The sequence below is a fragment of the Myodes glareolus genome, chromosome 8, assembly GCF_982192425.1.
Source record: "Myodes glareolus chromosome 8, mMyoGla1.1, whole genome shotgun sequence".
Classification (NCBI taxonomy): Eukaryota; Metazoa; Chordata; class Mammalia; order Rodentia; family Cricetidae; genus Myodes; species Myodes glareolus.
Window position 1 is genome coordinate 15085454 of NC_142033.1, and position 144179 is coordinate 15229632.

Sequence of the window (144179 nt, forward strand, 5' to 3'; positions counted from 1 at the left end):
ACTTGCAGGGAAGCTGGAAATACAGTGTTTTATGATTGGCCATCTGCTCTACAAGAAAGTTGCAGCTTCCATCCTGTGAGAAAGAATAGGGAGAGAGATCTGGAAGGATTGACAGCCTTTGGCACAGACATGCTCAGTAAGAAAGATTTACCTGAGCTGACAGAGCCTGGCCTGAGAAGTGAGGCAGAAAGGGTTAAAAATCCTGGTTCTTCTGCTTAGAATGTGTGACCTTGGACCAACTAATTTAATATGACCTTAGGTTTAACTTGTAGAATGGGGACATGAGTAAACTATATTATTGGCTTTATGAAGATTGAATGTAAATATGTTAAATATGTTACGCATACCTCATACAGCGGTGCTTACATTTGGCCGAGGTGACAGGCAGGTCCAAACGTCTTTGTTAAACGTTTCTCTACTTCTTGTGTAAATGAAGGTTTATAGCAACAGCACAAAGTCTTAGGACCTTGGAATTCTTGCTGATCTGCCACAGCGCGTCATGATCCATCATGGCTGTTTGAGGGCCAGTCATTGTGATCGCAAGGAGCCGGCTAAGGAGAACAGAAGAAAGGCAGCTCTTTTCTCGGATGGGCATCCTGGGGCACCCAGCATTTCTCTTCATATCTGATTGACAAGAACTTAGTCACATGACTATGTTTACCTGAAAACAAACAGTTTGGAAAGAGAGTTTTTATCCTGGGGTTCCTGACCATTACGAAGACTAGGGAGAAAGAGATGAAGACAGGACTGAGTTAGGATGGAACACTGACTTAGTTTGTCCTGTTGGCCTCCCAAACAGGACAAACAAAAAGAGTCTGTGCACACTCTTTCTCAACACACAGAACCAGGCTCACGGCCCAGGGATACATGGGGCTCATTTAGCCCTTACATTGCCTCAGAGTCCAAGGTTTCTGCACTCGGGTCCTGAGTGTCATGTTTAGGTATGACTTCTTGTGATTTGGTGACCAGGGTTCAAGTGACAGACCCTTGTATACCCAAACTCAATGTTCAAAGAGGAAAAAGATAAACTTTTGGCAAACACTGATGAGAGAGCTCTTTAGAATTCAGGGGCTCACAATCCTCTTCTGGGCATCTCAGCCTTTCGTGTTTGTTTTTAAACTTGATCGTCTAGAACTCACTGTGCAGTCAGGGCTGGCCCCCAATGTGTGACCCTTTCCCTTGTGCCTACCAAGTCCTGGGTTTACAAGTGTGTGCCACTATGGCCAGCTTCAGCCTTGAAGTCGCAGGCTTCCTTATGGCATTTGGACATGAACATACCCAGGGGCGGCTGATGTTTAAAGACTTTTGTAGGGGTGTGGGTGGCTGTACAGGCCAGAAGATGCCATTGGATCCCCTGGAACTGGAGTTACAGGTGGTTGTGAGTTGCCCAATGTGGGTGCTGGGAACTGAACTCTGGGACTGTACACGAGCAGCAAATGCTGTTAACTCTTAACTGCTGAGCCACCTCTTCAGCCTTCCCACTTAATTTTTAAAATAAGATTTAAGCAAAATTTCTTATCTGTTTGCGTGTTTTGCCTGCGTGTATACATGTGCACCATGAGTGTGCCTGCAGGGGTCCAGGGAGGGCATCGGTTCCCCTAAAACTGGAGCTTCAGATGACAGTGAACCACCATGTGGGTGCTGGGAATTGAAGTTGGGACCCCTGTAAGAACACCAAATGTTACTCCATCTCTCCAGTCCCCGTATTTAATCTTAGCTGACCCTCCCACCCATCTCCTCCTTTCTCCACCTTCCTGCCCCCACCCTCACTGATATTCTTAAGAGTGTAGGGCCCTAGAACCTAAAGCCAGTTCTTCATTTCTTTTCCCCCTTGTTAAATCTACATGTTGCCTGGCACCTGATTTTTTCTAAGCTTGATATTTCACAAACTTTGAGCTCAAACCTTCTGTTCAGCTATGTTTCCATCTGGAGGCAGAGACAGCAAGCCACGGGAGAGTCAGTTATCTCCTGGGGAGAACCCTGTGGAAGCGCTGAATGCACTGAAGTGGGAGGGACTTTGGAAAGAGTCGAAGGAGCAGTTTATTTTCACGGCTCAGCACATGCTAACTTCCTAACATTTAGCTGGCAAGTCTCTGTGGCAGGGCTGGCACAGCTGCTTCTGGGGAGCACTGTGAGGGGTGGAGTGGCGGGGGGGGGGATCCAGTCAGGCTAACTGGGTCCAGTGCAGGAGGAGTCTTGGTATCTCTCTGTCTCCGTTTCCTTGGCTGTCTGTAAAGGATGCTCCCATAGAGCCAATGAGAGCATGGGTTGGCTTACATGAATTGGGCAGAGTAGCACCTCACCAGGAAGCCTCAATACACTGGAACCCGAAGTCTCCCTTAGAGTTGAAGTTAGAGGCACCTCTAGGAGCGGGTAATGGAATCCTTAAAGTTTCCTGCGAGATGAAGTGGGGAGGGGTCACAGGGCAGTGGGACGGGCTGTCTAGGAACTGGGGGATCTCAACCCATCTCTCTCCCAGCTGTTAAGAAAGGGTCGGGCAGCTCCTGTCCAAAGTCCTTACAGCCTCCGTTCCTCTACACAGTGTGGTCTCTTCCCAACACAGTCATCTCCCTGGCCCTCTCCAGGACCTTTATTTGTTCTTGTCCTAAGCCAGTCCACCCTAGTTTTTTTTGTTTGTTTGTTTTGTTTTGTTTTTACATCAGCAGGGAAGAGAGGGAGGTGAATCTGTCCACATGTGCTCAGAGTTCTTAGCCTCCTCAGCCTTCCTGGTAGCCCTCGGCCCCAGAGATGGTTGTCTTTGTATTCACTGCCCCGCAGTTCCTTGCCAGACCTCTGTCTTTCTCGAGAATGGTGTTCTATTTATTTTCAACTCGGTCCCAGCACCACGATGACTGAGTCGGTGACGGCTCAAGCCGAAAAGGGTTTCCCCTTCCTCTCCCTTGTCCTTTATGCAGCAGGTAGAGTCACAGTACTTCCAGTTGCCTGTCTAGCAAGAGTCTGCTTTTCTCGAGTCTAACATCAGCTTATCAATCGAGGCAATCCAGGACTTCCAGCAGATGGCGCCAAACCCCGCACAGAATAGGTAGTTTGTTTTTCTCTGTGTACCCTGTGTCAGAGGCCTGATCTGCTCGTCCACGTTTTATGCCCTGCTCCCGACTCTGCATCGCTACTGTTCCATTCGCGGGTATCAAGTAAAGGAATGATTTCTTAAAAACGGCATGATAATGCTGCGTCTGTCCACCAGAAAACCCAGGCTACATGACTGATGGGTGGACCGTGTACACAGCGTGGATGGGCTTACACACACACACACACACACACACACACACACACACACACGGGTGACTCACGTAGCACACAATTTTCCCTTGGAGATACAAAATGTTACTATGGGTTTTTGCAAAAATATGTTAAATATGAGTACTTTGTTGTATTTTGAAATACAACAAAAAAGATATAAGCATGCCAATCACGTGTTTGAATGCGGCAGCTGTAGGAATCGCTGTTCGAAGTTCTTACGGTTGCTCTCAAGAGCTGTGCTGGTCTCAGCCCAGGAAAACTGCAGAGAGAAACATGGTTGGTGGGTTCCAAGGTTTAGGACTGACTCGTATGCCGAAACGATAGCCTGAAAAGACAGCGTTTCATTCTTGCAACTCTGTGTGTGCTTATTTATTTGTTTGCTTGTTTATTTGTTTGTTTATGGACACGTTTAGATCATTTCTACCATGAGGTGCAAAATGAGAAAGGAAAATGAGAATCGGGAGGAGCAGAAGAGAAAAGTCAACCAGACAAGCTCTGGACAGAGACCTACTCCGTGGTTTCTTCCGCAAAGCCGCTCTCTGCCCTCCTCGCCCTTTCACCCGGGCTCTGGCTCTAAGGCCTACAAAACCTGTCGCTCCAGCAGCATTCCCTGCAGCTCGCTGGGCCACAAGGAGCAGTCCCGGCAAGTGCGGCGCTCGGTGGACCTGGAGCTGGAGCAATGCCGGCAGCAAGCCGGCTTCCCAGGGATCAGAGAGAAGGGGGAGTCCTTGCCCTTGGCCCCAGACACCCACTGTGATGCTGATGCGGGACTGGAGCCCACTCCGGAGGAGTGGAAGCAGGTGAGCGTGACTAGCTGCTGCTTCTGAGGAGATGCCTGCCATCTAGGAACCAACAGATCAAAATTCCTGTAAAATGCGGAGGTTGCCCAAGGCCCCTCTGAAAGAATAAAAATTGGAAGAAGTGGGGCGAAGTGGGTACCTTCGGAGGATGGCGGGGAAGGGGGGCTGCCGTGGTACGCCACTAAGCAAACACGCCACACACAACAAAATTAATGCAGGAGGTTTATTAGGGGAGGGGAAGAGTGAAAGGCCATGTCGGAGTGGGGACATGAGAGAGGCAGACAGGTGGGGGGATGGGGAAGAAGGAAGGAAGAAGAGGAAGAAAGCAAGAGAAACGAGAGGAAAGAGGTAATGGAGCGAGCTGTGCATGGCGAACACTTATAAAGGGTGCACACGTTGCATAGCTGATACTGGAAAGGCTCCTGGTGACCGCTGATGACGTAAGTGCTTTGGCGGCTGAAGCAGGCTGCTGCCCCAGAGGAAACACCCACTTTCTATCAGGAAGAGCATTAGTTTTGTCTAATAACTCATGTTACGTTTGTAATGAGCGGGGAGAGGATGCAAGGGACTGTCGCCCACAATCATCTGTTTCAGGACTCGGCATCAACTGGGCATCAACTTAGGTCAACTCAGTGGATTCTTTTCCACGTTAATTTTATGCAGGAAGTTGGACGCTCTAGTACAAGACTTAGAGAACTAGCCAGCAGCTTCTGGGCCCCTGTTGTCAGGAAAGTATGGGCTTCCCTGACTCTCTAGAACTCTGTCATTTGGTCGCCCCTCTCTACCTGCAAGGGAGTCTGGGAAACTGTCTATCTATACCTGGGCACATTGCTATCCCAAACACATTCTGTCAGGACAGAGGAAAGCAAATGGGGCAGATATGGAGGTGGCCCTGCACAGTGTGGCCCATCATTTGCCGAAACAGGAGACTCAGACTAACTGGAAAAGACATTTGCAGGGGCAAGACCATGTCAGAGAGGCCCTGAAATGGCTGGCCTGCTGTCTTGGTTTGGTACTGTTGTTCTGGTTTTGTTTTGTTTTTGAGATGTGGGTTTCTCTGTGTAGCCCTGGCTGTCTTGGAACTCACCACATGCCAGGCAGGTACGCCTGCCTCTGCCTCCCAAGTGCTGGAATTGAAGGCTGCTATTTAGTTAGGGTTTCTATTGCTGTAATTAAACACTATGACCAAAAGTAACTTGGGAGGAAACGGTTGATTTTACTTCTACTTCCACATCATGGTCCACCACGGAGGAAATTCAGGGAAAGAGCTCAAACAGATAGGGACCTGGCATCAGGAGATGTTGAAGAGGCCACGGAGGAGTGCTGCTTACTGACCCTGGAATGCTCCAGCTGTTTCCTTAGGATCCCCAGGACCACCAGCCCAGGGGTGATGACACTCCCTGTGTGATGGGCCTGGTGTATGGATTATTAATCAAGACAGTAACCCACAGGCTGGCCTATAAGCCAGGCTTACTGAGGCATTTTCTCAGTCGTGTTCCCTTGTCTCAGATAACTCTAGCTCTAGCTCATGTCAAGTGACATAAAACTGTCAGCACACCCGGTGACCAGGTTGGAGGTGATGTTGGTGGTTTGGGGCAGTTACAGAACTATGCAAACTCTATGGTGTTGTCATTTGTCATCTGCAAAAATGGCAGTTTCATAGAGTTCATCCAACAAAGAGAAGAATCAAGACTCCTTTAAGAGCTAAAATGAGCAGAAGTAGCCCTGACTGGACAAAGGAGGGTGAAGAACAGATGTCACTCTCCCCGAGTTCTTAGTCTGGGCTTCAACAGCAGCGTACACTTGAAATTTAAAATGGAGGCCTCTCCTTTTGTGACATGTGACCCAATAGTGTGCAAATAATTCAAATGCATTTTTCCTGCAAAGTACATTCTGGCAGTATTATTGCCATCCCTCCAAATCTGTGGTCCCTGCGTTTGCATTGTGTCAGACTGGCAATGCATACTCTCCTGAGTGTGAGCAAGATGGTGGAGCCTGAACTGCCGGAAACACATCTCAGGTCTTCTGCAGCCTTCTGTCAGAATCCTTAAGTTGCTTCAAAAAAGCAAAATGTTGGTTGAGCTTCTCCAGGACCACGACTATGGCCCCTGAACACCACAGGGAAGACTGTCCTGCCATTTCTAGTTCTGCCTTCACTTTGGAGCGAGGGTAGATGGGCCTGGGATGCAGGTTCTGAAGTTAACAGTCCTTACCCACAGCTGCTTCCCGACCAATGCAACTTCTTCTACACGTTGACATTTTATATAAGATTTATATCCAAGAAAATGGGTCTGTGCTTGCCAACCAATAGCCATGTATGAGTGTACATCCACTTATGAAATAAAACATTTCTAAGCTGCATGCCTGTTATAGAGAATGAATACATCTCTGTTCTTGGGAAGTGGAGGCAGGAGATCTCAGCCAGTCTGGGCTATACAAGACCATGTCTCAAAACAAGCAAACAAAAACAAATGAACAATCAGGAAATCTCAAACACTGGGAGGCTGAGGTAAGAGGGTCATGGTGAGTTCAAGGACAGCCATAACTATTTAGCAAGACCCTGTCTCAAGACAAACAAGCAAATAAAAAACCCAAGCAAACAAGAAAAAGATGAGACAAATTTTTTTAAATGCAGCCTTAGCATTCAAAATATAAACATGGGGCTGGAGAGATGGTTCAGTGGTTAAGAGTAAAAGCACCGTGAGTCCCTCATCCAGAGGACCCTGGGTTTGATTCCCAACATCCATAGGATATCTCAAAACCATCTGTAACTCCAGTCCCAGGGAAGCCAACACCCTCTCTGGCCTCCTTGGCCAAATAAAACTCCAAAATAAATGTGTCCAACATAGATTGCATAGAAATGGATTCATTTCCATCTTAATTTTCCTTTCTTTTCCTCCCTCCTCTGCTTCCTCCTCCCCACCGCTTCCTTCACCTTCCTTCTGTTTTTCCTGTGAATGACTGAGTGGTTGTGTACCTTGGTCTTCCTAGGTGGTGGATATTCTGTGGAGTGATCCGATGGCTCAGGAGGGCTGCAAGGCCAACACTATCCGAGGAGAAGGCTGTTACTTCGGGCCTGATGTGACAGAAAAGCTGCTGGAGAAATTCAAACTGCAGTTCTTGATTCGTTCACACGAGTGCAAACCTGAAGGCTATGAATTCTGCCACAGTCGCAAGGTGGGCTGAGCTAGGGTTTGTTACCTCCTTGCCCAAGACAGCTAGGTACTGTGTGTGTGTGTGTGTGTGTGTGTGTGTGTGTGTGTGCACGTGGAAACATGAAGTTAACATTGGGTATCTTCTTCAATTGTTCTTCAGTTTATTGAGGCAGGTCACTCACTGATTCTAGAACTTACCAATTCATCTAGCCTGGCTGGCCAGTAAACCCCAGGGGTCTACCTATCTCTACCTCTCCTGTATGGAGATTACAGATGGGTACCACTAACCCAGCTTTTTGTGTGGATGCCGGAGAGTCACACTCAAGTCCCCGTGTTCCATGCGACAAGCACTCTCCCAACAGGACCATCATCTCTACTTTACAATCTTACCTTGAACTTTTATGACTTTTTTGTTTTGTTTTGTTTTTGAGACAGGGTCTCTCTATATAGCCCTGGCTATCCTGGAAATCACTATGTAGACCAGGCAGGTTTCGAACTCACAGAGATTTGCCTGTCTCTGCTTCCTGAGTCTTCCTGGTATTAAAAGTATCACCACACCCAGCTTTTAACATTTTATATTTGATTGTAGCTACTGCTTCCCAAAAGCCTGAAAGCAAGGGACAGATAAGAGCCTTTTTGATTGATGAACATAGGAGGCCAGTGTTTCCCCAGACACCTCTTTAGCTCTAAGTCATGTGGTTTGCGATCAGTTCCCTCAAACATCCCTTCGAGGCACTGGATTTTGGCACTGTCCAGGCAGATATTCAGAATCTTGTGTATTTAGCTATCTCTAAGTGCAACAATGTAGGAGTCCGTGTTCCCAGAATCCTCTTTCTATGGGAGAACAATGGATTCACAGTTAATTAATAGAAGAAACATTTGGCCACATGGTTATCGTGTTTCCTTGTTGCAAGGCTCCAAAACCTTTCTTTCTAATGCTCACTGTAAATTTTAAGGGAGAGAGAGTGCACTCAGCATCCCCCAGGATAAAATGTACGTGTCAACAGGGGAAAGTCTCACAGGGTATCTCTGAGGTACTCCTGTCTTAGCTAGGGTTCAGCTGCTGTGAAGAGACACTGTGACCACGGCAACTCTTATAAAGGAAAGCATTTGAGGTGGCTTGTTTACAGTTCAGAGGTTTAGTCCATTATCAACCTAGCACAACAAGGCAGCATGCAGGCGGACTTGGTGCTGGAGAAGGAGCGGCTACATGTTGACACGCAGGCAACAGGAAGGTGGCTGTCTCACTGGGTGTGGCCTGAGCACATAGGAGACTTCTAAGTCCGCCTCCAGGGATACACTTCCTCCGATGAGAAGACTACACCTCCTAATAGTACCACTTCCTTTGGGGGCCATTTTCTTTAAAATTACCACAGGTACAAAACCCATAGAAACCCTACTCTGGGAACTGGAGAGATGTCAGCTCAGAATGCTTATTGCTCTTGCAAAGGACCTGAGGTCTGTTACTAGCATCTGTTTAGGACTCACAACCACCTGAGACTCCAGTTCTGAGAAATCTGTCGCTGACTTCTGGCCTCTGTGGGCACTGCACACACACACACACACACACACACACACACAGAGAGAGAGAGAGAGACAGACAGACAGACAGACAGAGAGACAGAGAGACAGAGAGAGATTCAGAGAACACATAAACTCATACAGGGCCATACACACTCAAAATTATAAAAAAAAAAAAAAAAAGAATTAAGGAAACCCTGCACTGGGGCCGCTCACTAACTTTAGAACTAATTTGCCTTCACACAAAGGCCTTTGTTATTAAGTCCCAACCTGCCTCCAAGCTGAGCCAAATAAAGTATATTACCCCTTTGTTTAAAACAACTTCTGCTAATTTTATGTGGGATAGAAAAATGAAATCATGTTATGGATTGCCAATCAGTTTGAGTGTCGACAACTTAAGTCACAATTCTCTAACAGCATTAAGGACAGAGAGAGGTGTGTAGAAGGAGGAGGAGGAAGATGAGGGAAGGAAAGACAGTAAGGAGGGAGGGAGGGAAGGAAGGAGGTCCATAAATGAGTGTGCGAAGCTGCCCTGACGTGGGTTGGCCAATGGGGTTGAGGATGGAGGTTCTTTGGTGCGCATACATGCCATGACGCTTCTGTTTGATTCAGGTGTTGACCATCTTTTCCGCCTCCAACTACTATGAAGTTGGCAGTAACAGAGGTGCCTATGTCAAACTGGGACCAGCCCTAACTCCACATATCGTGCAGTATCAAGCTAACAAGACGACACACTGGCTAACCATGAGGCAAAGGCAAGCTTTTCAATGAGTGGTTATCAGAAAGAATTTTTCCAAGTGTTGGTAGTGCGTGCTTTTAGTCCCAGCACTCGGGAGGCAGAGGCAGACAGATCTTTGTGAGTTCGAGGCCAGTCTGGGCTACAGAGTAAGTTTCAGGACAGCCAGGGCTATTCCACAGGGGAACCCTATCTCAGGAAAAAAAAAAAGAATGAAAGAAAGGAAGGAAGAAAAGTAATTTTACTGTTTTGAAACATTAGATATCATTGTGTTTATTCAAATTCTCCATAATTTAGCTACATTCCTATTAAAGTCTAGAATAGACATTGTACCAGAGTCCCTGTCTTGTTCTCTTGGTTGTTGTTTTTTATTTCATTGCTCAGGTTTTTGTTTTTTCTTTTTGAGACGGAGTCTCACTGTGTAGCCTTAACTGGCCAGGAACTTGCTATGTGTACCAGCCTGGCCTTGAACTCATGGAGATTCACTGGCCTCTGTCTTCTGAGCCCTGGGATTAAAGGTTTTTGCTTACTTAGCACTGGTTTCTTTTCTTTCTTTCTTTCTTTCTTTTCTTCTTCCTTCCTTCCTTCCTTTCTTTTTATTTCTTTTTTCCTTTTTTGAGACAGGGTCTCATGTAGCCCAGGCTGGCCTCAACCTCACACGTAGACAAGGATGACCTTCACTTTCCATTCCTTCTGCCTTCACCTCCCAAGAGCTGAGAATTCAGGTAGGCACTACCATACCTGCCTAATTCTGTTTTCTGGTATTATAATGAAATATCCAATGCACAGTATTTACAAAGAAGGTGAGCTTATTTAGCTTAGAGTTCTGGAGGCTGGACGAGTCAGATTGGGCAGCCTCTCAGTCCGTCCTTGGGTGAGGACCTAAGTGCAGGCGGCATCTCATCAGGGGTAAGGACCCAGGGAAAGATCACACCTTGAGACGGGAAGCAGACAAGGGAGGGGCCTTACTTAGGTTTCATCTATTTTAGTAGTTTTCTCACCGAACTCAGTCAAAAGTCCCACAAGAACTGCCTTAATCTCTTGTGTGTGTGTGTGTGTGTGTGTGTCCGTGTGTGTGTGTGTGTGTGATGACCTAAGGACCTTACTCTCAGCCCCGCCCTACAAAAGTTCCATCACCACACTGCGGTTCAAGTCCCCAACACATGAAGCTTTGGAGAACGTGTCCTAGCAAACTAGAACGGCCTGCTTCTCCACACCCTCTTCTCTTCAGCCTCCCATCACTGATACACAGGCATCTCTGGATAAGACCCGGGTATCAGGCCTCCAGATGTCAGGTCACTAAGTCCTGTCAATGTTATTCTATTTGCTGCTACTCGGGAACAGTTTGTGGTACCCCAAGGGGTAACACACCCATGGGACTTGGCAAATAGATTTCAGAGCACAGATTTGCTAACTGTGAGCCTTTCTGGAAAGGAGGCCTGGGCTAAGAAAGATCTGGGAAAGATCTGACTGGGAAAGGAGATCTGACTGGTGTCTGTTGAGATGATTTGGAGAGTTATAAAGAATTCACATGCGTCCTCTCACACTGAGTTTGTGACATGTACCTCTTTCATTCGATCCTTTTCGTGTTGCTAGACGAATCCACCAGGAAGCAGAACTTAGCTCAGCCAGCCTGAAGTGAGGCTGGCAGTCTGCACCCTGGCTCTCGGATTGTAGCGTTCCTGGGTTTAATGACTATTCATTATTGCCCCCGTGGAGAAGAGGGCTTCGGGGTACACGAGAGCTTGCTGAGAGGTCCAGCTTTAGTCTGCTGAACCGTCTTCTTTAATTATTCAGTCAAACTAAATTAAAAATCAAAATGGACAAAGTTAGCATAAATCAAGTGGGTGGAGATTTAAAATATTAAAGATTTGACATTGACTTTGAGTTCAACCTTTTTAAGAAAGAAACGTGACATAAAATGTAAATTTCCCACAGAGAATAAACCCTCTCGTGAATCCAAATCCTCCTTGGAGCTTTATTAAAAAACAAAACAAAAAACCCAGAAACCTGAGCATCCCACAGGGCTGGCTACTCAGCTGCTCCCCAGGAACGGACCCAGCACTGGAAAACTGCAATCTTCTAGGACTTAGCTGTTGTCACTACAGAGTCACTGTGGGGGACTCTGTGAGGGGTGAGCTTTAATAAGAAGAGCAAATAGAATTCTTCTTATGGTAAACACTGAGTGTGTTAAATTAAGTTACTAATTATTTGTTATAAATTACTTATTAAGTTACTAATTAATTATTATTAAATTACTTAGCCTAACTTCCCCAGAAGTCACTATCAACAGCACCAGCCACCTAGAACACAATGGTTAAGTTAGAACTCAGTGAGGGGGCTGTCCCATGGCCTCAAGGCCGTCAACTCTCGCTCGCCTTTCTCGGAAGAGCCTGGTTTAGAGTTTGTGTACTGTTTAAATTCAGGTCCTACAGGACAGCGTAGCCAGCCTGGGTTTCAGCTGGTAAGGCCGTGGCATCGTGTCATGACGGCACTACCCACTTCAGAGGGTGTGGAGGACTGGCAAGATAGGCTATGCCGTAAGCTGGCCAGACAGCTTGGTGGGTAAAGGCATGTCCAACCAAGCCAGACAATCTGAGTTCCGGGTCTGGGATTCACATAATAAAAGGAGAAGCAACCTTGAAAATTATTCTCTGATCAACACACGCTTGCTGTGGCGGTTACACACACATGCACACACACGCGCGCACACACACACACACACACTACATGCAGAGTTCCAGGAGATACAGAGAACCTCATCCAGACAGAAGGTTGTCTAGGCATTGCTGCCCCAGGTCCCTGCCTAACTGTCAATGCCTACTGTTTGCAAAGACATCACTCAAATGACTGCACTAACCTGTTCTTTTTAGGGTCTATAGATCTGTTAGCTTCTGGTATAATAACAAATTCTAGACAAATCTTGTGGTTCATACACCCAGGCACACACATGCACACACAAATTGGACCAAGTTTCAGATAGCTCACACAACAGGTTAATGGAACCTGCATATGGGTTGCTAGTTAAATAGCTTGCATTGTAATGAACATTACCCTAACCAAAACAAAACCCTATTTCTTTTTCTTTTTGTTTTTTTTTCTTTGCAAGAATGCCTCATATATTCCAGGCTAGCTTTGAACTTGCTGTGTAGTCAAGACTAACCTTGAACTCCTGAACCTTCTGTGTGCCTCCAGAGTGCTGGGATTGTAGGCATGTTTCCCTATACCTGGTCAATGAATAGTTTTATCAAGCATAACAAAAATGCTTTAAAAAATAGTTATCACTTGGAAAGAAAGGTTAGCTGATCGTAATTTATAGAATGGTTGGCTCTTTGATATCACAAATTAAGTACTTTTGTTTTCTATCTCTTGTCCCTGCAATTATAAATATTTATCAAGTATCTATTTTGGGCCAAGTGCTATGCCCATAATTATTTGGTTGACCCAATACAAATGAGAAAATTGGGTTAGGACCATAGTTTTTAACTACAACACATGCTTAACATGGGCAAAACTTGATTCCAACACTCTTTTTTTCATCAAAAAATAATTTTAAGAAGCTTGAATTAGTGATTTTTGTGTTTTTATGTAAATATCATTTTCATTTTCTGCTTAATATAATAATGAGGAAAACATGACGATTTAGGATGAAAACAAATATAACATAAAAAGATGATGCTAGGCTTTCTACGCAATGCTCACTATGAATTTTCTTATTTAAAGTCCACTTTCATCCTGTGAGGCCGATGGCCTTTTATACCTTTTTATGGATGGAGGCATAGTCTGCTTAGAATACTTGACAGCAGGGGCAATCTGGTTTTTTGGTTTTGGTTTTTCGAGACAGGGTTTCTCTGTAGTTTTGAAGCTAGCTCTTGTATACCAGACTGGCCTTGAACTCACAGATCACAGAGATCCTCCTGCCTCTGCCTCCCAAGTGCTGGAATGTAGGGGTTGTCCTTCCATGCCACCCACATCCCACGAGTTCCATATTGTCCTAGGGGTTAAAGCACAAGACGCACATACACAGATACAGAGTTCCAGTCATCCTCAAGAAGAGAATGCCCCTTTATTCAACTAAATCCAGGGTTAAAATACCTTTGGCCCCAGTAAAGGAAAACTCCTCCCACCCAGAGGGGGCTGGGGAAACTGGCCTCTGTGGGAGTTTTTCCCCAGGCAGGTGGTCGAGGGTACAAGGCAATGTCAGACAGGTTAGATGGGCCTTGGCGCCTGAGCTTCTTTGAGGCAGGTTGAGAAATTACCATTTTAAAGTAAAATAGATCCCTCAGGCTAATGTACCAGGCTGTAGCAGAACCAAGGACGGAACTAGCAGAAAGCTTAGCTGGTAGCGTAAACATTATTTGCATCCAGTATTTTGGTCTCAAGGATCAGGGAGGACAGGGTCCCACACTGGAATTAAAGGCATGTGCTACCATTGCCCGGCTAGTAGAGACAATCTTTCTCCAGAGGGAGAAATAAGAGATGGAACACTTCCTTCCAAAGTTGAGCTCTTGGGAGCCCGAGGTGCTGAGAATGAGAGGAGGCATGGGCGGGAATCCAGGACTTATCTTAGACTCAGCTTTTCACAGACCCCTTCTCTCCTGGTTCCAGGATCAGCAGGGTGGAGGAGTCAGCCCTGAGGGCCCTGCGGCAGAACTTATTTGCTCATTCCTCAGACCTGCTTGTCGAATTTCAGAAGCACGATGTGGATGAGAGCGGTAAGGACAAGAGAAGCACCCAGGGAGTCGCTGTAGGCTTGAGCATGACCGTGCTGCTAAGGAGAAGGGAAAAGGCACTAGGGAGAAGGGGACAGGATATTTGTCCTGGGGGAACAAAGGACTACCTCTAGGCAGAGGGGAGACAGACGTGGCCCATAGGCAAATGTCAGTTTATGAAGCGGGAAAGAGGAAAGCCTTTGTTAGGATGACATGTTTTGTTTTAAATTGGGCATGTTAATTAGGTAAGCCAAAAGGAGGCTTTGCTGTCATACTTCAATAGTCTGATAGCTGGACCTTGGTAGTCAGTCTCAGGAGGAGGAAGTAGTCAAATAAGGGAATAGACCTTGGTGGTATCCAAGGTTTAGCAAGGAAGGGGGGGGGACACGACACCGAGGGGAGGGAGCAAGGCCTGCCAAAGCCATGTTTGCCACGCTTGGGCCTGTTAGAGAGCCCTTCAATACACACATATATACATGCATGTATACAAATACTTACACATATATATACATGTACATACATATACACATACATTTTATAATATTACTTATAATAATCTTCATGGTCCCAAATTTAATAAATAAAAGAATGCATCATTAAGTTTTAATTACAGGCAGACACCAGAATTTTGTATCATATTTGACACACACTTATGCTTTATTGCCTGTCTGAAATTCAAATCGGCCACCTTGCATAGCATCTGGCAAAGCCTCATTTCCAATCAACTTTACCAAGAAAAGGGACAGTCCTGCCCGTTCTTCCTGTTACCCACCTATAGTTCAAGAATGTCAGGATAAAAACGTACACATGGCATGCACGTCCTGCCAGACGAAGCTGAGTTTCTAGGCGGCAGCTCAACAGGCCCGGCCGTTCCCGCAGGCACAGTCACCCTGAGTGACTGGGCGGTTGCTGTGGAGACTGTGCTGCACCTGGGCCTGCCATGGCGGATGCTCCGGCCACAGCTGGTGAACAGTTCCGCGGATAACGTGCTGGAGTACAAGTCCTGGTTGGAGAGCTTGGCCAAAGAACAGCTGAGCCGAGAGGTAAGGGGGTGACCGGGGTGACCGGGAGCACACCGTAGCCTCAGAACCCCCTCAATTCTGAAACAGCTGTTTAGGGCCCCAAAGGCAGGCTGGGGAAAACAGAAGCAATTATTTGTTATGTTCCCATGTGTCAGACTGTGCGTTCTGGGGGTTTACATAGCTGCCTCAATTAATCCCCCCAAACACCCTAGAGGTAGGTGTTACCCTGTGCTATCAGAATGCATTGCCCATGGAACTTAAGATGTTAGCCTGGGGTTAGAGAATTCCTCAGCAGTGACTCAAACATGGGCTAAGGGTGTACTTTGTGGGAAAGCGTGTGATTAGCACGTCCAAAGCCCTGAATCAACCTCCAGAATGAAACAGACTGGAGTCTACTGACTTTAAATCTCTTTGTTTTCCTACCACTGTCTGTGACTCTTCCTCTCTACTAAAACACTAGTAAATAAACAGTTACTGACAATGCCATTAAGTGAGACTTTCTGTTATGTGCTTTTGAAAGAACATCCTTGCTGCCACATAACTCACACATTCTGTGAATTCACCCACCTGGAAGAACACAGTCCAGCAATGTGCAGCATGTGCTCATCCCTTGTTGTCTGCATGAGGAGGGCGCTGGGGGCTGTGGATGCTCAAATCCCTGTGTGGAAAGCACGGCTGTGCACATCCTCCGGCAGACTTTAATCTCTAGGTTACTTATCATACCAAATGCAATGCAAATGGTATGTAAAAATCTGTGACTCTGGATTGCAGAGGGAATAAGGATGGGAAAAGTCTGTACATGTTCAACACTGACACGATTTTCATCCATGGTTAAACCCATGGATGCTGAACCTCTGGATGTAAAAGGATGACTATATTCTCAGATACAGGCAACCATCTGCCACTATCAATTTTGGAATATTTTTACCATGATTGACATTCCTACTTCCCTCTGGAGAGGTGGAATAATAATAAAATAGCTTTGGTCTTTTTTGAGAATGTGTAATTGTCAGGGTTCATTGTGTGTCCTAACTATATGTTAGAACAAAAAAAGATAAGGTGGTTTTATTTTATTTTATTTTTTCTTACAGAACATCCAGTCGAGTCTTTTGGAAAAACTCTATAGAAACCGATCCAACTTGGAGACGATTTTTCGGGTCATCGACAGTGATCATTCAGGTAAAATGACCCATTGTCCTGTCACTGCTGCTGCTGAGCTGTCCCCAGCCGTGCTGGAAAAACACCTTCTACACCAGATGGTCTTGGTGAGATTTATTAGTATCTGTTTGAGATAGACTCCTCCCGTGTTCTCCAGCCTGTAAACTCCCAGGCTCAAACCAGGTCTCCCTGCCTCACCCTCTTTAGCTGTCCCAGATCACAGCACTCAACTCCACTTCTGGCTTCACTGAGTGACCCTGGAATCTTTGTTTAAAAAAAAAATCAATTACAGGCCAGCAAGATGACTCAGTGGGTAAAGAGGGACTTGCCTGAGAATCCCCAGAACCCACAGTGGAAGGCGAGGGAGAACTGACTCCTGAAAGTTGCCCTCTGACCTCCACATGCAGACTGTGGCTTGCATGGACAAGAGCGCGCATAAGCATGTGTATGGGTGTGAGCAGAGACACTACACTAATAACCACAATGAGAAAAGCTTAACTGACATGAACGGAGGATGAAGTGTGGCGGTAGAGCCCTGGTCAGCCATCTGAGAGGCCTTGACCTGGGTTCAACTTCTACAACTACTGAAAACCAAGCCGAAAATAAACTCCAACGAATTGCCCATGGGTCCAAGGGCTCTTGTTATGTTATGACCTGTTTTGACTTTGAGGTGAGGACTCAGAACACTATCCAGGTGGGAGTCAAAGTCTTAGGCTCAAGCAAACCTCACACCTCTGCATCCCATGAAGCAATGTCAAGTGTGTCTGGCTTACACACGTCTTGTAAACAGTATGAATAAGCGTACGACTAGGATGAGTTAGTGTAAGACACCCACGACTGACATTTGGGGCAGGATGATGTATTTTGAGGGGCTTTTGTGCATTGTGTGGTGTTAAGCAGCAGCCCTGGCTTTTGTCCACTAGACGCCCATAGCACCCTATTCTCACGTTTGCTACGACTGTAAATGTAACATTGCTGGATGGGCGCTCCCAGAGAGCATAGCTGCTCCCTGCTGAAAGGCACTCATGATCCACACTTTTCTGTGGTGCCTTGGGAGTTTATACTGCACCCTCGGCCTTGGGATCTGCATCTACCTACTAGCTGGGGAATAGGTTTCCCCACGAGCAAGTCACACGGTGGGTACTAGCACCGTAACTCTATGGCTCACTGGCTTCTCCCCCTTGTAAGGATTCATCTCCCTGGATGAGTTCAGACAGACATGGAAGCTCTTCAGCTCCCACATGAACATCGACATCACCGATGACAACATCTGTGACCTCGCCAGAAGCATCGACTTCAACAAGGATGGCCGCATCGACATCAACGAGTTCCTGGAGGCCTTCCGCCTTGTGGAGCAGTCCTGCTCCGAGGGCCACGCCTCCGTTTGCTGACAGGCCACAGACACTGCAGAGAGGGACTGGAGAGTCCAGGTCCATGCTGAGGCTAGCCTGGCCTTTATCACCTACAGTGCCTAGAGGCAAAGACAGCTTATGACTCCACATAGACTTGGGGGACTTGATGCTGAGAATTTGCCACCACCAGGCATTGGAGTCAAGAGTCACCTATTTGTGGGTTAGTGGGCTATGCATGGTTTGTATGTGTGTATGTGTGTGTGTGTGTTTGTGAATAGATAGTGGTCCCAATCTCATCTCAGAATCTTACAAAGGAGAACTCGGGTGTAGGTATGTATAAGTTCTAAAATATACTCTAGTTATCACTGATAATTTAACACCCTCATTGTTTTCATTTCATATCTTTTATTTATTGTTTTAAAATGTTAAGTTGGGGAGAGAAAGGTTTGTTAATTGTATTTACGCCTATGACTCAAACATACATTTTTCATTATGTACTTTTTCTTCATATAGCATTTTTCTGATTTTATGTTCTCATTTTAAAATAAATTATATTTAGTTGTATATACTTTCCCATGTTGCTATATAATCTTCTCAGTTATTATTAATGGTTGTATAATTTTCTTTCAAATTAATGTACCATAATCCCTTTGGTTCCCATCTAGTAAGCAGATAGGTTGCTTAGATTTTTGTTGTTGTTGTTGTTTTGTTTTTTATAAATGAGACCATGGCTAATTTGTTGAATGATACATTTTCATAGAATACAGATGTCAGGAATGGGATTGCTTTGGCAAAGATGCTGCATTAGTGTAGGTTCTTCAGGAAAGAGAACCAATAAACTGCAGAAATGATTTACTTGAAAGATTTGGCAAAGGGCTGGTGAGATGCCTCAGTCAGTAAAGTGTATGGCAAACATGATGCCCTGAGTTTAACTAACCAACTAACCTAGCCAGGCTGGCCAGCCTAACCAATCAGGGATCTCTGGACTCAGTGAGAGAGCCTGTCACAAAAAAGATGGAAGGGCATAGATGAGGATACCACATATAACTTTGGGTGCGTGCGCGGGTGCGCGCGCGCGCACACACACACACACACAAACTTGAGCTAGGACTGCCTTTGAGCTCACTCTATGGCTGAAGACGGCCTTGAACTCCCCAGTCCTCTGGTCTCTACCTCCCAAATGCTGAAATACTCTAATCAACTGGTCAGGTACCCCATGATCCATTCAAGTCCACCCTTGGGATCACCCATCAGAGCTGAGAATGTTTTCTGGCTTGATACATATTCCAGACTGCTTTCAAGACCAAGCACAAGGATTTTACCATAGACTCACAGCTTTGAGTAGGGTCATTTCACATTTTTGCTACAGATGAATGAATAGTGTTCCTTTTGTATTTTACTGTATGTGTCATTGACTAATGTCTGACTGTCTCTTCTCCCACATTTTATTTTCTTTGTGAATGAAGGCGAACTTGAGGGTGGGGGTGTTGGAGAGATGGCTCAGCAGTTATGAGTACAGGTTGCTCTTCCAAAGGTTCTGAGTTCAATTCCCAGCAACCATATGATGACTCAGAACCATCTATAATGAGATCTGGCTCCCTCTTCTGGCCTGTAGGCAAAACATCCAGACAGAATGCTGTATACATAATAAATAAATAAATCTTTTAAAAAAAAAACTTCAGAGGACTTGCTGAGTGTGTGACTAATAAAACAATCATAAGTTGGGGCCCCCACCCAAGATGCTTTCTAGTTTTACCTGCAGCATCTAGCTCTACTCACATTATATAGGAGAAAACTACCCTGCTCCCCCTCTATTGAATGCTACACAGCCATTAGAAAGAGTGGTCCACTATTAGCTCTGGTTATGGTTGGGTTATGGCACTGGGATTAAGGTAGGTAGGACTTTCACTTTTTATATAACTGGCACACTGGTAAAGATTGAGGTGAAATTTTGGAAACAAAAGTAATTACCAAAGACATGTAGACTGTGGGGACACAAAGGACCAGAATTCTTCAGCAAATAAAGCAAACACAAGGAGAGGACCATAAAGAGAGGGAGGAGAAAACCACCTAGCTCTACTCTTTTGCCCTATCACAGGCCAAGACAGTTTCGTTATTAACCAAAGGTATTCATAGCATACAGAGGGGAATCCCACATCATGTCCCTAAGTTTGTATACAGCTTGAAGTCATGTGAACTTTGCTGAAATGACCTTGGTGACCCTCAGGCCATCGTAAATTGTTTGATGCTCTGAGTAAAGCTGGCAATTGCACGAGACTTTAGTCTGCCTTACTTTCAGGCTCTATCCTCCCAGGTCCCACTGCCTCAGGAGCTGTGGTAAAAGAAAGGGACTGTTTTTTCAACTCTACTGAGAAACAAACAAGATTTTACTAGAAGAGGATGAATTGCCTCGCTCTTGTGGCCTGGAGTCAACTGGGACCTAGACATGGGAGAGTTCTGGAGACCTTTGTAGGGAGGGACCCCTCCAATACCTGGAGGCAATGTGACCACGCTGAGCTTGGACTGGACAGGGGGACCTTGGTATAACACTACTCCACATGCCTGTGCCAAGCCTCCCACCAGTGACATCCGGGACAAGTCCCCTGCATGTACACAACCCGTACACATTAAGGACGTTCATTTTATGATTTTTGGTTGAAATTCTCAATGTATAAGCCCGATCTGAACTAGTCAAGCATTACAGTAATTTTCGAGTTGTTGCAATTCCCATTATTCATTAACAACCACTGCCCCCCCAGTGTCCTGAAACAATTATTCATGTGTCACAAATAACCACGAAAGTGTGCTACCCAAACAGGAAGCAGCGACTTAGCCCTTAAAGAATGAGGTGTCAACTGGCTCATCATATGTAAATGAGGGTCATCAGAACTACTTTTAATGTGCTAATCTTATGCATATAAATACCTGTTCACATCCAGACCATCTGAAATCTGAAATCAAGGTTTTGAAGGCGCTCAAGATTCTCCGACACTCCATTCTTCCTGGCCCTACCGGTAATATTCTTTCCATCATAAATGACTTCATCTTATAAAACATATGGTTTCAAATTTAAGGATTCACCACAGTAACATTTTAGCTCAGTATTTTTTTGGTTCTTTAAATATTGTTCTATATGTTTTCATGTACTTTTATTTTTTAATTTTTTATTTATTTGCCCATGTGTTTTGCTGTTACTCTGATAATTAGTCTAGGTTATATTAGGACTTTACAGTAATTAACAACTAAAAACAAATTAGTGTGATTGTAGAACAGTCACAAAAACTCTTGACAAGATAGATTTTTTTTTAAAAAAAAAAGATGGATTTTTTAAAAAGATGCATCTTATTTTTGCTGCTTGCATGAGAATGCTGTGCTTACATGTATGTTGTGTACCACATGCATGCCTGATGTCCAGTGAAGTCAGAAGACATGCCGGGCCCTTGGGCCTTGAATTATAGACTGTTGTGAGCCACAACATGTGGGTGCTGGGAACCGAACCTGGATCCTCTACAAGAGCATCAAAGGCTCTCAACACCTGAGCCATGTCCCCAGCCCTCACTTTGGTAATTTAAATTTGCATAAAAACTTAAAGCATCAGAATGATATTTGTCAGAATACTGTAGAAAACGGAGAACTTTGACCCTATTTTTTAAGTATTTATTGATAAAATAGTCAGCATCATTACATAGAGGGCAGAAAGGTCTAATCCCCAGCCCACGGGGAGCTGTAAAAATCAGATGAAGTTAGCAAATGACAAATGCAGGATTCCAAAAATATAAGTGACTGACGGTGATCTTTTAAACTCATGGGAAAATATTCCTAATAGAGATTTAATATTTGTAGTGTGCTTGAATGATGCAGATCCTGAACTAGAAACACACATTACAGCTGGACAGTGGTGGTGCGCACCTTTAATCCCAGCGCTCCGGGAATCAGTGGTGGGCAGATCTCTGTGAGTTCGAGGCCAACCTGGTCTACAGAGTGAGTTCCAGGACGACAGTCAAGGGCTACTCAGAGAAAACCTGTCTCAAACAAACAAACAAACAAACAAACAGAAGAAACATGCATTACTCATTTCCTTTTTACATTTACTCATTGTGGGTGTGGGGGATGTGTGGGGGTGTGGGGGTGCTTGTGCCACAGAGCATGTGTGGAGGCCAGGAGCTGACTGTCTTGTTCCATCAAATGGGTCCCACGGATGGAACCCAAGCTTGCAGGCTTGAGCCATCTCACCAGCACAGAACACATATCATTCTTAAGACAGCTGAGTCAGAATCTGTGTCGCAGATTTGTAAAATCCTGCAGAATGTCCAAATCTTTCATCTTTAATTCTGTGATTCCAACTCCAGAGACTCCTGACCTGGCTTTGTGTTCTGTACACAGGAACTTCCCTTTTATTTTGTTAGTTTTGTATGTGTGTGGGTGTTTTGCCTTCAAGTGTTCTTTGTATCACATGCGTGCCTGGTGCCCGGTGAGGCCAGAAGAGGGCATCAGTTTTCCTGGAGCTGGGCCACAGTCTGTGGGGAGTGTCTGTGTAGGTGCTGGGAACCTGGGTCCTTGGCAAAGGCAGACCATGCTCTTAATCACAAAAACATCCCTTCCTTCCTTCCTTTCTTCCTTCCTTCCTTCCTTCCTTCCTTCCTTCCTTCCTTCCTTCCTTCCTTCCTTCCTTCCTTTCTTCTTTCCTTCCTTCCTCCTTCCTTTTTTTTTTTTTCTTTTTCTTTTTCGGTTTTTTGAGTCAGGGTTTTTCTCTGTAGCTTTGGAGCCTGTTCTGAAACTTGCTCTGTAGACCAGGCTGGTCTCAAGCCTGCCTCTGCCGCCTGCTCTGCCTCCCATGTGCTTGGATAAAGGCATATGCACCACTGCCTGGCAAAACATTTTATTCGTTTTCAATTCCCTTAAATTTCTTTTTCTTTCTTTCTTTTTTTTTCTTTTTGGTTTTTGTTTGTTTGTTTGTTTTTTGAGACAGGGTTTCCATATGTAACAGCCCTGGCTGTCCTGGAACTAGTTTTGTAGACCAGGTTGGCCTCAAACTCACAGAGATCTGCCTCTGCCTCCTGGGTGCTGGAATTAAAGGTGTGTGCCAGCACCGCCCACCTTCCATATTTCTTAACTACTTCTCTAGAGCTGGGCTTGCACACCTGCGGTCAGAAGGCAGACGCAGGAGGAAGGACCACAAGTTCCCTCCAGTCTGAGCTACACAGTGCGACTCAGTCTCAGCTAACAACAATAATACATTTGCTTTACTTGTAGATAAAGTTGGAAAATGAAAGTGATGATTCTGATGGTGTTCCTTGTGCTCACAGGCCACTGTGGACCAGTAAGGAGCCTCTTAATGCCCACATCTGCAAATGGGTTAATACAGATATTCAGAGTCTTTAATCATTCTAAGTCCCGATGAAAGGACAAAAGGTCACCCTGAGAGCACAGCAGCACCTCCACTTTAGAAGTTTCTCTGGACCTATGTGTAAGTAGCTCTTCCGACCTATTTTGAAAGACTTTGATAGCAAAACAGAGATGTAGCCCGTGGAAACAGGGCGCTCTCCTCAGGTCACAGGGATGGTTCACAATCTTGGCTGCCTTTGGGAAGCTTCAGAAAGTCCTGACCTCTGGGTACCACTCCCCTAAATCTGACTTCACTGCTCTGGGGTGTGTGCCAAGTGTCAGGAGGTCCACAAGCTCTTCGACTGGAAGTTGGGCTGAGGACCAATGACAGAGGAAGAGGCACACTGAGTGACTGTCCTGCAGTGGAGAGAGCCTGAGGCAGGCCAATTAGCTCCGTGCAGCCGAGTTGTTACTGCAGAAAAGAAAAGAGACAGAAAAAGACTGTCACTCAGGGTCACAGGTGTGTTCAACCTGAAACCTACAGACCCTGCATCTCAGGACAGTTAGGAAGAGAGCCCAGCACATTCGCAGATAAACTGCCAAAGGACTGCAGTGTTAAATGGCTGGCCATCCTGAGAGGATTCTTTTTTATTCTTCTTGATAAGACACTAGGAAGATTTATGACTGGGACGACCGTCTCTAAGATTTAGTCACTCATTCTGTGAACAGGTATCTTTTGAATACGTACATGAGAAAGGCCGATCTTGCCCCTGCCAGGATCGCTTCCCTAATAAAAGACAGCTCCTGCCTTCAAGGAGTCAAACTGAATTTCCCAGTTCTTGACTTTGACTATCTATCATGATGTCCTTGGTCTCCACGCTTTCCGCCTCTTTTTTTTTTTTCATAGGTATCAAGATTCCCTGGCAAGATTATTCTCAGCTACCCTTTCTTAAACTGGAAGGTAAAATCCCCCCTTCCTCCCTCACTCCTTCTCTCCCTCTTTAGAAAGACACGATTTAGAGAGAAAATAATTGGCATTTTCAAAAAAAGTTGTATTACTATAATTAGATGTTTTTCTCCAAGGTAAGACCTAAACAGTTCAAGGTAAAATCAGGAGCGCACTAGGATGGGCTGGCTAGGGATTCTGAGAGCAGTGCCTGCAGTTGAGAACCCACTGGACAGATCTCCCCAGGGCTGCAGAAGTTACAGGTGGTGATCAACCTCTCAGCAGGCTGCCTGTTTTGGTGCCTCTCTTTTGTAAATAGGGGGATAATATAAGCCACGAAATTCCATTCACAAATTTAGCCAGGAGTCTGAAGAAAGTGTTTAAGGCTATTGAAATGTTAATATTAATCATTACACAGTTATATGTATGTGTCCGTTACACTCCACTCCACAAACAAGTACGATGATCATGTGTCAAAAACCAACTAATAGGGGCTGGAGAGATGATGGCTCAGTCAGAAAGTGCTTGCCATGGGAAGACCTGAGTTCAATGCCCAGAAACTATAAAAAGCCCTGCTAGGGTGGGGTACACTTGTTTCCCTAGTGCTGTTTGACTTGTGGGTCCCTGGGGCTCCCTGGTCAGTCTAGCCTGCTTAGACAGCTACAAACCAATGAGAGAGTGTGTCTCAAAATGAGGTAGATAGCATTCCTGAGGAGTGACCATTGAGGTTGTGCCCTTGCTTCCACACACATGACCCCCTACACACACACACACACACACACACACACACACACACACACACACAGATAAACAGAAGTCAATTGAGTAACTAATTAGTAAGTAATTAATACAACTAATACAATGTTTTGATTCACGTCTTTATTTTCTTTTTTTTTTAATTTTTAAGATTTATTTATTTTATTTTTATTATGTATACAACATCCTGCCTCCATGTATGCCCGTGCGCCAGAAGAGGGCACCAGATCTTATTTCAGATGGTTGTGAGCCACCATGTGGTTGCTGGGAATTGAACTCAGGACCTCTGGAAGAGCAGCCTGTGCTCTTAACCACTGAGCCATCTCTCCAGCCCCACGTCTTTATTTTCTACCAGAGAGAATTCCCCTCTCAGAAATCATGGCTCGCACACGGGTTTTGTTAGACATATCTGCTATGGTATTCCAATCCCTGTTAAGTTGCACATAAAATGTGCCCTTCAGAGGACTTCTGCCAATTGGTAAAGTTCTTGAAATTACCTGGTGTGAGTGAGAAAGAAATACGGAACATGCAACAAAGCCACTTAGGAGTTTTATTGGGGTGTATAGGCCTGGTGAAGGTCAGTGTGTGTGTGTGTGTGTGTGTGTGTGTGTAGAGAAAGAGAGAAAGAGAGAGAGAGAGAGAGAGAGAGGACTGAAGATGGCACCTCCAGCATTTAAGGGCTTCCTAGTGCATACACACAGGGGGATGGCGTGGTTCCGTCATACTATACTCAGATGACGGACCTCACGCAGCTGCATAATACATAAATGATGCAACCATGTTGCACGTGGGTCACACGGGGTCCTTTAAGATTCCTGTGGCCATTAGGCACTTCTGCCTGAGGACTTGTTGGCACATGTGTGGCCCTGGAACCCGGAAGTATCAACCATGTTGTATGGCTGATCATTACAGGTTTTTTTCATTTTTTGTTAAGAAAGCCTACAGCCAGCTCTGTATTTATTTAGCGGTTGTCTTTGACACAGATTTTGACTGTGGCCTCTTGATGTTTCTCCTGTTGCTTTGCACCTTCCTAAGGAAGCTTGGAATAGCATCCTGGCAAGCTCAGGTCTAGGCTTGGAGACCGCTGCCGCGTGACTTCTTTCATAGTTTGACTGGAAGAACAGAGAGAAGTATGGTGCTTGGGTCTGTAATCCCAGCACTCAGGGAAGCTGAGGCAGGAAAATTGAAGTTCAAGGTCTGCACCGTGGCTTCTAGGCCAACTAGAGCCTGGGGTGGGGAGGAGGGCAAACCTTGGTGCTAGAAGACTTTCTCACAGTGCCGAAGGCCTCAGCCCCACAGGGAGTAGAGGTGAGTGTGATGCCCCCAGGCTCCACCCAAATTTTCACTGGAGTTGATATTAGGAGGGTTGTTTGCATTGTTACCTAGCTACCTCCTAACACCCTCCCCTTTTATACCATAGTCCTGGAGCAATTTGTGTAATTGCTTTCTTAAAAGGGCTTTCTTCAGAACATTGAAAAATACACTTAAACTAGAGTTTCCTAACAATCCACTGAGCTGACTGGTCTCCTCTTTCCTTGCAGTCATGCCAGAGAGTCTGTGAAGCCTTAAAACTCTGTGTAAGTGTTTGTTCTCAGTTTTTTACCATTACAATGCTCGGGGAGGGTGAATGTTTGGGAAAATAATGGGAAAGGCAGGAGTAAGAAGTGTTTGATGGCTCTGTCCCCACAGTACTAATATTCTTAGGACTCATATCATCTTTCTAATAAAACCCTAAATCATCATTTATGAACTAAAATACTCCCTCAAGAAAAGAATTCTTGTACCATTTCTTGAAAATGCTAAAGGCAGTTCTCAACTATATTATCTATCAAAAGAATTTTTTTAAAGAAAGAGCACGCTTGCTTAAGATTGCGTAATTATAATTTTTAAAATATTTTTAAAACCATTTTTTCAAAAGTTCCTGTTTGGGGCCTGGAGAATTGGTCCAGTGTTTAAGAGTACTTGCCACTCCTGCTGAGCTCAGCTCCCAGCGCTCACGTGGTGGCCCATGAGCATCCGTAACTCCAGTTCCAGGTTGGATGCCTTCTTCTGACCGTAATCCTGGGGACCAGATGTTGGACCCCAGCACCTATACTACAAGCAGGGTGTCTCCACAGATCCGTACCCTTAGTGCTGAGGTGAATGGAGACAGGACGATCTCTTACTGGCTTCCAGCCTACACAAGAAAATGCAAACCCTGGGTTCCAGAAGCGAGGCAGAGAATATGAGCAAAGGACCCCAATGGCCTCTTTGACACCATTCATGCACAGAGAAATAAAACATTTAGATTTGAGTGCCACACATATGTGAAGAAGTAGACATTGGAAAGAAGGGAGCAAAACAAAGTAATACGTTTAGAAATCCTGACTTGTTGAGAAATTCTCTCCACCCTACTTCTACCACTTACAAGCATTACTGCACAAAGTAGCTGTGTGATTTTTACATATGTTAATTTCTTACGAGTGCATTTTTGTCTTGGTTTTTGTTTTGTCAGAGGAGACCCCGAATCAACAGAACAACTCCTATGGTCCCATCATTTCCACCCACAACAGAAACTGACCTCTCCCCGGCTGGGAGTCCTCCAGCTCCTCTTACCCCTGATAGGTGGGGAGATTCGAGATAGTAGGGTTCCTCAGAGCCCAGAGAAACTCCCTACCCCACGCACAGTCTAGTCTGTGCCACAGCCAGATCACACTACCAGCTTACAGTTCCCGTACCACAGTGTTTCCTTCCAGTATGATGCCGCAATTAAAAAGCTGGGTACTGCACTATTCATTATGTAATTGTGCTGGGCACTTTCCGTCAACTTGACACAAACCTACGCATTCATGGAAAGAGGGAATCACAACTGAGGAATTACCAACATCGGATTGGCCTATTTCATGTCTGTGGGGTGTTCTCTTGCTAAGTGATATGGGAGGGCCCAGGCACTGTGGAGGGTGCTGGAGGGATAGAACCTGTGTAGCTAGGCTGTATTAGAAAAGCTAGCTAGCTGAGCCAGCCAGGGGGAGCCAGCAAAGGGGAGCCAGCCAGGAAGAAGCTTTCCTCCATGGCCTCTGCCTCAGTTCCTGCCTTGAGTTTCTGTCTTGGTGCCAGGCCTCCTTAGCCTTATTCCCCAGGGAGAAGTGAGTGCATTATCCGCCCATTCCGCAACCCCATGATGCAGGACAATCAGATCTGCAGCTCCATGATGCAGAACAATCAGACACGATAGGGAGTCAAGTCAAAGCAGGAACTCAGTTTATTTCTGTGAGCGTCAGCTTATATAGGTTAAGTGACACCATGTGATGTGGGGGTACCTCCAATCAATGAGAGACAGCCAAACCCTCCCTCTGGCTGGAGTTTGCTGTCTCATTCTTACTCAGTAGCTTTGAGACTATCCTTCAAACTTGAGCCAGGCTTTTCTCTGCACTACAGGCCTCAAGGTACAGGCCCTGAGATAATTTTGGCCCAATACCTTGGCTTCTCTCAGTGACAAATTGTAATCTGTAAGCTAAATACAGATTCTTCCCCCAAGTTGGCTTTGTTCAGTGTTTTGCCACAGCATCAAAGAGCAAACTTAAACAATAATATATATCACGTGTGAATAGTTTTAGTTTTAAACCTAAAGTCCACACAGGATCTTCACTGTGATTATACACTGCATCTACAAATGCAGGTGGGGCACCCATGAGGATGTGACCACAGCCAGACCCTTGCTTTGCTGGCCCTTTCCAGCTCTGGACTCTTATTTCTAGACTTATTAGATAAATGTATTACTTTGGTATGCAATGGGTTTGGGAAAGCTTGCCATCTGGCACGTCCTCAGTGGCCCTTCAGCTAAAGACATCTCTCCCAGCTAAAACTCCTAGTCTACAGCCGTTCTCCCAATGCCGGAGTCTCCTCACCATTCCCCCATGGCCCACAATACCATAGATGTGATTCTAAAAGTGACAAAAGCCCAACAGTTGTGCTTTATATCCTAGGTTCTCTCTACTCATCTGGGCTGTAACTGTGTTTTAAGGTAACTGCTAAGTCCTTTTCATGCACTGCGGAGAATGTATTTACTTGATCTCTTCTCTGTCCATACCTGTAGACATCAGAAAAGACATTATCTCCATACATGACCGGACAGCTCAGCATGCCCACGAATCAGTTTGTTTTGACAGTGATTTGCACTGTGTAGCCCAGGCTAGCTTCCAACTCACATTTCTCTCCCCTCCCAGATGCTAGGATTACAGATTTGCATCTTCACAGTTGACTCAGGAGACATTTCTCTTTGCTCTGTTTTGAGACGGGGGTCTCACTATATGACCTTGGCTGACCTCAAACTCACTAGTAGATTAATCTGGCTTCAAACACCCATCTGCTGAGCACTGTTCTCTGTGTTGACAAGGGACCATGGTGGTCAGCCATGAACACTAGGCAAGACTTGGTGTTGCTGGCTAAATGGTGCTAGACCTTAGGTAGACTTTCCTGTCCTGACAGCCAGTTCACACACACACACACTGTGACTTATTATTAATTATAAATGCTTGGCCGATAGCTTATGCTTGTTTTTAGCTAGCTCTGGTAACTTTAATTGACCCGTTTCTAATAATCTATGTGCTGCCCTGAGGCGTGTTTACTTCATGTACAGACTTTCCATCCTGCTTGCTGCATCTCGCGGCATCTCCTCCGACTCTACCCATCTCCTCAGCATTCTCTCTGCCTGCAAAATCCTGCCTAGACATCAGCCAATCAGTTGTTTATTTACAGTGAGAGCGACACATCTTCGCAGTGCACGGGAGGATTATTCCCCAGCATTCGATCCTCCCTGCTAAACGAGCATGTGGGGAAGTTCACGAGACGAGGAACTGGTGGTTTGAAAGCCACCCGGGGCGAGGAGAGACTTCAGTCAACAGCCATCAAGAAGAAGGCACCTTCAGCTATACACCTATGGAAGAATGAACTCTGCCAGCAGTGAGGGTGCGCTGGGCATACTCTCGCCAGAGCAGCCTGTGGGTGAGATGGCAGCCTGGTTACCACCCTGACTGCAGCCTGGGATGTGAACAGAAGGTTCAGTTAATCTGTGCCCTGGCTTCTGCCCCTCAGAAATGGTGAGGTTAACGAACAAGTATTGATTTAAATCATTCAACTTATGGCAAATTTGAACACAGTATAGAGAATTAATACTATAAACTTTTGTTTAGCTCACCTAATTAAAAATTTTATGTGTATGGATGTTGTATCTGTGCTTGTGACGTGTGCACAGTGTACATAGAGGCCAGAGGATGGTATCCAATCCCCTGAGACTAGAGTTAGATGTTTTGAATTGTTATGTGGGTGCTGGGGATTGAACCTGGGCCCCTGAAACAGCAGCCAGTGCTGTTTCATTCAGTCATTCTGCTCCTCACTACTTTTTTAAAAATATTTATTTATTTATTTATTAAGTATACAATATTCTGTCTGCATGTATGCCTGAAGGCCAGAAGAGGGCACCAGACCCTCATTACAGATGGTTGTGAGCCACCATGTGGTTGCTGGGAATTGAACTCAGGACCTTTGGAAGAGCAGGCAGTGCTCTTAACCTCTGAGCCATCTCTCCAGTCCCCTCCTCACTACTTTTATATACTCTATCCTTTTAGCTGTAGAATGGTTTCCTGGTTTTCCTCTCTCTCTCTCTCTCTCTCTCTCTCCCTGTCTCTCCACAGAAACTACCTTGCCTCTCGGGAACATGAAATGCCAGACAGGCCAAAGAGCCTCGCTGCAAAGAGCAGAGTGCCAGATGTCAAGCTTTCCCAAACCCACTGCGTGCCAGAGTAATACATTTATCTAATAAGTCTAGAAATAAAAGTCCAGAGCTGGAAATGGCCAGCAAAGCAAGGGTCTGCCTGTGTTCACATCCTCATGGGTGCCCCACCTGTATTTGTAGACGTAACGTATAATCACAGCGAAGACCCGTGTGGATTTTAGGTTTAAAACTAAAACTATCCACACGTGCCTACAATGGAAATGGGGAAAATTTTCCTAGCAAATGGCTGATTTGCTAGGAAGGAAGGGAAAACCCTTCTTAAGATAGACAACGTATCCACAAGCAGTGACAAGTCACATCGTTTTCATTTGGGAGCCATACAGAAATGTGACGTTCCTAATAAGAGAAAGGATCACCTCTCATCAGAAGTGTCAGCACTAACCCATAAGAAATGGGGGCGTCTTGCTAAAATAATTCACATTATAAAACACGTGACACAATGGAATTTTAAGCAGCATCTTCGTTGGACACTTAGCTTCTAACTGGTTGGCGGAGCAGATTTCACTAAAAGCACATTTAATTAGATTAAAATAGTCAGCTCCTAGATTCTACCCCTAGTACCCCCAAATGGAAACTCTTCATCCATAAAAATAAAGTAGTCATTAAATGTTTCAGAAAGAGTTACATTTTCACTTTCCAAAATTGCAGGGGGCAATCAACTCAGATCTGTTTTCTGGTTTTCCTCTCAATTCTGATGCTCGGATTTGTTCTGGGGTATTATTCATTCAATATTCTGAAGCTCAGCTAATCTCCAAAGCCTGAATTTCTCTGGCTCAGTTCTTGGTTGCTGTGTCTCCACCCTCCCTAAAAGAGCTAATGCTGCCATGTGGATTTAAAGTCCACTTACCCACTATTTTTCTGGCTCCAGGAAGCCCAAACTTTCACATCTATTTCCCTGATGAACACACATATGAAAGTATGCACGTGAATCTCGGGTTCAGTAAGTCCACAGGAAACATAACCCTGGATCACTTGCTCCTCTCATCTTGAACTCTGCAACCATATTGCCCTTTCTAGGAACTGGTCTTGATGTTTTTTCCCTTCCTCCTCTATTCCCTGGGTATTTACAGTTTGAGTCCTATTAGTCCCACCCTCAGAATGCACCTCCATTCATACCGCTGTAGAAACCTTTACGCCTTCAATATAATGTGGACCATGGCAATAACTTCTTACATGATCTCTTGACTTCCTTCACAACTCTGCCCCCAGACAATTCCCAAAAGAGGAGAGATGTAATCCGTGGACAGCCATATATCTAACCACTCTTGCGGCTTTTCATCCAACTCTGAACAATACGCAGTCTTCTTTCCAAAAGCTACAAAGCACTGACTGTATATTTGTTAATGCTTACTCTAAAATGTATGTTAAACACAGAACTTTGTCTTTCCCTCCGCCACATCCTCGGTGCTTAGACCTGAATAAACCAGTAGGTTTTGCTTTACTAGTGAAGATTAGTTCCGAGGAGTATTACAAGGTCTGTCCCAGTCAGTGTTGTCTTCCTGTGAAGAGTCAGCACAGGTTTAGTCCGTTTCCCTCATGGCAGGGAGCATGGCAGCACACAGGCAGTCATGGTAGCTGGAAGTTCTACATCCGAATCCAAAGGCACTGGCAAACCAAAGCCCATCTCAGTGACACACTTCCTCCAACAAGGTCACAGCTCCAAAGACCTCTCAAGTAGTGCTGCTGCCTGGTGACCAAGCATTCAAGTATATGAGCCTATGGTAGTCATTTCTATTCAAACTACCACAAGGCTCTAGTTGCAACAAAATGACACAATTTGTTCTCCTATCAGCATGATTCCAGATAAGCAACAACCCATTAACTTGTGAGCTGGGACTCTGGACAGCACCTCGTTGAGAATAAAGACAGTTTCAGCAATCGGACTGCCAACATTCCAGAGAGTGTCAACATCACTCTGAAGGGTCAGTCGTTGTGAAGGGCTCGGTCGGGTCCCACTGTTGTGGAATAATCTTCTGTACACTATGATGCGTCACTCTGATTGGTTTAATATAAGGCTGAAAGGCCGATAGCTAGGCAGGATTTCTGGGCAGAGAGGATGCTGGGAAGCGGGTGATGCCAGAAGACACAGAGCAAGCAGGATGGGAAGTACAGAGAGGAGGAGGTAATAAAGCCGTGAAGCGGGAAGTGAATCAACAGAAATGGGCTAGTTTAAGTTATAAGAGCGAGTTAGAAACAAGGCTAAGGCTGAGCTTTCATAACTAATAAGTCTCTGTGACCTTATTGTGAGCTGGTGCCCCCCCCAACAAAAAAAAATATGACTACATCCCATGTGAGGGGCTTTCAGGGGTTGACAGGGGATGAGGGCATAGTAAGGAACTGGCTACTTTATACCATCCGTAGTTATGGAGAGTGCTTGGTCACAGGTGTCGCGCTGGACTCAGGATGGAAGGGCAGCAGTAGCCTGTGAGAGGCAGGGGTGTGTGCACTCTTCAGGGTGCTCTGCTACATACAGCCATCTCCTTTTTTAGGACAGATGACTGCTTACTTCTCTATCAGAAGTCTGTGCCCACTAGGGAACTGCTCGAGTTATCCCTGTCCTCAGGACAAATGGTAGAAACTAGCACCAGCCTTTGCTCTCCTGGCCTTAAGGAAATCCCTCAAGCCCCTTCGATTCATTTTGTATGTCCAGGTGTTCTGCCTGCATTCACATCTGTGCACCACATGTGTGCCTGGTGCCCACGAAGGCCAGAGAGGATGCTGGATACCCTGGAACTAGAGGGAGAGAGCTGTAAGCTGCCATGTGCGTGCCATGAATTGAACTTGGGTCTGCTGGAAAGACAGCACTTAGCCAATCAGCCACCTCCCTAGCTGCCCTTACCCAGCTCCTTCCTGGAACTTGCTATGTAGCACAGCGACCTACAGCTTGTGGCAAGCCCTCCTCCTTAAATCTCTTATATCTAGGAGCTACTGCACCCTGCTAAATCTATTAATACTTCTTCTAAATAATTGCTAGGAATTTCAGTCTGAATGTAAAAATATCCAAACTACCCTCCAGAATCTGACAGTAAACCCCGACTGCTGAAGACGCCCCATACCTGGGTCACAGAACATGGGAGAATCAAGTTGGTTCTGACCTGGAAGCCTCATCTTTCCTGGCTCGTTTTCAGTGCTGGAATGTGTTGTACATATTACTGGAGGAGAAATGTAATCAATTTCACCCAGCTGTGAACTCGGCAAGCTACATAAATGGCCTGGCAAGCTGTGCCCACTGGTACAGCAGTGGCACAAATAAAGGAGTAACCACTTTTTGGTTGAACTTGAGGCTCCAGCAGATGAAACCCATCTATACCTGGCACTGGTATTGGGCCCAGAAGCCCTAGGAGAGGCCCTGCTCCTCTTACCCTCCCAAGTGGACATAGTATTAAACCAACTCCTAATGAGTTAACATTAAACCCCAGAGCAGTGTGTCTCTCAACCCTCATCAGAAAAGCTTCTATTTACAATGATGGAAATTAATACAGAGACCCACACTGGCCAAGGTGCAGAGAAGAGAATCTGGAGCACTCAGCCCTACACGGGACGTTTGTATCACACAACCCCTCTCTAAGGCTCAGAATCATCGCATAAGAGGGAGCAAAAAGACCGCGAAAGCCGGGGGTGTCAAGGAGACAGAATAGCTGAACAGAGAACCTCACAGCAGCTCACAACATATACAAGAGGGTTTGTAAAAGCTCTTGTCAGACAAGATCCCAGCATGGAGAAGAGAGGGGAGCAGTAAGTCCCACTCCTAGCTGAGGAAATAGTGACAACTTTGAGCTCCTGAGAGAGGGAGAGTCAATTTTCCTCAAGGGATAGCTCCCGATAGGCTGATGATCTAGTGAGAGTTCCCCCCCCCCAACAGTCAGGATGATGGTCTAGTGAGAACGCCCCCCCCCCAATAGTCAAGATGATGGTCTAGTGAGAGCCCCCAATAGTCAGGATGATGGTCTAGTGAGAGCCCCCCCCAATAGTCAGTATGATGGTCTAGTGAGAGCCCCCCCCCAATAGTCAGTATGATGGTCTAGTGAGAGCCCCCCCCAATAGTCAGTATGATGGTCTAGTGAGAGCCCCATAGGCAGACTGATAGTCTAGTGAGAGCCCCCCCAATAGTCAGGATGATGGTCTAGTGAGAGCCCCCCCAATAGTCAGGATGATGGTCTAGTGAGAGCCCCCCCTCCAATAGTCAGGATGATGGTCTAGTGAGAGCCCCATAGGCAGGCTGATGGTCTAGTCCTGGACTTGGTGAGTGGAAAAGTTGGCTAGGTAGAGAAGGAGCTGTGGATCTTGATGGAGTTAGGGGAGGTAGGTAAATATGAACAAAACACATTGTACAGAATTCTCAAGGAACAATTAAAAATGAGAAGGGGGAAAAACCCTGCCATTGGCCATATGCCAGAGGAACAGTGAGTTGAAGTTCCAGGTGTCAGCCAGCAGAAGGGAATCCTGTGATGAGCCAATCTCGTTTAGGCAAGGCCACGGGACTAGAGACCCCAGGATGTCTTTTGCTTCTGCTGCTGTTTCTCTGGTATGCTGCATGGTGTGAGTGGACATGGATCTCCACTGCCTGTAATATAGTGTTTATCTCTTGGAATCCTGTTCTACTGGGATTTTTACCTGTGGATTGCCAAGAAGATGGCCCCTCCCTAAGTTGTACTGTTTAATTTGATAACAATACTGATAGCTTATACAGACTTTTAATGAATAAAAATAAATACAAGGATATGTTTCCCAGCCAGGGTCTGTGAGTCTCACCTAAGGAATCGCATGGATTGTCACTCAAGATAATGACTAACAATTGAGTCCCAGTAGCCCAGCTAATTTAAATTCTTTTAACCTTAATGTCAGATGTGTTCGGTTTGGAGTGCATCACAGCTAAAACAAAGTTGTGAAAATAACGAGTTAGACTAAGATGTTTTTGTTGAACAACTCTTAGGTGAAAAACCCAAGAAGACAATCTAAAATTTCAGACAGGCACACAGTTGAGTGCAGAACTCTTTAAGGTCAGGGAACAAGAACAAAGCAGCCCAATTATTACTGGCTGACGTGCTCTCCTTGCTAGGTTTGGTTGATGACCGAAGGTGATGATCAATTCCTTATACCCATTTCTGTTCTCAATTTCCTGATGTAAAAAAACTATTAATGAATGAATATGCACCCTAAAGACTTAAAGTAGAGTTGAGTGATTCTTTTCCACATATAAAAGTTTAGGTTTGTGATTTCTTTACGATTCCTTCTAAGATTACCTTTTAAGATAAGTAATAAAATAATTGGTCCTTTCTTTGTAAGTGCAAAATGCAGCCTGCCAGTAAAGGACCTGACAAGAACACTTTGCTTGTCCACACAGTTAATCTGTAATGAGTTGCTTGGGTATGAATGTATGTGGGTTCTTGGGATAGTTTGTTTTCACCTGTAATATGTAAAATGTTTAATCATCTGAGGGAGATGGAAAACCATGTTTTTACCTATAATCATTCACTTGAGAAACGGAATAGAATCGTTTTGACCCTTGTACTGTCTGGAAGACTCTGTTGGGGTATAAAAGCTGTGAAAAAACATGAGAGAGAGAGAGAGAGAGAGAGAGAGAGAGAGAGAGAGAGAGAGAGAGAGAAGAGAAGAGAATAAAGGAGATCATTAAGAGAATTTGTGTCTTTTCCCCTACCCCCTCAGATAGAAAATTCTAGATTTGTCGATTCCACGAATTCCTATCAATGCCCTGTGTTCCTGGGACACTGGTCCCCAGACAGTAGTAAAAACCCAAACCCCAAACTTCACTCTAAATTGCCTCTTCCACTCTAGCAACTGCTTCCACTAGTCTCTTTCAATTTTACAGAACCCTGGCCACTGGCTCTCATGGTAAGACTGCTCCTGACAGACAGAAGTGTGGCAGTGTGAATGAGAACGGCCCCACAGACGCGTGCATTTGAATGCGTAGTCACCAAGGAGTGGCACTATCAGACAGGATTAGAAGGACTGGGGGGTGGACATGAGAGTGGCCCATGCCAGGCCCAGGGCCTCTCTTGGTCTGGATCAGGATGCAGCTCCATCTGCTGCTTTGGTGTCATGCGTGCTGCCATGCTCCCCGACATGATAACAAAGGACTAAACCCCTCAAATGCTAAGCCGGTCCCCAATTAAATACTTTGCTTTGTAAGAGCTGCCTCGGTTATGATGGCTCTTTACAGCAACAGGATAGTGCCTAAGGCAAGACGTCTCTTTAGCACTTCATTTACTACTTATGAGGAACTAAATACTTCATTAAAATCGAAACATGACAGAGATTAAGTGAACATAATATCTATTTTTATTATGAAAACATTAGACTTTGACACATTGCTTCATTTGCTTTTTAAAAATCTATTATCTGACTTACACCTATTCAGCAAAAATGCCAATAAATTATATAAATCATAGTTTGGGTATTTTTAAAACTAAGAACATGTTTTATGATAATCAAACAATGCTATAAATCCCAGCTGTGTTAACTGCTGACTATCATCTGTTTTCCATCTTCAGCTTAGACAGAAAGAAAAGCAGCCACGTTACTCCACTGTGTAGTTTCTCAGAACAGCTCTCCATGCCCGGGCACAGTCTTTCCTTTCTTCCGAAGGCAGAATGTGGCCCTGTTGGATGGCACTCACTCTAAACTGCCCCATCCTGCTCTTCTGAAAGGCACACTAGGGGTGGGTGGGTGATGGCACACACGACCCCTGAGCCCAGGCTATTTTATCTTTAAGTAGAGTCCTTTCTTTACAAGGAAATAATAAGGTGAGAACTCAAATGCTGATTTAGAAATAGTTGGTTCCCATTCAATACACATTAAATCAAATGTGTTAGGACTGAAGTCACAGATTCTGAAAAGCAACCAGTGAACCAATAAGGCCAACTGCATTGCCACCATGCCTAATGAACCAATAAGGCTGACTACATCACCACCACACACCTTCAAATGGTCTATTTTTGGAGCTTGATGCTCTTTGCAGATTATATTTTGGGAGAGTTCAGATGAACATAAATAAAACTTCCACATGAAGTTAGAGTTTTAAAGTTTCCCACATGGGAGGCAATATTAAAAAACAAACAATAATTTTATTAGTGAATTCTTTCTGCCTGGTTCTAAATTTTTTTGTGGAGGCGGCAAACCAAAGCACTGTCTTAAGACTTGTTCAAAGTAATGACATAATCTTTATCACTCCTAGGGTTTAAGCTAGATGTCCTGGTCCTTGTCACCATCATCAGTTTCATCGTCATCATCATCTTGATCTCCAGATTCATCTTCTTCTTCAACCTAAGGGGAAAATACAGATTTGTTCAATATACACACATAATAATACATACAAATAAATATGTGCCTGTTTAACACATATTAATTACTAATATTACTAATCTGTCATAGTAGATCAGATTTCCTTGACTTCATAATGCTCAGGCTCCCTGACATTTTTAACATGAATGGGTAATGCTAGTCAGTTAACTTTCACAATAAATGGTCACACTTTCCTGTCTGAGTCTGAACCCACTGTGGTGAAATAATGATCACAGAACCCACCCCTGATTGTGGTCGAGGAGCAATAAAATTAACTATTTTCTAGGCTCAAGGTCTTCAAATACTGCAAAGAGAATTTGATTTTTCTCAGACCAACTCACTGAACAGTGAGAAAAACAGGTAATACTGTGTTCAACCCCACATTGCTAAGGCTAACATAGGACACAACTTTCCCATGAAGCATTAAACTTAGGAACACACTTTACAAACACAGAACCCTTGTGGAAATATTTCAGGCTTACTGGATGACCGAGGATCTTGAGTTTACTCTTCAGTGACAGAATTTTCTGATCCTGATCGGCCAACAGTACCAAGAGATCATCTTGTTCTTTCTTAGAATCTGTCACTTCTATGCCTAACTTGTCTTTCTCCATTTGCAGAATGGCGATGGTGCTGTTAGATGAATCCAGTTGCATTTTAATGGCAGTTTTCTCCTCAGACAGAGCTTTAATTTCACTCTAGAAGAACAGTGACAAGCAGTGATCTAAAGTCAATATTCACTTCCAAAGCTCACAGTAATTTCTATCAGTGACAAATCATCGTGGGCGATGGTTTAGGTGGGTCTGCCTGGAGCTGCCATGCTCTGATCTGCTAACGTTTGGCGACCTCACATTCCGGTCGCCACGCTGTGAGGAGCCTTTGCACTCCCAGCTGCTATGGACTGAGACATGTGAACCATGACCCAAGATGACCCTCAGCCTCTCAGAGTTCTTCTCTCAGGATGTTTGCTCACAGGAAGGTAAAGGTAACTAGCATGTGACAACTGATCAACCTGAAGCTTGGTGTGGGAACTGAAGGTACTTAAGTTTAAAACATACAGTCAGGGAATCTGCCAGCCTACTTAGCAAAGAAAGCCCCAATGAACAAAGTAGAACGTCCAAACCTTAGCCATCCTTGCCCAAACCCTGAGATAACATTGTACAGAAGCTGGCTGGCACCAGAATTAGAACTCAAAACTCAAGTCCCATTTCATTCTGAGAATTAAATGGAAAGAATAGTTTCAAATAAAATCACAACATAAATAACTTAAATACAATCCAAAGAGTCTATTTCATCTTTCTCTTTCAAGATTTATGAATGTGCCGATTCTTTCCTCATGTTACCTACTCTGACATGTCTGCCAGCATTTCTCAGCCCTACGGAAGTCTGTATGTCATTCTGTTTTCTGAGGCAGTCTCATTGTGCATGCCTGGCTGGCCCGGAACTCATGGCCCTCTGCCTCAGTACTAAGTAAGGATTAAGGCTGTGCACCAACATGTCTGGCTATATGTGGTTTTAGTATTACCCAAATTTGCTGCCTTCATTTTGGTGTGACTAAACACTGATGTTGGTGAGAAAACCTGCTAGGTGGTGGCAGCACACACCTTTCAATCCCAGCACTTGGGAAAGAGGCAGGTGAATCTCTGCTTTCAAGGGCAGTCTTGTCACTGAGAGAGTTCCAGGACAGTCAGGGTTACAGAGAAACCACAGCCTGGAAAGCAAGACAAAACCCTAGTTTCCAGTTTTCTTTCTAAGGCTAAGAGGTTCAGACATGAAATGAAATAGCCAGGTTTTCCAGAATTTATTTCATATTATGTATGGTTAAGTAGCAGTTTTACCCAAACCAACCTTTAATTCTTTCGTCTCCTGCAGCAAGGCAGACAGTCTTCCTTCTACATCAGTAGTTTTAGCAGTGGCCACATTCTCATTCTCTCCCTCAACAGGGGCTGATTTTGCCTGAAAACACAAGTTTGAAAAAAAAGTCTTTTTAAACTACAAAAGATACAAATTCTGTGTGTACATTTTCTTGCTGTTTTGAAGTTTTATTTCAAATGACAGAAAGCAAAACTCGTGTTTTTATATGAAAGCAATGAAATGGTCTGTGACAGACAAGCTGTCCCACCGTGATGGCATTACACCCAATCAGAGAACAGGAAGGACAGTGTCAAGGTCAGTCCACAAAACACTAGGATCAGGGCTCAGCCTGACTCTTTACCTCTTAACATCCCTGGCTAAGTCCACAACTGTCACCCCAGGTGTTAAACTCACCCAAATGCCATTAGCTGGTGATATACAAGCATTTTAAATGTTATATGAACCAAGACATTTTAGTGCCCATCTTTTCTCCATAAATACCAGGGAGTGGGTACTGACTAAAAAAATGCCTAGAAATGGGAAAGTGGCTTTGGGACAGGGTAATGGATGGGATTGTGGATGCACATCAGACAAAGCCTAAGTCACTTCCAAGAAACTGTTGATAGAAATACGAACAGTAAAGGCAATTATGCAAAGGATTTATTATTTTTAGCTTTGTGCACATACATTAGAGGTTGTTAGCAGAAGTGTAAAAGCTAAATGTGCTTCTGGTGACGTCACAGAGAGAAACGGAAAGCAAGTTATTGAGAATTAGAGGAAAGATAATCCCTGTTATGAGCAGCAAAGAACCTGGCAGGATTGTGGCCTAGTATTTTGGGAGAATGGAGATCAATTGACCGTTCAGTCTGTTGGTGTACATATCTGTGTTGGAATGTGTCCTGAACACTGCCCCAGCTGGGATCTAACTCAGCCATCATTATGCCGGGCACATGTGAGTAACTGAAACTGACACGTACACAGCTGGCACCCTAAACGAAGGACCACTGTGCAGTCCAGTGTCTTTGCAGCTTACAGGAGAATGTAATGTAAGAGAAGAGAGAAATTACAAATGATCATGTAAAAATGAAAACTTGGAATTTTCAGACTACCCAGATTGCAAAATATGAGAAAATATGTTCTGGAGAAAGGACGGGGTGGGGGAGTTAGGATCGCCTTTAAATAAGTGATTACACGTGTGGGTGCAATCAACCCACTCGGCAGACACCGGAGATACTTGTGGGGGTACCCCACAGACATGAGGCACTTGTGGGGGCTTTGTTGGGTGTTGGTTTGACTCTGGTGAAGTGCATGGGATTCTGATAATTTTATAGCAGTAGGGAAGCTGTCAGCTTGGATGAACAGTGATGGAAATGGATGTTATACCAATAAAATAAACCATTCACTAACTTAATGAATCTGTACAGTAATAAAAAGGAAACAAAAAAAGAAAGAGAGGAAGAGAGACAGAGACGACTCACCAAGGCTTCTGCTCTCTGTAGAAGCTCACGGTTTTCTGCCTGGAGTCTGGTGATCTCCAGAGACTGTGAGTTTAACTGGGACTTCAGCGCTGTCAGTTCCTGAGAATAAGAGCAGAGTTGTGACAAAACAGAAAATGTCCATTTACAGGGAAAATTCTTCCTTGACCCTATCCTCAAGAAATGATGATGTCCAAGTTTTAAAATTTAATTCTAGAGAGCTACTCTTTATGTTAGGTTAAAGATGGAAAATGAAACACATTTGTTTATCTCTGTTGCCTTTTGAGACCCTGTATGTTCTCCCCATGCTACCCCCCCCCCAAAGAAAATCATAAAGGGAGGAACAAGGGAAGAAAGGAAATCAGACAGGTAGGTGGGCATAAGAACACAAAATGAGCCTGGAGAATTTCAGAAGGAAACACACTGGGAAACTTGAAGGTTAGCCTGACCACAGAGAAAGCAAAGTTGGTCCCTGATTTACAAGGAATCTGTCATCTCCTGGTGCCCTTAAATGTCTTAAGAACAGTGAAAATGGGGCTTAAACACTGAGGGCTGGTTCAAAGTCTATTCAAGAGAGAGCCACCAGACCACTGCCAGTGCTCATGTGTCTCACTACTCCTGGCTGAAGCCTACAGACTTGGTATTTGCAACTGCAGAGAGAGCTGGACAGCTCTAGGTTAAGGGCAACAAAACATGATAGCAGCAGTGCTACCATGAAAATGAGGCAAGAAATTAGAGTTTATGTTGTTTAACTTTCTAATGTTTATTGCCCTCCTCCACCCAAGTACAATGCTAGAGAAGCAATTAAAATGGTAGCTCCCATGCAGTGGTGCTCTGTGCCCCTCAGGACTTCAGGCAGAGTCGGGAGATGTGTCTGCTGTTGAGCTACAGTACGTGACTAGTGATCGTCCTGTTCTGCCTCCTATGCCTATTGTGTACACACACACCTCTTCTGTAATTGCTTCCTATTCCCAATTATCAAAATAATATGCATACAGTGATATTATGGATTGTTTTCATGTGTACATGGTGTGAGTGTGTGTGTGTGTGGGGGGAGAGAATGCCGCCTTTGGGGCCTGTGTGGAGGCCAGAGGCACTGGGTATCCTCCTCTTGGTCTCCATTTATTTTCTGACAGTCTCTCACTGAACCTGGAGCATGCTGTTTTGTGTTTTGGCTAGACTGGCCATCCCCCAGCTAGGATTTCCCTGTCCTACAAGCACGTGACACCATGCCTGCTTTTCTCTTAAGTGGGTGCCGGGGATTCAAACTCAAGTTCTCATGCTTGTGTAGCAAACATTTTTACCTACTGACTCATCTCCCCTGTTCCTATGCAGCAGTTTGTGAAATATAATAATTAAAACCCTATGTTGCTAAGCTGGGCAGTGGTGACACATGCCTTTAATCCCAGCACTCGGTAAGCAGAGGCAGGTGGATCTCTGAGTTTGAGGCCAGTCTGGTCCACAAGAGTTAGGTCCAGAACAGGCTTGAGGGCTACATCAAAACCCTGTCTCGAATCCCCCCCAAAACAAAACAAACAAACAAACAAACAAAAAACAAAACAAAAAACCACCCCCAACAAAAATCCCTATGTTGCTATAAAACCCTATACAGCCATCATTTAAAAAATTGTATATTTGCTGGGCATGATGGTACACACCTTTAATTCCAGCACTTGGGAGGAAAAGGCAGGAGGATCTCTGTGAGCTTAAGGCCAGCCTGGTCTAAATAGTAAGCTATAGAACAGCCATGGCTATATAGAGAGACCCTGCCTTAAAACAACAACTAAACCCAAAAGCCACTACACACACATACTTATGTATGCAGGCACGCATACACTTACAAAGGAAAACTAGGGAAAGTGAAAACACTAAAAGGCAATTAAAAAAGTATTCTATCAAAGTTTCATTGGGAAGCATAACTAAACATTTTATTTGGAATTTCCAAAGTAAAGTGACATATTAATAACTTAATTTGTTCTAAATTAATATTTTAGTATTGGCAAACTCAGCAAAACCAAAATAGTACATTTACCTTGCCTACACAAGCAATATTGTGAACAAATGCTAGAGACCTAAAGACTGTAAAGGACAACTGATTTGAAAATACTCGGACCTTTAGATAAGGTCCGAGTAATTGGAGAGGTGGCTCAGTAGCTGAGAGCACTTGCTGTTCTTGCAGAGCATTTGAGATTGACTCCCAGCACCCACATTGCAGCTCCAGTTCCAGGGGATTGGATGCTCTCTTTGGGACTCTGTGAACACTGCATGTATGTGGCACACATATGTTCACGCTCATGCATTTATGCAGGCAAAACATTGGTGCACATAACGTAAGCTCTGAGAAGTGTGAGATGCTGGTGATGTAAGGCACCTCAAGTCACCCCTCTCAGGCAGCACGGCAGCATAGCTTGACTTCTGGTCATTTCTCTTTCCAAATAAGCAAGCATTCCTTTATATCACAGAAAGAAAGAAGAACAGAAAAGAGGGAGCAAAAAAGGAAACTCAGGAGAGAAGCTGGGTTAGCCATATGACTCAGTAGCTGACTTCCTAAAACCAAGCCTAGGACCCTTGTGGTAGAGGGAGAGAACCAACTCCTTCAAGCTGTCCTGACTTCCAGATGTGCATGTGCACACATTTACAGCACAAAATAAATAAATGTAAGAAATTTAAAACCAACCAATAAAAGACGAAACAACATTATTGTCAAGGTAAACATGCCTTCTAGATCTTCAAAGCTGTCTTAATTACCAAATTTTATTACTCCTGGCAATGGAGTTCTAGAACAACACAGCTGCCGGGTTTTACTCTACTGGAACTGAAAGAAGACAAAACAGAACTGGGCTCAAACTAGAAAATTACCTGTTTTAATTCTACGATTTGCTCGGAATCTCTGGGTGAAGCTGCTGCTGACGCCTGTTCATTCCCAGCAGACACTTGCGAAGATTTCTACAATTAGCAGAGGAACAAACTGTGAAGTAAGTCATCTAGAGAGAAAGGAAAGCCAAAGCAGAAGGACACACACAGCAAGTCTTACAGAAGCTCACCAAAAGATTTCACATGAAGATTTTAATTTTTTTATTTAAGATTCTATTTCAACACAGCGCTTGCTGACTGTCTGTAGCTTCCCTCAGCTTCAGATGTTACACTTACCCCAAGTGAGTCATTACATCTAAACAAGTACCCGAAGTAGTAAGGGATAAAATCATAAAAACAGATATTTCCTGAAGTACTTCCTCATTAGAAAAAGCTATCTCATTTTAAGTGTGAGAAGTCAGTGAGATGGCTCAGCATGCAAAGGTACTTCTCATCGAGCCTGAAAATAAGACTTTGACTCCTGAGACCTACACAGCCAAAGAAGAGAATCAACTCCTGAAAACTGTCCTTTGACCGCCACTCTGAGGCTTGAGTGCCCTTGCCTGAACAACACACACACACACACACACAGAGTCTCTAAACCACACCATCATTTTTAAAGAAATAATCCCCATCACTTAAGAAAGAAAGAAAAAAAGCAAGCCTTTAATCCTAGCAGAAGTAGTGGGTTCTGCCTGATCTAGACAGCAAGCCCCAGGGAAACCAGGGCTGCACAGAGAGACGCTGGCTCAAGAGAAAACCATTTCTCTAAAGTAAAGGAGCTTGTGCAGTGGTGCTCATCTTTAACCCAGCACTCAGGAGGCAGAGGCAGGGAGACCTCTGTGAGCTCAAGGCCAACATGGTCTACACAGTGAGTTTAGAAGCATCACGCCAGCCTTGGAGACACACATCTGTGATTCCAGCCCTTGGAAGGTGAAGGCAGGAAGGTCAGGAATTCAAGATCACCTGTGATGGCTGAGACTGTGAAAGTAAGAACAGGGCTCGGGATGGTGGTACATAATTTTCAACCTAGCTCTCAAGACACCTGTGATTTCCACAGTGAGCTCTGTCTCAAAACAAAACAAACACATAAACCCAAAAGCAAACAAGATGATGAGAATTACTCTTGATCTTATTTACATCTCTTTTTCAACATCTACTCACCAAATTTTCTATCAAAGAGTCCTTTTCAGCTAGCTGGCTTTGCAAGAGCCCCTGCTGACTTTTTAGCTCTTCCACCTCTTCCCTCAGCCGACTGATTTCTTCTGGCTGGATGCCATTCACCTGAGCCCCATCACCGTGGGAACCTTGATGGTGATTGTCTTTTCCTGTTAAACACGCACAACACTGAAAGCTGCTATCAAACAAGCTTTCCGTCTTTGGGACTACAAGACTGTAATATAAGATCACACAAGACTCCAGTGGATGTCTTTTTAGCCCAGGAAACCAGCAGGGTGATCACAGGGGTGCTTCCCTCTTGCCAAGTAAAGGAGGGTTTACGAGGTCAGGTCCAGACCCTAGCAGCACCCAAATGCCCATGTATAGCCACAGACAATAGCGACTTATACGAAAACCACCCTTTGAAAATGAGAGATGTGACTTTTTACCTATCTGCCTGGTACTGAACTAGAACTTTATAGAGAGAGGGTATTTCATTTAGTTTTCAGATGATATCAACAGTGTTTTCAACTTTGGAATTGAAGCACTGAAATACTCTATCAACCAATCTCAAATAGCCTATGCCTTAGGCTCATCTGGGGAGCTTGTAATCATGAGTCAAAACTGTGTCACCAGGGTCAACAGTCACTGGGTCAGACAATCAAGCAGGAAGCTAAAGACTGGACTTCAAACTGAAAAGATCTGGTCTTAGTTATCGAGACTGGATCTCTCTGTCTTTAAGGGTCTTTCTGTATTAAGTTCTAACTTCAGTGTTCATCACCGTGGTTATGGTTCAGGAACAACAGGTCCACAGAGACTCTATCTGTCCAGCTGAGAACAGAGTGACCTGGACACCTTCACTCACCAAGCTGGACTTTAAGGAGATTATACTGATCCTTGTGCTGCTGAATCTGAGACGCCTGCTGTGTGACTGCAGTCTGAAGCTGTTCGTTTTGACATTTCAAAGTAGAAACTTGCTGCTTCAATTCTTCCAGCTGTAGGTCCTGTGAAACAAAATATAATCAGATATTCTCATTTCATACTAATTAACACTATGCACACAAATAAAATATACAGGCTTTTTAAGAAAAAAGATCAGTATGTTAAAACACCCAATGTTTCCAAAATCAATTAATCATTAAGCATTAGGACTTGAATATAAGTGCAAAGCCAGAGGTTTCGAGCATCATCCAGAGGTTTCAAGCAAGACTCCACTGGGGAGACCATGGCACAGCCTGCAATTTCACCGCTAGTATCTAAGAAAACCAAATGGAAAAAACAAAAAACCAAAGCGCTCTCTCGCTGGGTCGCCTTCAGTAGCTCTCGCGCCCGCTTTTCCATCTCAGTCAACTGCCTCAGCATTGCATCGCTTCCTCCCTCGCGTGCCACACATTCTCCCCATGCAGCGCAAGAACACCCCAGATGCGCACGCGCACGATTCGGTCCTCAGGCCTCAACGGCTCCATGGACCCTTCAGGTGTCACCCCTCGGTGTGTCAGACCCCGACTTGGCCATCACTACCGCCACACCGGTCAATGGTCCGGAGAGGCAGAGGTGGACCTAGAGGGGGAGTACGGGCCTTGCCCGCCACGTCGCTGCTACCTCCCTCAGCCACGGGTCCCAAAGTGACTAGTCCAGTCGGTTCCGCACCTGTCAGCCACAGTTGCGGCCAAGGGCCAAGATGGAGCCCCAAGATGGGGCTGGAGAGTAAGTACCTGCCTGAACTCATGGCTGAGGACTCCCTCGACCTGTCTTTCACTCACACCATGCAGTTCTTGTCCATAGAAATTGAGAAGATTCAGAAGGGAGAGTCAAAAAGAAATGACAAGGAGAATTATTTGGATTTGTTTTCTCATAAGAACATGAAACTGAAAGAACGGGTACTGATACTTGTCAAGCAGGATCCAAAGTTCAATTTTGTGGGGAAGATTCTTGGACCACAAGGAAATACAATCAAAAGACTTCAGAAAGAGGTTGGTGCAAAGATCTCTGTTCAATGAGAGACAAAGCCAAGGAAGAAGAGCTTCACAAGGACAGACACCCCAAATATGCCCATTTAAATATGGATCTGCATGTCTTCATTGAAGTCTTTGGGTCCCCCTGTGAGGCTTATTGCTCTTATGGCCCATGCCATGGAGGAAGTCAAGTAATTTCTAGTACCAGATACAATGAATGATATCTGCCAGGAGCAGTTTCTAGAACTCTTACTTGAATGGAGTTCCTGAACCCTCTCGTGGCCGTGGGGTACCTGTGAGAGAACAAGAAGCTGCCCCGCCTCTTCCACCTGTTCCCAAAGGCCGTGGTATTGAGCCACCTCGAGGGGCTTTGGTTCAAGAGTCCTCAGTGAGAGGTGCCCAACAGCACGAGCTCAGACAGCAGGCACCCAGAGAATACCTTTACTTCCAGCACCCACACCAGAAACCTAGGAAGACTGTGGAGATATGATACATACACAGAACAGAGTGATGAAGGATAGGAAGGCTATTACAGCCAAGAGCCAAGGGGAGTCAGAATAGTATGGGTATGGACATGGGGAGCCTCAAGATTCTTATGAAGCTTATGGACAAGATGACTGGAATGGGACCAGGCCATCACTGAAGGACCCCCAGGTAGGCCAGTGAAGGGATGGATCATTCAGAGAACACCCATATGAATGTTATTAAAAACAAAGAGGAGGGGAAAACATCACTTATGAGCAAAGTTGTTACTGATTTCTTGTATTTCAGGATTTCTATTGCTTTACCCACAACAGACAAGTAACTGTCTAAGCATTTTTCTTCCTGGTCCCATTGACTCTGCATTCTGGCTTCTGTATGTAGTATTTTAAAATGAATTAAAACAGATTTAGGATATCAAATTAATTTTTAAGTGTGTAGATGCTTTTTTCTTTGTTGTTTAAATATAAACAGTGTACCTTTTATAATAAAAAAAAGTTGAGTAAAAACACACACATACAAACATGTTAGTTTCAAAAGTGGCATTGCTTGCTTAAAGGTTCTGAAGCAAAGGCTTGTTAACATTTCCTTAGTTTTGATTTGAGGTACCCTGTAAAGTCATAGTTGCAGAATCCCAAACTAGGCTACATTTCAAAATTCAGGGCTGCTTAAGATGTAAAAATCACAATGTTAACGGCAGTAGGTGCCACCATATAAAAGTGAGTTCAGGTGTCTCTAAAAGTGTTTCCTTTAAAAGCACATGGTGCTTGAATCTTAAGGTTAAATTTTAATACGAAAGATTCCCATGAAATAAATAGTTGATACAATTTTTAACGTTAACTGACTTAAAACAACAACAAAATTAGGTTTGTAAAACTGACATTTTCATTATGTGGGTTTTGAAACCTAGCCCCAGACATAAAGTGTTGAGAGATACTTAGTGGGGGGGGGCGGAGTTTGACTAAGAATGATGGGGGAGAGGAGCTGACCACCTAAATGGAATTTGATGTAGTACCTTTTAGCCACAATCTTTTCAGATTATCAATAGTACTGATAATCAAATTTTCAGTATTTAAAATGTCAGAGGATTTTGTTTATCTGAGATTCTGCACTTCATGAAAAACTCACATGCACACTGGGGCCAAACGCTGATGATGTGCATTAAACTGATTATTGCCAATTTTGAGCTGTTCCCAACGAAGTCAAGTATGTCTCAACACTAGCATGATATAAAAGGCACACTGCAGCTGAATGAAAATGGAATCGAAATTCACTTTGTACATAAGTTAAAGTCCTAATGGATTTGTACTGTCCTCCCATTTTGTTCTCAGAAGATTAAATGCTACATGTGTTAAGTCTGCCTAAATAGAGAGTTTAAACTTATGTCAAAATGCCTGCAACAGTTTGTTAATAAAGTTTAGTACTTTTTTAATAAAAACAAAAACTCATTTTGAGGTCATAAACTGGGTAAGAAATGTATACCAAACTACTTAAGAAACTTAGCAAATGAAGATATACATACACACCTATATTATTTACTTGATGATGTATGTGTGAGTGTATGTATATGGGCACATGTGAGGAAGTCAGAGGAGAATGTAAAGAAGGATCCCACACTTCTGGTCTCTTTGGACATCTGCACTCATGTGCACATACCCCCCCCCCACTCATAATTTAAAGTGATAAAAAGAAAAGAAATGGGGCACAAGCAGGTTCGAGCTCATGTTTTCTAAACTTGCCATAGTCAGTTCACATATATTTGTAGAACACTTAGATAACTAATTTTCTATACTTACACTAATTTTCTAGATTTCTAATTCCTAAACATTTATTAAATGTTTAATTAATGTCTAAATTAATTAAATTTATTAATTTAATGTTTATTAAGTCTAGCAGTATTTAAGTGGTGAGAATGTATAAAATGTTAATTTTATAAATAAGTCAGTAATTATGTCAAAAGACTCTTCTCTTTCTAAATCAACTGTATCAGTTCCAAATGTAAGCTATACACCACATTCCAAATATTTATCTTGTATTCTTCCAAAAATATTATATTCATAAACTAAAAATGACTGTATTTGAACTAAGACATAGATTAAAAATCTATGTAACTGGGAAAGTTTGATGACTCAAATTTCAAGCGAAGATTGATTCTAGTTTATTGATTTGGTTGAACACTGAAAGGCTGAGAGCAAACACTAAGCATACAACTATATTATCACTCACAAATTTTCAATCTCAATATATATTGTGAGGAAGAAAAAAAAAACAACATAGAGGTAAGAAGATAAACCTACCCCACATGTGCTGTCACACTTCTTTTAATGACATTGGAATTGTAATGATATTGTAATCTAATTTTCCAGATAATACTATTATCATTTACTACATATCATGATAAGAAATGAAATGACATTTTAAAGGACATAACAGAGGCTTAAAGTGAGCAATAGAACGTGAGTAAAGGACACCGACTAGCATTCTGAATGGCTGAAAATAGCGTTCTGATCATCACCCTGTTTAACAGTTTAGCAGTGGAACTGCCTGTTTAACAGGATCACACTCGGCTGCCCACCACAGAAACCTGGGGATCACACTTTACCATTTCTGCAATTTAACACCTGCAGAGAAACATGACCAAGTCTTGCTAGGTTTTAACTTCAGTTTCCACACTTCAGAGAGTATGAGCTTTCCACTGTCACTAAGGCAGATGCACTCACGTTCTGTTCTACAATTACGAAGAATTGCTGGGAGAATTCACTAAGTCACAGATTCTCCATTTATCCTAAAGTGAATATAGTCAGTCACTATTACAGGGATGTTGTGAAGACGAAATGAAACAGCATTGAAAACAGATCCCGAGTTCACAGAATGCAGCACACATCAACATCCTTCCCTAGCCAACCACCACAATGACCTCCTTCCTGGGCTCCCTCCCTCTAGCTTTCACCCTGACACCTCTCCTTCACAGCCAGGAGCCACAGCAGGCTCACTGCGCTGTGCACCATCTCCTGCCTCTCTTCCCCAGCTCTCTTCTAGAGAACTAGCGACACCCAGGTTCCTTTGATTAACTCTAGCACTAGGTTTAATCTGCTGTAGCATATATGCCACAATAATACAGACATGTGTTTTTCATCTGAAAACGACAAGAGAATCCATTTGATCTACATTTGGATTCATAACAACCTGCACAGTGCCTAATGTAGTAAGTGCTCAATTTAATGAACAGGTGCTTTCAAAAACAATGAAGTTTACTTTCTGCATCCCTCCCCCACTTGAAATGCGAAGAAGCAATGCTCCCTCAAGTAGAGAGCTGCTGCTAGTTGGGAGTACAATTCACTGGTACTTACTTGCTCACGAATCATATTCTTATAGTGAGTCACAATGTTGTCATGCTGTTCTAATGTTTTCTTTACCTCCTCCTCTTTCTTATCTTCTTCACTGGACTTATAAATAGCCTTAGTAATAATACCTGTAAAAGAAAACTTACTTAAACTCTGTACTGAATGGCTTTCTTGTGGTTCTGCAGACTCAATTCAGGGCTAAGTACACCCTCTTTCTAGCTCAATTTTAAGCATTTTAGCTCATTGTAAACACAACTTATTTTTAAGAATCTAATGAGTAAAACTAGTCCAACTCATGACGGTCATGCAATACTTTCTAATCTTACAGAATCCAGTCTTTCCATGTGCTGCAGATGAACTTCCCGGCTCATCACTCGTCCACATCCAGAAAGAAACACACACACACATATGTACATGCACGCACAATGGCTTTGGGTCATTGCAACCCTCACAGCTTACCTTCAAGTTCTTTCACCAGCTTTGTAAACTCATGATCAAATATCATGTATTCTGGACTTGGAAAGTTTGGCTGGGGTTTCTGGGATGCTCTGGAGTATAACTCGTGTTTGCTAATAAATCCTAGTTTCTCTATGAAATTCTCTTTGCCAATCCTCTTCTCTATTAGTTGCTTTAGTTTCTCTCTACATAAATAAATATATGAGATGCTTAAAAAACTGCGAAGTCATAAGCTTGGTTTATTTATACTTTAGCAAAAAAAAGTATCATTATCTCTGGATGATCAGAGGGCCATTATGCCCTTACTTACTTCATGTAGTTTTCTAGTGAATTATCATTGAAATAAATAGAAATGCCCAAAAGAAGGGCACATAAGCCTTGAACCAACTGTTCTTCCTCTCCGAGATTTTCTGCAATTTGTCCTGTAAGCTGACATCTTTGTTAAGGAGTTAATGATTTATAGTAATCTGAATTTAATACATAACCTTAAGATTCTCTACAAGAAATTATATATATATATATATACGAAATTTCTAGCGTACTATAAAGAACTACACATACATATATACATACATACAGAGAGAGAGAGAGAGAGAGAGAGAGCGCGCGCGAGAACTTAAGCATTCATCATTATATATCCATAACATTTTCAAGTTTCAACAGAAGTTGAAAGATGTAAGTTACTTACATGTACGACACCAAAACATAAAGGATACAAATGGAACATTGGCTGAATTGTGAAGAAAGTGTGTTACTGCAATGGGACAGTTACTCAGCCAGGTACAAAGCAACATTAACAACCCAACTCTTGTCTGTATTTTGCTTCCCTGCAAAATAAATTGGCAGAAACCACTTTGTATTTATTATTTTTTCAAACTCACAGTTGGCTTAAGATCCCTTCCCTTTTGTGAAAAAAGAACTGAAGCATTGTGAGATGTGTAATGGAGGTAAACTTAAAAACTGAACGAAAGAATACATTTTTGTCTCTACCACAAGCTGCACAAATAAACACAGTGCAGAAATTAGAATTAATTTATATGCACCAATACAAGTGGTTATTTAAAATAGCAGTGGTGGCTGGGCTGGGAATATTGTTCAGTTGGTACAGTGCTTGTCTAACATGTACAAAGATCTGGTTCCATCCTCAGCATTGAGCAAACCCAGGTATGGTGGTGCATCCCTGTAATCTTAGCACTTGGGAGACAAAGGCAGGAGAATCACAAGATCAAAGTCACCCTGGACTGCACAGTGAATTCAAGGTCAGCCTGAGTTACCCGAGGATCTGTATAAATAAATAAATTGTAATAGTAGCAAAAGACGTTATACTACGAACAAAATTATAATGTGGGAGCTTGAAAACACCAATCCCAAGACAAGCGATCAAAAATAAATGTTTCACATACAGTAGTTGAGTGGGCAAAGAGGTGGGAAGGATCTGGGGGAAGCCAGGGGAAGGAAAACATGATCAAAACATATTGGATGAAAAAATTTTCATTGCAAAATAAATAAAACAAAAAAATAAATGTTCCAAATTAATATTTTAATCTTTTTTTTAATTAGCAAAATAGAAGAGATTTTATTGAGAAGTATAAGTGCAAGGTAGGTAAATCTAATGCAAGAGAACCTCAGTCAGAATTTTAAAAACAAATTCTGACTAAAGAAAAACAAATTCTTCCTTCTTGAAAAAAACACAAAAAAGAAAAAAGGCACAAAAAGAATCTCCTAAGCCATTTAGTCAAATTCCAAGAGAATGTATTACTCTCAATAAAAAATGAAAGCCCACGCTGCAAACCTAGTGACAGCAGACCAGAAGAGACATCTCAGACAGAACTAAGGGGGTGCGCTCACTAGCACCAAGAATGTCCTGAACATACTTACTGCACTGCTGCCAAGATCAGGTAAATAATATTAAAAATTAGGTGTCCAACAAGAACATGGGTTTTGAAATTTTAATACATACATATTTAATTTTAATATCAATAAATTAATAATATTAATTTATTTTAATACATACATATTTAATACATACATATTTAATACATACATAAATCTCCACATACAATGTTATTTATAGCCTTATTTTTCTTTTTAAAGAACAAAATCTGAAATAAAATGATCAAGTCAGAATAATAATTCATTTGGGAGATTTTTCAGAAATATAAAAATTATAATTATTCAAAGAAATGAGGCAAGAAATAAACTTAAATTAACTATCACTATGCTTTTCAAATGTGTTTTTTGTTTTTTTTGATTTAAAAAAACCACATTTACGTTGGGCTGTGGTGGCACACGCCTTTAATCCCAGCACTGGAAGGTGGATCTCTGAGTTTGAGGCCAGCCTGGTCTATAGAGGTAGTTCCAAGACAGGCTCCAAAGCTATACAGAGAAACCCTGTTTTGAAAAAGTCAAAACCAAACCAAACTAAACCACATTTACTTATTTATACATATGTGGGACACACGTCAGAGTGTGTGTGTGTGTGTGTGTGTGTGTGTGTGTGTGTGTTGATCAGAGTTTGCGTCTCTTCCATCATGTGGGTCCCAGTGACTGAACTCAGATCTTCAGGCTTTGCAGAAGGGTTTACATCCTCTGAGCTATCTCTCTAGCCCCTCTTCAAATCCACCCAGATTATTCTAATTTCATAATCCTTGCAGTCTTGGTTTATTTATAATCTCTTTTCAGGTGTTTTTAATATTGATTAATTTCAAACTACTTTAAATGATCTTCCAAGGAGGAATGGATTTAGGGTTTTTTGTTGTTGTTTTTTGAGACAGGGTTTCTCTGTATCTTTGGAACCTGCCCTGGAACTTGCTCTGTAAACCAGGCTGGCCTCAAACTCACGAGATCTGCCTGTCTCTGCCTCCTGAACACCAGGATTAAATGTGTGCATCACACTGGCAAACATAAATTTAGTTTTTATATGATGTGCTATTTTTCCTTATGTTCACACTGTAGCTTCCTGTTATTCACAGAAATTGGCCAGTTTAAAACATCTTTGTCAACTGAGTACATTGCTGTTTTGTCTAGCTCCTTGATTATAATTCCTTATAGTAGTTATTGGGTTGACAACAGATTCATCTACACTGCATATAGAGAATAACTCAAACAAAAATACCAAAAGACAAATTTCTTCCTTTTTTCCCTCCTTTTAGTGCTGGAGAGTGACCTCAAGCCCTTATCCATGCAAATACTCCTAATACTGACCTATACCTTAGGTCCCTGAAGAACTTTACTTTCGTAGAACTAAATCTGATTTTTAAACTCATATGGAAAAATAAACAAGTGGAAATAATTAAGGATACTATGAAAGATAGTATGAGGTGATATTAGATCATGGAGAAAAGTGAACAGAACCAAAGTCCAGAAATGGACTTGTACAAACAAGAATTTGTGTGTGGAAAAAGTACCATACGGCCATCAGTGTGTCCTAGATAGACTAAAACACTGGATCAGCTAGAGAGCTGCCTAGGAAAACCCCAGTGGGGGTTAGCAAGATGGTGCAGCAGGTAGTAGTGTGTACTGCCAAGCCTGACAGCTTAAGTTCAACCCCAGACTACATGGTAGAAAGAGAACCAATTCCTGAAAGTTGTCTGCTGTGGAATATTAACTGAAGATGTGTGACATTTGTTCCTGTGAAACATTTGTTTAATAATGATGCAAAGATGTGTTATATTCTTTTTTTAAAATTTTTTTAATTTTATGTGCATTGGTATTTTGCCATGGGTCCCCTGGAACTGGAGTTACAGACAGTTGTGAAACACCATGTAGGAGCTGGGAATTGAACCCAGGTCCTCTGAAAGAACAGTTAGTGCTCTTAATACCTGAGCCATCTCTCCAGCCCATATGCTGTATTCTTTTGTGTTGGATTTGTTTAACTCTGTGAAGCTGTGTTACTTTGCCTGTCTAAAAAACCTGGTCTAATTATTGGTCTAATGAAGAACTGAACTGCAAATAGCTAGGCAGGAGAGGGATAGGCCAGGCTGACAGGCAGAGAGAACAAACAAGAGGAGAAACCTGGGAGCTCGGGGAGCCAGAAAAGGAGGATGACAGCAGGGACCAGCCATCCAGCTACACAGCCAGCCAGAGCCAAAAGTAAAGAAAGGTATAATAGGATAGAGAAAGATAAAAGTCCAGAGGCAAAAGGTAGCTGGAATAATTTAAGTTAAAAGCTCGCTAGAAACAAGCCAAGCTAACACTGGGCATTTATAAATAAGAATAAGCCTCTGTGTGATTTACCTGGGAGCTGGGTGGCAGCCCCCAGAGAGTAAAGAGTACGAGTAAGGAAAACAAACCTAACAGTTGTCCTCTGACCTCTGTACAGGGCTAGAGAGCTGGCTCAGTGGTTAAAATTAAAAGCACTTGTCAAAAGAAAAATAACGTATGTATGTGTGCATAAGCTATATCAAAGGACAACAGTTAAGCTCCTTAACTAGGCAGAGATTAGAAAATACAAAACAAGTACACACCTCTTGCCGGCTGCAGAATGTGAGCCATGGAAAAGATGTGAAAACAAAAGGAGACTGAAGATATTATTCTGGGCATTCTGAGGACTCAGTCATTAAAAAACATAGATTTGAAATGATGAAAGAAAAGCCATAAATACACACACACAAGTTTTTCGTTTCTTATGAGAGAGAGAGAGAGAGAGAAAAGGAGAGGTTGGAAGAGGGGAGGGAGAGGAGGTGGAGGGGTGTGTGTGTGTGTGTGTGTGTGTGTGTGTGTGTATGAACACACATGTACCAATGCGGTACACAGGTGTATAGAGGATGCTAAGAATCTTCCATGACTCTCTCCACATTCTCTTTTGAGTCAAATGAGCCTCTAACTAGACCTGCAGCTCACCTTTTTGGCTACCCTTGGTGCAGGAGAATTATCTGTATTCTGTCAATCATGTTTTAAATAAATGCTGATTGGCCAGGCAGGAAGTATAGGCAGGTCAACCAGACAGGAAGTAGAGGCAGGACGACAAGAACAGGAGAATTCTAGGAAGGAGGAAACCCATTCTTCACCAGTCCAGCCCAGACCACCAAAGAAGCAAGATGTGACCTCCCCCACTGAGAAAGGTACCAAGCCATGTGGCTAACAAAGAAAAGAATAATGGGTTAATACAAGCTATAAGAGCTAATAAGTAGCCTGAGCTAACGGGCCAATAAGTTTATAATCTTATGGAGTCCTCTGTGTGATTTTCTCTGGGACTAAAAGGCTAGGGAACTGGGCAGGGCAGAAACTCCAACAAGCTGGCCCATCATGTTATATACCCTGGCTGACTAGGGAGTCCCTGGGATCCACCTGCTTTCGACCCTGAGTGCTGGGGTTACAGGTGCACACCACCACACCTAGTTTTCATGTCGGTACTGGGGATCAAAACGTAGGCCCTCATGCTTGTGAGGTAAGCACTTCACTCACCAAGCCATCTCACCAGCCCTTGTTTCTGTTTGAGACAGAGTCTGCATGTACATCTCTGGCTGCTCTGAACCCGCTATTCATACCAGGTTGGCCTCACATATACACTGATCCTCCTGAGTCTGCCTCCACAGTGCTGAGGTTTAAGGTGTGTACCACCACACTCAGGCACAAATAAAATTTGAAGTTAACTCAAATAATCTTTAATATCAGCTATTATGCTTTTACAACTACGTTTTCTAAATAAAAGCCCTTCTTATGCCTACTATGTTCATTCAATTTGAACATTTTTGTATTGTTCATGTAATCAAAAAGCTGGCACTTAAAATTTTTAAGTTTTTTTTCTCATGAAAATAAGGTTCTAGAAGTTGGACATAGTAGGTCTACCTATAACCCTAGCACTGGGGAGGTAGAGGCAGGTTAGGTGTTCAAGGTCAACCTCAGCCACATAGTGAGTTCAAGGCTAGCTTGGGTTAAATGAGACCTTGTCTCAAAACCAATCAAAACAAGTAGCTCTAGTGTCTTATGATCAGAATAAATTTTAGCGGTAGCTTCTAAGAACAAAGAATAAGAACATTGATAAAATTACAAAAATAACTCTACAATTTGTGGTGAGTGGCAAAAAAAAAAACAAGCCAATCAATTGAAAACATAATGTCTGTCTTTTCAATGATTGACATTTATACTTATAAGACACATCCTAACATCAAAAATCCTGGGGCTGGAGGTGTGGCTCACTGGTAGAGCACTTGCCTAGCACATAGAAAGACCTGAGTTTGAGCCCCAGAACCACACAGGAAAACAAAGAAACAGTAACTGCTGGCAGAAGTTGTCAAGTATGCGTGTATGAGCTGTAGCTCCACACCACACCATACTCACACATGAAAGGGGAACTAGTTGGACCTCATTTATTGCTGGTTGCACTGTATGACTAAAATGCATGACTAGACAAGGATGTTAAGATATAAAAACTAAACCAAACTGAACATAAATAACACTCTCCCCCAGCATAGTAAAACTAATATGGTACCTGTAGCCTATAGATTATACCCAGAATAATCTGTAATACTACATTTAAAATTATAATTACAAAAATTTTACTATTGCACATTTTAAATAATGTAAGTAGTAGAAAGTCACACATTCCTCCTTCACCTACTGATTAAAAGACAGACTTTTATCCCTAAACTTGACTTTCTTTAAATTATTTTTAAGGGAAACAAAGAAACAAGCTTGGGAGAAACAACATAAAGAACAAAACTGAGGAATCGAGGGCAGTGCAAGCAACCCTGGAAGAAGCCCAGGCCACAGGTTTAGCTCTCCCCATAGTCTTAGTAACCAGTCCAAGAGGGAATGGAGGAAACTAGAGAGTCACTTGTGACAGACAAACTTGCCAACACACGGAAGGTGAGTAGAACAGAACTTCAAACAAGCTGTTAAAAACCAACTGCAAAACCCAAGACAAGAAGCCCGTCAGAAGAAAAGGCCTCAATTTATCAAGTATACATACCCGTCTGTCGATCTTATCACCCTGCAAATTATACATCAAACATTATTCATAAACATTGCTTTAAATTACCTAAGTCCAGAAAAATCCCTCAACTACGCTCCTACTCTCTGCAATCTAGGCTGACAGATACGTAGTGGCAACAAAGCTCTAATCTTTGAAAAGCTTGGCACATAAGGTTCATTTCATAGCCTTGTGATTACTTACAGGGGGTTAGACATCACCACTGTAGGTCTTCGTATTATACAGACATTACAATTACAAAGGTAAGGTGTGCTTATGGCCCATGACAGAGTTTTCACAACTTGACAACAGTTGTTTTCAATAGTAATAGTGAGCATCCAGCATTAAGTAAGTAAAGATTTGAAAATTTTAGTTTCTTTTTTAAATCATGAAGAGAGAAGTGATAAATTGGCCACTGAAGTAAACCAATTCAAACAGCATTCAACTCTCTTCCGATTAGTTAGATTTCACTCCTAACTTCTATGAATAATGGTATTATTTCTTTAGTAAAAATGCTCAAAAAAGGCCTGTGAACTGGGGGGACATAGCGCAATGGTAGGGGGTGTTTAGTAAGCATGAAGAAAAGAGTCCACTGCCCAGCAACAGCGACAACAGAAAGTTCAAAACAAAGAAACTGCAATGCGTGATGAAATTCCACAGAGCAGGCCACTGCACAGTGCTGTGGGAGCACGGAAGGGACCCTCCACTGCTAGACTAAGTAGAAAGAACAAGGGTTCATCCATAATTTAAGTTTCCTTCAGGACTCTGGCTTTAAAGTATGCCGAAGTATGTTGTCAAGGCTAAGTGCATGTGCGCAAACCATGCAGTAAGAGACACGCCCAAGCGCCTTGGCAAGTGCCTTTCACTTGTCCTCCTTAACCAGCTGAAGGAACACACAGCCTTAGCTGTGTCCATCTGTATCTTGCTAGGCATATGAGAACTCAGACCCTGGAAATATACACTGCACATACTGCATAGGGAATGGACTGCTACTGGGTTGTTTTATTGGGGGGGGGGATCAACTGCTTTAGGAGAAAAGAGGGAGGCACATAACTACGATTTGCAGTTACTTTACTTTCTCTCCTTAACTGATCTGAACTCAATGAGAAGAGAAAAAAGACAGGAAAAAACCCCAGATAATTTAAGAAAAGTAAAACTCAAAACAGCCCTGTGCCAAGAACTTGTGTTTTGTCATGCTGAAGCCCTTATACCACTTGGTAGAACTACTCCTGTAGAAACAGTTCCGCCTCCTCTCCACAAAACTATGTGGTTTCAGCGAGTGCTTTCCCTCCTTCTCCACCCCGGGTCACAAACATGACAACCCTGCGGCACCTCTCAGGAGCCCGCGGCCCTTACCTGGGAAAGGATATTGGTGCACTGCTGCAGCAGGGACACTGGAGGGTTGCCAATGCTTGTGGCCAGCTGGACCCTGAGCAGCTGCTCCTTCTGGGTAGCGTTCCCCTGCAGCGCATGGGCGAGGGCCACAGCAGCGCACCAGTTTGAAAGAGAATCTGTAGAAAACAGACCTCCGCAGAGCAGCTGACCAGCTGAGACCGAGCTACCTGTTGCTGCAAACAGACAGGAATGTTAGGCCCTGTGGAGTAATCCCACACTCACAAGGGTCGGAAGAACCGTTTCCTACACCGGAACAGTATAAACACTATTATGTACTATCTAAGACTTCAAACACAAATGGACAGATGACAGAAAGGCGACTCCTAAAAGGGTAGCTGCACAAAGAAATATCAGAACATGGTAGGCATCAGTCTGATGGTAACAACACAGAAAACTATCTTATGAAAAACATCATTTCTAAAACGGCACATTATTTCACTACCTCTAGCATCTTACTTTCATTTACAGAAAACATCTCTATAAAAATATCCTTTACAAAAATAATTTTGGTAAAATACAATTAAATAGACTTAAATTTTTGTCTACCTCCTATATTTATGTAATTAAAATGAACTCACTAAAGTTTCCAATTGTTTGTGTCAAATTGCTCTTAATATGAAAACAGCCATTTAAACACATCCCAAGTAAACTGAATACTGGAGAATCTGTAAGTAATGGCTATACTCTATCGTAGAACAATAGACCAAAATGTTGAGTGTGACTAAGTGGTAGGATTTATCTTCATAGTACTGATTTGCTGGTGTTTATTACACACTAGGATTTGGGGTCATGGCTCTACCTGTGAAACTGCATGTGTGTAATCTTCACAATCTTTCTAAAGGCATCATACCCATATATGGATAAGTACCACATTCTCTCACATCTTAAGAAGGAGAGAGTAGAAATTCTGCAATGCAGATCCAGGTGCAGTCTGACTTAGCTCTCCTCCAACCCAATCTAAGGCTTTCATCCAAGTTACTAAGTACTTGTAGCTAAAACATAAGCAAAGATTCAAATATAAGCTTGAAAAAAAAACTTTACTTGCCATCAATAGTGGAGGGTAGAAGTGTTGCCACGATTTCTCCTTGTCCTTTCTGGTTTTTATATAAAAAGCACTGGAAACAGTAGAGAACAGCACAGCGTAACACAAATGGCTGCCTTTCGTTCACCATGGACATGAGAAGTACAACAATTGCTGGTCTGACAAGAGTATAAAGAAAAGAATGAAACAGAGCATTACAACCCAAATACATCACCTACCAGTCATTTTGTTGCATGAAGTACTATAACCAGGACTTCATCTTCATTTCAGAAAGAAGGGAGGTGAGGCTAAGAAAGTCCTGTGATTTGTTTTCAACCGAAAGGCTGGCAGCTGAACTAAGTATTAGGTACCAGTAGTATACAGTCTTAATCACCAATATCCTTATACAGAAGCACACAGTCTTAATCACCAATATCCTTACACAGAAGCACACAGTCTTAATCATCAATATCCTTATACAGAAGCACACAGTCTTAATAATCAACATCCTTACATAGAAGCACACAGTCTTAATCATCAATATCCTTATACAGAAGTATACAGTCTTAATTACCAACATCCTTACACAGAACACATACAGTCTTAATCATCAACATCCTTACACAGAAGCATATAGTCTTAATCATCAACATCCTTACACAGAAGTATACAATCTTAGTCACCAATATTCTTAAACAGAAGCATAGTCTTAATTACCAATATCTTTATATTATTGGGCCATTCCACAACACACACTGACCTTTAAGAAGAGTAAGATGGGCATATGAGATCTACTAGCATGCAAACCTAAGTCTGACTTCCTCACAAGGACCTGGCATTTCCTGATTCTTACCTTGGGGGATTTGAAGGTGCATTCACAGAAGCAAAGTAGTCTTGGTTGACTTGGCAGCCTCGGATAACTTCGGATACAGTATTTATGGTCTGTCAGGAATGAAAACAAAAGAACACTATGGAAAGTAAGTTAAGAGGGAAAAATCTATTTCCTAAGAAAATGTTACATCTTGCTTTTTTGTTTTTAAGTGTCAAAATTCAGACATGAAAAGATCAGTTAGAACATGATTATGCTGAAATGTTCTCTGGAGATCCTCCCAGGATGCCCAGTCAGGCCTCATTAAAACCAACACTCACTGGACACTGACACAGGCCTGGAATCTCAGCACTGGGGGGCAAGAGGAAGGAAGAACACAAGTTGAAGGTCAGCCCCATTTCCACAGCATGTCTGTGGGCTCCATGAGACCAGATCATAACCAAAACCAAACAGAAGATTTGACTGCATGCAGTTAGAAGCCTCATGCAAACTAAAATAATAATTGTACTGTAAGAGGTGAGACTTATTCCCAGTCCCCAACAAATCAGAGAAACACTTTAAAATAAGATCAATGGACACACTTAAAAAACAACATAATGAACATTCAATTCAAAGATTAAGTCGAAAACAACCTCCAAGAAAAGATAATGAAGGAAAAACAATATTTTAGCAGTGTTGCACATAATAAACACATCTCATTATTATCAACTAAAAATTCCTTTTAAAGATATTCATAGGTTAAGAAATTTACAAATTTGTTAACAAAGTTCCAGGAGAACAGAAAAGATGTTATCAAGGAAGAGCAGCCACTGTTCTCGGAGAAGAGAGCGTGCCCACAGGAGGAAAGGGTCATCACTGCTGGAGTGGGGACGAAACCCAGTTAGCACCAGTAGTTTTCAGAAAACTAGAATTAAAGAAAAGATCCAAAAATTAAAAAGCAGACTGTAACATCAGCACTCAAGAAGCTGAGGCAGGAGTGCTATCTGGAGTTCAAGGCCGGCCTAGTAAGAGTGATATCCTGTCTCACAAATGTTATATCTCTACATAAATCCTACTAATTTTAACATACATTTCAAAAAGCAATCCTGGCATGACAGAAAGAAGCAAAATAAGAGAGCTGTGGGATTGGGTTAGGGGTTGGAGACAAGACCGACTTAAAACAGAGAGAAATGATGTGGGGTTCCCCTCTGTATGCTGTGAATACCACTGATTAATAAAGAAGCTGCTTTGGGCCTATAGAAAGGGTAGAATAGAGCTAGGCAGGGAAAACTAAACTGAATGCTGGGAGAAAGAAGGTGGAGTCAGGGAGATACGATGTAGCTGCCAGAGGGGAAAGATGTGAGCTGCTAGATGGAACCTTGCCGGTAGGCCACGAACATTGTGAAATATAAAATAATGGAAATGGGTTAATCTAGATGTGAGAGCTAGCCAATAAGAAACTAGAGGTAATAGGCCCAAGCAGAGATTTAATTAATACAGTTACTGAATGAGTGACCTCCTACAACAAATTAGCACACCAACGTAGTCAACTATAACCATGTAAAACCTGAGAAAACTTAAAAAAGAATTCTAGACATAAAAGAACAGAGTTAAGCACAGCTTCTTGGTAGCCAGCAATTATTTTTTCAGATGGACTCTGATGGCAGTGAGTTTGAGAGAGGTCTTTTTGACTCAGCGTTGGCAGTGAAAACCATGCGGCTCCTTTAAGAAGGCTTCCTGGTTCGCCAGCAAGAATGGTTCTATTTCAGGAGGTCGGGCTACAGAGCATTTAAGTGGGGTCTGTGAGCAGAGTGCTGCAATTTGCTTAATGGCAACACAGACCTACTGTATGCCTAAAAATGGGGTAATGTACATGGCTCTCAGAGGCAGCGAACATGCCTCCGCCATGTTGTACTGGGCGGAACAAGCAGACAGGGTGTGTTGGCCCTAGCCGTGCCTGCTTAGCATTTAAAAAAAAAAGAGTGCTTTTGGTCAGAAAATAATTACAGATACACAATAAAGACAGATTCAGATAAAAAAAAAGACCTCTAAATAGGTCACAGTGTTGGATAAATGTATGGAGGCTTGGAAGAGAGAAGAAAAGGAGTACAGGGAATTATAAAAAGAAGTAAATAGTATTCTTTTTAAAAATAAAGCAAAGTTTTTTAAAGAGACAGAGTACAGACAGTCACAGATTAAAAGGAATAAAGAAAAATAAGCCGCATAAAGATGGAAAATACACAGAGTCTGGATTATGTATATTACTGTGTTTTCTTTGAATTTTTTGACTGTTGCACTAAGTAAAGAGAGATATTTCATTGTACAGGCCGCTAGGCTAAACCAACATATCTGTTTTAGAGGGATCTTGACTTCAAAATTTGTGTCTAAGGATACGTTGCTTTGGGAAAGAGGTTCTTCTTTTGTTTCCACAGAAGATGAGAACGTATGGATTTCTTCCAGACTAATGTGGTTTGATGGACCAAGACCCCCCAAAAGGTCGTTGTGAATACCTCCAAAAATTACTTCACCCAACAAAAAGCAGGAAGCAGTTTGGAGAGAACTATGTCCAAAATCCCAAAAATTATTTATAAATGTTTGTTTACACTTAAAGGGGATATGCTATAGATATGAATACTTTGTACTGGTATGAATCTTGGTCAACTGATACAAATTTACGGTCAATGTTGTTATATGTATGTCTGTTCTTGATTAAGGTACTGTGTTTATGCAACTCATTTAAAAATATAATGTATAATTAAAAATGCAGAATAGTCATCTTTAATAGTCAAATTTGTAGTCATACTAGTTAGGTTTTCTAGATATATAGAGATAGATATATTTCAGTTATATACGTATTCTTCAAATCTTTCAGAGACCTTCAAAATATAGCATTTAAAATATTTTAAAAACTTAGGTCTTTTCATAACACTGAGACTCATCTGCTCCTGGCAGCACGAATCTACTTCAAGAGGAGGATGGGCATCGAAGAGGTTCCTTATATCGTTGGTTAGTCATCTGGGCAAGAAACTCTTGCATGGACTTCTTGATGTTATGCTGTGTGAACTTGACATGCAGGACCCAGAGAGAAATGACTGTTGAAGGTGAGACAGTCCTCTGGGGTTCCTGTTTCATGAAAGAGACTGTCAGACATTCTGCAGGACACAGAAGAAAGTGACTGACAAACTGCCAATATAGGTGGAACTGTCTTTGAAATTTCCTGCTTCATGGAAGTCTGCTAGATACTATGGGCCTGTAGGCTTAAGATGGATGCCCCAATGATACAGAAAAACTTTTGGGTGACTGTCCAGGAAGTGAGATGTCTTTGTCAATTCTAAAGTTTTGAAAGTTGCTTACAATGCACTTCCTGTTTACTTAGGTAATATTATATCCTTCTGGAGTCTTTGATGGAGTTAAAGAATAGGCAATATTAATTATAGTTTTCCTTAGTTTGATAAAAGATAAAGTAAATATAATATTATAACTGTAATTCTTGCTTGTTACCTGTTTTGTTATACGTAATTTTACTATGTTAAAGTTAAAACTTTCTTTTTTATCTAACAGAAAAGGGGAGGTGGTGTGGGGTTGCCTTCTGTATGTTGTGAATACCACTGGTTAATAAAGAAGCTGTTTTGGGCCTATAGAAAGGGCAGAATAGAGTTAGGCAGAAAAAACTAAACTGAATGCTGGGAGAAAGAAGGCAGAGTCAGCAAAAAGTCATGTAGCCCTGCCTGAAACAGATGCCAGACAAAACCTTGCCGGTAAGCCACAGCCAAGTGGTGATATACAGATTAATAGAAATGGATTAATTTAAGATATAAGAATGAGCTAGAGCCGAGTGGTGGTGGTGCAGGCCTTTAATCCCAGTACTCAGGAGGCAAAGGCAGGCAGATCTCTGTGAGTTCAAGGCCAGCCTGGTCTACAAGACAGGCTCCAAAGCTACAGATAAACCTTGTTTCAAAAAAACAAAAAAGCAAAACAAAACAAACAAAAAAACCCCACTGAAACACTGACGAAGCTGCCTAGGCCACTGAGGGTTACTCACTGAAGTCACTGAGCACCTGAAAGATGTCACTTAGAGAAGCAATGTTTGGAGGAAGGAAAGGGAAAGGGGAAATGATGCAATTATAATTTAAAAAGACACTTATGCTGCACTTAGGAGGCAGAGGCAGGCAGATCTCCATGAGTTTGAGGCCAGCCTGGTCTATAGAGCGAGTTCCAGGACGAGCTCCATAGCTACACAAAGAAACCCTGTCTCAAAAAACAACCCCACCCCCCCAAAAAAACACAAACAAAACAAACAAACAAACAAAAAAACCAACCCCTCCCTCAAAAAACTAATGAAAAACATTTCCAGATGATCAGTGTGGTGGTTTGAACAGGTATGCCCCCATAGACTCACGTGTTTAAATGTCTGGAACACAGGAAGTGGCACTATTAGAAGGTGTGGCCTTGTTGGAGGAAGTGTGTTACTATGAAGACTACACATTTGTTTCTCAGCCACTCAGCCATGAATAATCACATAGAAACTATATTAATTTCAATACTGTTTGGTGTATTTCTAGCTAGCTACAGAGAAAAATCCTGCCTAAAAAACAAAACAACAATAACAAAAAAGAGTTGAGAGCTGCTATGGTCATAGTGTCTCTGCACAGCAACAGAGACCCTGATTACGACAATCAGCCAAGCTTAACATTGTACATTATGGAACCTGAAGAAAATAATATGCCTTTTGAAACTAACACTGCCATTATCATGTAGTATATGAGGAAGCTATCATAAAAATGGTTAGCTGTTACTACGTTTCCTTCAATTAGTGTCTAATTCCTAGGATTCCCAACTCCTAGAGTGGCCTCTGTCTTTCCCTCGTTTACCTCGGTCAGGATATCAGCAGGAATTCCCGTAGCCATCAGGATGGTGCAAAGCTGCTGCAGTAACCCACACTGGAACATGGCCTTCTGGCAGCTGCTGGTCGCACCAGGGGGGTTGGTAGGAGACACTAGTACTCGGACAAGCTGTGAACAAGATAAAATTTGCCTTTTGAAGATCTGCAGCAGGGCATGGTATTGCATACCGGAGAGGTGGAGGCAGGAGGAGACTCCGTCTCAAAATCACTTGTAGAGGTGTGAGACAAAGCTGACCCATGTGGACAGAACCATCTGTTGGGATATTCCCTAATATGCTCACCATAGCTAAGGGTGGCGCCTTTCTCCTAAGGCAACAGTGTTAGTACTTTGCTATTTGCTTAATGTTATCCCTCTCAGTTGATTTGAACTCTCACAGAATAGTACCTGCTTCAGTCATTTCTGGACTGAAACAACAAACACAGTATTTACAAATAAGACATATTCAATACAAAATTGAATTTTTTGTACAATTCAAATTCAGGTACAATTCAAATTCAAATTGTACAATTCAAATTCAGGTACAAGATGGCAGGCTCCTAGCAGAGAAAGTGGGAACTATCTAATGACGAAGTGGGTCTGAAAGAGGCGGCCTGAGTTCCATGACTTTCTCTAACCCTGGAGATAAAGAGGCTAAAGCTAACAGCAGGAGGCCTGACAGAGACTCATGCACTAGGTGGGGCTGGTTTCATTATTAAAGCCCTACAGTTCCATGATTACTCTGAATCTTAACACTAAGTTTCAGAAACAACCATTATTTAGGCCCAATTACATCTTCAAAATAACTAAACAATGGCTTATATTTTTACAAACTAGTCATATGATTTATATGAAAAAACTTTTTATACCTAATATAATATATATGAGAAAACTTACTTAATAAAAGTGCCAAACAAATGTCATCCATGACTTTATAGCAGATATGCTAAAGAATTCAACTGAAACACTAAACACTAACATCACTACAGACAGGACTACCACAGATTCTGTTTCCCTGATAAAGATGACTTTCTGGAGAGGGGCAGAGAGGCAATGAATTAATTAATGAAAAAAAAAGATCTGAAAGTGGTGTTTTGCTAGGTGTAGTGGCACATCTTAAATCTCAGCACTCAGGAGACAGGCCAGGGCCACATAGTGAGAACCTATCAATAAAGTCAGAGAGAGCAAAAGAGAAGGAGAGAGAGAGGGAGGGAGGGAGAGAGAGAGAGAGAGAGAGAGAGAGAGAGCGAGCGAGCACCAGCCAACTCCTCAGAGGAAAAGCTCTAACCTCTTCTCCCCCAAGTATATTAGTTCCAGTTTTCAAAAGCTTAGGATTATAACTGCAACAATGAATATAATGAAACAGTTCCATCCGGGCACAGCTATTCTAACGAAAACAATGGTGTACTTTCAGATAAGCAAATCTAAATAAACTGGAGAGAGAGACTGCAGGTGTCTAAAAAGACCAACTGCAGCTGCAAAGCCATGAACTCAACTACTGCTTCCCTGAGGTGGAGAAAATCTTATGATGAACGAATCTCAGTCCTTTGCCTTGGAGTCCATGGTCTTCACTAAGCATGTGAAAGGGACATTTCAGCGAGGGAGGCAAGGCAGGTTTATCCACTTGTTTTATTTTTCGAGACAGGGTTTCTCTGTGTAGCCCTGGCTGTCCTGAACTCATTCTGCAGATCAGGTTGCCCGTGAGCTCACAAAGATCCACTTGCCTCTGGCTTCCAAGTGCTGGGATTAAAGGTGTGTGCTACTGCCCAGCTGTTGATCTACTTTTTTAAAGTTAAAAAACAAAACCCTACAACAAACCTACATATAGATGTACTTTATACTACACAGCATAAAATATACATATATATGTAACTCATAATACATAGAACTATAATGCATTTCTCTGTTTACATGATGTACTTCAACTTTTTAGGCAGTAATATACTTCTCTTGAACTCTGTAGACTAGGCTGGCCTTGAACTCAGAGATCCTCTTGAGCCTGCCTCCCAAGTACTGCGATTAAAGGTGTGTGCCACCAAGCCTAGCTAGTAATATAATTTTTTAAACTGATCTTTCTTTAAAATAATTCTAAATTTTTTTTTTTGGTGTTAAGTAAATTGGAAATAGGACTGAGATTCAGAGAGAGAGAGAGAGAGAGAGAGAGAGAGAGAGAGAGAGAGATAAGATAAGATAAAATGTTCAAGAGAAAGCTAACTCTTGTGGTTTTTTTTGTTTAAATTTTTTTATTGGCGCTGAGGACCCAGCCCAGAGCCTTGTGTTTCCTAGTCAAGTATTCTACCTGAGCTAAATCCCCAAACCCTTTTTAAAATTTTTAGTGTGTGTGTGTGTGTGTGAAACTATATGAATGAACAAGCCATGTGTTTGTTGGTATGTGAAGAGGCCAGAAGAGGGCATCAGATCCCTGAAACTTGGAATTACCAGCAAATGTGTACTCCCTATTATAAATGCTAGAACCAAGTCTGGGTGTTCTGGAAGAACAGCGAATGTTTTTACCCACTGAGCCATCTCTCTAGCCCCTCAAAAAATTCTTTACTTTTTCCTCTATGTCATAACACAGCTATACCGCTCCAGGTCCAAAGGACACAGAGACATCTGCATATTAATGGTCACTGCAACACCATGCACAAGTTAAGTTAGGGAACCAACTTGAATGTCCAACAGCAGATGACTGATTACAAATTTGGAATATATACAAAACAGATTTCTCTCAACCATAAAGTGTGAAGGTATGGGAAACAAGAGATACTTCAGTGGTTAAGAGCACTTACTACTCTTGCAGAGGACACTAAGTTTGATTCTCAACCTCTGAATCTGTGGTGACTCAAAATTCGCTGTAACTCCAGCTTCAGGGTCTCCAACACTCTATTTTGGTCTTCATGGGCACCCATACACAAGTGGCACATATACTCTCAGACACACTGATATAAAAATAAAATAAACCTTAAAAAAATAATGGTATTTATTTCTAGGAAAGTTAATCCAACTAGAGATAGCCATGCTAAATGAATAGGCCAGACATAGAAAAGAGAAACATCAAACATTTTTTGTCATTTGTGGTTTTTAGACTTCTTTTTTTTTTTTTTTTAAATTTTTAATGTGTAGCCCAGGCTGGCCTCGAATTCGTGATCCTTTTGCCTCTGCCTCCCTCAGCAACTCCTATCGGGGTGTGCCACCACAACCTGCGGTTTTTAGACTTTTACATAAACACAATCTAGAGAACTGAGGCGATAACAGCAGGGGAGAGGGTAAGGCAGAGAGTAGGAGAGCACAGGACAAGCACGTGGTCAGCACAGAATATATACTTTTAGTTGCGGGGGGGGGGGGGGAAGGCTCCTGATAACCTGAGTTATAAATTACCCTGTGTGGGACTCACATGGTAGAAAAGACTGTCTCCCTCAAGTTGTCCTGACCTCCACACACACGATGCAATAACATGCTCAATCAAACAGATACACTGCTAATATGTTAACGAAAACGTTCTTATATAACATACTACTGGACGTAATGAGGACATGATTCTTTTAAATCCTTAAAAAAAAAAAAAGGTTTTACATCTCCCCTAAAACCAACTAAAAATCCTGGATTTAGCAAATGGGAGTGATTTTCTTTTCACTGAAAAGATTCCTGACAAAATTCGATCACAGTGATGTCTAAAGACCACATACCTGGGGCTGGAGAGATAGCTCAGAGGTTAAGAGCATTGCCTGCTCTTCCAAAGGTCCTGAGTTCAATTCCCAGCAACCACATGGTGGCTCACAACCATCTGTAATGAGGTCTGATGCCCTCTTCTGGCCTTCAGGCACACACAGAATATTGTATACATAATAAATAAATAAATATTAAAAAAAAAGACCACATACCTGCAGCATTAAATGTAGATTGGTCACTTTCTGTGCTGACCAACCAGAATTTTCATCTCCAACTTCAAACCAAGGTTTCATACGCTGAATATACGAGCCTTCTTTAAAAAAGTTTTGATTGGAATTGTTGGTTTTTAACAAGTTTTGAAGCAAAATCAAACAATCTTCTACTACTATACCTGGGGAAGAATGAAAAATGGCGGCATTGAGGCTAATGACATCTGAAGGAACTCAACCTAGTGTTCTAAAGTGTGCACATCCATGGTCAGTATGGTATAGCAGGTAGCCTGTTCTGATCCCAGCCTTCCGCCTGCCTCTGTCTGTGCGCTATCTCACCCATAGCAACTTCTTGTCTGTCCAACCCATTACAGAAGCCATCTACCACACTCACACACAAGCTTAAATACCAGTAAGTATTTAAGTGCTCAGTACTGATGGGCAAGACTCAAGAACTAGGTTAGAGCGTCACACACAACCTTCTGGAAGCTTGTTCTTTCCACTACATTATAATCCACGAACACAGGAGTTTGTCAATGTCCTATATACCTCTGCATTCCTGGCAAAGACAAGAAAAAGACTTCAGCTATGTATTAAATATTAACCATTTATTGACTGACTCCATCCCACTTTATATGATCTCTGAGACCCATCTGACATTTGTCCCTGCCTTTCCCTAGTGGTTGGTTTCTTCATCTGGCTGCTTAGGCTACTTCTCATGGCTCCTGTCTGCCACACCCTTCTACTTCTCTGCTTACAAATATCACTCTCGTGTGCAATTTCACCCACGCTACAGCCCCTGTTATCATCTCAGTGAAGACTTTCCCTCTGACTTCTACTAAGTGTTAGAACAATCACGAGTTCCTGCTTCCTCTGTGAAGTAGAGAGTGTTCAAGGTGCTCACTGTTCTAGGCCTTAGTACACGCACACCTTTGGTCCTGCTAGATAAAAGTGCAGTGGGGTAAACGCACTTGATGACAAGCCTGGTGACCTGAGTTCAATCCCCAGGACTCACGTGGTAGGAGAGACACTCCTGCAAGCTGTCCTCTGATTCCCACACATGTGCTGTGGCACACAACACACTAAATAAGTAGATGTGAAAAACAATCTAAGCGCCTGCCTCTTAGAGCAGGCTTATAGTCAGAGAACCAGGACAATCGGCACCTCCAGCTGCTCTCCTCCCGAGTTCCCTCACTGTCACCATCCATTAGTGTGAAGCACTGTTACAAGCGATGCTCAAATGCTGGCAAAGTGCTGAAGATCACAGTTCACTCTTCACGCTGAAAAACTGAGTTTTGACAAATGTAGAATCTGAGAAGTTATCATTACAGTACCAAACACAACACTCCCACCACAAAAAACTGCCCTATATCCCCTTTCCCCTATCCAAATCCCAGATGACTGCCTCTACTGCCTTCCCCAGAAAGCTGTTAAACTGGAATCACTTAACAGCGTACACTTAAGGTTCCTGACACCTTTCTGCAGCTTGACAACTTTTATTGCTGAGTAAGATCCAATTTTCTGAACCCATTAGCACTTATCCATTCACCCACTCAAGGACATCCTGATTACTTCCAAGTCTTAGAAATGGGAATAAAAAGCTTCTCTGAACATCAAGTGTATGTTTTTGTGTGGATATAAGTTTTAATGTAATATGTATAAGTATGAAGCAGTATTACCATTAGATCACACAGCAAGATTGTGTTTAGCTTTGTAAGAAACTGTTACTGTCTTTCATACTGGATGCACCCCTCTGAATTTCTATCAGCAATACATTTCTGTTTTCCACACCCTCAAAAGCATCTGGTAGAATCAGAATTTTGGACTTTCATCACTGCCATTCTATTGCAATCACCTAATGACATGATGCTGAGAGTTTATTTGTATGTTACTGCAAACTGCAATCTCTTCTTCAATGAAGAATCTGTTCAGATATTTTGACTCGTTTTAAATCTCCATTTCTTTTCACCATTATGTTTTTAAGTCCTCTTTCAGACAAGTTTTAGTAACACTTTATCCCCGCCCATGCCGTTACTGAATTTGCTTAATAGAGTCCTTTGTAGAACACAACTTTGCAAATTTGTTTTTATGGCTTTTCAAGACAGGATTTCTCTGTGTAGCAGCCCTGGCTGTCCTGGAACTCACTCTGTAGAGGAGGCTGGGTTCGAACTCAGAGATCAGCCCGCCTCTGCCTCCCAAGTGCTGGCATTAAAGACTGTGCCTGACTTATACACCTTTTCAGGTTTTTAAAAAAGATTTATTTATTATGTATATAGTGTTTTGCCTGCGTACACACCTGCACGTCAGAAGAGAGCACCAGACCTCATTGTAGCTGATTGTGAGCCGCCATGTGGTTTTTGGAAACTGAACCCAGGACCTCTAGAGGAGCAGTCAATGCTCATAATCTCTGATCCATCTTTCCAGCCCCACACCTTTTCAGTTTTAATGAAGCCACATTTGTCAGTTTTTTCCTCTTAAGGATCATGCTTTTGGTACTGTATCAGGGTCTGCTCTTTGTTTTACCAGGCTATCTGCAAGGATTATTTGCATGCATCACTCATGCCTGGCTCAATTAAAATATTTAAACTCAAAGGAAAGCAAATTTGGCTCCAAAATGTTCGATTTTGTTATTTTATGGTTTCCCTGAGACCTTCAAGTCTTCAACCAAATAATTTTCTCCCTTTTAAAAAAGAGATTTATTTTCTAACCTGTTTTCAGGACACACAGCTATAACCCTAGCACCTGGAGGTCAAGGCAAAATTACCAATAACTGAAGGGCAGTTTGAGTTGGTAAGATATGAGTAGGATACTGATTAGAAATGTTTGAGATCAAGCTTGTTCCTGCCATAAGTTCCTCTATACTGTAAAGAACAGTACTGTGCCTTGTCCAGACAGACTTCATTTTAAAGCAGCCTTTGACTCAATTTTGAGGCTGGAAGGCCATTCTGCACGCAGGATGACAGGTGAATAATACCCTCTTTCTAGCTCCACCCGTGAGACACAGCAGGAAGGGTCCCCATACATTTACTGGGGTGAACTGAGATGTATGGGGCACATGGGCATATTAAGGTCATATTAGGAAAACAAAGTCCAAGAACTTGTTAGGCGCTAGTGAGCTGGATGGCTCAGTGAGTACAAGTGCTTGCTGTGTGAGCCTGGAGCCCGCCTTTATCCCTGGATCATCCCCAGCTAAAGCTGCAGGAAGAGAAACTACTCCATAGAGCTGTCCTCTAACCCCACACACAGACGCAGCCCCTCCTCCACCACTACCCACTGTACAACATGCAAATTTTTCTTTAAGATTAATTTATTTATCATATATGTTGTTCCGCCTGCACATATGCCTGCACTGCAGGCCAGAGGAAGACACCAGATCTCATTACAGATGGTTGTGAGCTACCATGTAGTTGCTGGGAACTGAACTCAAGACCTTTGGAAAAACAGCCAGTGCTCTTAACCTGAGTCATCTCTTCAGCCCCACACACGAAAAATTTTTAATGAAAGAACTCAAGAACTCATCAGACACACCAAACCAAGGGAAGAGTCCAACTCCCTCGTATGATTCCCCATAAAGCAGTAGACACTCAGCACTAGGGATAACCCCACTCATCTGTCATCTGACCATCCAGTACGTGCCTCAAAGATGAACAGACAGAGAACTTCCAACTATCCCAGGGGCTTCAAGTCTACTTGGTCCCTGTTAACATACTTGACAAACAAGCATTTGCTTGTTGTGTTGTCTGAAACCACTGTCCATTCATCTGCCCTTTTGTGCCTCTAGGGCCATCCCTTCACCTTGCTCCTCCAGCTCAACTGACCCTGCATGTCCACTCTAATGTTAAAACCAGCAGCCGTAACCTGTAGCACAAACAGTAAGAACCCAAAGACAGATACTCAGGTCCAACCTGAAGGTCAGAAAAGCAAAGCAGCCAGCCACTGGCTCTTACCTCTACCTCAGACCGAAATGGCGATCGTGCCTCCACAAATCCTGACTGAGACTGAGCTGAGACCTGATTCCTCCTAATTTATACTCCTCTCTAGTACTGGGATTAAAGGTGTGCACCACCACTGCCCGACCTCTATAGCAAACTAGAGTGGCTATGGGATTAAAGGTGTGTGCCACTGCTGCCTGGTCTGTAAGGCTGACCAGTGTGGCTGTTTTACTCTCTGATCTTTGGGCAAGCTTTATTTATTAAAATACAAATGAATTGCCACTACAGCAACTTCTCCAGTATTTTTGAGAAGCTCAGTTTGGTTCATTATCCTACTCATACAGACTCTATGTTCTATCAGCTTCCCTGACTTCTGAAGACTCTTAACCCTACTGTAGCTCCTTAGCTCTATGTAGTCCATATCTACACATACAATGATATACTTACTGAGGGATATATTCTTAGTTATTAAGATATCAATAAAGAACCCATGTTGGCAAAGTGGGGGGATCTGCAAGTTGCTGCTTCTGAAACCACGATGCCATGAGAGTTGATTGTTCCTCAAGGAATTCTGACACTGCAGAAGACGTGAATGTGCTCTTCTGTGTTGTGCACACAGTGCACTCACAATGCAGATAGACTCCTGTCTTTCTTCCCCACCTAGCTTAGATGTTCACAGAGCTACATTTCTTCTGTCTAAGTGATAACTTGTTGAGGGTTCCTGTCTCACTGACTGTTCAGGCCTGTGTCCCAGAAAGGCTGAAATCATGTAGTCAAGCACATGTCCTGCTGTGAAACCATGGTGACCACCCCAAGGGAGTGAGTACCAAGCCGCCCTCACGGCCTCTCCCTCTTACCTCCATCACTGTTCCCCTCCTCTGTAATAATGTCCAGTAGCCTCTCAAAAGCATTTTCAAAAGCAACGATCTTCTGGATTGCTCCATTGCCCCTTGTTAGCGCCTGCAGCAGTAAGACACCCTTATGGGAAAGAAAGATGGCGTTTGCTTGAGCATGAACTTTACTGGGCACCTAAAGTTACTGTAAAATCACAGAATCCTATAATAAACAGGATTTTACAAGTCCAACTGCTTCACTCTCTATATATGCAGAAACACATAGAGGGCAGAGACAGTTCAACAATCTGCTTCTCTGAAGGTCACAGGTCATGGGGGGAGGGGGCTCTTGGTAACCGTTCCCATCTAAGAGGTCTCTTTTTTACCATATCTGGTAAAAACACAATGACTGCATACTCATCCATCACCATGTAGTTTCCATAAGCAGAGAATGATTATTCTCAGACTTACTCTTTTTAAAATAACAATACAAATGACCAAATACCATCATATTCTAACAGAACTTCTACAGAGTTCAGGAATTCTTGCAAATACCTGGTCCCTAATTCTCACAGCTTGATTTTAAATCAACAGAAATGAAAATTCATGCCTCATGAATAGTATGCCCTGCGCAAAAGAAGGTACTCGTGGTACAGCTTTTCCTCCCACAGCCTTTGAGCCCATCCTTGCCGACCTGGGGTAGGGAAAACGGCTATCCTGCCACCAATGAAGCAGTAATCCAGGAATGCACTGTCAATTTTACAAGGACAGCCATGGTGTGGGCTTCAAGAAGCATGTCCATGAGCACTCAGAAAAATCCATAATTCGTCATGGAGGAGATGGGGCTCCAGGTGTGCACATGGGGACTCTAGATGTGTTTACTGATAAGAGCTCAACAAAACTATCTGTGCCAAGGAAAAAGGAATGCTCCACAGTGTATAATAGTAACTTATGACCCTGTTAATACAATTCAAAATCTACAGTCAATGTGGATGAGACCCCATTGCTGCTGAATGTCAAATAGAGCTGTATAGCTGGCACACAAAGGAAAGGTTAAATTAAATTGAGTCTTTCCCTTTTATCTTTTTCCAGCTTATTAAGCTGCATAAGTTTATACATTTTGTCACTTACCATTAAGAAAACCTTATGTTACTGCTTCTTACTCATTTCTGTCTATGGATATGGGTGTTTTGCCTGCATATATGCCTTATACTACTTGCATGCCTTATGGAGGCCATAAGCAGGCATAGGACCCCTAGGAACTGGAATCACAGACAAATTATGAGCTGACATGAGGGTGCTGGGAATTGAATACAGGTCCTCTGGAAGAGCAGTCACCATTCTGATCGATGAGCCATCTCTCCAGCCTATTATTTCAGTATTACACAGCAAGTACTTATGAGTTCATAGGTGGTGACATGGTGAAAGAGACAATAAATATCTCACGGTAAAAAGCACAGCTTCTACTTCAGAGGAAGAGGTTTGGCACATAGGGACCTCAAGCAAACAGGTTATCTGAGTCCCATGATAGATGAGCAGTTGGCTATTACTGATGGGCAGCTAAGCTTCCGTACAAATTTGAGAATACCCACATCTCGTTGGACTCATTCTACATCTTTCCATGGTTTTCAAATTTCAACACTAACATGAAAGAAAGTTAAACAAGAATTTAGATAGCCAATTCTCCTGCCGACTTACTGCTGTCAGCTTGAATTTAACTGCAAAAGAACAATACCAGTGCACACAGGGCAGAGAGACTCTGAGACTGTAAAGTGGGCAGAAACTAGATGTTCTACTTACTAACCGTGTAACGTTCAGCAAAATATACAAATCCCATGTCTCAGGATACTTATGTGCAAAATAGAACAATACCCTGAATCCTCAGTCATGCTATTGCTTTAAATATCAAAGAGTCTCAGAACTAGGTGTAGCTTCTGTGGAACTCTCTGTATACATTAGACTGGTCTTAAATTCACAGAGATCCTCCTGCCTTTGTCTCCAAAGTGCTTGGGGCTAAAGGCATGTTCTACCACACACAGATCCATAGAGTTTTAAAGACTAAAGGTAGGAAAACAATATCTACACAGTTTACCATTTTAAAATCTCAACATTTATTAGTAGATTGTTTTCCTCTTATGCTAAATAGGTCAATTGAAACCAAGAAAATACAGGTATAAAACATAAAACCAAGACATTACATGCTACAACAAAAATAAAACAATCTCCATTCAAAAAATTAACACAAGTCAACAAAGACAATCATCTTACCTGTTGCAAATAAAAACCAAAGCCAAGAGTAAGAAAAAGGCCAAAAGTCAGAGGAAAATAGACTTAAACCATGATGGGGGTGGTGCCACAGAGGATACTGGGTAGAAAAGATTTGTGGTGGTTTGAAAGAAAATGGCCCCCACAGGGAGTGGTACCTTTAGGAGGGTGGCTTTGCTGGAGTAGGTGTGGCCTTGGAAGTGCGCCACTGTGGGGGGCAGACTTTGAGGTCTCACAGATGCTAAAGCCACACCACTGACACAGTTTCTTCTCCTGCTTGCAGGTCAAGATAGATGACTTGCAGTTTCTTCTCCAGCACCATGTCTGCCTACATGCCACCATGAAGATAATGGACTAAACCTCTGACACTGTAAGCCAGTCCCAATTAAATGTTTTCCTTTATAAGAGTTGCACTGGGCCTTGAGAGGAGATGGCTCAGAGGCTAAGAGTACTGACTGCTCTTCCAGAGGTCCTGAGTTCAACTCCCAGCAACCACATGATGGTTCACAACCATCTATAATGAGACCTGGTGCCATCTTCTGGCATGCAGGTATACATGCAGGCAGAACACTATATATAATAAATAAATAAATCTTTAAAAAAAATTGCTCATTTGACACAATTGGCCATGGTGTATCTTCATAGCAACAGAAACTCTAAGATAGAACAAAGCATCTGATAAAGTTACATAAAAACGTAATAGTTTTATTTTGTACAATGAATATATGCTTGAAGAAGGAATTAAGGAAGTAAAAAAAAATCAAGGTAGGCATATGTTAAAAACCAATTTTATATCTGAAAATCAAAACAAATTCTGATGATATCAACAAAGACTTAGGGAAGGATAATTTCTTCATTTGATGATTCAAACAGCTTCTTATTTGAACTGGGGGCTGAAAAGAAACCTTGAGTTTAAGGTATACAGTCCTATTTTATTTAACTTAAAAATCTACTTATGTGAATAAGTATGTACATGCTTGCTTGTCTATATATGTACTACATCATACAAGTGCCTGTGGAGGCCATAAGACAGGACCTGACTCATTGGAACCAGAGTAATAGGTATGATGAGCTCACGGATGTGGGGACTGGAACCAAACCCTGGTCCTCTCTAACAGAAGCAAATACTCTAAGCTGTTGAGCCATAGCTCTAACCCCTATAGTCATATTTTAATTATGGAAAAACATCCCAAATTATTCCTAGTAGATGGATGCTCATTTAAATAATACAGTTTAAAAAATAACATGTAATGCAGGTACAGAAATTTATGTCTGTAATGCTAACACGCAGGAGGGAAGCTCAAATTTTAAACCTAGCTTGGGCTAGAGTAAGATTCTGTGTCAAGACAAACAAATTAAAAAAACTGTAAAACTATTTAAATATTGATGAATAAAGATTTATTTTTGTAAGTTATATTATAGCATTTTATTATCTATAATACTGCTTTGCCATCCATATGACAAAATTTGTTTATTTTATGTGTGTGAGTGCATGTGTACCATGTACAAGAGTGGTGCCTGCAGAGTGCTGAATGCCCTGGAGCTGCGGTTACAGACGCATGTGAGCGCCATCTGGTGCCAGGAACTGAAGCTGAATCCTATCCAAGAGTAGCAAATGCTCTTAACTGCTGAGCCATCTCTAACCCCACTAGAACAAAATTTTAAATGTTAAGCTTAAAAAATACACACACCACACATACACACACAGACTACCTATATCTGTCTGTCTGTCTATCTATCTATCAATCAATCAGATATTAAATGGACCACAAGACAAGAGTTTGGTTTAGTCCTGTTTCTGTTTTGCATTAACCTGTTAGAAAATCATATGCAAATATTAAAGTACACACTAGAAAGGAAGCTGACTACACAGCAGTCACATTCTGGAGTTAAAGAGAGTCTCAGTGAAAATTCTTTGGACACATATTCAGTGAAATAAGAATGGGGAAGCCAAGTGCAACATTTTGTAAACTTACATCATTTAATGTCTCAGAAGACAATTACTGAGGTGAAATTCTTTTTTTAAAGATTTATTTATTTATTATGTATACAGTGTTCTGCCTGCAGGCCAGAAAAGGGCAGCAGATCTCATTACAGATGGTTATGAGCCACCATGTAGTTGCTGGGGATTGAACTCAGGACCTCTGGAAGAGCAGCCAGTGCTCTTAACCTCTGAGCCATCTCTTTGGGGTGGAATTCTACATCAATATTTAGAAAGCTTAAATACTACACAGAGAAACCCTATCACGAAAAACCAAAAAGAAAGCTTAAACATATGGAATTAGTAAATTTGAAGAGCAAATGGTTTGTTTAACTCTAAATACTTGCCAGGCAGAAGACAAGAAAACAAGTTTAGAAGGTCTAAACGATTGACCATCATCCCACTTTTCCCAAACTAACTTTTCTTAACTTAAAAAAAAGATTTCATTCACAAAGAGAAAAGGCATCATGTGGGCTCCCCCATCTCAAATTGAACTTACATCATTACGTATAATTTCTCTGGAATCTGCCAGTAAGTCCATAAGTCTGGAAACACCTAGAACACGAGAATAACCATGAGGAACATACAAGCAGACTAAAAACGCAAACAGTGATTTAGATCACAATTTATTAAGGCATCACTTCACTTATTTCTAGAAAACGATCCTCATCTTCTTACTCAGAATTACACAGGCCGAGTCACTTACCCATAGGACTGACCAGGATAATCTGCTGCACAGGAGGCCCTAGCTGTTTTAAAAGAGAAGTCAGGAGTCTCACGCCAGGCCAGCGGACATGGAAATCAAATTCCTGCAATGGAAGAATGCCAGCTGTTTAACAACTGTAATCCCTATTTTCAAGAAAAACATTATTTTCAACTAATAGTGTAATGAAAAGCTACAAGTAAAAAATAGAATCATTGAACTTTACAAATGAATTTTAAAAAATAAAAAGCAGTAAGAGTTAGTGTTAATTGATTAAATCAACTAAAATGTTAACAATAAAATACTTTGTAAAACTAGAAATAAGATGCATATTATTTTAATAAATTACATATTTCCTATAGCATGCACGAGGATCTCTGACATGTATTCAAAAAGCATGATACAACAAACTTTACTCCTTTGACAGTATGTACATATTACATCCTCAATAACATCCACAAAGCCAACAAAAGCAGTTTATTAACATGACAGGTCAATGTTCCTTATTTACCTCCAACAAAGATAACAGGAGAGTGACATTTTCTGGCTGCTTAATGAAAATTTCTGTAAACTGGCTTCCCAAATCCTCACTCTGTTTTGTAGAATTTTCTTCTGTAATATTCAAAGAACAAAGTAGTTCAACATGATGCTGTGTTAAAGTATCCTTCTACTGAAGAGTTAAACAGAAAAGGTCATTTTTCTGGAATATAAACAATTCAACAGTATGGCTGGTATTAGTTATACAATCATGAGTGAAAACTTTATTTGTGAACTCACTTTCAAGGCCAGTTAGATTTCATATTTCCTCAAAGACACCAGGTTAGACTTTTATTAGGATAAGGGAATTGTTTAGGGTGGTAGAAATATTTTGTCTTGAATATGGTTCTACCATTTTTTTTTTCTTCAGTGCTGGGATTTGGACTCAGGGCTTTGTTTATGGTGGCAAGCACTTAACCACAGTGCCACATCCCATCAAACACTACCGATTCTTTTGTCTAAACTTACAAGACTATACAACTTCTAGAAGCAAATTTTATTTTTCATAAATTATATCTCTAAATCAATACATCTCAAAACAGTATTCATTGCTGATTTTTATTTGTTAGTGTATTAAATTATAAAATTAAACTAATCGTCTTCAGAGCATCCAGTATTGTTTTCATATAGAACCAAGAACAGTATTTAGCAATAAAAGCAGAATTTAACACTGAATTTCTTTACAATAGTAAGTACTAAAATGACTAACATTTTAAGGACTTAGTGGTAGTGCATGCCTATAATCCCAGCACTTATGAGGCTGAGGCAGGATGGTGGCCTTGAGTGTGCCATAGCACCTGAATAAAGCTAGAAAGAAAGCAAATACTAAGAGTGGGATGCTGTGATAACCCCAGCCACAGGCTTTGTGCCTTGGACTGGTTTTGTTAGAGGACTGTGGAGTACTTCGGAACTTTAGGTTGGAAAAATCATCCAACGCTTAATAAGTCTTCATTCTTGCGGAAGTCTTGAAAGAAACGAACACTGAAAGAAATGCAAACAGTGAGGCCTGTATGGTTTCAAAGACTCTTAAAACAGTTTGTGCCCAGCTTCCATCCAGAGGGCCATCGGAGGGGTGAGTTTGCTCGGACTTTCCCCGACCCCATAGACTCCCAGGTCACCCTGCACTGCTGGCTCCACCCTGCTAAGCTCCCCGTGCCAGCCATCCCAGCTTCCATCCAGAGGGCCATCGGAGGGGTGAGTTTGCTTCAGGCCCGCGGCAGGGGCCTGGCGAGGAGGAGCTTGGACTTTCCCTGACCCCATAGACTCCCAGGTCACCCTGCAGTGCAGGTTCCACCCTGCTAAGCTCTCCCACCTGCCATCCCAGCTTCCATCCAGGTACAAATTCCTATATTTCTCCCTTCCCACTGGGGTCATAAATTTCGCCAGCTAAGCTGCCTTGCACGCTGGGCCTGCTCTGTAGGCGCATCCCGGAAAGAGGGAGTGCCTGTGCTTCAATAGCCTGCCTGAGGAAAGGTAGGCATTCTATCAGTGAATTCCCTGCCCAACAAGGGAACCTGACCCGCTACCAGAAGGTCCAATAGAGAGCATTTGAACGAAGAGATGGGCAGACGCCAAGGCAAGACCTCCAACAATCTGAAAAACAACATGAAAACACCAGATCCCAATGACCCTACAACAGAAGGACTTGAACACTCTAACCCAGAAGAAGTAGAAAAAAGTGCCATTATGAAAGCAATAGAGTCCCTTAAGCAGGATATGAATGACTCCCTTAAAGAATTGGATGAGAAGTATAACAAAAAGTTTGAAGAAATGAGTAGAGAAATGGATGAGAAATATAACAAAAAGTTTGAAGAAATAAGTAAATCCGTGAACGATACCCTGAGAAAAAACAATCAAACAAGTAAAGGAAACAGTCCAAGAATTGAAAACTGAAATGGAGGCCATGAAGAAAACACAAAACGAGAACCGGCTGTATATGGAAAACCTAGGTAAACGAACGGAGACTATAGAATCAAGCATAACCAATAGAATACAAGAGATAGAAGAACGAATCTCAGATTCTGAAGATACCATAGAGAAAATAAATGCTCTGGTCAAAGAAAACAGCAAATCCAACAAATTCTCTTCACAAAACATTCAGGAAATCTGGGACACAATTAAAAAACCAAATCTAAGAATAATAGGTATTGAAGAAGGAGAAGAAATGCAGATCAAAGGCCCAGAAAATATATTTAACAAAATTATAGAAGAAAAGTTTCCCAATCTAAAGAACGATATTCCTATGAAGGTTCAAGAAGCATACAGAACGCCGAATAGACTGGATAAAAAAACCCGTCCCCTCGCCATATAATAATCAAAACACAAAACATTCAGATTAAAGAAAGAATATTAAGAGCTGCAAAGGAAAAAGGTCAAGTGACTTATAAAGGTAAACCTATAAGGCTTACACCAGACTTCTCTATGGAAACCATGAAAGCCAGAAGATCCTGGATAGAGGTACTGCAGAAACTAAGAGACCATGGATGCAAACCCAGACTACTATACCCAGCCAAGCTATTGTTCACTATCAACGGAGAAAACAAAATATTCCAGGATAAAAATAAATTTAAACAATTCGTAGCCACAAATCCAGCCTCACAGAAAGTAATAGAAGGAAAATCGCAACCCAAGGAATCCAACATTGCCATCACTGCCTACAATAACCCAGACATCTAGCGACCCTTCACAACCACAACTCAAAGAAGAGAAACACACAAACTCTACTACACACACACACACACACAAAATAATAAACGGAATCAACAACCACTGGTCATTAATATCACTTAATATTAATGGACTCAACTCACCTATAAAAAGGCACAGACTTAGAGACTGGATAAGAAAACAGGATCCAACATTCTGCTGTTTACAAGAAACACACCTCAACCACAAAGATAGACATCTACTCAGAGTAAAGGGTTGGGAAAAGGTTTTCCAAGCAAACGGACCTAAGAAACAAGCTGGTGTGGCCATTCTAATATCTAACAAAATTGACTTCAAACTAAAATCAATCAGAAGAGATGGAGATGGACATTTCATACTCATAACAGGAACAATTAATCAGGAGGAAGTCTCAATCCTGAATATCTACGCCCCTAATATAAAAGCACCCACTTATGTAAAAGAAAAACTTTTAGAACTCAAGGCAGTCATCAAACCACACACACTAATAGTAGGAGACTTCAACACACCTCTCTCACCAATGGACAGGTCACTCAAACAGAAACTCAACAGAGAAATAAGAGAATTGCTAGAGGTAATGAATCAAATGGACTTAACAGATATCTATAGAACATTCTACCCAAAAAGGAAAGAATATACCTTCTTCTCTGCAGTTCATGGAACCTTCTTGAAAATTGACCACATACTCGGTAACAAAGCAAACTTCCACAGATACAAAGAAATATTAGTAATCGCCTGTGTCTTGTCGGATCACCACGGAATAAAGTTAGAATTCAATAACAATTCGAATACCAGAAAGCCTACAAACGCGTGGAAGTTGAACAGTCAACTACTGAATCATCCTTGGGTCAAGGAAGAAATAAAGAAAGAAATTAAAGTCTTCTTGAATTTAATGAAAATAAAGACACAACATACTCAAACCTATGGGACACAATGAAAGCAGTTCTAAGAGGAAAGTTCATAGCACTAAGTGCCCAATTAAAGAAAACGGAGAAAGCATATATTGGAGACTTAACAGCACACCTAAAAGCTCTGGAAAAAAAAGAAGCAGACTCTCCCAGGAGGAGTAGAAGATTGGAAATAATCAAACTGAGGGCTGAAATCAACAAAATAGAAACACAGAAAACAATACAAAAAATCAATGAAACAAAAGTTGGTTCTTGGAGAAAATCAACAAGATTGACAAACCCCTAGCCAAACTAATCAAACAGCAGAGAGAGAACACTCAAATTAATAAGATCAGAAATGAAAAGGGGGACATAACAACAGACACAGTGGAAATTCAGAGAAACATTAGATCTTACCACGGGAGTTTATATGCCACAAAGTTGGAAAATGTACAAGAAATGGATGGTTTTTAGATAAATACCATTTACCAAAGTTAAATCAAGACCAAGTGAACAATCTAAATAGACCTCTTAGTCGCGAAGAATTAGAAGCTGTTATCAAAAACCTCCCGACCAAAAAAAGCCCAGGACCAGATGGTTTCAATGCAGAATTCTACCAGAATTTCCAGGAAGAGCTAATACCTATACTCCTTAATGTGTTTCACAATATAGAAACAGAAGAATCATTGCCAAACTCTTTTTATGAAGCTACAGTTACCCTGATACCAAAACCACACAAAGACACAACCAAGAAAGAGAATTACAGACCAATCTCACTCATGAACATTGACGCTAAAATACTCAATAAAATACTGGCAAACCGAATCCAAGAATACATTAGAAAAATTATCCATTATGATCAAGTGCGCTTCATCCCAGAGATGCAGGGCTGGTTCAACATACGCAAATGCATCAATGTAATCCATCATATAAATAAACTGAAAGAAAAAAAAACATATGATCATTTCATTGGATGCTGAAAAAGCATTTGACAAAATTCAACACCCCTTTATGATAAAGGTGTTGGAGAGATTGGGTATACGAGGATCATACCTAAATATAATAAAAGCAATATATAGTAAGCCGACAGCTAACATCAAATTGAACGGAGAGAAACTCAAAGCCATTCCACTAAAATCACGAACACAACAAGGCTATCCACTCTCTCCATACCTCTTCAATATAGTGCTTGAAGTTCTAGCAATAGCAATAAGACAACATAAGGGGATCAAGGGGATTCGAATTGGAAAGGATGAAGTTAAAACTTTCGTTATTTGCAGATGATATGATAGTGTACATAAGTGACCCCAAAAACTCTACCAAAGAACTTCTACAATTGATAAACACCTTTAGTAATGTGGCAGGATACAAGATCAACTCCAAAAAATCGGTTGCCCTCCTATACACAAAGGATAAAGAAGCAGAGAGGGAAATCAGAGAAACATCACCTTTCATGATAGCCACAAATAGCATAAAATATCTTGGGGTAACTCTAACCAAGGAAGTGAAAGACCTATTTGACAAGAACTTTAAGTCCTTGAAGAAAGAAATTGAGGAGGATACCAGAAAATGGAAAGACCTCCCCTGCTCTTGGATTGGGAGAATCAACATAGTAAAAATGGCAATTCTACCAAAAGCAATCTATAGATTCAACGCAATTCCCATCAAAATTCCATCAAACTTCTTCACAGACCTTGAGAGAACAATAATCAAGTTTATATGGAAAAACAAAAAACCCAGGATAGCCAAAACAATCTTATACAATAAAGGAACGTCTGGAGGCATTACCATCCCTGACTTCAAACTCTATTACAGAGCAACAGTATTGAAAACAGCTTGGTAGGGGCTGGAGAGATGGCTCAGAGGTTAAGAGCATTGCCTGCTCTTCCAAAGGTCCTGAGTTCAATTCCCAGCAACCACATGGTGGCTCACAACCATCTGTAATGGGGTCTGGTGCCCTCTTCTGGTCTGCAGGCACACAGACAGACAGAATATTGTATACATAATAAATAAATAAATAAATAAATAAATATTTAAAAAAACAGCTTGGTATTGGCATAACAACAGAGAAGTCGACCTATGGAATCGAATAGAAGACCCGGGTATTAACCCACAAACGTATGAACACCTGATATTTGACAAGGGAGCTAAAGGTATACAATGGAAGAAGGAAAGCATCTTTAACAAATGGTGCTGGCATAACTGGATGTCAACCTGTAGAAGAATGAAAATAGATCCATATCTATCACCATGCACAAAACTCAGGTCCAAATGGATTAAAGACATCAACATTAATCCGACCACTTTGAACCTGATAGAAGAGAAAGTGGGAAGTAGTCTACAAGACATAGGCACAGGAGACCAGTTCCTAAGCAGAACCCCAGGAGCGCAGACAATAAGAGAAGCAATGAATAAATGGGACCTACTGAAACTGAGAGGCTTCTGTAAAGCAAAGGACACTGTCAGTAAGACAAAAAGGCTACCTTCCAACTGGGAGAAGATCTTCACAAACCCCTCATCAGACAAAGGTCTGATCTCCAAAATATACAAAGAACTCAAGAAACTAGACACTAAAACTCTAATTAACCCAATTAAAAAATGGGGTACTGAACTGAACAGAGAATTCACAACAGATGAACTCCGAATGGCCAAAAGGCACTTAAGGTCATGCTCAACCTCCTTAGCAATCAGGGAAATGCAAATCAAAACAACTTTGATATATCATCTTACACCTGTCAGAATAGCCAAACTCAAAAACACCAATGATAGCCTATGCTGGAGAGGATGTGGAATGAGGGGAACACTCATCCATTGTTGGTGGGAATGCAAACTTGTGCAGCCATTGTGGAAATCAGTGTGGCGGTTTCTCAGGAAACTGGGAGTCAACCTCCCTCAGGACCCAGCAATTTCACTCTTGGGAATATACCCAAGAGATGCCCTATCATACTACAAAAGCATTTGTTCAACTATGTTCATAGCAGCACTATTTGTAATAGCCAGAACCTGGAAACAACCTAGGTGCCCCTCAATAGAAGAATGGTTAAAAAAGGTGTGGAACATATACACATTAGAGTTCTACTCAGCGGTAAAAAAACAATGACATCTTGAATTTTGCATGAAAATGGATGGAAATAGAAAATGCTTTACTGAGTGAGGTAAGCCAGACCCAAAAAGAGGAATATGGTATGTATTCACTCATATGTGGATTCTAACCATAATTAAAGGTCTTTGAACCTATTATTCGTGATCCTAGAGAAACTAAATAAGAAGGTGAACCTGATGAAAATCATGTAGCTATCTGCCTGGAGATTGGAAATAGACAAGAGTCCCAGGTAACCTCGGGTGCATGGGGGGTGGGGGGGTGGGAGGGTTGTTGGAAGGGGAGAGGGTTAGAGAGAAGGGAGTAGGGGAGGAATGGGGAAAGCTAGGTGGACTGGGATGGGGGGAGGGAAGAAGGATGGATATGGGATCAGGGAAGAATATATTTCAACTAAGGGAGTCATTCTAGGGTTTACAGGAGACTTGATTATAAATGGGATCCCAGGTCCAAGGAGAGATCCCCAGATTGTTCTCTGGACAGAAGAGAGGGTGCCTGAAACGGCCTAGGCCCATAACCATACTGATGAATATTTTGCTTATCACCATAAAACCTTCATCTGGCGATGGATGGAGATAGAGACAGAGACCCACATCGGAACACTGGACTTAACTCCCTAGGTCCAAACGAGAAGCAGAAGGAAAGAGAACGTGAGCAAAGAAGGCAAGATCAGAGAGAACCTTCATCCGAAGATGGATGGCGATACAGACGGAGACCCACATTGGAGCACCGGACTGAGCCCCCCAAGGTCCAAATGAGGAGCAGAAGGAGGAAGAAAATGAAAAAGGAAATAAGGACTGCGAGGGATGCGATCACCCACTGATACAAGGGGACGAATCTAATGAGAGTTTACCAAGGCCAGTTGGACTGGGACTGAACGAGGACGCAATCCAACCAGATTCTCTGAATGTGGCCGGATTCTCTGAATGTGGCTGGACCGGAGTCTTTCTGAAAAGCCATTGACAATGGGACTGGGACTTGTTTCCTCTGCATATGCTGGATTTTGCGGATCCAGTCCGTCTGGACACTCACCTTCCTGGACCTGGAGGGAGGCGGGAGGAACTTGAACTTCTCACTGGGCAGGAAACCCTGACTGCTCTTAGGGATGGAGAGGGAGGAGGAGAGGGAGTGGGGGGAATGGGAGGGTGGTGGGAGGAGGGGTGGAAATGGAAACTTTTATAATTTAATAAAATTACAAAAAAAAAACAGTTTGTGACATTTTGGATTAAGAATCTATAGGGGCAAGAGATGCTCAGCAGCGAAGAGCACGGTTGCTGCTGCAGAGGACCTGGATTCGGTCCCCAGCACCCACATGGTGGTTTACAACTAGTCATAATTCCAGATCCCACATTCCATGGGATCCAAAGTCCTCTGCTCACCCCTGTGAGCATCAGGCAAAATATTCATTCAGATATAATAAACATATCTCTTCCCAAGAGAGGAATCTGTGTATACTGATCCATTGGGGCTGAAGAATCAGCTATGATTAACAAGAGATCAGAACCACTGTGCTTCACTGGGGCAATGGGATGCTGGTCTGCCGGGGCTGAAAGGTCAGCTGTGATTGATAAGAGATCAGCTTCACTGAGGTGAAGTCTGCTTCACTGGGACAACAGGAAAGTCTTTCCTTAGGGTCAGTGCTGGGAAGCTGTGGTCCAAGTCTGTATCTCAAGCTGATAGTAGAATGTAGCAAGGTCTAAGAGTCCCGCCATGGTATTGGATTTGAAGGCATGAAAGATGAAAGATAGGAGTGGAGGGTTGAGGGATGGTGTCACAGAGAGCAGCTTAGGTCTGACACTCGGTCCATTGTGGCTGGCACTGCGCCCTGAGCAGGTGGTCCCAGGCTGTATTTAAGAAGTTAAGCATGAGCAGGAGCCAGCAAGCAGGATTCCCACCCTGACTTCTTTCAGTGATAAACTGTGACTCGGAAGGGAAAGCCAAATAAGTCCTTTGCTCCCCTAAGTGCTTTTGATTGTGGTGTTGTTACAACAACAGAATAAACATATACAAAGCCTAAATCATTAAAAAAAAAGTTGATAAAAATTGATCTAATCAAATTCCAGTAGTCCTGAACTAGAAGCAACGGAAAACCCTCTTAAAGTTGCATACTGGGGCTGTAGTGATGGCTCAGTGGTTAAGATCACTGGCTGCTCTTCCAGAGGACCCAGGCTCAATTCCCAGCACCCACAGGTTGGCTCATAACTGCCTGTAACTCCAGTTCTAGGAGATCCTATGCCCTCTTCTGGCCTCAATAGGCACCAGGCATGTAAGTGATATACAGACAAGCATGCGGACAAAACATTCATAAAATAAATAAAAACAAACTAACTAAATAAATACACATAAAGTAAATAAGAACAAACAAACTAAATAAATAAATAAATAAACTAGTCAAAGAAGAAAAAAGTACCGATTTCATGGACTCATCCTATAAAATATTTTTTTGCTAATTTAAAAAGATGTATTTACCTTTTAACTTACATGCATGAGCATTCTGCCTGCATCTGCACCATGTGCGTGCTTAGTGCCTTAAAACTATTCTAATGGATGGCTATGAACCACCATAAGGGCTGGGAAGCAAATTTGGGTCCTCTACAAAAGCAACAAACGCTCTTAACCCCTGAGCATCTATCTCTCCAGCCTGTGAGTTGCTTCTTCAAATGCTGAAACATTTCTATGTAGGTAATTACAAACAATTAACCTATATTTTGAGCCTTGGTGAGCTTTTCAAAATATAGGATAGTGGGGCATTGTAACATGCATATGCTGAAAGCAAGAGCCTAGAGACACATGTTCCTGACAAGAGTTGAACAGCTTCTCACTGCAGGCTTCTCAGCGCTTATAATCCTGGTAGGAATTTTGTGGGACCTCAGAGGGGATCAGGCTGGCCTTGAACTCAGAGAACCGCCTGCCTCTGCCTCCTGAGTGCTGGGATCAAAGGAGTGCACCACCACTCTTAAACATTCCAGGACCACCTGCCCAGAAGTGGCACCACCACAATGGCTGGGCCCTCCCACAACAATGGCCAGAATCATATCAATCACCTGTATTCTTGCCTACAGGCCAACCTTATGCAGCCATTTTCTAAATTAAGTTCATTCTTCCTAGATATGCCTAGGTTTGTATCAACTTGGCAAAATCAACCATGACAACCATCAATCTTAAAAAAAAAAATCACAGTCCTAAGGCAGTACATCCAGGATATATTTTTTAAACATTTTATTTTAAATACTTTATTTATTTTGTGTGCATTGATGTTTTGCCTGCATGTATGTCAATGAGAGGACACCAGATCCCCTGGAACTGGAGTTACAGACGGTTGTGAGCTGCCATGTGGGTGCTGGGGATTGAATGAGGTCCCCTGGAAGAGCAGCCTGTGCTCTTCACCACAGAATCATCTTTCTAGCTCCAATATTTATTTATTTTTATTTTATATGTATGGGTGTTTCCCCTGCTTGTATGCCTGAGTAACAAATACATGCAGTGCCTGTAAAGGCCAGAAGAGGGTATAAGATCCTCTGGAACAGGGGTTACAGAAGGTCGGGAGCCACCATTTGAGTGCTGGGAAAAGGAGCCTAGGGCCCTTTGGAAGAGCAGCCAGGGTTTTAACCACTGACCCATCTGTTTGACCCCAGGACTTTCAAACTTTAATGGATGCCTCAAACTAGCTAAGCAACAGTACACAAAGCTTTTAGTGGTAATGTAAAATTGTTAAAACTATTAAATTAATCATATCTAAAAGTTGTAAATTAAAACTACAGCCATAAGAAATTTTATCTAGCTTGGCATGGTGGTACAAACTTAATCCCAGCAATCTGAGAGGCAGAGGCAGGGGGATCTCTGTGAGTTCAAGGCCAGCCTGGTGTACATAGTAAGTTCCAGGATAGCCAGAGCTATGTAGAAAAAGACCTTGTCTCAATAAGACAAAACAAAATTATATCTATGATACATACAGGCAAAGGCATGAGACAAATCATCTTGTCACACTGGCATACTTATATCACAGATGATTTTATCTCTCTAACCTTAGTTTATATACTATGTGTAACACTTTCTCTAACCTGTAAAAATAGGTGATCCATTAATGTAAGTGGGAAAAATGTGATCTACTGTTAAAGCAAAGATAAACCTAAAACAGAAGAGTAAAATCAAAGACTGGATCTTAAGTCCATATGTGTGTGTATATTCATACCCCATATATAATATATACATATATCCCACCACTTTCCAGATCTATTTATGCAATTAGTGTTTAACTAAACATACAGACATGTTTGTTCATAAAATATATTTATAGGGGTCTGCTTTCCAGAAGTGTGAACTGTTTAGAAAGCACTGTGGGACCTTTTAGTGGAACTCTACACCAAGTTCACAATCTATACTCTAGCGAGCAAAATTGCTGTGTAGAAGGAGGTGATCTAAAGTAGAGCATGGTGGCATATGCCTGTAATCCCAGCATTCAGAAAACAGAGACAGGAGGATCACAGCAAGTTCTAAGTCAGGCTAACATACAAAATGAGTTCCAGGCCAGCAGGGACCACATTATAAGACCCTATCTCAAAAATCCAAGACTTCCACCTCCAGTCCCCTGAAAAAGAGAAGAAAAAGAGATATTCTAACTAAAGTACTCCTACCTAACAGAGCTAGAACATCAGGTAATCTTTTACAAATGTGGCCCAACAGTTAAGCAGGTATGCCTATTTTTAAATGCTTATCTTAATTTTCTATCAACCAATTATGTAAATTACACAATTCTAAGTTCTAGTTAGAATGTAAAATTGGCCACACTATTCAACTGAAATATCCATGGAGTATTTAAAAACAAGAAAGGACAGTGAGAGAAAAGACACTGTCTGTTAGCCATGTCCTAGTGTATGAGGACAATGGCCAGTCTTTGGCTGGTTAATCTGAGGAAAGAGAAGCAACAACCTATCTTGAGGCTGCTATGAGGCTTAAGTAAGATACTGACATGAAAGGATTCTGCACACTTTAAAGCTCTACACAAATATGCGAAAACAACAGTAGAAAACCAGCTCCTGATCTGTACCATTCCAAAGAAACAGTTAGACAGAGTCATGGCAGTGTTCCGGGATTTTCTGATTTCAAACAACAGACTTGAATGTAGAAATAGCATTATGGTACATTAGTTTTCTGTTAGGTATTGGCAACTGTTATTTTAAATCTAGTTTAGATAATATTTCATTCATTCTAAAAAGTATTTAGGAATATTAGTTAAACAAAATAAGAAAACAATTATTTTAATTACAAAGAAAAAATATGGTTAAAAGTTACTAGAAGTCAAACAGGTCACAAGAGGGTAAGTATCAGTGAACTCTAGAAACCAATGTAGAAGGTCAGTACCTGGAGCACAGCTGTGCACGTGGCACTTTAAAGGGACAACATCAACATACGTATATTCTCTGTATTGAGTGCTTTCCAGCTTACTCAATATAAGTAGATATGTATGCATCCATGTGTATACATATTCAAATATTGTTTATAAATAATTTGCTTTCCAGAAAGTGTATACAAAAAAATTTAAATAAAAGGAATCTGAGGAAAGTTTTTATTTTATTAAAAGATACACTAGAATTGTTTCATGTTGTGGACTGCAGATTATTAAATATTCCTGTTTAATAACAGATCTGACACACTGAAACCAATGCCAGAGTTTTTAGAAGCCAGAAGAAACAGCATTTGACAGTGTCCTTTTATATTACCAGGTCTTAAGTCTAAAGCATCATGCATATGAAAATGCAAACCTTTACCTTCAACATCATCTGAAAAGGTAGATGAAAATAAATAAATAAGAAGCAGGTGACAAGGAAAACTATTCATATCTATCTGTATAAACACAGAAGCAGATCAAGTCAGCAGTGTAGTTCTTGGAAAATGAGATTCCATCATTTAAGGCAAACAGCTGAGGAGCATCCAAGACACATGGAATACACTATATTATTAGGGCTATGAGACAGATTTATCACTAACGGGTTATAAAATATTCCCAAAATAAAGAACTCTAAATAATTTTTAGGTCACTGGAGAATTATCTTGCAGTAAAGCATTAAAGAGAAGGCACTGAGACTACAACTCAAGAATACATTTCTTAATATCTAGTTTTTAAAAATTTACTCACTTAACTGAAGAAAAAGTCCCTAAAAAATTACTCTGCTACTGTTTATCCAAAGTTGTTTTCCTATTTTATCAAAGACTTTTGAATGATGAATTAAAAATAAAGAGCACAGAAACAGGCACTGTGGCACCTGCCTAAAATCCTAGCACCCAGGAAGCTGGTGCACAAAGACTGGGTATGGAGGGTCAGCTTGAACTATGTGGTGAGTTCATGCCTCAATAACACAGTGAAAATGTCTCAAAAAATGCAAGTAAGTACAACAAAATAATCCCAAATACACACAAGAAAAAACCACCTCCCATACCAAATATCTAAGAAATGAAGGGGTTTTAAGTCATTTTTTTTTTTTTTAACAAGTGTGCTGAGTGGCTGGGCATGATTTGGCACGCCTTTAATCCCAGCACATGAGAGGCAGAGGCAGGAAGATCTATGACTTTGGAGTCAATTTGGTCTACAAAGTGAGTTCCAGGACAGCCAGGACATAGACCCCTGATGCAAACAACAAAAGGTATGTTGCATTTAATTTTCTAATCTGATAAACACTAGGAGAAGCAAGTACCTTTTCTTCAAGAAATATTTTTGTGTATATGTTTAAGCGGCTATGTATTCAATTTCCTTTTCTACAGAAAATAAATTATGTTTACTAAATATTTTTGCCCTTTAGAAATTAAGAAACTTCTAGGCAAGGTATACCAGAGAGAAATAAAATTGTAAAAAAAGTGTACTTCATTCTATGGGACCATGACCACCCCCACGTCACTCCAACACTCACACTACCAGTAAGTACTCTGTGGGTTAACAAGCACATGCTTTTCTGCTCAACTGTTAACAAAATATGCGTAAGGTCAATATTTATTTATAATTTTTGTTTTGTCATACATCAGCATAAATTAGAATTATAAAACACATGAGTATGTCTGCTTTTTCCTCTAAAATAATGGAAACCCCACTAATGTCTTACTGTAACCAACATTGGCTATGTAGAATATTCTCAGTAGCACTAGGAAATGTTGCTCACCGAGGAAATTTTCACTATTTACACAACAAAGGTACAGACATCCAACCAAGCCTCTCACGAAATAACAAAGAAAAATAATTTTAAAAAACCTTCCTAAATTTAGTAAATTGTTGCTCTTTACAAATTAACAAAGTCTTAGGAAAATAACGGTTTAAGTATTGGGAGAGAGATTCCCTAACTTGGCTTCTAACCCTTAACAGGCACAAAGGTAATAACACATACAGGGATCAACCAACAATCAAAGGGATTATTGAACTCTGCAAGGCTAGTAAGTATAGTGCTTAATTACAACCCAAAGAGAAAACGCTTAGGAAAGAAGGACCTGCAGTGTGGTGGCTCACCACGCCTGAAATACCAGCACTCAAAAGTAGAGGCAAGAGTATCTTGGGGTCAGTCTGGTCTATATAGTGAATTCTAGGACAACCAGAGCTACACAGTGAGACCCCGTCTAGAAAAACAACAACAAAACCCAAACACATAAACAAAAAACAAACAACAAAAGAAAGAGAACAGGATCTGGGGGAGGTGAGTGAGGTGAAAGAGAATCTACTAAAACACTTTTTATTTGAAATGTCACAGTATCTGAAGAATAAGCATTTAAAAGAAGGAAGGGTGTAGGTGAGAAGTGGTGGAACCTGTAATCCTAATGTTCTGGAAGTTCAGCAAGGAGACTGAGCTTCGCTTAGCCCAGGCTGCATAGTCCCTGATTTCAGGACAGAAACCACACTCCACCTTGTCATAAGGCTCAGATCACACACTGAGCCCTCATTCTTCACCGTAACTTAACAGCTTGGATGACACACTGAGCCTTCATGCTCCACCGTATCCTAATGGCTCAGATTACACACTGAGCTTCATCCTAGATACTACTCGGGACTAAGGGTAGATCTTTACTATACTGATTAAAGGAGTAACTTAAAAAGAAAACACCTACAAACAACGAACAAGTTTATAAAATAATGTACTCAACTTTAAAGCAAAATTGGCATAACCTAGTTTATATATAGAAGCACAGTAAAATAACTGGAAACTTACCTACTTCTTCCTCTTCATCATTAGATATTATATTATAGAGTGTGTCCAAAGCATAAGCTATTATTTCAGAATCCGAACTGAAAAAGAGAAATTATTATACTTACAGACTGCTGATTGGATTTAAAATGCTGTGTTCAATTCTAGGTAGTTCTTCCAGAAGATCAATAAAATATTCATTTCTTATCTACAAATCTTATCTAAGAAAGTAGTAGGAAAGGAATGTGTACAGCTGGGCAGGGTGGCTCCTGCCTGTAATCTCAGTACTCAGGAGGCAGAGAGAATAGGAAGGTTGCAAGTTACAGACCAGGCTGGGTTACATAGTGAGACCTTTCTACACCATCATCATCATCATCACCACCATCATCATCATCTTCATCTTCATCATCCTCATTCCCACCAGACAATAAAATAAGAAACTACATAAAGATTTATTGAGAATTATAAAAATTAGGGGCTGGAGAGATGGCTCAGTGGCTAAGAGCAATGACTGCTCTTCCAAATATCCTGAGTTCAATTCCTAGCAACCATATGGTGGCCCAAAACCACTTGTAATGAGATCTGGTGCCATCTTCTGGCCTGCAAGGACACATGCAGTTAGAACACTGTATACATAATAAAGAAATCTTTTTAAAAATTGTAAAAATTGCTGGGCAGTGGTAACACACACCTTAAATCCCAGCACTTGGGAAGCAGAGAGCCAGTCTGTTCTACAGAGTGAGTTTTAGGACAGCCAGGTTATACAGAAAAACCCTGTCTTGAAAACCAAAACAAATAAAAGAAAACAAACAACAAAAAGAAGAGAATTGTAAAAACTGAGAAATCAACTTGTCTAGTTAAAAAATAACACACATAAGACAGCAATGAAAAATGTATCTTAAAAGAATATGCGCTGGGTGGTTGTGGCGCACACCTCTAGTCCCAGCACTTGGGAGGCAGAGGCAGGTGAGTTTCAGGCCAGCCTGGTCTACAGAATGAATTCCAGGGTAACCAGGGCTATTACACAGAGAAATCTGCCTTAAAAAACAAACAAACAAACAAACAAACATCTCTCCCTCCCGTCCCGAAAAGAATATGTGACAGAATGATTATTAAACAAATCCTAACGCGGTGTCAAGTAGGGAAAAAAAAAAAACCCTAAGTTTAAAAACGGACAGACAAAGGGCTAGAGAGAGAGTTCAGAAGTTATCAGAAGTTAAGATCATTGGTTGTTCTTCTAGAGGACTCTGGTTCAATTCCCAGCACCCATAGGGTTGCACTCAGCTGTCCTTAATTCCAGTGCCAGGGGATCTAATGCCCTCTTCTGACCTCCATGGGCAACAGGCACGCCCATGGTGCACAGAGATACATACAAGCAAACATCCACATCCATAAAAAAAAAAAAAACTTTCAAAAAAACTAGACAGGATAATTCCATTTAGCAAAACATGAGTGTATAGTTATGTGTATGTGTGCATGTGTTTATTTTTTTTAGATGATACAGGAATTCTTGTTTATAATTTGATGAAACAATGGAGCCATCTAGCTTAAATGCATTCAAAGACAAACGTTGGACTAATTAATTATGAGAAAATAAAAAAGTTTTAGACTTGAGCCACCTGTTCCAATAGAAAGGGAAGGACTAATTCACTACCATGGAAGAAATGAACTGGGCTGCAGTCTCGGTTGATATTTCTACTACAGCCAAAGAGGCCTTCAGTCTACTTAGTTAAGCCACCCCTCAATCCCCACCCAGAAACTATGAAACAATAAATTTTAAAGAACTTTTTCATATTCTGTAACACAGCAAAAAGCCAGGAAAATGATTTAAGGGATGGATACACTGAGGGTTGAAAACATGCTGCTTTTCTTTGGCTTACAGGGATGAATTCTGTAGGGAGTTTCTAGTTTTTAACACAATGAAAGGGACTTTTGATTGGGATAAATTCAGAAGAAAACATAGCTGAAGTGGGTAGATAGGCAGAAGTAGGAGGACCAGGCAAGAACTGAGGCTCTGAGATCTCTACCTGTCTACTCCCTGCAGCAAAGCGCCATGTCAGCTTTTATCTGGGTGTTGGGAACAGGTACAGCAAACACTTGTCTCCCTAGCCCTGGGTCTGATTTTGAAGTCCTATGTGGGATCTCAGTGGAGTAGAAATGTGTGACAAGCAACTAAAGCTCTACAGACATTTTATCAGAGGCAAGATATAAAAACTATTTATGCACAAGCAATTAAAACAGAAAATACAGACAAAATGTCCTAAAAACAAACAGGCTGTTATCACTCTCTAAAGACATGCCAGATTTATAACCACTCCTGTGCATTTACTGTCCTAAGGGGAAAAAGTCTATTTAACTTACATACTGTAGCATATATTTCTGCAAATGAGTATCAGTATATCCATTTACCCAATACAAATCAAAACCTTAAAGCCATTATAATTAAGTTACAACATTACCCACTCCCCGCCTTTTTTTTTCCAAGACGGGATCACACATAGCCTAGACTGGCCAAGAGCTTGCTAGGAAGCTAAAGATGACCTTAAATCCGAACTGTCCTACCTGCACTTCTTAAGTAATTTGATTACTTGTGTGCACTACCACATCTGGTTATTCTATCCTACTTTTATGTCTCAACTAATGCTTAGCACAGTGGCTTGTACCTAGTATCCAATAAATGTTTACTGAAATGAGAACTAAGAGTAAAAAATGTAGTAGACTTAATGTTACTATCTTCTGGAATGATGATGGTTAACTACAGAACAAATTAAAAGTTCAAAAAAAATTAGAAGAAAAAATCAATACCAAAACTTACCGATCCGTTTGTAACACATGGATAAGATGTTCCATAGCCTGGATTCCCACTTCCAAGCGGTATTTCTACACAGAAAACAGGAAAGTGTTATTACTAATTATTACCAATGCTCAACTGAAAAAAAAAAAAAAAACCATAGTAATTTGGGGCTGCAGAGATGGCTCAGTGGTTCAGGGCACTGGGTACTCTTCCAGAGTACCTGGGTTTGAATCCCAGCACCCACACAGCAGCTCACAACTTTCTGTAACTCCTCCACCTTCTTCTGGCCTATGTGAGCACTACACATGCAAGTGATGCATATATGCCTGCAGACAAAACACCCATACACGGGGGGGTGGCGGGGAGGGAGGGAGAGGCAATAATTTAGTTACAAACCTTAGATAATGATTTAAGAGCACGCACAGCATTCCTTCGGTCATCCAGTAAGGTAGATGAAGCTACTCGGTCACAGAGCTTTTGAATCTATCAATAAAAAATAAAACAGCATTACAAGAAAAAAAGGAAATCAAGTTTCGTACTCCCAAAATTATACCAGTCAATTCTGGAGAAAATCTGCAAATGGGACACTGAGGAAGTGGTCTTTCCCAGGTCTATTTATTTAGGTAGTATTATCAAACTATAGCGGCCTCCCCCCCCCCACGAGACTTGAAAAGTGGGAGGGGCAAGTGAGAAGACACATAAGGAAGTCAAGGCAGCTGAAGAATAAATGAAGAGAAGTCATTGGTGGGACTGGAGCACTGTAAACGTGCTTATCAGGATGACTGCAACCGAGAGGGGTCAAATCCAACAGGTTATGGTATATTATTAACATGTCACTGTGCTACCTCCATTGTGCAACTATGCACTCACTGTGTTAAGAAAGTGCAAAATGTGGACAGAAAGTTTTAAATTTTAAAAGTGTTTTTAAAACTATTTTTTAATTTTATCTGTATGAGTATTTGGCTTGCATGTGTGTCTGTGCACCACTCACCCATCTGGTACCTAGGGAGACCTGACGCAAGCATCAGATCTCCTGGAACTGGAGCTACAGACAGTTGTGAGCCGCCTTGTGAGTGCTGGGAATCAAACTTTGATTCTCTGGAAGAGCAGGAAGTTTCCTTAACTCCCAAGCCATCTCTCCAGCCCCCAATTTTAAAGTTCTAAGTGTCTCAAAACCTTTAAAGACAGAATATATCTATTTTTAAATAATTTGCAGGAATTAAAATTCAAACTGAGCTTAAAAATAAACATCAGAGCACTATATACAATGGAAAAATGTTAAACAACTGTCTATTAAATGAGGAAAAGTCAAATACATTGCAGTATATTATTTGGTGAACCCAGTTGTAGCTATTCAAAAGAATCAACTGTACAGATATAAAAAGAGCATCATACAATAAAAACAAGCCATAGAAGGTAAATGAGCCCACAGAAGCAAACATATGTATGTAAGATAAAATTCATTTTGTATGTTCACATGTGTATGTATGCATGCGTGTGTGTTTGTGTGTTTGTGTCAAAGTCAGACGATATGATCTGCGGAAAACCACTCTCTTCTTCTACCCTGTGGGTCTGAGGAATTGAACTTAGGTCTTCAGGTGTGGTGGCAGGCGTCTTTACCAACAGAATCATCCTGCCTACCCACAAACATGTATTTTTAAAGTTGTACTGAAAAACTAGATATTCAAAATGACAAATATCCCACCCAAATCCTGAAAAAAAAAGTATCATTATAGAGTTACAGAATTTCTACAGAAAGCAAAGCAGACAACCTTTGCAAAGTTCAGTTCATAATAGAAGTTTCATACGTTTTGTTCCTGGGCCAGGGAGACACTTGACCAGGTAAAGAAAGGTATTTGCCGATAAGCTTGATGGTCTGAGAATTAACCCCACAAGTTGTTCCTGATTTCCACATGCACATCATGGCTCATGCATACAAACATGCATGCACACAGCTAAATAAAATGCAATTTTAAAAACAGACTGCTTTTTACATTGCATAAAATAGAATGTTAACTACCTTCAAGCTAGTGTTCAAGAAAAGACAGAAATGTAGACTTTCATATGAAATTTTTTAATTTTTCAAAGCTAGCTTAAAATTATTTCACATATAATAAAATCAGGTAACTTTCAAATACTAAATATGCTATTATTCCTTAGGTTGAAATAGAATATTTTTATGTATTCAAATTTTAAATACTAAGTAATCTTTTTTCATTGTGTTTTTGTTTTCTGAGACAGGATTTCTCTGTATAAGTCCTGGCTGTTCTGGAACTCACTTTGTATACCATGCTGGTCTAGAACTCACAAAGATCCACCTGCCTCTTCCTCCCAAGTGCTTTCCTGCTCATTTGAGGACAGTGCAGAGCAGTGAAGACAGACTCCCAGACTCCACATCCAGACCTTTTCAGTGTAAATAAAATTCTATGCCCTGTGTAGTATTACATCTGTTGTGTGTTTGTATTTGCTATTGGTGGTTTCTCTGTAACAGACGCCTCCTGGGTGCTGTGTTGAGGGGCTTTCCCTAGGCACAGAAAGGTTAAAAGGTGTCCTAAACAAAATTAGGTTCCATTCAGCATGAGGTGCTGCTGGCCTTGAGTTAAATAAAGACATGTTTTAAAAGAAGCATATTTAAAGAAAAATAAACATAAAACAATGGGGCTATTTTTGGTTTGAGAGATTTTTGTTTCAATTTTTCTTTTAAACAAGATCTCACTCTGTAGCCCTAACTGGCCTTGAACTCACAGAGATCACCTGCCTCTGCCTCTGAGTCCTGGGATTAGAGATGTCACTACCTCTGGCTAAAACAAGGTTTTGTATTGATTGGTGTGACAAAAATATGCCCAGTGGCTCACAGGAAGCTGACCTGTGGTTTTCCTTCAGAGGAGTACTTGAGGATGCATGGCAATTCTACACCCATGGTGACTTGCTGGAACACAACTGACCCAACAGGGACAGTTAAGCAAAGGATATGAAGCCAGTCATCAGTGTCAGATATGCAGAGTAAAAGGAGGGTTTAATAGAGATTTCTTCATATTTTTTTCTCGTTGACTATTGAAACAAAAATAAATCTTGTAATAATTAAAATCAATGTATAGTCTACAACTGATGTCTTATGTCATTTCCCGTCTCCAGGAATAATCTCTTTTTTTCCTTTTCTTCTCCACAATAAATATGTATATACAAAGGGATAGTTTTTCAAAAGTGAAACAATTACTCTGAGATTTGCTTTTTAAAATATGTAATAATAGATACTGGATATTTATTATTATTATCAATCTACTCAATGAAAATGATGGTTTGCCTCCAAAACCAAAATATTTATGTCAGGATCAGGTGTGTATGCACTTGCACTAAGGGTTGAGTCCACATGCTGAGCTTGCGCTGTCCCAGAGCTTAGGTTTGTGTTACCCGTAGAATGAGGTATTTGACAGCAGTGGTTCAGCTGCTGCAAGCAAAGCTAGCAGATAGACAGGCTTGAACGAGAAAGAAGTTTCTCTTTGTCCAGTAAAAGTACAAGCTAGTAGGCAGCAGGGAACTTTGCCCCTCAGAGCCCTCAACGGTCTAGCCATCACCTCCACTACTATGCTAATTTGAACTGATGAAGTTTCTTTATTACTAACAAGTTCAAATTTCAGGCTGAGACAAGTGGAAGGAGGAAAGAACACAAAGCTTCATTTAAGAACATGACCATGAAGTTATAATTTGTTGGGCAGAATGTGATCACACTTGATACCGTATTTCGAAGGAGTCTCAAAGTGCTGTGTGGACAGCCATGCACAGAAGCCATCACTAAAGGTGAGCAGCTGAGCACAATTACACAGCAGTGAAAGACACTTGGACTCTTCAAGTTACAAGTTCGAAATATAAATTAAGCATATTTAATGCTACAAAAATGAAAAAATGTAGACCTGTGTTTGAACAAAAATGGTCAAATCTTTATAGGATTTGGGTATGAATAATGTGTTTTCTTTCATTTGGTTGTAGCTGTCAAAAGAGAGGCAGCATGACACTTCCTTCTGGGAGGATGACTAAGAAGTCACAGTCACCCTGAATATAAGCAGCAGGTGACAAGGTCTCCAACAGTGAAGGAGGAACTGCAAAGGTTAAGTGTTCAGATGTTAGCTGGGTGGGTCTCAAGTAGAGACAAACGGCAAACACTGAATGCTAGCATCGTTCCTCTTGTGGTTCCTGAAGCTGTTTCTCCTCCAGCCGTGGTGGCTGGAGAGCCCCTAAGGTTCTCATTCAGCTCAGGCTAGGCTTGAACTCAAACCTAAAAATGACCTCAGACTCCTGATCCTGCTGCCTCCGCCCTCTAAGTGCTGTGCTACCACAGTGCTGTGATGGAGTCTGCACTTCCTACAGTTCAACCATGAGTGGTCCTCAAGCACTAAGTACTTCAAAAGAGAGAAACTGTCCTCGTCTGGAATCTTAATAGTGGAAGTCTTGTACTGAAAAATGACAGTTAAATGCCCATAAATAATTCTTTCTTTTCTTTAAATTTTTAAAAATAACTTATTTGTATTTTTTTGTACATTGGTGTTTTGTCTGCATTTATGTCTGTGTGAGGGTGTCAGATCCCCCAGAACAGGAGTTATAGACAGTTGTGAGCTGCCATGTGGGTGCTTGGAATGGATCCCAGGTCCACTGTAGGAGAAGCAAGTACTTGGAGGCACTGAGTTATCTCTCTAGCTCTACACTTTACTTATTGTTACTGCATGTGCAAGTATGTTTGTCAGAGGACAACTTGTATGGCTCAGCCCCCTCCTTCCACCATGTGAAGACCCACTATTATTATGTATATCATCAGGATAACAATACTAACCACTATAGGCTATATCCTGACTTCAAATATGTATAAATGCTAACCTGTATTGGTAAAATAGGGTGAGCTGGATAGTTTTATGCCAACTAAACAAACTAAAGTCATCCAAGACAAAGGGAACTTTAATTAAGAAAATGCCTCCATAAGATCCCACTGTAGGCAAGTCCATAGGGCATTTTCTTTATTAGTGATTGATGAGGCAAGGCCCAGCCCATTGTGGTGGTGGCATCCCTGGTGGTCCTGGTTCTATAAGAAAGCAGGCTGAACGAGCCACGGGGATAAGTCAGGTGGTTGCACTCCTTTATGGCCTCTGCATCAGCTCCTGCCTCCAGTTCTTGCCCTGACTTCTTTTAGTGACTAGATGCCCTTGTGCAAGCCAAATAAATAAACCCTTTCCTCCCCAGCTTGCTTTGGTCATAGTGTTTCTTCGCAGCAATAGAAACTAAGACACATGGTCATTGCAGCATTTACCGCATGCTAGATGGATCCTAAAACGCTTTCTACTTTTAAACTTACTTAATCTTCATAAAGTCCCAATTAAGATTGTCACTATTCTCTTGACATCCCTTGTCACTTAGAGACAAAGAGATGAGCCCAGCAGCTAGCAAACACAGAACATGGAGTGGTGGGGCAGGAGGAAAGCAAAGTTTGTAGACCACCTAAAACTGGCTCCCTGGCCTACATCCATGGCATTTCTGGCTACTGCTGAGTGCCAGTACCATCATTTAGCCTGGAGAGGTTGCCAGGGCTTCACCTCTGGCCTCTGGGCTCTCCTCTGCCTTGCCAGCTTCACTGGTGCTTTCACCTGCAATGAAGGTTTGTGGCTCTCATACAAAACAACAAAATGCTATACAAGGACAAGGATTTGTTTTTATTTTATGTGCACTGGTGTTTTACCTGCATGTATGTCTGTGTGAGGATGTCAGATTCCCTGGAACTGGAGATACAGACAGTTGTGAGCTGTCATGTGGGTGCAGGGAATTGAACCCAGCGCTGTTAACTGCTGAGCCATCTCTCCAGCCCAACAAAAAACAATTTGAGTAAAATCTAACCTAGATGAAAAGATTTATGTTTAATTAGTAACAGGTTTATCTCTGGAAAGAGCGCTAACTATAAATGCAGGAGATAGTCAAACAGAAGTTAATGGTCATTGGTATTATTTGTATATGCACACACACAGCCAAGGTGTGATGGCACACATCTGTGATTCCAGCTACTCAAAATGCTGCAATCAAGTCAAGACCAGTCGGGCTACAGACTGAAGGTCCCACCTCCAAAATAAAAGTCTCATCAATAAAGCACTTGAATCATGGGCGATTATTAGAATACCTTTTTGTTAATAATTGCCATTTGAGACTCACAATTCCATTCAGCAAGTAACATGAAATATTCCAACTGAGATATACTCAGAACTGTAACTGAATGACCTGCTTATTAAAACTAAAAACAGGGGTGGTGGTGGTGGTGGTGGTAATGTCATTTATTAATGCACAAAAGAGACTAATCCCCCCTCCCAAAAAAAGCAATGGGGATAGCTGTGAGTAGAAAAGAAAAAAGGAGGACATGAAAATGAAAGGCTGGCCTGGAAAGATGGCTCAGTGAGGAGGGAGCTCACCTCACAAACCGACAAAAGCTGCCCTCCATACCTGTGCCATGGCACGCATGCCCCCCATAATAATAATAAAAAAAAACCTAAAAAAAAAAAAACGAAAAGTTGTCAAAAGGCAAAGAAGGGTACAGGGTCACATAAAAGGATGAAGGTTAACTTAAATTTGCAAAACAGTGACATCACAGACTGAGAAATAGCTCAGTTTAAATTTAGAGCACTTGCTGCTCTTGCAGAGAGGTCCCAGCACCCACATGGTGATTCACAGCCATCTCTAATTCCAGTTTCAGGGGATCTGTCACCCTCTTTTGGCCTTCTTGGGCATCAGGCACACAGGTAATGCATAAACATACATCTTGGCAAAACATTATCATACATATAAAAACAAAATAAATATTTAAAAATATCTTCTTAAAAAAACCTCTATGCTCACTAACTTAACAAGGACTTGTTTAACACCTAGTAACAACTTACTTTAATGCTTTCCTAGAGTTTAAAACAGAGTTGTACCTTCCTAAAAAAGAATTCCCAAAGAAGACTCTTCTTGGTAGGACTAAAATAATTCATGTGAACCCACAGTTAACTTGTTAATAATGTAGTAATAGTATAAAAATGAAAAAGGTCAGTTTTCTCTTCAGATGACCTCAACTACAACACAGTCCATTTCTCCCACAATCACATCGGAATCTGCCAAGACACAACACTGCTTTATGTACTGTCCTTGCTTTCCCCACGAGTGAACTATTCCTAAAAGGAAAACCTTTTAACAAGACTATCATGAAATTTGTCTACCGAACAGCCTGTCTTTAATACCAGCATCTTAAAATCTAACAGTACAGGGGCTAGAGAGATTGCTCAGTGGTTAAGAGAGTCCCAGCACCAACATGGAAGTTCATAACTGTCTGAAACTCCAGTTCCAGGGGATCCAATATCTCTCTGGCCTCCATGGGCACTAGACACACACACGCTTATAGGCAAAACGTCCATACATGTAAGTTTTCAAATTAAAGTTGATTAGCACTTTATACAAGGAATGTTTACAGTACTTCTCTGATATATATATATAAAAGCATAACTTCCCCATGATATTCGGAAAAGCTAAACAAAGAGTCAGTGGAGTAGGAGGGCCTTCTGTCTATGTGTTGCTTTCATTGGTTAAATAAAGAGACTGCCTTGGCCTTTTGATAGGACAGCAGCTTAGATAGGCAGAGTAAACAGAACAGACTGCTGGGAGAAAGGAGGCAGAGTCAGAGAGAGCCACCATGAAGCTGTCAGGTCAGACATGCTGAATCTTTCCCGGTAAGCCACGACCTTGTGGTGAGATATAGATTATTAGAAATGGGTTGAATCAATATGTGAGAATTAGCCAATAAGAGGCTAGAACTAATGGGCCAGGCAGTGTTTAAATGAATACAGTTTCTGTGTAATTATTACGGGTGTAAACTAGCCGGGTGGGATGGAACAAAGGGCCTGCTGTTCCATTTACTACAAGTCAGTATAACATTTTTGTATAGCCGGGTGGTGTGGTGCATGCCTTTAATCCCAGCGCTTGGGAGGCAGAAGCAGGTAGATCTCTGTGAGTTCAAAGCCAGTCTGGTCTACAAAGAACACATTCTAGGACAGGGTCCAAAGCTAAAGAGAAACCCTGCCTCGAAAAAACAAACAAATAAAATTTTTGTATAGAGAATTTCCATGCCGGGAATGGTAGTTTACAATCCCAGCATTAGAGCTGAAGCACTAGAATTCTGTAGTGAGGAGGCGAGCAGGCCTGCTTTTCATTCTGCCCGGCTCCTGCACTGCTAGCTTTACACCCGAAATAATTACACGGAAACTGTATTCTTTTAAAACACTGCCTGGCCCATTACCTCCAGCCTCTTATTGGCTAACTCTCACATACTGATTCAACCCATTTCTAATAATCTATATCTCATCACAAGGTCGTGGCTTACCGGGAAAGATTCAGCATGTCTGACCTGACAGCTTCATGGTGTCTGACTCTACCTGACTCTGCTTCTTTCTTCCAGCATTCTGTTCTGTCTACTCTGCCTATCTAAGCTGCTATCCTATCAAAAGCCAAGGCAGTTCCTTTATTAACCAATGAAAGTAACACATAGACAGATGATCCTCCTCCATCAGAATGCTAAGTTCAAGGCCAGCTTAGGTTACAAAATGAGACTCCGTCTCAAAAACAAGCAAACAAACACAAGCCTCTAAAAATGAACTGGTGTGTTCTCCCCTAGGAGATAATCCAGTTCAGGATGAGTGTAATTACTCCCCAAATCATATGGTTTCAGGACTTATTCTTTTAGGTACAGAGCTGCAGATCATGGAAGACTCTTGAAAAACAGGAACTAGTATGTAATAAGCATATTATATACTTAGATCCCAGTACAGACCTGCTAGAACAATTTTCCCTTTGTACATTTCCTAGAATACTAGTAGATACATGAAGCTTACTGAAGCCACAATCAGATACGTGTGCACACACAGGGTCTAGACAGAAAACTGTGAAAACAGCACCCTTTATAGCTCCATATAAGAGGGTTTTCCTGTTTCATTTGTGACCATCAGACAACACACATCTTTGGTAACAAACTCTGTTTTCTAGGACATCACAAAGGCTGTAAATAACATTCTCTGGAACACATCTTGGTAATGTTAGGGCATGTAAATTTTAAGTGAATCTTTTTGTTTAAAGGAGCCTAAAAAATTTGTTATTAAACTTCAATTTGGGAAGTGACGTTTAATACAAACAAGTCAAAAAGACACTTTTCCTGGACATAAAAGTCATCAGAGGCAAATCACTCTCTTGTCTCTGACATTATTATTACAAGTCAAGCCAAGTGAGCAAACATTCCAATTAAGGCACCGACCTAGTTACCAGCGTAGAGTATGTAGTAGCAACCCCAAGAGGAATCTCAGAGCATACACTTACACTAACACTATGATGTGCCCAATCACACACTCATCAAACCAAAACTGAAAACTAAAACCTTTTTCTTTATTGTGGGAGAGAGAGATAGAGAGAGACGTGGGTGTGATCACACCACGGTGTGCATGCAGAGAGGTCAGAGGACAACTCTGTCAAGCAGGTTCTCTTCTCCCACCTTTCTGTGGGTTCTGGAGACTGAAGGCTGTCAGGCTTGCATGGCAAGTGACTTACTGCTGAGCTACTGGCCAAACCCAAACTGAATTTTCGATCACGTTCGTCACTTAAGAATTTAATTAAAAGAACGTACACCTGCATCTAGCATGCTAGTCTTCCTGCTTTGAGTCAGTTCATCATCAACCCCCAAAGGGATACCTGCCGCTGAGCAGTAATTCTTAGCTTTCGACTGTCAGTCACTTTCATGGCTCAGGATCTAACTTGAAAACAGAAAGCATTCCAATGATTTATCATCAAACATATTCACATCTCTTATGGAATTTTCAAGAAACTACCTTTTAAAATGAGTACCAGTTGACAGAAGACGTAAAACTAAGAACGTGTGAACAAGAGGTTACAGTCATCAGACATAGTGACTTTCTCTACCTTGCAGGGTGGGGGGGCATATTAAAAGGTACTAGACTCTAAAATACAGAGTGTAAAATTAGAGACTAAAAATATCCCTATTCCACAAACTTGCTGATGATCCTGTGATACAAACACAGATCTTCACTACTTGGCTGGTTCTGAAGAACAAGTCCAAAGTCACTCAGCTGAGGCACGGCACGGCACTGTACAACCGGCAATCCAGCGCTTCCACATTTAGAAGACACTCAGCAGGGTTCAATTTCTAGCACCCAAACCACCCCACCCCCATTCCCCTACATCCCACAGAAAAGGAAGAAAAAAAGCATAGGCAGGAAAACAGCAAGCAGTATATTAGAAAACTCTCTAAGTAAAAGGTCTGGGGGGCTGGAGAGATGGCTCAGAGGTTAAGAGCACTGGCTACTCTTCCAGAGGTCCTGAGTTCAATTCCCAGCAACCACATGGTGGCTCACAGCCATCTGTATGAGAACTGGTGCCCTCTTCTGGCCTGCAGGCACACATGGAAGGAATGTTGTATACATAATAAATAAATCTTTTAAAAAAAAGTAAATAAATAAATGAGGTAGGCTGAACAGAGAAGTAAGTAAACAAATGAACAAAAAATTAAAAATACTTAAGAAGTGATCTATCGATCATGGACGTGGAGGGGACTTGTTGGGGAAGGGGTGCCCTGGAAAGCAGGGATACGAGAAAGGATAAGGGCCGAGATGTCATCAAAGGGCACCGCATATGCGTGAAATTGTGAAAGAATAAATAAATTTTAAAAAAAAAAAGGTCTGATACAAGAGACTTCAATTAAACAACTGGGGTCTCTAAAATAATGTCATTTATTTCTTTAAACCTAACATTTTAAAGTTGCTGACTCTAATGTCTGTTGTTTATTTGAAATAGTACTTTAAGCAACTAATTAGAAATGTTTATGGAGGGGAATTGGGGATTTAGGTCAGTGAAGTCTGGAAAAAAATTTATAGTGCTTTTATTACTAGGGGAAAAACCTGAAATACACCTGACCCTTGAACAAAAAAACACACTGCGAAGGATGATAATATACGTGATAGGACGACGGAGGGGCTGGGGAGCACAGCAATGGTGGGAAGAACAAGACCCGTTCACCAAGTTATAGAGCAATGGTTGTTCTGTTATGAAAGACATTATCTGCAGTTTCTTGGACAAAGAAGTTAGGGGTGCACACTAGAGAAAAAAAATTAATGACAGATCTGAAGAACAAAAAAAGTAGAATTCAGATAAAAGAGGTTTTCCACTGGGAAAAGCTATGAAAAAGAAAGATGGAGAACCATTCTCCATTTCACAGAGATGGGAGAATCTACATAACGTAGATGATGATACAGAAGTTAAGCAGTTCAAAGCCTTTGCAAGTCAAACATCTAGGGCAAATCAAGTATCTCCAATTAAAACATCTAATACTACACTGTGCACTCCTCTGATGCTCTATAAATCCTGAACTAGTCACCCATGGGTCCTTGCTGTACTTCCTCATAGAATCAGGGCCAGTTTTAAGCACACTTTAACTCAGTAAATTCACTCTCCTTAGAAAGCAAACATTTTTTCCAGTTTGAGTGCACATGGAGTTGAGCAGTAACAAGGTTCGTCGCTTTCTCTCCAGCTCACACGTCCTCATGGTGATGCTGGGGCATCATTCTAAAATGATCATCTACGCACTGCACGGAAGCATTCAGTCCCAGCTCCACAGGGGTGACTGTCAGATAAAGAAGCTTGACCTATATGATCCAGCAGGAGCCTTCCAGCATTACGCTCCTCTACTCTCAATCACCTTTCCCAAGAGTCCCTGTGACAAGGCCGAAGGGAATTCCCACTCTAACCTTCCCTTCCCTGAGCATCTCCTAAGGGCCACACTTTCGCTCTCATTCAAGACTCATTATATCCCCAGGAGCCAGCACTTCTTCATTTTACTCAGAAAGTGTCAGCCTTCCCTCATCTGTCCAGGTCAATCAAGGGTGGAAGCCTGGATTCAAACCAAGGTCTAACTTTAAAGCAAGCTCTTAATTTGTGTGTCTCAGACAAAATATAGAAAGGCTAAAGAGATGGGCTGTGACTACGGTAATCTTAAGGAGTCCCTGGTTTTCTACTAACAGCAGTCTTGTTGCCATGTGGGAAGGGACAAGGGAAGCCAAATATTGGGGAGGAGAGAAAAAGAAAGAGGAGATCTGACTTTCAAATGCAGCAAAGAGCTCTGCTGGCTTTCAGCTCAGTTCTAACCGCGCTGTGTCTAGCTCGGTGGCAGAACGCTTGCCTTGTATGCGGTAAGGCCCCGGATTCAATCCTCACAGCTCCTCCATCTCCCCCAAGAAGTACTAACAGAACTCGTGGGGTTAACATCATGTAAATTTCCAAAATTGCCAGTTAATAACTGAAACACAGGGATCAGCAACAAAGTCTAGGCTTAACAGAAGGCTTACTTTTCACCGTAGCAGAACTGTGGCTCTAAGACTCTGGTCAAGTTACTTCAATTCTTTCTTCATTAGTAAAGACCCTATCCTATCTTCCAGGGTACTTTATGATCCTTCCGGACCCCCCAAACAAAGGTATCACAGCTACCCAAAGTTGGTCTTTAAAATGTCACACGCGGTCATTTAAACTTATGTCAGTTTCTTTCTTTTTTTAATGCCATTCACAGTACTCTCCAATGGACTACGCAAACTTTGCAGTAAGTGTATCCAAACAAAACCAAGCACTGGCTTTCCGTGTCTTAGTAATTTAAAAAAAATTACAAATTGTGTCACCAGGAGAGCAGTAAAGTCCCTAGAGTAGCTAGAGCGCAGAACACTACAGCGTGCAAGACAAGTATTGCCACATGACACATTTGGGTGAACCTCAAAAGTGGAGTCTGAACCACCAACCCTAAGCAAACGTCGGTCCGTACAGCCGCTGGGGCGGGAGCAGGTGGCTTTGGGCCCCCAAGAATATCGTTTTATTCTTAGCCACACGCCCTCGGCCAACAGCTGGGATCTAAGCTCCTTCCAGCCCTCCAGAGCCGGGCAGCAGCCGGCACCGAGGCCGGCCGACAGGTTAAAGGGAAGGAGGGAGGGGCCGCGGTCCGTCGGCGAACCGGGTCCCCGAACCGGGTCTGTCACCGCGGCCCGAGCGGCCCGCCGCGTGGAGAGCTCGCGTGACCGAGCAGGGGAAGGAAGGCGAAGGGAGCTGCGTGGACGCCCCATTCTCGCCCAGCCCTGACCTAGCCCGGCCCCGGGCGCTGCGCTCACCGTCTCGGCTTCTGTGTGCTGGGGTCCGGCACTCTGGCCCCCCATCACCCCGCGGAGGAAATTCATCTCGTCGCTCGGCCGCCGGCGTCCCCAGCCCCTCAGCCAAAGAAAACACGGCCGCCCCCGCCCCCGAAGGGCCTAGCCCCCCGAGCCGGCGCTCCGAACACCCCGGCCTCCGCCACCACCGCCTCCTCCTCAGCAGCCGCTCCGGCCCCCGGAGCCCGGAAACAACCACCGCCGCCAGTCGCCCTGCGCATGCGCGGGGACGTGGCGTTACGTGGCGGCTCGAAGGGCGAAGGCAAAAGGGGAGAGGAGGGAGCCCGGGTCCGCAGACCACGCCCACAGGCGCCCCCCCTCGCCAGACACGCCCCCTCCTCCGCCCTGCGCTGCTTGCTGTCGCTGGCCGCGGTCACCCACGTGGTCGCAGCCCAGCCCAGTCGGCTCGGGAGGATCTGATTAGACTGCGCGCTTTAGCTGCTAGGTGTTTTGTCGCCGAGTGGGACGGACTGCAAGCTGTCAGATCTGAGGGCTTATTTTGTTGAGTCGAAAGTGAAATTATCCTTTGGTCAGCGTGACAGGTAAGGGCGGGTCCGAGCCCCTGGAGGATTCGTTTGGTTCTTTTGGTTAAGCGGCAGGAGTACTGTGGCCTTTTGATCCTCGTAAATTGCATTTCTTCACAGGGCTTTGTTTGGTGGTAACGGGGGTGCTAGAGACCCCTCATTCCACTACCACTGGAGGGCGCGTTTCTAAATTTTTGCTCCTCAATCCCACGAAAAGGAATTCCTAGATCTAAATACCAGGTACTCCGCTCATTTTTAAGTGTGAGAGGGAACCCCCATCGAACCCTGCGTTTACCTCACTCTAGTAAGAAATTAGAGATAAATTGTTCCGGAGTGTCAGTTTGGTAGCCAGTAGCATGATGTTGTTGGTGTTTTTTTTTTTTTTTAATTAACTCTCGATTCCTGTATTTTCAGTGTTTTTTAAACATGCAAAATGTCATTTTTCCAAATCGGTATAGTTGTTCTTTCCAGATGAGGCTCCCGTGATTCTGGAATAGTCCTGTAAATGTCTTGACACTGAAAGATGGTCTAGTGAGCCAAATGACTCAGGCATCTCTTGGTCTCAATTCCCCGTAGGTCTCAGATGTAACGTTTAAGATTAAACTCGTCTTTCCCAGCCTCCCTCAAAAAAAAAAAAAATCAAAATCAGTATACTTTCACCGCATGCCCTAGCATGCCCAGTAGGTCCTCTACCCAAATAATTCCCTAAACCAGAAGGAGGAAGCTGGACTGCTTTCCACCTTCACCTATCCGATGTGAGTATATAATTTTTATGTAGAGACGAGTTCTCAAATCCTTCCTCTCCTCGAATACTCTGCTTGTCGGTGTTTCTTAGACTCTCATTTCACTCTGAGGTTCCAGCAGTAGCTTCCTAACTAGTGTGTCTACATTCAGTCCTGGCTTCCCTCAGTCCACCCGTGGGTGAGCCCAAGAAGAAATATGTCAGCTGTCTTCTCAGAATTCCCCAGTGCTTCCCCAGTCTGTATAGTGAAATCCAAACGCCTTAGTCTGGCAAACAGACCTGTTGGCATTACAACTCCTGTCTCCTTCACATACTCGACATTTTTCTCTTGCCTCAGTGTGCCCTTTGCTTCTTTGTGAGGCAGAGCCCTGCTAGGTCCTTAAGCCTCAAGTCCAGCATCTCAGCAGAGAGTACCTTGACATCAAGATGCATATCCATGTGCAGTGGCTTTGCAGGACCTGGTGACACCGTTTGTATATCAGCTGCTTACTCTTCTTTACCAATCATACAGGGTGATTTTGATGGACAGGTGAATAAATGGTTGAATGACTTCGTGTGACTGGCATACCAAGGGAGAAGGTCTGTTCTGCCTGTGGCTTACAGAACACGCACCACAAAGGCCATGGCGAGGGTTCATTTTAGTCCAAGGTCTTAAGCCTGGACACAGGGCATAGGGTACCACTGCCAGAAGTACTGTGTGCTGAGTATTGTCCTCTGCTTGACATTTTGCCTTAGACATTTTCCATGGAGGCATTTTGTTGCAGCCTAAAAAAAGTAACCATTAAATTCTCAGCAGTTAGCAAGTAAGGCCTGTAGAGAACCTCACCTAACAGTCTCCCAATTTCCCTGAGCCTGACCTCGCCTCCTCCCCAAGCCTCACTTTGTCCTACCTTAAAGGGCTGAGGTGCTGATATGATTAGAGATAGCTCTTTCTGCTATTCGGTAACGGAACACAGGTCCTCGATATTTTAACAAAATTGTTTTAAGGGACAAGCCTTGTTAAAATACCTTGTTTTAAACTGCAGTGGATATAGTTGTCACAACCTAAAGGCTCCCCTCATTTGACCTATTTTATTTCCTAGCAGTGTGCCTTGGGCAGGGGGTACTGTGGGCAGGAAGGACTGAAGGACAGACAGCTGGGTGCACAAGTGAAGCAGGGAAACCTTCCCGTGTTCCCTGGCCTCACAGTCTCACTTCTGTTCCGCTCACTACTTGGGGTCTAAAGAGGCAGCCGAGAAGATGTAAGCTGTTACTTATGCCCCAGGTTGGATCTGAGGGAGCCGAAGCAGGGAGCAGCGGTGAAGCGGCCTCCTCATTACGAAGAAGGTTCCGTATTAATCCAGTGGTGCTGGTACTTTTAGAAGAGAGTCAGGGACAGTGACTTCTTCCTTCTTGTATTTGTCATATGGCGGAATTCGCCAACATGGTAGTTGCTTAAGAACCACTCGTTCAGTGCTAAAGTAAGAGCAAACGCAAGGGGGCTGTGACTGACTGACTTATCCTCACATGCTCCTGACTCTGGGATTCAGGAAGAGAATGGCGTGTTTCAGTAAAATTTCTGCAGTCTAAAACTTTGAGTGGATGAGGCTAATTTTCCATTTCCTAAACCAAACCTGACCAAGAGCATCTACTAAAATTCATTATTTTGAAATCCGTTTTTGTTGTTGTTGTTGTTGTTAAAAACCAATTACTTCAGTGGTTGAGCTTGCTTATCCTTTTTCTACTTTGGGTGGAAAGGCGGAAACTCAGCAAAAACAATGAAACATCGTTGAACAAGATTGTTATATAGCTTGGAGGGGCAGATGGGGGAAGGCTGCCTATGCCTTCAAATGGTGTTTTTCGACCTTCCTAATGCCGTGGCCCTTTAATACAGTTCTTCATGTGGTGGTGACTCCCAACCATAAAATTACTTTTGTTGCTACTTCATGACTACAATTTTGCTGCTTTTATGAATTGTAATGTAAATGAGTGATATGCAGGAGATCCGTCTGATATGCAACCCCCACAAAAAGCAAAAGGGTCATTCGACCCCCAAAGGGGTCACCGCCCACAGGTTGAGAACCACTGACTTAGAGACTGAGTAGAAGTGATCAACTGTGTTTGAAACACATCACGTTCAGGATTTTAAAGCCCTTTGGAACTTTGAAAAAGCAGTGTCTCAACACATTGTTAATATTCGTTACTGTCCAGTTAACCAAGCCACATACGACAAAGTATAAATTGGTAATGAAGCAACAGCCAAGTTCACAACTAACCAATAACAGTGTCAAGTACTTGTACCCTTTATTTGCTAGGCTCTGTTCAAAGGGCTTTGCATAAAAGAATCCTCCTACCAGGTGTTGGCATATGCCTTTAATCCTTGCCGGCGGATCTCTGTGAGTTCCAGGCCAGCCTAGTCTACAGAGTGAGTTCCAGGACAGCCAGGGCTGTTAAACAGAGACCCCCTCCCCTGAAAAAAGGATCCTCCTGGCTGTCGCTGTAGCTTGGTGTTTGAAGCATGCTTAGAGCTGGAAGCCCAGCTTAGGCAAGTGTAGCTCAAGTTATACAGCACTGTCGAGCATGCTTTATCCCTATGACCACATCACCTTGAGGCGGTGAAGGTGGAGCTGGGGGTTAGGGAGATCAGAAATTCAGGGTACAAAGCATGTTAAGTGGTACCCTAACAGGAAAAAAAAAATCCCACAAACAAACAAGCAGATTTTCCTACATAGACAGAAAACTTGCTTAGCATTTGTGTGGCTCTGGATTCATCCCTCAGTACTGTAATAATAATGATAAAATTGTTTAATTTGTATTTTGTTTGTTTGAATGTTTTGTTGTGTTTTCTGAGGTAGGGTTTCACTCTGTGTAACTCAGGTTAGTCTTGAGTCCACATCCCCCCAGTGCTGGAATTACAGATGTAGACCCAGTAATAATTGGCTCAGTCTTCACGGCAGCCACCTGATGACAGATAGTGTTGTTAGCTCTGCTTTAGAGATGGAAAAATAAGAGCATCGGCCTTGACCAGTGGTGTCCTGCTGGGGCTTGGCAGAGATGCTAATTTAACCAGCGGTGTCCTGTAGAATTGGCAGAGATGCAGGAGCTGACATCTGGCTCCAAAGCTTGAACGCCTGTGTGCTTTTACGCTGTCCCTCTGGAGTCAACACAGTGACCAGCTGTCCACATGGCCCTCCATAATCTGACTTTGATTTTGTAGCTCTATTTTTCCTTTTTCGGAAGCTGGCTTCTTCATTCGCCTAGAGGCGTGTGTCACCCCCTTGCCCTCTTTAAGTTTGCTCAGATGTCACCCTGGGCTCTACTGCCTCCCTCTGTTAGGCTTATGCTTTCTCTGTCACTCCTGTAAGGTGCAGCCTGCCAAAAGAAGGACATGAGCTTAGCCTCTATAAGCGGAGAAAATGTTCATTGCAGGATTCATGAAATGTAGTGTGTGCTGTGTGTATTTCATCTTTTTTGTCTGATCCTCTCTGACTTCTCGAATCCTAGCCCCATTAGAGCAAAGATTTCATTCCTTTTGTAAGTTGTTTTACCTCAGTGTGTAGCATAGTATCTGACCCATAGGGACATCTAATAACTTTAATCCCCCAAAGAGGAGATTCCCACTGTGGACATGTGTACAGAGAAGATTCAGTAGTTTACCAAGCATGGCATGGCAGCCACACTAATTCAGGATTCTCTGTTTCTTTTTCTTTCTTTCTTCCTTCCTTCCTTCCTTCCTTCCTTCCTTCCTTCCTTCCTTCCTTCCTTCCTTTCTTTCTTCCTCTCTTCCTTTTATCAAAACTTTTAAAAAAATTTTTTTGTTTATTGGACTGGAGAGGTGACTCAGCAGTTAAGAGCACTGGCTGCTCTTCCAGAGGACCCAGGTTCAGTTTCCAGCAACATGGTAGCTTACAGCCTCTATAACTCCAGTTTCAGGGGCTCTGATGACCTCACACAGACATACATACAGGTAAAACATTAATGCACATGAAGCAGAAATAAATAAAATCACTTTAATTTTTATTTATGCATATGGGTATTTTGTTTGCATGTCTGTCTGTACATCACATGTGCAGTGCTTTTGGGGGCCAGAAGAGGGTGTTGGATCCTCTGGAACTAGAGTTAGAGGCAGCCTAGCTGCTGGGTATCAAATCCTAGTCCTCTGCAAGAGCATCCAAGGCTCTTAACCCCTGAACCATCTCTCCAGTCCCTATTTATTTATTTTTCTTTTTGAGACAGGCTGGTGTTGAACTTACTACCGAACTGAGTTTGGCTTTGAATTCCTAATCCCTTCCTTTGCCTTCCAAATGCAGTGATTTCAGGTGTACACTATCATGCCTGGCTTGAAAATTTTTATTAATATGGTAAATTTTGTTTATAGCTATGTTAGTGGCCTTCGATAATTAAATGGATAGTTAACCTTTATTAGATGTAAATATAAACATGTGTAGAAAGAAGGGCTTATATGTTTAGCATCAAATCTCAGTCCAATTTCTCTGTGTCCAATAAATACATCTTATTTTAAGATATACTATACTTTGGGCTGGAGAGATGGCACGGTGATTAAGAACACTTACTATTCTTATAGAGGACCCAAGTTTTCATCTCCAACACCTACATAGCAGCTCACAGCCATTTGTAACTCTAGTTCTAGAGCATTGGACATCCTCTTTTGGCCTCTGCTGGCACAAGGCACACATGTGTTGCACAGACACACAGGCAGGCAAAACACCCATATACATAAAATAATTAAAATTAAAAAAAAAGATTTCAGTTGCTTCAGACAGCTGGCCTTTTCCTTTCTCTGCCTTTGTGTAGGGCAGGGCTGCTCACTGTCATGTTGAGTCTTCCCACGGTAGAGAAGTCTTCCTGGAAATGCTCTCACTGACAAACCCAGAGATATGATTTACTCAACTCCGGGGCCCTTCCTAATCCATCAAGTTGACAGTCAAGTTTGACCATCAGAAACCGTAATCCTGGCACTTAGTGGGTGGAGGCAGGAGGATCAGGAGTTCAAAGCCAGCCTATGCTAGATAGTAAATGTGAAGCCAGCCTGCGATATATGAGATTCTGTTGCTAAACAAAAACAGAAAACCATTAACTGTCATGCATAGGTAACCTAAAATATGCAGAAGGGTATCTATGAAAGTTGCCTACCACTTTTCGGTCACCTAGGCAGTTAACAGAAGCAATTGTATATTCATGCACAATTCATCCATAGACAATTGTATGTGTATGTGTAAGTGTAATAATGTTTTTGTTGATAATACAAATAACCCACTGTTCTACATCTTTTCTTCCTCTTTGATGACCTGGAGAGTAAATTCAGAGTACCACCTCTTCTGGAAAATCGCTCACCACCCCGAGACGGCCCTCTTTGTCTCTGTTTAACGTAGCTGTAGCTTGGCGATTGTTCTAGATCAGTCTAAAAGAAGTGTCCTCATTTGTTCTCAATATGAGTCACTCTCGGTTGTCTTCAAGATGGGGTCTCATGTGTCCCAGGCTGGCCTCAAAGTCACGGTGTAGTATGAGGATGACTTTGAATTTCTGATCCTCCTGCATTCACCTCCCATGTGCTGGGGTTTCGGATGTGTGCCACTATGGCCTTCCTTATTTATGCGGTGCTAGGAACTGGGCACGGAACCTTGTGTGTGCCAGGCAAGCGCTCTACCAGCTGCTCCAGCTCCAGAAATCAAGCCCCTCAAGGCCCTCTCCATAGTATTGTTAAACTCTGGGAATCCTGTTAGAGAAAGGGACAAGCGAAAGGTCAGGGTTCCTTCACATCCTTCTCCAACTGACTGGGTTTCTAAAGCTTCCTGTTTTGGTTTAAACAAAAAGATTCAGAGACAAAAATGTTGGACAATCACCCTTATCAGGCGATGTGAAATGTGACCTAGGCCAGGACTTGGAATAGCTGGAATACTGTGCATGCCCTCAAGTCCAAGCTTCTTGCTCCACCTCTCTAAAAAGGAACCGGAATTGTTCTCTCCCTGCTGAGGTTTGTTAGATAGTAGTGTTTGCAACACAGTGAGGACCCAGCTCAGCCTTGGGTGTGTCTTGTTCTTAAGAACTGAACTTGCAAAGAACTTGCCCTGTAATAGAACCAACTCAACTCTATTGGGTCCCATTACTAAGAAGTCTGCTTCTTCATATGTGACCGTCTCTGGGACATCAAGACATTTCCTTTAGGATGTGGGCTTTCAGTATTTCTGTTTAGGGTTAGGGTAGGGTTTCTGGGTTTAGATTTAGGGTTTCTTTGTTTTTGCTCCACAGAGGGGCAAGGTGGCTGCAGGACATCTAGTGCTCTAATCTCCCAGGTTCAAGTTCATCAAGAAAGATTCAGATCTCCCAGTAATTCCAGCCAGAGTCTCCCTCGTGTTCCTTGAATCTAGTTGATCATGTGACCATGTGTTGTCATTTTCTGTAGTCCTGGGTTTGAGATGTTCTGACACACTTTGAGTCACCTGTCCTCCTACAGCAGGGAGTGGCAGTCCAAGCTCATCCTAAAATGCATGGAAAATGGATGTCCCTTAAGAGAAAGCTGGAGCTCTGTGCTATAGTAAGCTTATCAGTGTAAGAAAATCAGTGCAGGTTGGAGAGATGGTTCAGAGGTTGAGAGCACTGGCTGCTCTTCCAAGAGGTCCTGAGTTCAATTCCCAGCAACCACACGGTGGCTCACAACCATCTGTAATGAGATCTGGTGCAGGCAGAACACTGTATACATAATAAATAAATAAATAGATAGATAAATAAATAGATAAAAGAAAACTAGTGGATATTCCCATAGCCCTCACTGAACTGAACCATTGGCTAGTTCTTTTTTTAAAAACATTTATTATTTGTTTGCTTGTTTATTTGGGAGGCATGGGGAGCATGTGTGCCACAAAAGTGTGTGTGGCGTTCAAAGGACACCTGTGGGGGAGCTGGTTCTCTCCTCCCATCCATGTGGTTCCTGGGGATGGAACTCAAGTTGTCATGCTTGGCGGCAGGCACTTTTGCTGAGCTGCATCTCGCGCCCCTTGCCAGGTTTTAAAATCTTTATCATCATCGTTAGTAGTAGTACTGCTATTATTAGTTATGTGTGTGGGTGTTTTGCCTGCATGTGTGTCTGTGTACTGTATGTGTGCAGTACTTTTAGAGCCAGAGGAGAGTGTCGGACCCCCTGGATTTGGCGTTACAGATGGCTGTGAGCCACCAGGCGGGTGCTGGGAATCGAACTCAAGTTCTCAAGAAGAGCAGCGAGTGCTCCTGACCACTGCCGTGGGCAGAGCCATCTCTCATGCACCTAGTTGTTTTTAGAATACCTTTCCAGCAAAGCCATGGGCACATGCTGGCCTCAGCTCTGGGGCTTTGCAGAAGGTTCAGCAGATGATGCTGCCCTTTGATGAAAGGAATTCATGTTGTGTTTTCTATCTGCAAGGAGCTCTAGACCTTTTTAAAAAATGTTTCTTCCTGGTGATATTTCTAAGTTTAAGAAAATACAATAAATAGAAGTGCTTGCTTATAGGAAATCTAAATTAGGAATCCCAAACGATATTTTTATAAAACTATTGAAGAATGAGTTTAGGGGATCTAAGCCTAGTACTTTTGCTTTTGTGGGGCATTTGACTATCACCTCCTCACCCCCATTGCCTTCTCTCTTTCCATGCAGCTGGCTGAACAGGCAGGTCCTAAGCAATTAAGACCTGGGATTAGCATCTTTATTGTCCCATTCCACAGCTAGCCCAAGCCTTTGAAGTTCTTATTGGCTGATGCCAAGATTCCATGGAAATATAAGATGATTTATTATGGAGCCACAGCTTCTTCTCCAGCAAGCCTGGGTTACAGGGCAAGTTGCCGGTGGCCCATGTGAAGCTGTGCCAGACTGAATACCAAGGTTGTCTGTCTCTTGGGATCAGAATATGGTCTATCAAGGTAGTCTGTGCTTCTGGGACCAGAAGCTTCTGAAACTAGCCAGCCTACACCTTCAAAGTCCCTCCCTCTCCTCAATTCCAGGTTTATTTGGTTTTTAAAATTTTAATCCACACCGAGAGAGAGAGAGAGAGAGAGAGAGAGAGAGAGAGAGAGAGAGAGAGAGAGAGAGAGAGACTCTACTAGGGATCAGACCTAGTGTTGAAATTATGCTAACTAAGCTTGCTGTTTCCCACTCACCTACATTCCCAGCCCCCAATTCTAATTCCTTAATGGAGTTGATTATGGGTTGCCAATGCCGTATGACTAGTGACCACACCCTCCAAGAGCTCAGCTGTATTAGATAACTCGCAGTATTAGATGGAGAATCCGGAACTGTCATAGACAGGTACATGGAAGGCAGAAGATGTTAGGTGTAGATGTTACTCTCTGCCAACTACTCTGGAGGCCCTGGATAGTGGCATAAGAGGTGGAACTGCCAGGAGAACCTAAGCACCTGGAGGCAGAAGCTTGCCTTTGGCCTCTCTTCTCTGCGGCTGTGCACTAGCATAGTTCTCGTGTCCATTCTGTGACTCTACATGCTTCAGCAGAGCATGCTGGTTTATAATCAAAGGAATTATGCATCAGATTATATTTCTAGCCGCAAGGTAGATATGGTGGTTGGCGTGAGAATGGCCCCCGTAGGCTCATATTTGAATGCTTAGTCCCCAGGAAGTGGCACCGTATGAAAGGATTAGAAGGATTGGGAGGTGCGGCCTTGTTGGAGGAAGTGTGTCACTGGGGGTGAAGCCCATGTCCTATGGCTCAGGAAGTAGCTCTCAGCGACTGCTCTAGTGCCTGTCTGCATGCCACCACACTCCCTGCCGTGATAACGATGGACTAAACTTCTGTAACTGTAAGCAAGTCCCTAATTAAATGCTTTCTTTTCTAAGAGCTGCCTTGGTCATAGTGCCTCTGCATAGCAATAGAACATTGACTGTAACACGAGGGGCCGGCTTGTTGGGGTTTCCATCCCGCCCGGTACCCCACAACCAGCAAATCTCAAAGAATATCACACAAAGTCTACATTAGGTTATAAACTGATTGGCCCATTAGTTCTGCCTTCTTGTTAACTCTTATAGCTTATATTAACCCATTATTCTCATCTATGTTAGCCACGTGGCTTGGTACCTTTTTCAGCTGTCAGTTCACATGTTTCCTCTCCGGTGGTCTGGACAGAACTGGCGAGGGAGCTTCCTGCTTCCCAGAATACTCCCAGTCTCTTTGCTCTACCTCTACTTCCTGTCTGGCTTTCCTGCCTATACTGCCTGCTTGGCCAATCAGTGTTTTATTAAAATATGATTGACAGAATATAGACAATTCTCCTGCATCAATTGACTGATACAGTATACCTATGAGCCCCTAACTTACCCTCTTCACCTCCTTCTCTCCACCTACCACACGTTTCTCTGAGGCAAGGCCACAAAGTCTGTGACACCCAAAGAGATCCAGAGATAAGTCCTAGAAAATCTACCAAGTCTTCGTATCTACTGTGAAATACTTGGGATCCAGGCTGACCAGATTGCTTAGGAGGTAGATGTTATTGCCGCCTGGTGATACAGGCCTGGTGACCTGAGTTCCATCCCCTATACCTGTCTAGAGATGGAAGGAGAGAACCGTCTCCACAGGTCTCCACAGAGCTTTCCTCCTAACCCCACATGTATATGGTGTCATGTGTGTACCCCCACACACACATCCTACATTCCCACACACAATTGGAAAAAAAAACCAGCCAGGTGGCGGTGACACACACGTTAACCCTAGCACTTGGGAGATAGAGGCAGGCGAATCTCTGAGTTTGAGGCCAGCCTGGTCTACAGAGTGAGTTCCAGGACAGCACAGGCTACTGAGAGAAGCCCAGTCTCAAAAAAAAAAAAAAAACAAAACCCCCAAAAAACAAAACAAAACAAAACAAAAACCAGTCAGGTATGGTTGGTACATGCCTTCAGTCCCAGCATTCGAAAGGTAGAGGCAGAAGGATGTAGGCCATCCAGAGCTAAGTGAGGCCCTGTCTCAAAACAAGCACCATCCAAGGTCTCAGGTCTTACAGCGGCCATTTCCTTCCTGAAAGGCTGCTAACTAGGTCTGGACCTAGAATCTGGGCCAGAGCAAAATGACGATACTGGTATTTTGGTACTAATTTGATGGTATGGCAGGTGTCGGGATCTTTCTTTTTAAAAAAATTCAGAATCCACACCATTTTAAACAACGCAGGGCAGAGACATGTTTAGCGCATTTCATTTGAGTCTATATTAGCTCTTAACTACTGAGTCATTGGCCCAGTCCCTGGCTAAGCATCATGGGGTGGAGGGGATCCAAAGTAATTTTCTCAAGTCCATAGCTCCAAAGGGGCAGGACTGCACTGAAAACCGAAATCTGTCTAGATTTGGAAAGGAAATGTGCCCAAAGCCCTGGCCTCAGCCTGTGGAGTAGGAGCAGGATGTCCCAGCGGTCTCAGACGAGGTACATGGGTGAGGACCCACAGCAGGGCGTGTGTGACAGGTTGATCTGGCTGAAGAGCAGCTTCTGCTCTTCCTTCCGCCTAGAGCTTTCAGAAGCTCAGCCCCTACTCAGCTCTGGCAAGAGCTCCCTGATGCGGCAGTCGGGCTTTCTTCTGCCATCTGGGAAGAATGGTCCTTCCTGTTCTCCAGCCTGGCCTTCCATCTCCCAATGAGCCATTTTGTTCCCAGAACTTGTTTCACGGAGTCCCTGCCCACCCTCCGCGTGGAGGTAGACAGTCGGAAGAGCTGATTGGAGAAAGGTCGGAGGGCTTCAAGGCAGGACTGGAAGAAGAGGAAAGAATGGGGAGAGCCAAGAAACTGAATGAAATTGCTGACTAATAGCTGCAGCCCGAGTCACCCAGATAAATACAGTGACCTCCCCTCCCGTGCTTAAAATAGCTCACTGTACCAGAACACTGAAAAACAGATGTGCCTGGTTATTTTGAATTATTGATTCAGCAAGCATTGGGATCTCTCTCTGGCCTCTGTACCAAGCCCTGAGGTTCTCTCCCATGTATTGCTCCTGTGAGACTTGGAATGCCTGTTCCTGTTTCACAGAACGAGGCCTGTAGTGTGGAATAGAGCAGAACGGCACGATTTCTTCCCAACCTGGACAGTTGTTGTTGCAATCCTGCCACTTTAGAGTTGTGACCTTGAGAAGATCACCACCCTCCATAAAGCTGGGAAGATGGCTTAAGAAGCATTGGTTGCTCCTGCAGAGGACCCAGGTTCAATTCCCAGCACCCACATGGCAGCTCACACCTATCTATAATTCCAGTTCCAAAGCTTCTGATAGCCCCACACAGACATACAAGCAGGCAAAACACCAGAGAATATAAAATTAAATTAAACTTAAAAAGATAGAAACCAGGGAGTTACACATAGGAGACCAGTGGCCTACTGCTGAGCTACACCTGTAGGCCAGACTGCTGAGCTTTGCTGCCTCCACTGTGGTCCCTGTGCACCGCTGCAGAACTGCAGCGTGCCTTAGGTCAGGTACCCAGAGATGGACAGTGTGGGATGTAGTCCCAGAATATCATGTGGGCTCCAAGTTTTGTCTGCCTGGCAGGACACCCGTATTGCTTTGTGGCTGCCTGGTAGTTCTTCTATCTCCAGCACATCCTTATTCTGGGCAGTAAAAAGGGTAAAAGTGAGGAAGCAAGAGAATTTACCAACTAAGGCTTCCCTCCCTGTCCTTCCACCCTTCTAACCTTTAATTAGTGAACTAACGTCAGGACCAGAGAGAGACTGCTAGAGCTACATTCAGAATTCCTCTATTCCCTTCACCCAGACCCTTCAAATGGAAGCATTCTTAATCACTTCATTCTCTGCAAATGTATACATTTCCTCCTGAACCATCCCTCAGGAGCTTATTGACATGCTCCCAGAGACTTCATCAGCTGATTCCTGAAGATGAATATATTTTCTTTCATCCTCCCTCCCTCTCTTCCCCCTCCCACACTCCCCCCTCCCATACTTTCTTTCTTCCTTTTTTTTTTTTAAAAGATTTATTTATTTATTTATTTAGTACTCAACATTCCTTCCATGTATGCTTGCATGCCAGAAGAGGGCACCAGATCTCATCATAGATGGTTATGAACCTATGAACCACTATGTGGTTGCTGGGAATTGAACTCAGTACCTCTGGAAGAGCCGTCAGTGCTCTTAACCTCTGAACCATCTCTCCAGCCCCCTTTCTTCCTTTTTTTGAGACAGGGTTTCTCCGTGTAACAGCCCTGGCTGTCCTGGAACTCCCTTTGTGGCCCAGGTTTGCCTCAAACTCACAGAGATCCACCTGCCTCTGCTCCTGAGTGCTGGGATTAAAGGCGTGTACCACCTCTGCCTCCTGAGTGCTGGGATTAAAGGCGTGCACCACCACTGCTTAGTGAAATGGTTTTCTTGAATAACACAGCGCTGTGATCAAAACCAGGGAATTAGCTGTAATGCTTTGCCATTATCTTCTCTACAGACCTTTATTTATTTATTTTTCTGTATTTTTGCTAAATACCTTTATTATTTTCTTCTTTAGTTGTCTTAATCAAGAACGATTTCTTTTTTTTTTTTTTTGACGGTCTTCACTTTTTTTTAATTCTTATGTACAAAGACTGGCATCGATCTGTTTCACTGGGTAGTCTTGAAGAATCCAGTCAAGTTCGCTTAGTCCAACTTAATGAAGCTGATATCTTTCGCGTACTGCCGGAAACACTGGCGGCACATGTTCAGCCCGTATTTCCGGATCAGACCGTGGCGGTTTGAGCAGACGCGGCAGGAGCGGGATCCCTGGCCGAACTTCCGCGGGTGACTCCAGTAGAGCTGCTGGTGACCCACGTTGCCTCACTGACGGCCGACGAGCCAAAAGGCCGATTTCTTAATGGGTGGTGGTGGTGCACACCTTTAATTCCAGCACTTGGGAGGCGGAGGCAGTTGGATCTCTCTGAGTTCAAGACCAGCCTGGGCTACAAAGAGAGTTCCAGGACAGCCAGGGCTGTTACACAGAGAAATCCTCTCTCCAACAAAACCAGAAAACAAGACGATAACAACAAACATCAAAAGACTAATTTCTCTTAGAAAGAGAAGAAGAATTTCTTGCAAGGGTGAGGGGTAGGGGCTAAAGAAGTGGCCCATTGGTTTAGAACACTTGCTGCTCTTTGGGGGACCTATGTTTTGTTCCCAGTACCTTTGTGACAGCTATCTATAACTCCATTTCCAGGGAACTCAATGCCTTCTTCTGACCCTCGTGGCATCGGGCATTCAAGTGGTACATGTACATACATTCAGGCAAAACACTGTACACATACAATAAAGAATGATTCCTTGGACTGGTGAGATGGCACAAAGGTTAATTGACAAGCGTTTCTCTTCTTCCTGAGGACCAGAGTTCAGGTCCCAGCAGCTATGTCAGGTGGCTTCTAGATACCACTTGGAACTCCAGCTCAAGGGAATCTAATGCCTCCTGGCTTCTTCAGGCACTTGTGTGCCCTTGCACATATACATATACAACTAATTAAAAAATAAAATCTTAAAGAAAATAAAGGAATAGTTTCTCTCTTTCCCTGCCTTTCACGGTCTTGACATGGAGTGTGCAGTGTAGGCTGTCATACAATGCTCCTCCACTTTGCTTTGTCTCTTCCTGTTCAGCATCATGTTCAGAGAGTCCACACAATTGCAGTTCTCATAGTGCATCTCACAGAAGGTTCAGCACATCTAATTTCTCCATTATTAGTGATGGTGCATTTTTGTTTTTGTTTTGTTTTGTTTTAAGAGTATCACGTAGCTCAGGCCGTCTTTGAACTTGCCAGGTAGCTAAAGATGACCTTGAACTCCTTCTGCCTCCACCTTCCAGGTGCTGGTTTTAGTAATTAATAAGTTGCATTGGTGGTGTGGGTGGGCATGATTACATATCCCATTTCTTTCCAAACCTTTACCTGGGGGTGGTGTGTGTGTGTGTGTGTGTGTGTGTGTGTGTGTGTGTGTGTGTGTCTATGTGTCTTTCTCAGTGTGTGTCTGTGTGTTTGTCCGTCTGTGTGTGTGTGCATGTGTATATTGTTTTGTTTTTATGGTGCTGGGAATAGAACCTAGGGCCTTGTTAGCACTTTCTAGGCAAGTGCTCTAACACTGAGCAAAACACCCAGCACCATGAGTAGGCTCTTTCCTACTTCCCTGATGATACTCTGCCTCCCATGTGGGAAAACGTTCCAAGAAGCAGTCTTTTGACTTCCGCCCATTTTGCTAAGAATCGTATCCAATTTTAGTTGAGAGAATGACTGAGACATGTATTGCTTTGTTGTTGTGTTTTAGTATGTGCATCTTAATAGAAAAAAGAAAGTGGACCCAATGCTGCCAATGGTGGTGCATACTTTAATCTTTAAGCAGCTGGGAGGCAGAGGCAGGAAGAGCAATGTGAGTCAAGGTCAGCCTTGTCTACAGAGAGAGTTCTAGGACAGCTAGGACTATATAAAGAGATCCTGTCTCAAACAAAACAACCAATAACAATAGCACTCCAAACATGCTAGATGGAAACAGCATCATGTTCAGATAAAAATTAGGCTCAGAGTTCTTCATATTTGAATCTTTTCTCCTCCCTCTCTGACCCAGACAGCTGATCTGTTTTGGATTCATGATTATTGCTTATTCCCCCAAGGATCATAGTCTGGAAAGACCTTGAAAGGGAAAATGGTCAGAGAATAATGACACTTGCTTAGCTTTATAAACAAACATAGTGTTATTCTTTGTAGTTTTATAAAACATTTAGCAAAGAAAGAGGGAACTGTAAAAATGTTTTCCTCTCCTGACAGTCCTAAGAGTTGGGATTTAAAAATTACCTTGCCGCTGAGTTAATTTGAACGAGCATGAACATTTAATGATGATTGACAGCAGAATCTCACTTCACTTAACTGAAACTTTTACATTGAATGTCATGAAATGATAATATCAGTACATGACAGAATAAAGTATGGTACTAAGAAAGGAACAAACCAGGTTTGAATTACATATATGAAATGATCACAGCTTGTTTAAAATAAATATATAGGGGTCTGGAAAGATGGCTCAGTAGTTAAGAGTACTTGCTGCTTTCTCAGAGGACCTGGTTCAATTCCCAGTACTCTAGTGTGGGTTCACAGACACCTGTAACTCCAGTTCCAGGTCTGATGGCCTCTTCTGGCCTCTTCCGGCCCTGTCAGTATGCGGTGTACAGATAAACTTGCAGGCAGAACACCCATACACATAAAATAGAAACCAAAACATGTACATGAGGGGAAACTTAGATGTGCAGTAAGGTGTGAATAAAGAGTAAGGCCCGGCATGGTGGCACACACGTTTAATCCCGGCAGAAGCAGAGTTTTGTGAGCCTTGAGAAATCTCTGAGTTGAAGGCTAGTCTAGCCTAGTGAGAGCTAGGTCACCACTGCTATGTGGAGAGACCCTGTCTCAAAAAACAGCAAAACAAAACAAGTAGTTTTATTTTTGGGTCAGGCATGGTGGCGCATGCCTTCAATCCTAGATCTGATTGCTCTAGGCAGAGTGGCAGAGGCAGGCCACAGTAAGAACTTACCTAAAACAAACAAACAAACACAAAACTAATAATAATAAAAGGCAAGAACACCAAAAGTAATATCTTTATGGGAAGATCCTAGGTGATTTTTCTTTATACTGTTAATAATTTCTAGCTTTGTTTTTCCTTTTGAGATAGGGTCTCACTGTGCAGCTGGCTGACCTTGAACTCACAGACAGCTGTCTGCCTGTGTGCCTGGCCCCTCTGCTTTATTTTTACTTTCTTAATAATCACAAATAACAGACTCATAAAACATATCCATCAGAAACAGCTGTGGAAGAGAAGCATCTTTGGAGTCCTGCCAAGTCTGCTAATTGACTTTCGAGGAGAGCCAGGGACTTTGATTGTGGCTGGTGCCTGAGCCCAAATGTCATCCCTTCAACTTCGCTGCCCTCTCGCTCCTTCCTTCTGGTCTTCCTTCCCTGTGCTCATCTTATCATTTCCTTTAGCTGTCGGGTAGACGACTGGATCAGGAGACAAGACAAGATTAAGAAAGAAACAGTTTGATTTACAGGAAGAACTGTAAGGCCAAAGAGACAGGGTTAACTCTGGCATTATTACATTTATTCAATTACCATGGGCTGAGGACTGTAATGATTAAAGCAGACAAAATTGCTGCCTTTATGAAAGTTACATTTTGGAGTAGGAAAACCGTGTGACTTAAGAGGTCCTGGAAAGACACTTGGAGCAAAAATTATCTGCCACCTGCCTCATGTAAGATGATGCCATTTGGAACTTAGCCTTTTGGGTGAATGACCCTCTTTGACGTGCAAGTATCCATGGAAAGAGTTTCGGTCCTTTGAGGTTGTATGAACCTGTTGTGTTGTTTCTCAAGAGCTCTGAGAGAGCCATGGAGGAACATTTTTTTAAAGATTTATCTATCTATCTATCTATCTATCTATCTATCTATCTATCTATCTATCTATCTATTTATTTATTATGTAGACAGTGTTCTGTCTGCTTGTATTCCTGCATGCCAGAAGAGGGCATCAGATCTCATTACAGATGGTAGTAAGGCACCATGTGGTTGCTGGGAATTGAACTTAGGACTTCTTTCTGGAAGAGCAGCCAGTGCTCTTAACTTCTGAGCCATCTCTCCAGCCCCCAGGAGTGACCATCTTATGTGATGAGAGGCCCTGTAGGTACTAATGATCCATGAAGAGTGAACCTGAGTGGGTTCCAGAGAAGACTGCAGAAGCTCCTGCAGGAAGACATGGCTCAGGAAAGGCATAGCATGGCGGTGCAGTAAGATCGGGAAGACTCGGAATGAACTCCATCTTTAAAGGATTAGCTTGTCTTGGTAGGAGACTGAGCTCATCATCTCTCTCCTTCTGAAGGTCAAGTGTCTGGAGAGATCATCTTTTATTCTGGGCATTCCTGAGGGACGCGTCTGCGGCCTTCTGTGGCCTTCTCACGTACCTCATAGCAGCAACTGCTTCTAGTATGCTCTTCTCCCTTAGAACATGTACAGGAATGAGTAACAGCTCCCTGCGGGATACATACAGGTCTAACTCATGGATGACTTCTTAAATCGCATATAACCTCTAGTTCACATTGAAGATATATTTTTAATTGAGACAAGACCTCACTTTGCAGCTCTTTTTTTGCATGGAATTTGCTATGTATGCCAGCAGGTCTCAAATTCAGAGTTTCACCTGTCTCTGCCTCCAAATGCTGGGAGTAAAGGCACCATCTTTAGCTAAGGTTCTTTTCCTTACTTATATATATATGTGTGAGTGAAAGCAGCGTGTGTATGGACGCCTTCAGGAGCCAAGAAGAGGGCAATGGGTCCCTTGGATGGTTACAAGCCACCTGCTGTAGGTGCTGGGAATCAAACTCAGGTCCCCTGGAAAAGCAGCAAATCCTCCTAACCACTGGGTCATCCTTCCATCCCCTCATTGTCTTCTCAAACAACCGTTTCACTGTCAGAGACCTCCGAGTCCCTTAAACGACAGAGGCTTTGCTGACTGTCCCACGCGCATCTCACTTCCAGCCGCACCCCCATCCTGGCCTCCTGAAACTTCTCGCTTGCGAGGGAGCTCTGTGAGGACATGGGGTCTGACCTGTTTGCCTGTCGGGTCGAGAAGGTGGTTGTGCGATACACGGCCCTCTTCAGGGATGTAGTCAAGAGGTACTCATGGCAGCATTTCTGCTCTGCAGTGTGTACAGTACGTGCCCGCATGCGTGTGTGAGTGCTGCATGCCTGGCTGGGTCAGGCTTCAGAGTTTCTTGCTTGAGCCAGTGCTTTGCCTCTCTGCGGAATCCACTTTCTCTGGACCTTTGGCCTTGCGGCCATTAAAGCTGCAGTTGCCTTGTCTATGTAGACTCCAGGCCAGACTCAGCAAAGACTCAGAACTCAGCTCTCAGCTCAGGCTCGTCTTCCTGGCAATCTTAGTCCAATCGATAGCCCAGCTCCCATTTCCTGTGTTAGTTTTTGGCTTAGTTTATAAATGTAAGGATGTGGGAGGGTTATGAATCTGCTATGTCTTACCGTGAAAACGTTCCGGAATCATCTGTTTTATGTGAGCACAGTTCCAGTTAGCATCATTTCTAATTGCTCCTGACCACTGTACCGAGCTCTTTATGCAGACTGTCTCCCTCAGCTTGCCTGCTTTCGCCTAGTTCCGTTCATTTCTTTGTCTTGTGTTTGGAGCCGGCCTCACACTGTGGTCCAGTCCTCAAGCTTCAGTTTCCGAAATCTGAGACACTATGCCTGGCTTCATCTTTGACTTGCTAGTTTTCCGGGAGCTGAGGATCAAACACAGGGCCTCATACATACTACTGAGCTGCACCTGTGGCCCCTAGACCTTTTCATAGAGGAGGAACCTATTGGAGGAGGGAAATTAAGTGATTGTGACAGATGACAAAACCACCAAAGGATGAAGTTTGATAGGTTTCTCTATCTGGCCCGCCCCCTGCCCCCTGCCCCCTGCCCCCTGCCCCCTCCCCGTCCCCATCCCTCTTGCTTTTCCACTTCAGCCTCTAGTCGTTGGCTGCTTCCGATCACTGTCTTCACTTACCTATCTAGCTAAACTATGGCTCATCTTTGTGAAATGGAAAACCAGGCAGTAGGCTCAGAGGTCTACCTAGTCTCAGAATTTCCCCAGTTGTGTCTAGAGCCTCAACAAAGCTCGCTGATCTTGGCAGAACTCTTGAGAACAAGGAGAGACTGGCTTCCTACTGTCTTGGTTCTCAGATGGGGCTATCCAGCAGCCTGAAACTCAGCCCAGACCAACTTTTCTGGGCTTGTATTTATGTGCACTAGTTTTTTTTTCCTTTTTGTGGGTTTTTATTTTTTTTAATTAATTAATTTTTTTTTTTTGAGATAAGGTTTCTCTGTGAATAATCCTGACTTTGCTGGAACTAACGCTGTAGACCAGGCTGGCCTCGAACTCACAGAGATTCACCTGCCTCTGGCTCCTGAGTGCTGGTATTAAAGGTGTGTGCCACTACCACCTGCCATATATATATATATATATATATATATATATATACATATATATATACACAATACACATACATACATACATATATATGTACACTGTCTTACTGAGAAGTAGCAGGTCGTGCCTCACACTTAACCCTGTGCCTGTGTCTGCTGAGATGTTTGATAAAGCTTTGCTTTACGTCCTATCTAGATCACCTCAGCCACTTCTAGTTTATTTCCACCCATAAAATTGAAGTCAGGGGCCACTGATTTGTTTTTTGTTTTTTTTTCTCAAGTTCAAATCCAGGGCAAAGTGGTGGAGTTGCAGGGTATTGTGACTAATAGGCTGGCAACCTATGGAACAAGGCACTGAAAATGCAATGAATGGAAGAGAAATGTCCACGCTTTAAATAAAAATGGAGCAACACGACTGAGTGTGGTGGCACACACACCTTTAGTCCCCGTCCTCGGGAGGCAGAGTCGGTCACATCTCTGTGTGCTTGAGCTCACCCTGGTCTACAGAGGGAGTTGCAGGGCAGCCAGGGCTACACAGAGAAACCCTGCCTCAAAAACATCAGTGACCATAACAACAACAAAGAAGAAGAAACAACACACTTGAACTTTATAGAAATGATTCCTGTAGTCTATTCCTGTATTGATCATAGCATGCTTAATCTTACATGATCCTGGAAGCTAAACAGGTCTTGCTTAGTGCTTGGATGGGAGAATATCCCAATGGAGGGAATAAGCTGGACATAATATGAAATCATTTTATTCTCTTATATGCATGTACCATCCCATGTCATCTGTCTCTCCAATGACTGTTGCTCTCCTGTGTTGGCCTCTGGGAGGCACTGCTTCCCTGTAAGTGTGGACCCCAAGGTGTACTTCTCATTATTCACAGGGCTGGGCTCTGGCTGCTAGATTTGTACCCCAGCAACTGTGAATGATGTCATCATTGGTCAACTGGTTTATAAGCAAAGTTCGTTTACTTTCCTCTGTGGCGCACTCTGGACCTTCTCTTCTTGGCTGTTATCAGACTCAGTGTGGACTGAGCTTGTTAGCCCTGGAATGCAGGGATGATCTGCCAGTCCTGCTCCTTGGGGCTGGAGTGAAATAAAATGGCCATCCTCAGCCAGGTCCGGAGAGGGGCAGGGTAGTGTTCGCATTGGCTTTTCTGTTGTCATAAGCACCAGAGGCTTATCACTGAGGAAACCCGGAAGCAGGAACTGAAATGCAAACAGTGGGTACCCTGCCTACTCTGTACACTGGTCCTTCCCCCTGATTTGCTCAACTCCTGCCTATCTTCTGTAGCCGATGATGCCCACCTGCCCGGGGATGGTGTTGTCTCTTTTGGACTGAGCCCTCCTACATGGATTAGCAGTTAAGCAAACGCCCCGCAGATATGCTCACAGTCCCGTCTGATGGAAGTAGCAGAGCCCTGGCATGCTACATATACATTTGAATTTACTATGAAATAATTTTGTATTCATGCATATACGACCTGGAAAGCAGCCAGTAGTCATAGTAAAATCCAATTAGCTAATTTGCTAAATTAGGATGTTTACACTTTTATTTTCAAGATTAGCATTTAATATAGGATTACAGACCTTCTTTCACTCAACTTACTTGTGCTCAGAATAAATTCTGTAAAGTAGGAAAAATGTAGTTTTTAGTTTAATACCTGTTTGACAGGACTGAGGACCAATCAGCACTTTTGTTTTGTTTTGGTTCGGTTTGGTTTTGGTTTTGGTTTTTGAGCAGAATTTCCCTGTAGCTTTGAAGCCTGTCCTGGAACTAGCTCTTGTAGATCAGTTCCAATCAGCATTTTAAAGTATTGATTCACTAAACCTTAGGGCTGTAGTGGAACTAAGCATTAATGCTCCTTTATAGAGAAAATATGAATGACTTCCCACTCATTGGTTTTATAACTGTGTATGCTTTCTTTGCCTGTGTGTCAAGGTGTTGTTTCTTCTGAGGACCAGAGTCTTGTGTCATTGTGTGTTCCTGTCTTTTATTACATTTTTCTCCCATTAAATATTTTCACTTAGTTACTTGGTTTTTTAGTAAGTCTTTATAGTAAGTGGTGTGTGGCTAGTGTCGGTGTTTGCTCACACCCGAGGTAGGCTTACGGTGTCTTTTAGCTGTTGCTTTCTACCCATTCATTTTAAATTTTAGTTATGTGTCTGAGTGTGTTTGTCTGCATGGAACTGGAGCTACACATGGTTGTAGGCTACCATGTAGGTGTTAGGAATCAAACCCTAGCTCTTTGAAGAAACAGCCATCCCTCCTCTTCTCATTTTTTGAAACCGAGTCTCTCAATAAATCATAAGCTCATAGATTAGGTAGACTAGCTGGCCAATGTCTACTACTCCAAGACTGGGGTTGCTGGAGTATGCTGCCTCCCTCGGCCAGATTTTCCCATGGGCTCTGAGGCCCTGAACCCAGGTCTTCACACTTGCCTGCCATGAGCTCTCCCTACTCTGGGGACATGACCGGCTCCCCAGCCCAGTTTCTCTCTGCTCTTCAGACCGTTCACTCCCCGCTGGCCTGCGTATTGGTCCGTGTCACTCTCGTTTGCTCTTTGTGACCTAATGTGGACTTTTAGATGTCATCTTTGATGTGTTCTAGACCCTGAACATTGCTTGTATTGTAATATAACCCTCATAACCATCCTGCAGACAGCCACTATTGCCTCATCATTTGGCAGCAAGTGGCAGAATTTGAGGTGGAGACCCAGTTCAGCTTGAACCCACGACAGTACATAAACACACAGAATCGTGTCCCAATGCCCAAGTGTGTTAGACTAGCTGAAGTCCAAGTGTAACTAGGCTCTTTGAGTTGACCAAGACTTACCTGTTGAAAGAATAAATAAAAAGGAAGTGAAGCGATAGCAGGTACCTTTTGGCAGGTCCCGCCAAGGTATGCCACTAAGCAAGCACACCAGGCGCACCAAGTAGTGCAAGAGGTTTATTGGGGGAGGGGGAGAGTGAAAGGCATGTTGGAGTGGGGACAAGAGCGAGACAGACAGACAGAGCAAGAGAGAGAAGAGGCAATGAGGAGAAAGAGGCAAGAGAGACAAGAGAGGTAAAAAGGCAAAGATGGTGGGTGAGCTGTGCCTGGCGAGCACTGTTAAAGGGTGCACAGGCCGCATAGTGGACAGTGGAAAGTCTCCTGGCGACAAGTGATGACGTAACTGCATAACTGCTACTGCTGCAGTGGCAGACACTAACACCGAGAGGAGAGAGAGACTTCAGGTGACCACGGAGGCTAGAGGTGCCAGATCGCCCTAGAGATGAAATAACAGGCAGTTGGGAATCATTCTTGGGTCCTCTGCAAGAGCAGTGCTTGTGTGCTTTTAACCACCTAGCCATCTCTCCAGCCCCTCACTTGTGAATTTTCTTTTTTTTTTTCAAATATTTATTTAATTATTATGTATACAATATTCTGTCTGTATATATGCCTGCTGGCCAGAAGAGGGCACCAGACCTCATTACAGATGGTTGTGAGCCACCATGTGGTTGCTGGGAATTGAACTCAGGACCTTTGGAAGAGTAAGCAATGCTCTTAACCTCTGAGCCATTTCTCCAGCCCCCACTTATGAATTTTCTTAAAAATGTATTTATGTGGCCAGTCATGGTGTTCCAAATCTTTTATCCTAGCACTTGGGAGGCAGAGGTCTTAGTTAGAGGTTAGCCTGTTCAACCCAGTGAATTCAAAGACAGCCAGGGAAACAGAGAGAGACTTTTTTTTAAAAACAAAAAAAAAAAAAAAAAAAAGTATTTTTTTTTGTATGTGTTGGGGGGGGAGGAGAAGGGAGGGAGAGAGAATGTGTGTTTTGCTTTCACATATGTTTGTGCACTATGTGTGTCCGGCTCAGGTGGAGCTCAGAAGAGGGTATCGGAGCCTCCTGGAATTGAAGCTTGGGGGATGGTTGTGAGTCATTGGTGGGTGCTGGGAACCGAACCTGGCTTGGAGTCAACCCTCTAGCCCCACCAGTGAATTTTACCTTATTACTTAATCTTCCTAAGCCAGTTTCTTCTAGTGTAAAATAGAGATGATATACTGATAATTCAGATTACTCTGGGGTTGAAAAACAAGAAGCTGGCAACTGGCATTGCTTCCTCTTCCCAGCACTGCTCCCAGGCGCAGTAACTGACAGCTGCTTTGCTCTTCTGCCGTCCTGAAGCAGCATTTTCTTGTCTGTACAAGTGGAGGCCTTACCCGATTCCCTTCCTCTGTGGCATTTGGTATTCCCTGAAAACAAGGCACCAGGTAGGGTGGTCCACACCATTACTCCCGCTCAGAGGTGTAAGAAATACTAAATTTGAGACTCTTCTATCAAATACTATACAATTTATACTCGGGATAATGTCTTCGAATCTATTTACCTTCCCCCATCTTGTTAAGACTTTGTTGCGAATGTTTTAATCCCCTCCACCTGGTAAGACTTGTGTACTCAAAGGCCCGCTGCAGCATTCTGGGCTTCTGATGGCCTGGAGCTGTGATTCCCTGTCTCCCAACTTGGACCCAACAGGGAAAATACTCAACTGAGTTAGAATAAGGACCAAATGCACTTCCTGTCCGTGTGTTTGCTCTTCCTAAGCACACCCTCTTGATAAAGAGTGAAATTTGCCTTGTCTTGACACTTTCAGTTGTAGTGGTGATCTCTTTGAAACTTGAACTTATTTCTAACTGAGGCAGGAGAGTCTCTAAATTCAGTCAAGGCTGGCTTGAACTACATTGTGAGTTCAGGCCAGTCAGGGCTCCATTGTGAAACTGCCTCAAAAAAAACGAAACAAGCAAATACTATAGCCTAAGGGGGGTTAGAAATTTGGGAAACCTGCCTAGGCCTCCAGAGAGCTGGAATTACAGGCATGGGGACTTGCCTTCAAGAGATCCTGGGAGTGGCCTAGGAAGAACCGGGAGGTCTGAGCTCGCGCCCCCATCTACTCCTGGAGGGTGTGTGCTCACCCCTCACTGCTAGGAAGGACTGCTCTGACCAGCAGCACACCGTACTGCGGGGAGACCCAACAGTGTACGATACACAGGAAAATGCGGGGGGGGGGGGGGGAGGAACAAAGGCAACTTCTTTTGCTCCTGGCAGTAATTCCTGGCTCCTATTGAGATGGTAAAACAGTGAATTGCGATTTTGCCTCCCTCTGGGGTCCTGTACCTTCCCTAGGCCGAAGGTACAGCCCAGGCTTTTGTGGGTGTTCCCTTCCCGATGTGAGCGATTTGCCTTTCTGAGGAAGTTTCTAATGAGGGGAAAGTCAGGCAATTAAGTTAATCTGGGACTCTGATGGCCGGAAATTATCCCCCCAGGGTGTTTTCTATTTAAACTTGGCTGCCAGTTTAACTCTTGAGGCAGGCCAAGAGGTCAAAAGACTAATAAAACTTTCACAGAAATTGTGTAGAGGATTATTTGCTGTGTCAAGGTGAAAAAAAAAAATAGCAGTCAGGAGAAGGGTTATCTGAGACATACAGGACCGCTGTCTCGAAATAGATGAGATATAGGTTGAAATTGCCTTTTAATTAAACTCACAAAGAAAGTGAAATGGCCTTCAGTGGAGAAGCAAAAAGAGACAATAGTAAAGGGAGCGGGGCACAAACAAAGATTCCTCCGGTGGCTTGACTGCTGGGGATGACTGCCTTCCTTCCTAGCTTGTGTGAGACCCCCGCCCCCAGCTGCAGCCCCAGCCACACACACCCTGCACCCCCCACCCCCCAAGAAAGTGTCCAAATTTGCTTAACCTTCCTTACTTCCTGACTCTGTTCATCCTCCCTCTCCTTGATTGCTTGTCTGGACTTTTAGTGTTGATTTAGTTTTTTTGAGACAGCCTCCCTGTGTAGCTCTGGCTGTCTTGAAACTCACTTTGCAGAGTCCTCTACTCCCACCTGGCTTCCCGCCTCAGCATCCATGTACTAGGATTGAATTACAGATGTTCGCCACCACACCTGGCTTGTACTACCTGTTTAAACCCAGTGGGACTGATGTTTTCAATTCCTGGATGTTCTTTTTTTTTTTCTTTATGCACACTGGTGTTTTTCCATGGGTGTTGGGTCCCCAATGCTCTTAACCACTGAACCATCTCTCCGCCCCCCCCCCATGTTCTGAGTGCCTGTTGTCTCTGTGTTCTTCTCTTGAACTTCTTTCCATTCCCGAAGCTGGTTCTTACCCATCCTTCAACCCTCGCCCACTGCTTTCAATGCCTATTTGCTGTCTACTCGGGCCACTGTCTATTTTACAGCCCATACATCTTAGTTCTTGAGTTCTTGACCCTTTGTGAACACTTAAGAAACACTCACTGAAGAGAGAGAGATGAGAGAGAGAGAGAGAGAGAGAGAGAGAGAGAGAGAGAGAGAGAGAGTCCTTGAGTGGAGTTGAGTGGAGGAATTTGGGAAGGAAAGACCCAATGGCATTTGTATAGTTGCAAGGGTGATTGCTACTGGCCAGAGGGCTTCCGTGGTGTCTTCTGTGTGTCAGTCCTCTGTCTGCTTTTGGTAATGTTGTCTCTGTGCTTGCAGGTTCCCTGACTCTCTGAAGCCCAGTGACAATGACCACTAAGCGAACCTTACAAGCACATTCATGTTTGTTTAAAAAGTCATCTCATAGAGCAGAGTGGAGGAGGAGAGACTCTTTGGCACTTTGTTTCCCCTGCTGAAGCTATAGGCAGGCAGGAGTGTGAACAGATGATAGCCCGTGGGTGCCCACTTTCTTCCTTCTTGGGGCTTACTTAGTTTGGCTACAGAGGACTGGGTAACTTGAAGAATGACATTCAGCTAAGTGAGTTTTAAGTGTTGCTACATTCTCTTCCTGTGAATTCTATTCTGATGGGTGTAGCAGCCAAAGTACCTCTCAGTGCCGACAGTGATGGAACCATGCCAGACTGGTTCATTTAATTGCTCTGGTCGAGAACAAGACCACTACATAAGTTTAAAGCCAAATTTGAAGCAAGCTTTAATTAAACTCTGGCCAGGTGGATGGGCTCTGGCCAGGTCCATCACTGAGTTTCCAGAAATTGACCCCGAGTCATAGTTTACATTGGCTTAAGTATTTCCCATCAGGTCCAATCAGGGGTAAGCATACATCTTGACATATGCCCGGCCTACATCCAATCAGGGGCAAACATACATCATGACATATTTCCTGCCTGTGAACCTCCCGCCCACATGTGATCAAGCACATTTAGTGCAGATGGGTCAAGCAAACTTGTTTAGGGGAATACAAACATGTGACTTCTTATTGCCCATAAACAATAGTCTCTGGCAGTTTAGGAACTGTCTGTCCTTGGGCAAGGGACCTGCAGATGAGAGGTAATTTTGTTTCATGGATCTTCTAAGACATATTAATTAAAACTTGAAGTGTAACTTTGGCTCACATAGTTCCACACTTTGCTTTTAGCCTTCTGAGGTTGACCAATTGTTCTTCTTCTCTTTGTCTCTGTAATTTTTCATTTACTGTAGTAATGGTTTGAGTTTACTTAGGAGTATTTGGAAGTTTCCTCTGGGTCCCTTGGCTTGTCTCTGTTGTCTGATGCAGTCCTAATTACAGATTCCTGGTGTGTGGTCCTGGCAGGGGCATTTAGAACACATTGCTGTGGCCTCCATACTAGTACTCGGGGCTCACTCTCATAGCAAGATCTATATGAAGAGTCCAGATTCACTGTGTACAAAGACTTATAGAAATAGAAGCTTATAGAGAAAGGAGATCCTTTCATGGTCCCTATCCCTTTAGGTTCTCTGCATGGGAATTATGAGTTTTGACAAAAGGCAGATTAGCAAGAGAAAAGACAAAACATAGTCATATTTATTAGCATATTTATAGGAGCTCACATAGAAAGCCAAGTGATTGGGGCTCATCCACCATCCTCACAGGGAAGATGGAGAAGAGCAGTTACAGAAAGATGAATGACTTAAATGGCTCTAAGAAGGATAAAAGGAGTCAGGGCAGTTGTATGGCAGTGTCTGTTGGGATGCACCCTGGAGGCTTGTCTCTGATGATGGGTCCACCTTCCCTGCTTTTTTAATAATTGAGTTATTTTGGGTCTGCTTTTAGATAGATTTCGGGAACTGAAATGCCTCTTGCTGAGATAGTTTTAATGCTATCTTGTCATATTGTGGGCCTTGTAAAGGTCTGCTTTGTATTCTATATACCATTCTAGTGAAGAGAAGAAAACAGTGCACAACTGTGCTCCAATATTAAACAGGCTTAAAAGTAGTTGCTATTATTAGTGTGTATGTGTGTGCTCACATGTGCATGTGCTCAACACGTGTGATTGTGTGAGGTGCTTGGGGAGGCCAGAAGAGGTCTAACCATATGGGTGCTAGGAGCCAAACTCGGGTCCTCCGCAAGAGTAGTACGTACACCCTCTTAACTGCTGAGCCATCTCTCCAGTCCCCATGCATGTTATATCAGTGTTTTTATTTGAGCCAAGAAGCCTTTAAACAAGTTACTAAAATATAATTGAAAACAAAACCCCCAAGCCAATAACAAAAAACTATTGACTGCCATGTTAATTACTATGTCCAATTGACACCGAAATTTCAACCTGCTTACTCAGCAAGTTTTCTCCTGCCAAATTAAAGAGATAAGAAATTGTATATATATAAATTTGACAGTACGAGGGAATGAACAAGGGCCTCACATATGCTAGGCCAACATTCTACCACTGAGCTACATCCCTAGTGGCAAGAAAAAAGGTTACCTCTGAGTCAAATTATTTTAAATTGTAAATGTGCTTCTGTTTACTGGGTCCTTTCTCTGTGTGTGTCTGTGTCTGTGTCTGTGTCTGTCTGTCTGTCTGTCTGTCTGTCTGCATGTCTGTTGTGTCTGTGTTTATTTTACAGGAAGAAGCCTGTTTGTTGGTAGTGATGCTGAGGATCAAACCTCAGGCAAGCTAGGGAAATGCTTTACCGCTGAACCACATCCTCACCCTTACCCCCCTACCCCACGCTTTTATACCAAAAAGACACGGTCTTTTTCTTTCAAGCAGTGTTTGCTGCACCAGGCGCTGTTCTGTTGGGAAGTTTTCGGCTTGCTTTTGTAATGTGTGAAGGGTTGGAAGGAAACACAGTGCTGAGACTTCCTGTGTCTGGGTGTCAGGTTCAAGGTCTCAGCAGAGCAGGAAAGACTGATTTTAGAGACTTCTCAGCTGAGGAAATGTCCCTTGTGGTTGTTTACAGGATACTCGCCTGCTCCTCTGTCTGCCTTGCCCACAACATGCATTATCTAATTTAATTCATCACTTGATATCTTGGCCCAGGAGGCCAAGAAGTGACATAATTTAATTATTTTTTTTTAAGATTTATTTTTTTGTGCACTGGTGTCTTTCCTGCTTGTGTTCCTGTGTTAGGGTGCTGGATCCCCTGGGACTGGAGTTATACAGACGGGTGTGAGCTGCCATGAGAGTGCTGGGAATGGAACCTGGGTCCTCGGGAAGAGCAGCCAGTGCTCGTAACCACTGAACCATCTCTCCAGCCCCGTAATAGTTTAATTCTTACAATTCAACCAAGAACTAGTATTATTTCTGTTTTCTACAAAAGAAAAAATGTGGGCTGGAGAGATGGCTCAGTGGTTAAGAGCATTGTCTGCTCTTCCAAAGGTCCTGAGTTCAATTCCCAGCACCCACATGGTGACTCACAACCATCTGTAATGAGGTCTGGTGCCCTCTTCTGGCCTGCAGACAGAATATTGTATACATAATAAATAAATAAATATTTTAAAAAAATGTTATATGACTGTTCTTTTATTGATGAAAAATTGATTTCCTGTTTCTTATGTGGAATTAAGCATGTCAGAGATCCTTGACTACTGCAGCTTTTGTTTATGTTGATTTCTTTGATATTTAGTAGATAAATTCAAGATGACTTTTTCTATATTTGCTGTGGTTATGACTGGGGTGGGTGACAATCACATGAAAACTTGTAAGGAAATGAAAGTGACAGCATTTGTATTCAGTGGCATAATTATCTAATTATGGTAAATATAGTTTTGTTCCTGTTTTCCACATTTTCATACTGAGCACGTATTCTTAAATGAAAATAAGAATTTATGAATAAAGAATGTGCTATAGATTATGGTAATATAGCCTCATAACCAAGGGAACTATCCAAGGAATCCTATTTAAAAGAAATAACTGTGAAGAGAATACATATGTCAGTGTGAACTATGACACAGCCAGGAAAAACCCAAAATATATTAGTTTCAATATCAATATGCCATGCTATATAAACTAATGAGAATCAAATATTTTAATCATTTTATAAGAAACATATAGAAGTTTAATGTTAAAAAACGACTGGTGGGGCAGTCTAAATTACAGTGCTAGGGACTCTCAAGTCTGAAGGTCAGGCAGAAGCAGGGAGTGGAAATGGCGAAGGGCGTAGAGTAAAGTGCTTACTAATGTTTGGTTTTGAACAGCTTGCCCAGGCTTCTCTAGGATCCTGTTTCCTCTTCTACATAACGGAAATGATTGCCACTGTGCTGAGGCTGTTAAATAACAGCCAACTGGAGGGGGCTGTAATGGAGCAGAAATGGAGCTAGAGATGGAACCATCGAACCGCAGACAGCTCTTGAGAGCTTTAGTTCAAGGTGAAGCAAACAGAGGAAGGGGACATGGTGGGGGATGTCCTGTTTTGAAGTGGGTTATATTGTTTATATGCTGATGGATAAGGTAGTGGAAAGGGGACTAGCTGTGTTTGAAGGAGAGCTGTCGGACCAATGTGGAAAAGCTGAGGGGGTGGGGTTTGCTGTAGATGGAGAAGAACCTGGTGGGAACAAGTGTGGGAAGAGAAGCTGGGGTAAGTTGGTACTGGCAGGGTTTGACAGTACTCTTCTTTCTTTGGGTCCTGTTGTGGGTATGTATCAAGTCCCCTCCCCCCTTTTAACAAAGAACATGGCCAAAGAAGTGGCTTGAGGAGAGTTCAGAAACCATGAAATAGGAAGTTATTGAGAAGAATAGGAGGGTAAATTGATGGAAAATATATTGTAACATTGTGGTGTTTGTGGCGCCTGGAAGTCAGTAGGCTAGAATGTCAAGTAAGGTCAGGTGGTCTGTAGTCAGTCTGTCTTCAGACATAGTCGCTGGGCTAAAGTCAGAGTGTCAGCAGGGTGGCTTCCTTCTGAAAGCTGTAAGGAAACCAGTGTCTTCGACTTTGCCAGCTTCTAGAGGCCACCTGCATTCCTTGGCTCATAGTCTATTCTTCCATCTTCAAAGCCAGCAGTGAAATGTCATTCTGTTTCTCCACTGGCTGCTTCCTTCATTACTCGGGCATCTCCCAGCACTACTGCACTTGCCTCCTCCTGGTGACGACTCATGGGCGTCGCATCCTCAAGGTTCTTTCTAATCTAACGTTATCTGCAAATATTCTAGCCCCTGTCAAAGGAAGGTACTTTAGGTAGACGGATTAGGGACATCTTTGGGTGTGGAGAGGGGAGGCAGGGATTATTCTATCTGCCACAGTTACTGAAGTTGAATGTGTTTTCATGTAGTTGGCCTTTAAAAAATTCTTTTAGCATGGTGGCACAGGCCTTTAATCCCAGCACTCGGGAGACAGAGGCAGGTGAATGAATCAATGGTTCAAGAGCAGCGTGGCCAACAAAACAAGTTCAGGGCAGCCAGGCCTGTTGCACAGAGAAACCCTGTCTCAAAAAAAAAAAGGAAACAAGAAAAAAACAAAACAAATTTTTTCTTATGCTAACTGACATGAGTATGTTAAAGTTTAAAATTTTTTATTATTGACAATGTCAAACATACCTGGAGTGGTTGTGCACACCTTTAATCCTAGTGCTCTCAGAAGGCAGAAGCTAGTGGATCTCTGTGAGTTTCAGACCACCTTGGTCTCTATAGCAATTTACAGGCCAGCCAGGGCCAGATAGTGGGACTTGAGCTCAAAAAAAGCTCAAGTCAGATAACTGTAGTGAGAAGAGTGTTCTGGGGCTGGTGAGATGGCTCATTGGTTAAGAGCACTGACTGCTCCTCCAGAGGATCCAAGTTCAATTCCCAGCACCCACATGGCAGCTCGCAGCTGTCTGTAACTCCAGTTCCAGAGAATCTGACATTGTTATGCCAAGGTGCATGAAATAAAGTTAAATAAAGTTTTTTAAAAAAAAGGAGAGAGAAGAGTGTTTTGAATCTCTGTCCCCAGTTTCAGTAACTGTAGATCCCGGCTAGCCTCGTTTGCTCATGCGTTACTCACTTCTACATTTGTTATTTCAAAACAAACACTAGGTATATAATTTCACCTACTGATTTTTTGTTTGTTTTGAAACAGAGTTTCATGTATCCCAGGTTGGCTTTTTAACTTGGCATCCAGAAAGGATGACCTTGAAACTTCTGATCCTTCTGCCTGTCTCCACCCCCTGAGTGCTGACACACTTGCAACCACACCTATCTCATTTATGAATATTTTGCCAAATCTATCCATTTCATGATTTGTGCTTTCCCAGGTAGCTTTCTCTGCTTTGTTGTAACACACACACAGAAGTCCAACTTGTTTACCCTTTAGAGTGGATGAAAGATAAATTCCGAATGTCTCTTTCTTCCTCACATGCTTGTGATTGACCCCAGGCTGCCAGCATGGTAGCAGGTGTTCGACC

At 42.6% G+C, this 144179-nt stretch overlaps 3 protein-coding genes and 1 pseudogene across 4 annotated transcripts in view; 3 read left to right on the forward strand and 1 right to left on the reverse strand.

The window, feature by feature from the left end:
* Ppef2 (protein phosphatase with EF-hand domain 2) overlaps nt 1-18579 on the forward strand; it is a 31459-nt gene extending 12880 nt beyond the window's left edge. The window contains 8 exon segments of the mRNA XM_087909477.1: nt 3675-4061; nt 7053-7238; nt 9350-9492; nt 14082-14188; nt 15065-15228; nt 16299-16386; nt 17554-17775; nt 17778-18579. Coding sequence (XP_087765603.1) covers nt 3675-4061; nt 7053-7238; nt 9350-9492; nt 14082-14188; nt 15065-15228; nt 16299-16386; nt 17554-17775; nt 17778-17806 — 1326 coding nt within the window. The 3' untranslated portion in view covers nt 17807-18579.
* A 4404-nt stretch (nt 18580-22983) lies between these two features.
* LOC146893776 (endotoxic shock protective protein U9-ORF-like) lies at nt 22984-27367 on the forward strand. The gene is made up of 4 exons (XM_085691464.2): nt 22984-23037; nt 23950-24003; nt 26286-26321; nt 27239-27367. Exons 1-4 carry the CDS (start codon nt 22984-22986, stop codon nt 27365-27367), a joined length of 273 nt encoding a protein of 90 aa, XP_085547590.2.
* A 9427-nt stretch (nt 27368-36794) lies between these two features.
* Uso1 (USO1 vesicle transport factor) lies at nt 36795-111528 on the reverse strand. 2 transcript variants are annotated; one of them, XM_048425520.3, is made up of 25 exons: nt 111371-111528; nt 98562-98648; nt 98187-98251; nt 95396-95472; nt 80515-80615; nt 80007-80109; nt 79800-79855; nt 75079-75199; nt 70293-70471; nt 66403-66543; nt 61577-61665; nt 60748-60902; nt 59664-59875; nt 58308-58328; nt 52111-52221; nt 51705-51823; nt 51398-51579; nt 50945-51066; nt 46025-46163; nt 45166-45329; nt 44008-44094; nt 41152-41250; nt 39668-39775; nt 38302-38517; nt 36795-37801 (listed from the first exon to the last, which is right to left on the reverse strand). In XM_048425520.3, the coding sequence occupies exons 1-25, from the start codon at nt 111434-111436 to the stop codon at nt 37721-37723; spliced, it is 2901 nt and encodes a 966-aa protein (XP_048281477.3). In that variant the 5' UTR covers nt 111437-111528; the 3' UTR covers nt 36795-37720. The 2 variants fall into 2 exon arrangements, with proteins under 2 accessions (XP_048281477.3, XP_048281482.3); XM_048425525.3 differs by lacking the exon at nt 58308-58328.
* LOC125394655 (KH domain-containing, RNA-binding, signal transduction-associated protein 1 pseudogene) lies at nt 46623-48001 on the forward strand (annotated as a pseudogene).
* Nucleotides 111529-144179: the final 32651 nt, after the last annotated feature.

What these genes read in the sequence shown, in the direction of transcription:
- LOC146893776 (XM_085691464.2), top strand. Translation starts at nt 22,984, where the DNA reads ATGAAAGTGATGATTCTGATGGTGTTCCTTGTGCTCACAGGCCACTGT. An exon ending in TCACAGGCCACTGTGGACCA is followed by an intron (nt 23,038 to 23,949) that starts GTAAGGAGCCTC and finishes TTTTTTTCATAG; the next exon opens with GTATCAAGATTCCCTGGCAA. An exon ending in GTGAAGCCTTAAAACTCTGT is followed by an intron (nt 26,322 to 27,238) that starts GTAAGTGTTTGT and finishes TTGTTTTGTCAG; the next exon opens with AGGAGACCCCGAATCAACAG.
- Uso1 (XM_048425520.3), bottom strand. Translation starts at nt 111,436, where the DNA reads ATGAATTTCCTCCGCGGGGTGATGGGGGGCCAGAGTGCCGGACCCCAG. An exon ending in GAGAAATTATACGTAATGAT is followed by an intron (nt 75,200 to 79,799) that starts GTAAGTTCAATT and finishes CTTTCCCATAAG; the next exon opens with GGTGTCTTACTGCTGCAGGC. An exon ending in ACTCTTTGATAGAAAATTTG is followed by an intron (nt 44,095 to 45,165) that starts GTGAGTAGATGT and finishes TGCTAATTGTAG; the next exon opens with AAATCTTCGCAAGTGTCTGC.